Consider the following 121896-nt stretch of genomic DNA (forward strand, 5'->3'; position numbering starts at 1 on the left):
TCGCGCTACAGACGTATGTTCTGCACATTGGATGTGCGTATGGTCCAGCAGTCGCTTGTGGTGGCTTTGTTCCACGACCCGAAATGAAAGGCAAACGGTTGCTTCGGAACGGCCTGTTGGTGTTCCAAGCGTGTGAGTTAGGTCTACCTTGCAAGGGTTGAAATTTGATTCAGAATCGTCCGCCTCTCACGAAGTTTGAGACTGCTTATCTCTTTTACCACATAGAGTAAGAAGAGCAATGTTATGATTATCAAAGATAATGTTTGATTAAAGATTATACTATGCTTGAGTAGTTATAGGTGCTTACCTAGAATGAATAATCAACTAGAATCTGAAAGCTAAAAGTTGAAATTAAGGATCTACTCTTTGTTGCCTTTCAGCAAAAACTAAATCCAGAACTTTTTGCAAAGCCTGCATGGTCTAGTTATGGGCTAAGTATACCCAACCCCGGGTAAGCCTTGCTGAGTATTAGTATACTCAGCCTTGCTATAAAATTTTGTTTCAGGTAATGATCTGAAGGACCTACTTACCCTATGCCTTGGCCTTCTGCTTTGCCTGATGGTTGGTCCGTGGAGTGGGAACCGTCCCCGGCCAACACCGACCCTAACGAGTAATGTCATGCTCGGGCTTAGCATGGTGTTAATACTGGCGACGTGTATAGTTATCGTACTTTAAATTCCGCTGCTGTGAACTCAAATGTTTTAAATGGTTTGTTATGTACTTCTAGCACTCTAGTACTTATGTTACTCTGCAAACTCTTGTAATATAAGTGTCTGTTATGTAAAATGTGATGGTGATTGTATCTCTAGACTCACCTTCGTGTGAGGTAAACCTTATTTGATCCTGTGTTCGGTGGTTTATCGGGACGTTACCCGACAGGCCAAGGGATTATACCGTTTGAAGCACGTTGGAGCCCTCGGGAATGGACTCGCGTACTTGAGCCGGTATAATTCAGGTTGGTTCTGCCACATTTGCCCTGCCGGCGCCCGCGCGCCCCTGCGCCCCTGCCCCTGCACGTGCATGTGCGCCCGGGCGCGTGCTACCCCGCCCGCGGCCACCCGCCCCGCCCGCGCGCCCACGCGCCCCTGCCCGTGCCCGTGCGCCGTGCGCCCCCGCGCACGGCAGCCCTTTGCCCCGCCCGCGCCCGCGCGCCCCTGCCCGCGCACGCCCGTGCCCCCACGCGCCCCTGCCCGCGCGCCCCGCGCCCCGGCCCGTTGCCCCGCGCGGCCCTCTGCCCCGCGGGCTCCCGCGCGGCTCTGCCCCGCGGCCGCCTCCGCCGCATCGCGCCCCTGCGGCCGCCACCGCCGCCGAGGCCCCACGCCGTGCCCCCGCTGCCGCCCCTGCAGGCACCCGCGGCACACCGTGGCCCACAGGTATGCTTGCCCGTTCTCTTTGCTGCTAGTTTTGAACTGACCGAATAACTATTAAACTTAGTGATGCATTATTGTCCACTACATAATTATTTGTATTACTCTTAAACTGTATTACTATTAAAATATTTGTGTTACATTTCCTAAATAATTATTGTTTGCTTAGTATCGTTAATGAAGTAATATTTCTCACTTTCGTTATGAAGTAGCTAGTTTGAGAAAATGAGAGACGATCGAAGTTGGATGTATGATGGTTGGACAAGTAACAGAATACCTACGCGACAGTGGATGGTCAACACACAAGCTTTTGTTGATCATGTATTTTCCTTGTCTCCTGGTGGTGGTTTGGCAAAGTGTCCATGTAACAAGTGTCAGAATTGTTCTCGTCAAGTCAAGATTGATATGGAGCGTCACCTATGCAAGTGGGGTTTCATGCCGAACTATAAGAGGTGGTCTATTCATGATTTTCCTGCATATGGAATGTTCTCGGGATGGAGCACGCACGGTTGTCTATGTTGTCTGATATGCATGGGTGATACAGATGCTTTTCGTTTGAAATATGGTGGCAAATTCTGCTTTTTTGACTATCACCGTCGGTTCTTGTCTCATGATCACCCGTTCAGGAGTCAACGAGATGTCTTTCGCAAGGACACAATCGTTACTAAGGGTCCACCCAAGCGTTTGACCGGTCAAGAGATTGTAGCAAGCCATTGTCGGTTAATTGCCACAGATGATGGGGTTTGAAGGGGTCAAAGAGGAGCATAATTGGACTCATATAGCTGCTATTTGGAGCCTTCCTTATGCTACTGCTCTGATCCTTCCACATAATTTAGATGTAATGCATCAAGAGCGCAATGTTGCAGAAAGTATAATTAGTATGGTTTTTTATTTGAAAGATAAGACTAAAGATAATTTCAAAGCTCGGCAAGACTTAGCTGAAATATGTGTTCGGCCAACCCTTAATCTGAGACCCAATCAAGCTGGCCATATGGGGAAGCCACGTGCTAAGTACTGTCTTAAGCCTGCGGAGAGGAAAGAAGTTCTTTTATGGTTGAAGAACCTTAAATTTCCTGATGGATATGCAGCGAATCTGAAACGGGCGGTGAACATTGTAACTGGGAAAATGAATGGTCTGAAAAGTCACGATTACCATATCATCATGGAAAGGTTGTTGCCTATGATGCTACGTGGGTACCTCCCTGAAGAAATCTGGACAATGTTGGCCGAGTTAAGTTTTTTCTATAGGCAATTATGTGCAAAAGAAATTAATAAGAATACAATGAGAAAACTGAGTAAGGAAATACCTGTCTTAGTATGTAAGATGGAGAAGGTGTTCCCCCCGGGTTTCATGAATGTAATGCAACACTTGTTAGTGCATTTGCCTTATGAAGCTGAGGTGGTTGGCCCCGTACAATACAGGTGGATGTACTTTGTTGAACGAGACTTAAAGAAGCTCAAAGCAACCATCGAAAATAAAACACGAGTGGAGGGATGCATTGCCGAGGCATTCTATCTTAAGGAGATCTCACACTACACGAGCACATATTTTGCAGAAGAAAATAACACTAATGCTCATATACCGCGCTACCACACCTCGAATGAGACACCGAAGAGCAATCTCAAGCTGTTTCAGTGGACTGGCAAGGCCATCGGTGCTAGTTTGGTCTATGAAATGTGCATACAAGAATGGAATACTGTATTGTTGTATATGTACACAAATATGGAGGAGATGGAAAAATATTTCGTGTAAGTACCATGACATATATCTCATATGTGAAGCACGTTTAGCAATGTACTTGTGCTAAATAAAGAAGCTGTAGGTTGTTTGATCAAGAACAATGGAGATATGCACGACAACCAACTGCTAAACAGCTCGAAACCTTATGGCGTGGGGGTTTACGTGGTGGTCCAAATTTTGTCACATGGTTTAGAAGACATGTAAGCATCCTTACTCTAACTACCTTATTTATATAACTTGTTATGAGTTAACAAAATTTTAAAACTTGTAGTGCATGAAGGATAGCAGTGTCCATGATGATCTAAGACAGCTTTCACATGGAAGCACGACTGCTAGGAGTTATGGTTGTTATGACATAAACGGATTTTGGTTCCATTCAACCAAGTTTGAAGCAAAAAATCCACATGCCGCCACAACAAATAGTGGAGTTGTGACCACCGCGAGTGCCTCAGATGGTTCTATCACGGAGTATTTCGGTGTCATTGAGAATATAGTGGAGCTGAAGTTTAAAGGTTCAAAAGATTTAAGAGTTGTGTTATTTTATTGTGATTGGTTCAATAGTAAATTAGGTTCTGGGGTAAAGCATAATAAAAAAACTTGGTTTAGTGGAGGTGAACCACAAATTGTGACTTTCTGATTACAATCCATTTGTCCTCGCACCTCAAGTTGAGATGGTCTATTACATGTCGTATCCATGCCGTTTGGAAAGTTTGGAACCATGGTGGATTGTTCAGAGAGTATGTCCTCAAGGTCGATTGCCTATTCCTGGAGATGAAGGTTACGATGAATGTGAGCTTGATCGTACGGTTCCTGAAGTATTTTAGGAAAATGACTGTGATGGAGCCTTTGAAGTTGATATTGGGATGGCACTTGACAGATTAGATGGTGACACCGGTGATGTAATAGTTTCTGAGGTTCGAAAGAAAAAACGGCCACGTCGTGCAAGTAAAGTAATGTTCACAACGTATGAAACGTGGCATGGTACTACTCATGGTGGCCCCGTAGCTGAAGAAGATGACCCCGAGGAATTTTAACATGTAATGTGATGTTATATGTAGTTTTTCTTAATGGTGTTCTATTTGGTAATTTTTGTTATGAAACTTGTTATCTTTTATTTACCATTGCTTCATATGATATTAACTAATCATATTTTATTTTTTTAGGATGAGGTCATTTGTGCACTCTCTGAAGGGGAAGGGAAAGAAGGATGTATCCTCGTCTTCAAGGAGTCAGGGAAAGAAGAATGATGGATCCGCATCTTCGGATAGACCTTCTCTCTTTAGAGGCAGCAGTTCTCATCTGAGCCGAAGAAGTGCACTTCAGCGATGTCTAGATGAGGCTATGCAAGTAAGTCATATGTAGTTTGCATGTGTAATTTATTTTTTAATAACAATAAATATATATTTGTATTTGAACAGCAAGAAGAGAAAGGTAGGGGTGCGGATGAGGAAGAATATGTCGCGAACGTGGATGGCAATGGAGGTAGTGGAGAGGGAGATGGGTGCGAGGACAGAGAAGAGTGCGAGGATGGAGATGATGGAGATGCAGAGGAGGAGGAAGAGGAGGATGAAGAGGAGGATACTGCTGCACAAACTGTGTTCAGGTACTTACGATCATTTCATGAAAAATTTTATATGAGCTAGCTAACTAATACACCATATTTAGATTTAGAGGCAACAATGTGATGACTCCTGCAGCAACCAATCCAGCAAATCGTCGACAGATTAGGCCACATGGGGATTGGTAAGTAATATATTTTATTATTGTGATTGTTTTATTTAATATATTATATAGTTCAAGTAAGAAACATGATGGATATTATGTTCTAATTGCAGGCAGTGGGACGATATTTGTTGGGAGGGAAGAAATAGGTTAAGACCTGTGAATGTAATATTGGGAACACTTTGTCGTTTTCACTACCCAGGAATGGTCACAGTTGGAGGTGTGCTTCAGCCTGCATTGAAGTGGGAGCATTATAAGCTGCAATCGGATGACCAGGGCATCACGACGGCAGTGAGAGTTTGGAATGAGTTCTGGGTACTTTTTTATCTTAACTTGTCTAACTTGTATAACTAATATCTATTTGATTCATTTATGAGTTGTCTAATGAATTAATTTTTCTTTTTAGGAGAGGTATCGTTTGCCGGAGGGGGAGGAGCAGTGCCTACAAAATAGGGCTCGTTCTGTGTTTGACAAGGCAGCGATGAAGGTGGTAAGGGACATGATGTCCAATGCTCGTATACAGTGCGTTTGTTTATACTACAAGAAAATAAAGCTGCAAGACATGAACAAGAAATTGGGTGCTTCTGAGATATATCTTCGAGAGGATGAGTACCTTGAAGTTGATATTAGCGGTTTGCCTTGGTTGAGAAAGTGTCCGGATGCTTGGCAAGCACTTTGTGCTTATTGGGCTTCACCTAGCTTTGTGGAAAAATCTAGAATGAAGAGAGCTAATCGTCAAGTAGGACCATAGGTTACGTAAAGATATGGGGCTGATGGACATCTTCGTTTGGCTCGTCGAATGGTACGTGTTTATTATTTCAATTTGTTTATTATGTGCTTACTTGCAATATCACAATTTTTTCTTTGTCAGGAGGCACAAAGTGGGGTGGCACCAAGCTATATTGAAACATACATTCGAGGCCACCACGTCCCAGATCCTACACAGCCAGAGTTGCTTTGCAGTGAGAATGCCACGCAGACTCTGGTTAGTAAAATAATATGATTTCAATTAAGCGATGATTTCAATATAATCTTATTATTGGTTGCCTGAATGGTAGGCGAGATATGGCAATAAAATGGTGGCACGTCATGGGGAGGAGTATGATTGGAGGATGAGTGATGTGGATGTCGGTGCATTATACTCAAGCGGGGGAGGGAAGAAACATGGCAGGTTTAGCATGTTGAATGGCGTTATTGATACAAGTGGTGCTTTGAGTGAGGCAAGGTGTTTCCAGTACACTCAGAATTCTCGGGGCTACCAACGGGAAAGTCAAAGGGAAACTGTAATGCAGGAGGAGATAAGGCAGCATAGAGAGGCGATGCAGAGGCAAGAGGAGTGGGCAAGGCAACAGCACGAGTACATGCAAGATTTTTTCGCTCAGCATCGACAGATTCAGGTACTATGCAAGTTTTATATTTTTTCAAGTCTTTATGCACTTTTCATTGCTATAAGATATTTAATCTACTATCGGTTTTTAGAAAATGCTAGCGGCTACTTTGGCTCACAATTTAATTTGACACCTCTTCCTTTGCCTCCTCCTCCACCGCCGAATTTTATACCATTTGTGCGTCTACCGTCTCCACAAGTGGTAATTATATCGTATAACTAGCAATGCTCAAATTATCTTACATATGTGTACTAAATAGATTTAACTTTTTCTATAATCAGGGTTCGACGAGTACTCATCCTCGAGGAGTTTCTGCCAGCCCGTCCACGCCACCATCGGCAGCGCGTAATATTTCTGGAGGCGACTGCGGCAGCGGACATAACATTACCCCTCCTCCTTGATTTGTGTTTTCACGTTGTAGGCGCTTTCACTTGCCATGTAGGTCTAGCAGGGGAGCGTGTCGAAAGTGCTTCGGTGGATAACTTGCTTTGGATATGTTATGCTTATGGATATGTATGTTATGTATGTTAAGTAACTGCTTTGGAGGTTATCGACATCATGTGATATCGTTTCTCGTTCTTCAATTATATTTATTGGATGTTGATGTATTTCATAATTCTGATTGTATCGTATGTTGATGGATTATGATATAGGGCATCAGGTAGCTGCAGCTGCTGGTTGGAGGTGCCAGTATTTTCGCTGGCCGACGAAAATAATCTGGCCGATGAAAATAGATTATATTATTTTCGTCGGCCAACGTAGCCGACGAAAATAGAGTACATTAATTTCGTCGGCCTTGGCCGATGAAAATACGCTATATATTTTCGTCGGCTCACGGAGCCGACGAAAATAGGGAACTCATTTTCGTCGGCTGAGAGGGCCGACGAAAATAGGAGGATATTTTCGTCGGCTTCTTCGGCCGACGAAAATAGCTTTATTTTTGTCGGCAACCGACGAAAAAGATCTTATTTTCATTGAGTTTATTTCGTCGGCCTATTTTCATCGGGAGGCCGACAAAAACAGCTATTTTCGTCAGCAATTGGCCTATTTTCGTCGGTTTCTGGCCGACGAAAATATCCTGTTTTCCTGTAGTGAAGACGGCAGCCTATCTCATGCAATTCTTTCGTTTCCAAGCCGGCCGGAGGCCCGTGATGAATGGTGTCGCAAGCACCGACTGGCCGCTCACGTGCACGTACGAGTGCAGCGAGCAGCTGGTATGTTGGCAATTCGGTCGGCAGGTTTCGGAGGTTCTGGGGTAGGTATCGGATGGCGGAATCGGCATTGGGGACAAGATGTTTGTACTGGGCTTCTGGCTTTAATTTCTACAGCCTGCTCTGTAGCTGTAGTGGTGTCCACAGTCCACCACCTGTTAGATTCCAAAGATGGACCAACTGGCAACTGGTAGAAGCAGATGCCCCAAGTCAGGGCTGCATTCCAGGGTATACCCGACTATGCAACCAGCCAGCCACTGCACCGATAAGTAAATGCCATGTTAATTATAGCCGTCAGCCCGTCACAATTTATGCTAATTGTGGCCATCGGGATTTCAATCCTATTTGTAAAAGTTCTGAATTTGAGACTTAGGTAACAAGTGTAAGAGAAATTTTTTCTTACGGTCTCTATCTACTCCAACCATGTTTAAACGAGATATTTGCTGTAAGAGAGATTTTTTCTTGTGGTCTCTACGAATGGGTGCGCTGTTGTCGTTGTTGCCTTCTCCCTCGTTTGAACGTGGAGCATAAGTGCTGACAATACAGGCAAACACAGTATTAGATTTCGTATAAAATAAATTATAAAAAATACATGAACTAGCATGCATAGATTTTAACATATTAGACAGCATAAACAACATAGATAGAATTTCAGAATACATGCTTAAGAGATAGATCAGATCACAGATCACGTACTGAGGCTTGGTGAAGACCTTGAGCAGTTGCGCGAAGCACTTCCAAAACCCTTATTCGCCCTCTTCCGGTGTAGAATCCCAAAGGCGAAGGTAAGAGACAGATCAGATCATATATTACGTATTGAGGCTTGGTGAAAACCTTGAGCAGTCGCGCGAAGCACTTCCAAAAACCTTTCCGCAGATCTGCTCTTCCGTTCGCCGGTGCTCGAAGAAGGCTATGATGGCGGCGCAGCAGCGAGAAGAGGCAAAACCCTAATTCGTATAGATGTGTTCGGTTGCGTTAGCGATCTAAACCGATTAGGTTTAGGGCGCGCCCCACCCTGCCGTGGTGTACGCATGCGTATGGTGTTTTTCTTCTCTCTCCCATCACATAGCTTGGAAGGGTGAAGACAACCTCCATATTTATGTTGATAATTCCACTCCTCCATTAGCAAGGTGGGACTAAAGTTTGCACCATTTTCTTTTGCACACATAAGCCTTTAATATTTATAGGAATTCTAAAATTTTCAATTGGCCAAGCCCATTAATCCCAGCAGTAAGAAAAAAAGCCAGATGAGAATGACATCTCACATTAGCACAGCCTGGGTGTGGGCAGCACTGGCACAGTGGCACGTACTGGACGAGACCTAGGATGAAAATAATTAAGAAAATATTTAATCACTAACGCATTTTCTTCAAGATTCGTGTAATTTTACATGGAAAAGACTGCTGGAGCCAAGCTAAAAAAACATATGATTAGCAGTGTTTAAACTTGAAATTTTGTAATTGAATAAAGTACCCAAGTACCCAACTAACTTAATACTGTTCGAGAACATTATATTCATCTCATGATCAAACCATTTTTTTAAATAAAGGAAGGAAAAATGTGACTTACTTTTCAATGCCACCCTATCATTGAACTAACCGCTTGACTAGATATTTCTCCAGCTGGAATCACCCGTTCGCGAGACCGTGTGAAGCACGGCATTGTACAGACTGTTCTTGTCCGAAAAATAAAGGTACATACAAATTGACTTGACCCGCTGCCCGTTCAATCAAAACTATTGGACGCAACGTGCCCACAAGAATACATTCCGGAAGCACCATCATCACAAAGAACCAAATCGGAGTCTCAAAAAGAACCTTGTCCCGGTACGCGACTCCACGTGCTGAATTTTGTCAGCATCGAAGTCGCCTAGACAAGTCGCACATCAACGCAGAATCTCTCTGCCCAGTTGCTGCAGAAAAGTAAAACGAACTGGACAAGCAGTAGAAATCTGGGGTACATGCCGCCACAAACTTGTTCAGCTCAAACAGCGACGGCAGCGCCGCAAGGAGATGACAAGTAACCCGCGGCATGTTTGTCGGGCTCCAAGTCTTCTTCCCTCCAGCGGCGGTCAAGCTAAGCTAAGGTATGACAATGGCAGACGCAGACTTGAAGTGTGTGGATGCAAATTGCAACGCGGCCACTGTAAAACTGTTTTTAAACCCCCCCGGGCCTGAACCAGCTGAGCCCAATATACAGTTCAGACACACCCCAGCTTCTCTCCGGCAACGAGGAAGGCTAGCGAGTGCGCGCTCCGGCTGCCCTGAGGTGCTTGCTCTCTCCTTTAAATTCTCTGCTTCTTAAGTATTCCGGATGCCTCTTTTGCCTCATCAGCTTCGTTAGTCTAAGTTGAGACTTGAGACCATAGCATGTGAAGATTAATTAACTAACCTTTGCAAACACGGCGTATTTCACATGTAGTGAAGGATCAACGTAGTTTAAGTTGCAGTACCCAGTCTGGTTACCGTTCTTTTTGATATAATTGATAGCTCTTCTGCCTGGTTCGGTCTTTTTTTATAAAGGACCAACATAGAATATTTCTGCTATATGTTGGAGTAGTTTGCACACGTATTGCAGGCACAGCCCGGGTATAGTACTAGTCTGTCGGTGGGCATAACAATAGAGTATGCCACAACCACAGTGTTTAAGATTTATGTGTTGCAGGTAACATGATCGAACCAATGGGTGCCAGGAAGCTCGTGAAGTCCGTCATGATTGTGGTACTGGCACTGATGCTGTTTTATAGGCCTCCATACGTCCATAGCGCGGCGGTCCCCCAGAACAGCACGGACATGCTCGCACTGATCGATTTCAGGCAAGCAATCACCGGAGATCCCAGAGGATTCTTCAATTCCTGGAAAAACAGTGTCGACTACTGCAATTGGAATGGCGTCACATGCAGCAAAACGCACCTAGGGCGCGTCAGGGAGCTCAACATCACCGGCCAGAGCTTGGAAGGCAGGATCTCTCCATCTCTTGGGAACTTAACCTTACTTAAGACACTCGATCTCTCCTCAAATAGCCTCTCTGGTCAGTTGCCCGATCTTAACCGCCTCCGTAAGCTGCAGAAGCTTCTTCTGAAATTCAACAACTTGCAAGGGCTTGCTCCTAACGCACTCAAAAACTGCTCCAGCCTACAAACTCTAGACATTCGTGGAAACATGTTAGCAGGTTCAATCCCCTCGGAACTCGGTTTCCTCTATAACCTTGTAGTTCTGCACCTTGAATCGAATAGTTTCACCGGAGTCATCCCATCAAGTCTGGGCAACATCACTCAACTAATGTATCTCTTCCTACATAAAAATCAGCTCGAAGGGCACATTCCTACAGAGCTTGGGCAATCAGCAAAGTTGATTCAATTGGCCTTAGGAGAGAATAGGCTATCAGGTAGCATCCCAACAACACTTTTGAATCATTCTTCTCTTGAAATTCTGGATGTGAATACGAACTTTCTACTTATGGAATTGCCATCTACCATTGGCAATACCCTTCCTAGGCTCTCTGGGCTTGGCTTGCGCTATAATATGTTCCAAGGGCAAATCCCAGCCTCCCTAGGTAATGCTTCGTACCTGAGCGTAATACTTTTGACATCTAACAATTTCACTGGCCAAGTTCCTAGTTCTTTGGGAAATCTTTCCCTCCTGCAATACCTAAACTTAGATGGAAACAAGCTAGAAACAAGCGATAGTAAGAGCTGGGAATTCTTAGACGCATTGGGAAAGTGTAGAGTTCTTAAGAGTCTCACATTAGCCGACAATCAGCTACAGGGAGCCATACCAAATTCAATAGGAAAGCTATCCCCTGGTCTTCAGTACCTAGGATTGGGACAAAACAAATTGACAGGGATGATTCCAGAGAGCATAGGTAACCTTAAAGGCTTAAATTCTCTGTATCTAGGTCAAAACAATCTGGCCGGTCCAATTGGATCATGGGTTGGAAATTTGAAAAACCTAGGAATATTAAATCTTACAGACAACAACTTTAGTGGGCCAATTCCATCCTCCCTTGGTAGCCTTACTGGTTTAACTTGGCTCTACCTACAGAACAACAAATTTGATGGTCCTGTACCTGCCAGTTTGGAAAACCTTCAACAACTCTTAGTATTAAACCTTAGTTGTAACAATCTACAAGGCCCTATTCCTAAAGAGCTCTTTAGTCCTATATCCACAATTACCACATGTATATTATCCTATAACAATTTAGAAGGTCCAATACCTCCGGAGGTTAGGAACCTTCAACAACTCAACGAACTAGATCTTTCATCAAACAAACTTACCGGGGAAATCCCTGTAACTTTGGGGGAATGTCGCCAGTTGGAGATACTAAAAATGGGCTACAATTTCCTCACAGGGAACATTTCATTACTGAGTACTCTAAAGAGCTTGAGCATGCTCAATCTTTCACATAATAATTTATCAGGCTCCATCCCTATAGAACTGGGTAACATGTCTTATCTTACCCAGCTGGATCTATCTTATAATGATCTACGAGGTGAAGTACCACGAGATGGAGTATTCCGAAATGCTTCAGCCGTCTCACTTGTCGGAAACAGTGGACTCTGTGGATGGACATTAGATTCACATATGCGCTCATGTCCTACTGCCTCAAGGAGAAAAATGGCACAATACTACCTGATTAGAGTGTTGATCCCAGTATTTGGCTTCATGTCACTCCTAATGTTGATCTATTTTGTTCTCACTGAGAAAAGGATGGCACGAGCACCATCATTATCTCCTCTTGGTGATCAATTCCCTATAGTTTCCTACAATGATTTAGCTCAAGCTACAAAGAACTTTTCTGAGTCTAATCTAATAGGGAGAGGAAGTTGTGGGTCTGTATATAGAGGGAATCTGACAAAAAACAAGCTGGAAGTTGCCGTGAAAATTCTTGACCTTGATATGAGAGGTGCAGAGAAAAGCTTCTTATCAGAATGCCAAGCTTTGAGAAACATCCGACACCGAAATCTTGTTCCTATCATAACAGCGTGCTCCACGGTGGATGCCAACGGCAATGTTTTCAAAGCTCTAGTTTATGAATTTATGCCCAATGGAAATTTGGACTCGTGGTTGCATCTAAAAGGGAATGGTAAAGCAAGAAAGCCTCTGAGCTTAAATCAAAGAACATGCTTGGCTGTCAACATAGCCGACGTACTAGATTATCTTCACCATGAAAGTGGAAGCACAATTATCCATTGTGATGTGAAGCCCAATAACATACTCCTAGACGATGATATGAATGCTCGTTTGGGAGACTTCGGCATTGCAAAACTGTATCTTGATTCTAGGTCACAGTCAACTGGAGATTCAAATACTACAAGCTCAATCGGTGTGAAAGGAACCATCGGGTATATAGCTCCAGGTATGTCATTCGTAACGTGTTGAATTTGAATTTACCCTGTATGTTAACAGCCATGCAATAATATATATACTCCGAGTGTTGCACTAACAACCCTTGCGTTGTATCTTCAGAGTATGCTCGAGGTGGCCAGGCAACGACTTATGGAGATGTTTACGGTTTCGGAATCGTACTTCTAGAGTTGCTGACAGGCAAAAGGCCAACAGATAGTTTGTTTGTGAATCAGCTAAACATTGTCAGCTTCGTCGAGAGGAGCTTCCCTGATAAAATATTAGATGTGATCGATACTCCCCTACAAGATGACGTCAAGACCACCCAAGCAAATATGGTAACAGAAAACGGGGCATACCAATGCTTGTTCTCCCTACTACAAGTAGCACTTTCTTGCACACGGCAACTTCCAGGTGAACGAACGACCATGAGAGAAGCAGCTAGTAGAATTCGTGCAATCAAGACCACGTATGCCGAAGGAAAACAAAAGCATGCTTTGAAGTGACACGAAGCATACCGCCCGAGCTCAGTACCCGCAGGATTCTTTGAATTGAACCAACCTGTATGCCCTACCCATGCTATCTCATATTTTTCTGGTTATTAAAGTGCAGATAGGAATAGAGGAATAAATTCATATGGAAATGCTTGCTACTGTAATAAGATTATTATCATCGGAATATCGGTCATCACAAATATTATTTCCCCATATTTATGTATTTTAGTGAACTCTATACTCTGCTTTTCCCATCTTCTTGACGTGCACAATGAAGTTACATGCAATGCAACGGTTATCAAGCAACTGGACAAATATCCTAAACGCCTTCTGTTTGGAGGACCTGATTTAACTGATAAAAAGCCTCCAAAAGCTGCATGGCAAATGATTTGTATGCCAAAAGAGGAATGAGATTTAGGAGTTCTGGACCTAAGTTCAGAATGATACTCTACTGCGAAGAATCTGCAAAAAAATTTCAATCATGCCAATTTACCTTGGGTTCATCTCATCTGGAATAACTACTACTCCAATGGTAAACTCCCTGAAACTTCCAAAAAAGGTCCTTGTTTTTGTGGAGAGATCTTATTAAACTTTTGGATCAATATAAAGGAATTGCAATTCCTAACCCAGGAAATAGTCAAACAACATTATTTAGGAAGGATTTATGGTGTGGACTAATACCAAAGCTGAATTATCCACAGCTCCTCTCTTTTGCCAGAAACAAAAAAACTATCCTTCAGGTCAGCAGTCTCAGCTAACCAATTTCACACTCTTTTTCACTGCCACTGTCACAGGAAGCTTATGGGCAATACTCTCAATCCAAGATGATCTGGCCCTCTTACAAAATCAAGACTTGGAAGATTCTTGGACATATATATGGGGAAATGCCATTTATAGCTCCAGCAGAGCTTGCAGCGTCATGAAAGGTCATATGGATAAAGAATTCATCCTGCCTACAAATAGCTTTGGAAAAGTTGTTGGCAGCTAAAACACAAAATCTTCTTTTGGCTCATACTCAAAGATAGATTGAGCACAAGAGAAATCTTGAGAAGAAAGTCAATGGACCTCCCAGGTTACAATTGTGTTCTGTGTACAAATAATTTGGAGGAAATAGTCTTACACCTCTTCTTAAGATGTCCTTTCTCAAAGCAATGCCAGGATTTGATTGGAGTACATGTCAATTATGCTCTCTCAGGTTTTCAAATCCTGGAATCATTTAAAATGCAAATAGCACAACCATTATATATGAAAATTCTAGTGGTAGTGTGCTGGAGTGTATAGAGTGTATGGACAGTTAGAAATGCTAACATCTTTGAGAACGAGATCCCAATAATGGGTCAAACTTATCCCGTTTCGACAGTTAGATGACCCTTGTTATCTGGTTTGTAGTTGAATGTTGAAAACCAAACTTTTAGAAGGCTACAAATCTTGGCACAAACCCAAGATACTGAAGTTCATGCACGGAAGCCCTCTAAACACTACTTTACTATGCGTGCTTTTATAAGATACGGCGTGAGCGAGATTGGTGGGGGCTTGGGGCAGTACTAGTGAGGTAAATTTGCATCCGTTTGGTGGGGGACCTCAATTTGGACTGTATCTAGTTTTTTTCTTTCAAATAATATGATCATACAACGTTGCATAAAGCATAAGAAAATATGCTAACTCACTATATATACATGCCACCATCGCTATTCAATAAGCCACGCTGCGCCGTTTTCAGAAGAACCTGGGAAAGACATGGCCAGCCATCCAAAGTGCCACTTGACCCAAAACCTATTATTCATCCTCTCTTACACCGCTGCGATAGTAGCAGCGTCTACACCGCAAACATACTACAACCAACAATATACTCCCACTGACTACCCAATGCCACATGACTTTCCCAACGACAGCCTTTACCAGGCCTATTTGGTGATCCAGCGCTTCAAGAAAACCATCACTTGTGATCCCCTGAACATTACCTCGACCTGGACTGGCCATGACATCTGTGGCGCCACGACCTACGTCGGCTTCTACTGCACTACACTGCCCGGGCACGGCAAGAACGTCACAGTCACATCGGCTGTTTTCGATGGCTTTGGCTTGTGTGCGCCACAGCTGCAAGGCTTCATTGATCAACTCCCAGATCTTGCGCTCTTCCTTGCTACCTCGAACAAATTTGATGCCTTAGGCGTCCTCAACCTTGCTGGCCTCACCTACCACTACAAGGTGGGCATCAGCGATGACCCTGCTGCTCAGCCTTTTAGCTCTTTAGCACCGGCTGTAGATTTGGCACTAATGATCGGTGCTGAGGTACACTTTCCGCACAGCTTATCCCTTGAAGCTATCCCCGGTGCAACGAACGCTAGGGTACTTCTTCTTAACAATGACGAGCTCTCTGGGTCGATTCCGGAAAATCTTGGCTTCTCCAAGCTGAGCTACCTCGCCGTTGCCAATAACAAGCTCACTGGGCCAATCCCACCATCAATCGGGCACTTGCAAGACTCCCTGCTCGTGCTGCTCCTCCTCAACAACCAGCTCTCCGGCTGCCTCCCCCACGAGCTCGGCATGCTCCACAAGGCGGCCGTCATCGACGCCGGCATGAACCGGCTCACCGGCCCGATCCCGTCATCCTTCTCCTGCCTCAGCAGCGTCGAGCTGCTCAACCTCGCCGGGAACCGCCTCTATGGTCTGGTGCCCGACGCGCTCTGCAAGCTCGCCGGGCCGGCCGGCCGCCTCGCCAACCTCACGCTGTCCGGCAACTACTTCACCTCCGTCGGGCCGGCGTGCGCGGCGCTGATCAGGGACGGCGTCCTCGACGTGAAGAGCAACTGCATTCCGGGCCTCGCCAACCAGAGGCGCCCGGCGGAGTGCGCGGCGTTCCAGAGCCAGCCCAAGACGTGCCCGGCGGCGAGCACCCAGCAGGTGGTGTGCCCCGCCGCAGCTGCCGCAAAGGGCGCGGCGGCGCCGGGGGAGAGGAAGGCTAGGGACTAATCCAGCTACGTGACCTACGCTACTCTGCATGAGTGAGCGGCCTCAGCTCGGCATGCAGTAGGAGACAGAGTGTCTCGGTGGCGTTTTGGCTATTTGTTCTTGTATTCTTATGTAGTATGTGTGTTGGTGTGTGCTTGTGATTGTTGTCTATTATTTTGCTCTGCACGTGTTGCTGTCCAGGTTGCATTGCTGTCAAACCTAGATCCATCGTTGCATCCATTTGAGTGAAAAATTATTGTTGTTGTAGTAAAGTTTTATCTGTCATGGACGTTCGATATATGTTGCTTAAATTTCGTAACTTTCCAATATGGCTGTGACTTGTGATTCCTGGAACAACCTAAAGTTTCTTTAAAAGTTCTTTTTCCGATGTAGACGCTCACATCCTTGCATAAACACCTCACTGTTAACGGCGATGTCACACACGACTCGTACTGAGCAAGGACTCAAAACGTTAGTAGATAAATTCCACTATGCAACTGAACTACGCTTGGTTCGCTAAACAGCGTAAAGTGAGCTCGAATCCCCAGTGATCCTCCACTATTCTTTTTTCTGATCGAGAGGACTATTACATTTCCGGGACATTCAATGGCTTCCTCTTTTCATTGTGTTTTTATGTCTACTCTAGTACGTTCGATGCCGGGGTGAACGATGATTGAACCAGTAAACCACAGGCTCCGCCATCATATCCCAGCGTCGTGTTCGCGCGCGTGCCGGCATTCGCGACAAACTGCCCGGTGCTTCACGCGCCGCGCCCCGACAGCTCCCGGGGCCGGACGACGGCACGCGGCTTCTTGCCAAAACCTCTCGCTGTCACGCCCGCGCGCTCCGCTCTGGCCCGATCGAGCTCCACCGTTGGACGCGACGCGACGAGCATGCAGCTGTGCAAGCAACATCCCCGGCTACACCAAGACGTGGCCCGCCGGCGAGCACGGACGCCGACACGCCATGCAAGCGTCGCCGTCGCATGCGTCACGGGACGTGGTGGCGCGAACGTAGGTAGGGCTACTAGCTCGGCCGCGCTCCAGCTACCTGACGACGCATGCATGCCACTCCGCATTAGCGAGGCGCCATGGCAAAAGCTTGGGGCCGCCGGGCTCTCCGGTCGCATTCGTTTGTGTTCATGCAAATAATGTAGATCTGTGTCGTTATAGCTTATAGGTTGGTATAGTGGTAGGTGTGCATAAGATGCGCGCTTCGATCTGTCCCTGGTTGTTTCGTTCCTTGGGGGTTGATCTCGCCGGCGGCAAGAGCCATGTGATAGTGGTGTACCACTAGTAGCTAGAGTGCTGCCGTGCAGTGAGCTGTGCCAATTTGTTGTGTTTCAGGTGGCTCTCTAATAAGATTGGACAGGTTTCTGTACCGTAAGCTGGGCATGGCATGGTCATAGATTCTAAGATGTAGGAACAGCTTACCTTTAACTTCTTGAGAAACATTCAGAGTTTGAGCAAGATATGGCTCCGCCAATGCAACATTGTTCTGGCTGGTACGTGTATCTATTACTAAGATCGTGATTGGCAAGCTCTAGTTACAAGATTTATGAAGCTGGGTGGAACTATATGGGTAAACTTGCTGGAGATGTTTAAGTGGTCATCTTTTCCATTTCAAACTATGAATTGGTCAAAATGTGAAATCACTATATAATTTTTAATAGAAACTCAAAATCATGCAACGGAAGTCCACCTAGATTCAAATCCCTGACTCGACATGGGTGCTTGTATTTTTCTGAATTTATTCTTGAATTTAACCGGGACTAATTTTTAGTGGTAGTCAATGTGCCCATCGTCAACGAAGCGTCGATATGCCACTAAATCTCTCGGAGGTGCTTATAAAGTAGGGTTACGTGCGTGTATATATAGGAGTGAATGTTTGTGCCTCTATGTAAGAAACTCAAGATACTATTTTTTTAGTGGTAGCCAACGTGCCCGTCGTCAATGAAACATTGATATGCCACTAATCTCTCGGAGGTGCTTATAAAGTAGGGTTACGTGCGTATATTTATAGGAGTGATTGTTTGTATATCTGCACTGTATTTTTATCTGTATTAAAAAAAGAAACTCAAGATACTACATGAACTCAAAAGTTCGAACTCCACCAAAAAGATCATAAAACTATGTGCGTACATACATTTGCACTGTCTCCAATACTGTTTGTAGAAATATTTATTTCCAAAACTTCTAACTATGTTATAATAGATCGATAATACTGTGAATTGCGCAAAATAAAGAGGTAGTACTGTGAAGTTCCAGCGAAGATCGACAGAATTATTATTGTCCATATCTCCGGGCCACCGAGCTTCACGGGTCACGGGGTTGTTTGTGTCGTGCAGCTAATCTCCAAAGAAATCCAAAGCCAAGAAAGCCGTGGGAACCACCACCTTAACTCCAATATATAGAAACTGGAGTAATCAACCAGTAGTAAGTGCAGTTCCTAATAATTACACGTTCATGCGTAGCTAGACCAATCTTAATATAGAATTTCATTACATAGTTACCAAGACTGATAATTATGATGATAAACTTATCTTTCATTTTATAAAATTCTTTCTTCTCTCTCCTTATAATTAATGTCAGCAAAAGTTAGTGATGTAGTGTAATATTTAATGTAAAAAAATCCGTATAAAACTTTCAATAAAACTGGTCTTATAGGCTAATCCCAATGGAGAATTTCATATTGGTGTCAAGATAACCACACCAGCAAGAAGGAAATATATGAAATGATGTTTAAAATTACCCCTCCAATACATAATTTTACATTGTTGTTTCATAGACTCCATACGGTATTTAATTTCATGACTCATGAAGAGTTGGTATTCGTGTCAAGCTAGTATCTCCTTCTCTCTCCTATTAAATTTTCCATCACGTCACCAAATTAGCTAATGCGCCACTATATTTAATATTAATGTGCATAAACTTTTTATAAAATCAGAACTGACAAAGCTAGAAAAACAACATTTCATCGCGCACGTCAGTACCAGACGCAATTTGATCCGGTATCCGGTATTAAAGCTATCACGAAATCATTTTAGTACCGGGTCCAAATTTGAAAGCTCCCGAAGCGGGTCAAAACACCGAGCGGTACTTAAATGTCACCCTTATTGTCACCCTTTAGTACCTGGTGGTGTTTTGACCTGGTACTAAAATGTGGCCGCACCATTTTAGTACCGGTCAGTGACACCACTGGTAATAAAGGGTGATATTTAGTACCAGTCGGTGTTTTGATCCAGTACTAAATGTACTAAATGGTCCTCCACGGGTTACTTCAAAAGAAAAAGTATCTCCCACCAAATCACATGTAATGCATACTCCCTCCATCCCAAGAAAAATAAGTCATTTTAGGATTCAAAATTTATCTAAAACATAAATCATCTTATCCTATCTAGAAAATGTATGTGCATGCAAGAATCAATTAGTGCCAAATATGGATGGTCATTTTACCTTTTTGATAATTTATCCTAGAAATTTTTAGGATGATTTTTTGGATGGAGGGAGCACGTGGGATGGTAAGGAAGCTACGCACGAGGCTATAGGTCGTGCGGCCACGCGCATTTACGAGTGAAAATCTCATGTGACTCGTGCGATGCGCGTGTGCAGGCCTCAGGGTTCGTTACATTTTTTTTAGTTTTTTTCTGGATGGTTAGTACCGGCCGCTTTGTACCTCTTTGCCTTGGTTTGGCAGGTTAGTGTGCTTGGGTCTGCCAGGGTGCTCGTCGGGTGTGTTTGGTTTTATGCCCAAGCTTGCCTCGCTAAATTTTGGCTACTTCGATCAATTGTGGTCACCACTTAATCTGAAGTCAAATTCGACTCGGTAATCTCCTCCTTTGGCTGCTCACTTTATCGTTTAAATCCATGGCCGCTAATTTAGTGGACAAAAATTATCTTGGCTAGAACATGGCCTAAATCAAACAACGTGTGCCTGCGTTGTTCATGTTCCAGCGAGGTTGGTACAAGACGGTCCAACCCGGCCCACCATGAGCCGACTAATAATACCATAAAATAAACAGTTGGGCCTTCCATTCAAGTAGCCTACATAACAATACCAGTACGGCTCAGCCCATCTCAGCCCAAAAGAGACGTGATGCCCATCTCTCTCTCTCTCACTCCTGTGTGGCCCATGCGGCCGCCTCCCTGGGGAGATTTTTTTAAAAAAGGATTAAAAAATTAAATTTGAACAAGGTACCATTTTGAAAATTTTCAAAAAGTGGGTGCCTCCCGCCCGATCAACGGGCGGGAGGCGTGGGGCCGGCGACCTTCCGCCCATCCAACTGGCGTGAAGTTCGAAAATTTTTCCCATGCTCCTCCCGAGAGCCTGTTCGCGAATAAGAAACTTTTCTGAGAATCTCTTCGCGAATAAGAAATTTTTCTTATTCACGAAGTGGCCCTGAGGCATCCCGCCCGCCCAACGGGCGGGAAGTTCCCATTTTCTTATTTTCTGTTCGAATTCTTATTTTACATACTATTTAAAATTCATACTTTTCAAATACAAGATTTATTCGCCGTATTCTTTTGTATACATATAAAATTTTAATTCAATTTTATGAAGAACATTACTGTATGTAAAACTTGTATAAAGATGGTTAAACGATAATATTTTGCAACGTAGAATCCAAATATTACGATAGTACAATACATCAACCCATTAAAAATAAAATAGTATAAAAAAATAGTTTAAATATATAGAGTCCACGAATTAGGAGTATCTACTCCGCCTGTCCCGGACCTCGCGCTCTCTTGGTCCTCCCCCCTCCCTAGTCCTAGGCCGTCGGTGTATGTGGCCCTCCGAGTACGTGAGTGCATCTGGAGCACGGTGAGGACGAGGCGGAGGAGGTGCCGGCGTGAACGGGTCATCCTGGGACTGTGCAGCTGGAGCGTCATACGTCTGGGAGGGACCAATGATGTCAGGCCCGGCGCCGCCGCCCACCAACTCCGACCAACTGACGGAGCCGCCCTCCCAGTCGTCCCAGTCCGGCACACCGAATAGACCACCGTGTGCAGAAGCTCCCATCGACCAAGCATGCTAAGTATAGCCCTGAGAGTATGGAGCAGCTGGCGTCGAACCCAACGGGAGAGACGTTCCTGGAGCATAGGCGCCAAACGTCTGAGACTCCATTCTTGCGAAAGGAGGTCCCATTGCCGTCGAGTGCATGACTATAAAAACAAACGAAATTAGTCATGTAAATCAAAGCTGATCGAAATGGAAATTATAAAGGACTTACAGCTCGAACTGGCAGCAGTACCGCTAGATGCCGCGTGCGGTGCTGCAGAGGTCGACGGGCCAGCTGTGTACACGTGGGCGGACGCATGACATGAACTGGAGGCCCCCACGTCGTCTCTGCCGCGACACGTCAGTGCATGTAACGCTCGCGTCATGCTGTCTTGAATCCGACGAAAGCTGTCTTTGTACTGTGCGTCCGGTACACGTACTCCACGTTCAATCAACGTGATCTGAGATGCAGCTTCGACCTCCGCGCAGTTGATCAAATCGATCTGCATGAGTAATGGGAAGCAGAGTAATATTGTTATCGATTTTTTATAAAAAAATTTAATAATTGAAGTTGTGAAAGACGTACCGTGCCACGCTGCGCCTGATCACGGTACAAGGGATACGTGTCCGAGATGGTCAGCGGGTGTTGATGCTCCGCGTCATCAATACGTGAAAGAGTGACGTACGGACGCGTGCGAGTGAGGTACCAGCGGAGGTATGCGCCGTAAGACGCCTCCGTGTGTGGCTGTGGCTCGTCCCACACATCGTCAGGTGCGTCTAGCCACCCTCCTACGTACTCCTGCAGCTTGACAACCTAGTTGACCTCGTTGGCATGATATCCCCTGCGCGAATATCTATTGCAAACATTTGAAAGACAACATTATTTCATGATAATGATTATATAATTAATACAAAACGAGTTATCACAAACTTACTCGTGTACGCTGCACGGCATGGTCTGGAACGCTCGAGATAGGAGAGGAAAATGCTATCGTCGCCCGAACTGCCTCATCACTCGCTCCACGCAGTATGGCTCGACGACAATATCGAACACTAGGTTCGCCTTTGTCAGCCAGTACGCCTCGTCACGCGTGCAGAGGGAGGACAACCCGTGCGGCGCACGTGTCTAGACAGCCGCAGTGGTGTACGGGGTCCAGATGACATCCTGTGGCCGCACCCGATCAAATTCGGACACGAACTGCGGGTATGCTTTTCGGACCTGCCGATGTGCCCAGCTTATCTGCAAAATTACACAACTGTGTCGGTACTTTGCATATATAGAAACATACAACAGTAAATTAAAAAGCTTACCCGTCGATCGGTCCAAAGCGAACCCATCGTGGGGCTATCCTCGTGCCACATCCCATACATCTCGGGCGGAGAAGGCTCCTCGCTGATTAGGGGGCGTGCTATGGCGAATCGCTCGTACGACCATAGCTACAACAGAAGTGGACAGCCTGTGATGACGGCGGTCCTCTCTGTCTTGAAACAGACTTGGCAAAGACCTCGGTACGTGGCAGCAAGCACTGCCGATTGTAGGATCAAGAACACCGACTAGAGGGGGGGTGAATAGGCGGTTTAAAAACTAAAACCAACAACACTAGAGAAATTTAATTAGTAACAAAAGAAAGCCCTATGTCATGCTACTACTATGTCTAGAGAGGTTTGCAACCTAGGGTGACAAAATACAATTCAAGCTCTAGAAAAGTAAATTTCTCAAAATAACAACAATTAAAGAGAGCTAGAGAAATAACCAAGCTTGACACACAAATTTATCCCGTGGTGTCGATGACTTGCCGGTCACCCCTAATCCACGTTGAGGTGGATTCCAAGAATCAACCGCTCCTCTATCAAGAACCTCTTGATCTTGAGCCGGCTAGAAACAAGGAACCACTCCACACCTTGATTTCACTAGAGTTGCTCTTCACCACTCCGGTGAGGTGAGCACTAAACCTCTCACAACCGAAATCGGGGCTTCTCAACAATCTCCTTCAAGAAGCTCCACGAAATCACCTTCTCCAAGCCGTCTAGGGAGCGGCAACTCCCAAGAGTAACAAGCCAATAAACCTTGCTTGAAGATTCCCTAGTGCCACAAAGCTCAACCTCTTGATGCAATGCACTAGGAAGCACTCTCACTCTCAAAAATGCAAATCCTTAGCAAGTGTGTGAGAGAGAGGGATGTCTTAGCTCTAGAGGGTCAAGAATGCAGTCCAAATGGCCAAGAGAGAGACCCAAGGGCCGGGCAATGGGTATATATAGACATCCCATCAAAAACTAGCCGTTACAGTCTTTTCTGCCAGAACGCGGACCGTCCGGTTTCAAAAACCGGACCGTCCGCCGTTATAAGCCAGAGAGTCAGAGAGCATTTAATGGGTGTCAGAACTAGCCGTTACAGCCCCGGCGGACCGTCCGCCCCCAACCAGCGGACCGTCCGCAGTTAAGTGTTCCACAACTCCAGAGACATGAGGGTCTCTGGAACAAACCTGGAATTAGCCAGCGGACCGTCCGCCACCAAAGGGCGGACCGTCCGCAGTTCAACCTAGAGGAACAAGCAGAGACAACAATGCTTCTGGATCAATTTATCAGAGTGCCTGCGGACCGTCCGCACCACAGAAGCGGACCGTCCGCGGGCCACACAATTTACACAGACCAGAGAACATCCTTTCTGGAACGAAAAGGAGTCACAGTTGCGGACCGTCCGCCCAGGAGAGCCGGACCGTCCGCCAGCCACAGATAAACCCTCTAAGCCTTTCTGGAACGGTAGCGGACCGTCCGCACACAAGGGGCGGACCGTCCGCTCTAGGGCAGTCAGCACTCATACTTGTTCTTTTTCAAAACCCCGCAAAGAGTAGTTAGCCCTCATGCATGCATTTATATATTTTGAGCAAAATGGCACTAGAGACCTGTCAAGCACGAGTACATGACCCCTCTTGATAGTACGGCTATCTATCCAACAAATCCAGTCACTTTTCATCCACTAAGCACCTTGTGACCGGTAAAATTCAAAAGACCCTATTTTATACCTTTGCCTTGAGCCCAAACTTTTCTCATCGTCTCCAAAAATCCACACGTTCGCAAATAACTCTCATTCATCCGTGGATCAACCTATACTCATTTTCTCAAAAAGAATTGTTAATCCACAAACTGTTGTCATTAATTACCAAAACATGAATTAGGGGCCTAGATGCTTTCAATCTCCCCCTTTTTGGTAATTGATGACAACACTAAGTTTTGGAGTGATAAAAGTGTTCAAGTCAACTTCATACGCTAGGCATAAAGAGAACTTGAAATTGAACTTTGGAAAAACTTACTCATTTTCCTTGAAAATTTCAGAATATGTATGAATAGGTTTACCAAGTTCAATGAGTAGAGAGAACTCCCCCTTGATGTGTGCATATAAATTTGAATGAATATCCAGAGCACACATATTTATATATGAGCATTTTGACGGAGTTTTCCCTACAAGTGGAAATCGAGGCATACAAGATACACAATATATATGACATGAATTTTAGCTTGATTACCATAGCCTCACAACCACAAGATGAACATAAGTAAATAGAAGTAGCGTACATCAACATAGTTCATCACAAATAACAAGCCAAATCCATGCAAGATATAAAACATAAGTCCATCCAATAAAGTTCAACACAAAATAAAATATCAGTGGCAAGCGGAAGCAAAAAGCGAATGAGTTCCATGAGAAATCCATGAGCTCCCCCTAGATCAAGGCACTCCAAAGTTCCTTCTCCCCCTTTGGCATCAATTTCCAAAAGGATCAATCCATCGGCGGTGGAGGAGGAGGCGGTGGATAGAACGGCTGATGCGGGTAGAACTCCGGAGGCGGCACTGGAGCCGGGAACACTGAGTAGAAGTGGTCAGAAAACCCGGTGAAGGCTGTGCTGAAGGTGTCAAAGCGCTGCTCTAAATGCTGCTGCCTCTGCTCGAGCTGCTCAACCTGCTCAGACGAAGGCAAATCCTCAAAACGGGAGTCAAGAGCTGCAATATCTGAGTGTAAACTCTCCTGAACACCCTGCATCTGAGCCATCATGGGCTGGAACATCTGCTGCTGCATGTTCTGGAAGTTGAGATCCATCTGACTCTGCATCTGACTAGTCAATCCGGCAATCTGAGAAGAGAGATCTGCCTGCATAGATGTAAAATACTGATCAAAATAGCCAGCTGGAGGAGCCCACTGCTGCTGTGCGGGAGGGGGAGGTGGTGGCATGCCATGCTGAGCTGCAGCCGCTCCTATGTGAGCATCATCGTCACTATCGTCATCACCATCATGCCCCTGTGCTTCAGCATCTCCAGGGAACGGAGTCAACGGCCTCATAAGAAAAGCATGATCGTTCTTGTAGGGCCTGAAAGGAGTATGCTTGCACTCACAAATGCCTCGGAAAGAGGTCGTTTCCTTGATGATGGACATAATGTATGGAGCAAAATATAAGTTCATCTCCATATTGAGCTTTAAATCTGCAAGCTGATCCATGATGAGGGCAATTACATCAATTCTATTCCCATTCATGACATGAGAGATCACATTCCAATAGAGCCCTCTAACCTTGTCCTTGTTGCCACTCTTAGGCATGAATGTGACTCTTGCAATTTTATTGATCACTGCAGGATGATGCCTCATACCCTGAGTTCCCCCAAAGCTTCTGGCAATACCAAGATGTGCAGGCTCATAGAACATGGGGTAGTCATTCTCATCTAGAGGATTTTCCAAGACTACATTCATGCTTTGCTCACTGGTGATGAAATCATAGTCCAACTGATTTCCTGCAGCAAACTGGGCAAATGTGGCAAAATATGTTCTTTTCCCAGTGGTCCACCAAAACTTGCCAGCTACCATATCAATTTCTACGGTGGCATAGAACTGGCGTATGACTGTTTCATTCCAATCACATCTATGTTGCAGAAAATTGGCTAACCCCATTTCCTCAAATCTGTCGACTAGATCAGTCATGACAGGATGTGATCTCATATACCCCAGGTCAATGGTTTGATGTTTGAACACAGTCTTTTTAACCAAATGACCGAAGTAAGCATCTTGTTGTACCTTGGTTCTGAAAAAGAGGATGTTGGTGTCACAAGGCATTTCGAACTGGTTCACTGCTCTAGCACTAGCATAGCTCTCAGCAGTCCACTGTCGGCTAGTAAGATCTAGCCTCATCAAGACAGTAACATCATCTTCAAAATCCTCAAGATCCTTCTCTGAAGAATCATCACCAACACCACCCACGGAGGATGCAGCAGCCATGTCACTAGGGTTAGGAGCATAGTCCGAATCATCGGAATTATCACCATCCCTTTGCCTCTTTGATGTTCCAACCTTCTTGATTTTTGAAGTGAAAGCTTTGAAGATTTTCCGAGGTGGCCTGAGATCAAGAATTGACCATAAGAACAATTACAAAATAAGATATCCAATCCATAAGCATACAGGTCAGTTCTGATTCTTGCTGAAAAAATTTGCCACCGGCGGACCGTCCGCGTGATACCAGCGGACCGTCCGCCTACTGTCAGCGGACCGTCCGCCTCTTACACGCGGACCGTCCGCGACGCATCTGTTCAGCGCATGAACACAGCAGTCGCCCCATAATTTGATCCATCCACAATTTGAGTTTAGATTCAAATCCACCAACCAAATTAATACTACACCATCTCCTCATCACTAGAAACAAAATGACCCAACTATTTGCAAGAATCCATGGCCCAAAAATAGATCGGAGCCACTAACCCTAACTCTTTCCAATGAGTAAATCCAAGAACAAGAGTTAGGGATTCATTGAAATACCGAGAGGACATGATGAAGAACGTTGATAAGAGTCCGGGGATGTGCTCGGACTGTCCGCGAATCACGCCAAAAATCCTTAACCTTGAAGTCTTCCCCACGTGCTTGAGAGAGAAAGAGAGAGGGCTTTTGGAGAGTATGTCTCGGGTTGGTGAGAGGAGAGAAAGAGACAGCCCAATATAAGGCAACCCTGGTCGGCCCCAGCTTTCTGTCAAGTGGCGGACCGTCCGCGGTTTCCAGGCGGACCGTCCGCTTCCAAATTTTGCTGCTGTCATCAGTTCTGCAGAGCGTCTGGTGACCAATCCAGATGGCTCGCGGACCGTCCGCATCTTACACGCGGACCGTCCGCTTAGTAACACTGCGCCCCAAAATTAACATTGCAGTCCCTCTGCTGATCAGTTCACATGACCGGCGGACCGTCCGCAGCTGACAAGCGGACCGTCCGCTTCATAACTTCTGCGGCCCAAAACAAGTTGCAGTGACTCTGTTGAACAAACCTCATACACGGCGGACCGTCCGCCTCTTACCCGCGGACCGTCCGTTGAACCAAATTTCAATCTGTTCAGAATACAGCCAATTTTCACAATTCCAACTTCAATATGGGATCATTGCTCATATAAAAATCAAAAAATCTCAAGTCTTGCATGAAAACCTTCCAAACTCTCATATGAGTAAGTTATAACAAGAATTCAAAAATAAATCGAGTAAAATCATGAAAAGTCATAAACGGCTCAAAAAATCCCTCAAAAATTCAGAAAATTGAAACAAGGAAAACATGGAAGAACCATATGTCACATGTGCTAGCTTTCAAGCCACATTTGAGAAGTCAATGATGTTTAACTCATTTCTTAACTTGCAAAACCGAGATTCATCCAAGGGCTTAGTAAATATATCGGCTAATTGATCATCCGTGCCAATACCATCAATCTTGATATCACCCTTGTTTACATGATCTCTAAGGAAATGATGACGGATATCAATATGCTTGGTTCTTGAATGTTGAACCGGGTTAGTAGCAATCTTCACGGCACTTTCGTTATCACACAACAAGAGAATTTCATCAAAATTCACACCATAGTCAAGAAGAGTTTGCTTCATCCATAACAATTGTGCACAACAACTTCCGGCCGAAATATATTCCGCTTCCGCGGTTGAAAGAGCCACGGAATTTTGTTTCTTTGAAGACCAAGAGACAAGAGACCTTCCAAGAAATTGACAACCACCGGAAGTGCTCTTCCTATCAACCTTGCACCCCGCATAGTCCGAATCCGATAATCCAACCAAATCAAAGTGAGCACCCTTGGGATACCATAAACCAATATTAGGAGTATATTTCAAGTATCTCAGAATCCTTTTGACGGCGGTCAAATGACATTCTCTAGGTGCGGCTTGAAATCGTGCACACATGCAAACACTAAACATGATGTCGGGCCTAGATGCGGTCAAATAAAGTAAACTACCAATCATAGAGCGGTAAAGCTTTTGATCAACCGGATTACCTCCCTCATCTAGGTCGAGATGCCCATTTGTGGCCATAGGGGTCTTGATTGGTTTTGCATCTTCCATACCAAATTTCTTCAAAATATCTTTCACATATTTTGATTGACACACAAAGGTGCCTTCCTTGAGTTGCTTGATTTGAAGTCCAAGAAAGAAACTCAATTCACCGATCATGGACATCTCAAATTCCCTAGACATCATTTCACCAAATTCTTCACAAAAACTTGGGTTAGTTGAACCAAAGATAATGTCATCAACATAAATTTGACAAACAAACAAATCCTTACCAATGGTTTTAGTGAACAAGGTAGTGTCAACCTTACCAATTTTGAATCCCTTGGAAATAAGAAAGTCTCTCAATCTTTCATACCAAGCTCGTGGAGCTTGCTTCAAACCATAAAGAGCTTTAGAGAGCTTATATACATGATTTGGCTTCTTGGGATCTTCAAAACCGGGAGGTTGCTCAACAAAAACAAGTTCACTAATTTTGCCATTTAAGAAAGCACTTTTCACATCCATTTGAAAAAGTTTTATGTTGTGAGAGCAAGCATAAGCTAACAAGATTCTAATAGCTTCTAGTCTAGCAACGGGAGCAAAAGTTTCACCAAAATCCAAACCTTCGACTTGAGTGAAGCCTTGATCCACCAATCTTGCTTTGTTTCTCACAACCACTCCATCTTCATTTTGCTTGTTTCTAAAAACCCATTTAGTGCCAATGACATTGTAATTTCTAGGCCTCTCAACTAGGTCCCAAACTTGATTCCGGGTGAAGTTATTCAATTCTTCATGCATAGCATTCACCCAATCCGGATCTCTCAATGCATCATCTACACGGTTAGGTTCAAGAAAAGATACAAAAGAATAATGTTCACAAAATGAAGCAATGCGAGATCGAGTTTGGACACCCTTACTAATATCACCCATAATTTGATCCACGGGGTGATCCTTTGCAAGAATATGATGAGTTCTTTGAAGAGCGAAGGGTTCTTGAGTTGATGAAGAAGGTACACTTGATGAACCAACTTGATCTTGTACTTGAGAATTATCGTTACTAGAATCTTGAACTATTTGTTGTGCTTGATCATTTGAGATAGACATAGAAGGATTAACTCTAATAGAGATAGAATGACCATCATCACTTTCATCTTCTTCTCTTGGTCTAACGTCACCAATTGACATATTTTTCATTGCATTTCTTAAACCATCACTTCTCACATCATCAAGATTTTCTTGTTCATTATGAGACCCATTTGTTTCATCAAATTCAACATCATATGCTTCTTCAACAATACCATGTGTTTTGTTGTAGACCCGATAAGCCTTGCTACAAGATGAATACCCGAGAAGAAAACCCTCATCACATTTGCTTTGGAACTTTGATAACCGAGTTCCCTTCTTGAGAATGTAACATTTGCAACCAAATACTCTAAAATATGAAATATTTGGTTTCCTTCCAATGAGCAACTCATATGGGGTCTTGTTATGGAATCTATGGCAATACAATCTATTGGACGCATGACAAGCCGTGTTGATTGCTTCGGCCCAAAAACTATCGGAAACATTGTACTCGGAAAGCATTGATCTTGCCATGTCAATCAAGGTTCTATTTTTCCGCTCAACAAGACCATTTTGTTCCGGAGTGTACTTGGTTGAAAATTCATGCTTGATTCCTTTCTCATCACACCATTCTTCAACTCTTGTGTTTTTAAATTCACTTCCATTGTCACTCCTCACTCTCTTCACCTTGAGTTCAAATTCATTTTCGGCCCTTGTCAAGAATTTTTTGAATATGTCATAAGTATCGGCTTTGTCATGAAGAAAGAAAACCCAAGTATACCTTGAGTAATCATCCACTACCACAAGACAATAACAATTTCCACCAATACTTCTATAAGTAGTAGGACCAAATAAATCAATATGCAATAATTCCAATGGTCTCTCGGTTGACATGACACTTTTAGTTGGATGAGCATTTGCAACTTGCTTCCCGGCTTGACATGCACTACATAACTTATCTTTTTCAAACTTCACATTCTTCAAGCCAACTACTAAATCATGCTTTATGAGACGGTTGAGTTGTTTCATGCCAACATGACCAAGTCTTCTATGCCATAACCAACCCAAAGATGATTGAGTAAACAAACATGTAGACAAGTTGGCCTCTTTAGTAGCAAAATCCACAAGATATACATCCTCATATCTAAATTCCGTAAAGATGTGATTTTTTCCATCCAAGCTAGTCACTACTACATCATCTTTAGTGAAACTACATTTATATCCAAAATCACAAAGTTGAGTGACCGCTAAGAGATTGAACTTGAGAGAATCAACCAACAATACTTTTGAAAGAGAATGATCACTTGAGATTGAAATTGTACCAACTCCTTTGACTTTGCCTCGGCTATTGTCACCAAAGATAATATCACTATAGCCATCCACATTTTCATCTAGAGAGGAAAACATCATCGGATCTCCGGTCATGTGTTGAGTGCATCCACTATCAAGTACCCAATGTCTTCCTCCGGACTTGTAGTTTACCTACAATAAAGAAATAACTCTTTTAGGTACCCAAACTTTCTTGGGTTCTTCAACGTTAGCAACCAAGACTTTTGGTACCCAAATGGCATTCTTTTTAGCACCATCTATAGGTATTCCAACAAATTTTGCACTAACATTGCCATTTGAATTTCTCATAAGAATGTAACTTGAATAAAAGGATATGACTTTCATGTTGGTGCAATTCTTCTCAACATGACCAACCTTCTTGCATTTTTCACAATATGACTTACCACTACTCTTCACAAAGGTAGTTTTGGTTTGCACAAAAGCCTTCTTCCCTTTCTTAGTAATATATCCAAACCCTTGCTTGTTCAAGGTGAATTTTTGACTTGCCCAACAATGATTAAACATGGCTCTACTATCATAGCACTTTCTTAAATCATTAGTCAAGCAAGTAACCTCCTTTTTTAACAAATTATTTTCCATAATGAGAGATTCATTGCAAGATGAGTCATTAATTTTGGTGCAAAAAGAGCTAGTCGGACTAGAACCACAAGGTTTATCATCAATTAAATCACAACTCACACCAATGCTCAATGTTGCTTTTCTTTCATGATTAAGTAGGGCATTGTGAGCTTCCTCAAGCTTCTCATGAGTTTCTTTGAGATTCTCATGTGAAGTCTTTAGCTCCTCATAGGAATCTTGAAGAGAAGAAAACTTCAACCTCAATTCCTTTAACTTGGCCTTTTCTTTAGTCATGAATTCATCGGCATCATTGAGCATTTCAACAAGATCATCATATGAAAGTTCATCAAGTTTATCATCTTGTTGTACCTTTGCACCACCCTTTGCCATAAGACAATGTGGTGTGGAGAAGAGAGATGGAGCCTCCTTGATGGCAATCCCGGCAACTTCCTTGGATGGCTTGTCATCATCATCATCATCATCATCATCGGAGCTTGCATCGGAATCCCACTCAACAAAATAAGCTTGACCATTCTTCTTCTTCTTGATGAACTTCTTCTTCTTCTTCTCATCATTTTTCTTGTCTTTCTTGTTCTTGTCATCTTTCTTGTTTGGACAATTGACACTAATATGACCCATTTCACCGCATTGGAAACAAGTATTGTCCATAAAAAGATTTTTTCTTGATGATTGACCTTTCTTGCCAAAATTCTTCTTGCTCATCATTCTATTGAATCTCTTGACAAAGAGAGCCATCTCTTCATCCGATTCTTCATCTTGGCACTCACTTTCTTCTTCCTTTTTGCTATCTTGAGCTTTGAATGCCACACTTCTCTTTTTCATATCAATTTCTCCCCCATGAGCTTCATCTTGAGATTTCTTGAACATGTCATGAGTGAGAACTTCTCTCAATATTTGTGTGGGAGTTGCGGTCTTCACATTTGACCTTACAAGCAAGGTCACAATTGTATCATATCTTTCCGGAAGGCATCTAAGAAATTTGTGGTTGAAATCCGCATCCGGTACCTCAAATCCAAGTCCCTTGAGGTCATTCACAATGTCATTTAGCCGGTTGAACATCTCGGCTATACTCTCATCCTTTTTCATGGTAAATTCACTAAAATTTCCCTTAAGCAAATATAACTTGGCCTCTTTCACACTTGATGTGCCCTCATGAATTTCCATGAGCTTTTCCCATATGTCATGTGCATTTGTGAGACTCTTGACTCTATTAAATTCGGTCACACCAAGGGCACTAAAGAGCACATTGACCCCTTGATCATTTAGTATCTCATTTTCCTCTTCTAGGGGTGTCAAATTTTTTGAGTCCAAAATGATATATCCATCATTTACCACTCTCCATAGCTTTCTACTCATGGCTTTGATATTAGCCGACATCCTAGTCTTCCAATAATCATAATTGTTCCCATCAAAGAACGGTGGCTTCCCAACATGAATTCCATTATCACTAGTCATTGTTCTACTCCAAGATGGTTAAATCCGTAATTAATGGAGTACTTAGCTCTGATACCACTTGTAGGATCAAGAACACCGACTAGAGGGGGGGTGAATAGGCGGTTTAAAAACTAAAACCAACAACACTAGAGAAATTTAATTAGTAACAAAAGAAAGCCCTATGTCATGCTACTACTATGTCTAGAGAGGTTTGCAACCTAGGGTGACAAAATACAATTCAAGCTCTAGAAAAGTAAATTTCTCAAAATAACAACAATTAAAGAGAGCTAGAGAAATAACCAAGCTTGACACACAAATTTATCCCGTGGTGTCGATGACTTGCCGGTCACCCCTAATCCACGTTGAGGTGGATTCCAAGAATCAACCGCTCCTCTATCAAGAACCTCTTGATCTTGAGCCGGCTAGAAACAAGGAACCACTCCACACCTTGATTTCACTAGAGTTGCTCTTCACCACTCCGGTGAGGTGAGCACTAAACCTCTCACAACCGAAATCGGGGCTTCTCAACAATCTCCTTCAAGAAGCTCCACGAAATCACCTTCTCCAAGCCGTCTAGGGAGCGGCAACTCCCAAGAGTAACAAGCCAATAAACCTTGCTTGAAGATTCCCTAGTGCCACAAAGCTCAACCTCTTGATGCAATGCACTAGGAAGCACTCTCACTCTCAAAAATGCAAATCCTTAGCAAGTGTGTGAGAGAGAGGGATGTCTTAGCTCTAGAGGGTCAAGAATGCAGTCCAAATGGCCAAGAGAGAGACCCAAGGGCCGGGCAATGGGTATATATAGACATCCCATCAAAAACTAGCCGTTACAGTCTTTTCTGCCAGAACGCGGACCGTCCGGTTTCAAAAACCGGACCGTCCGCCGTTATAAGCCAGAGAGTCAGAGAGCATTTAATGGGTGTCAGAACTAGCCGTTACAGCCCCGGCGGACCGTCCGCCCCCAACCAGCGGACCGTCCGCAGTTAAGTGTTCCACAACTCCAGAGACATGAGGGTCTCTGGAACAAACCTGGAATTAGCCAGCGGACCGTCCGCCACCAAAGGGCGGACCGTCCGCAGTTCAACCTAGAGGAACAAGCAGAGACAACAATGCTTCTGGATCAATTTATCAGAGTGCCTGCGGACCGTCCGCACCACAGAAGCGGACCGTCCGCGGGCCACACAATTTACACAGACCAGAGAACATCCTTTCTGGAACGAAAAGGAGTCACAGTTGCGGACCGTCCGCCCAGGAGAGCCGGACCGTCCGCCAGCCACAGATAAACCCTCTAAGCCTTTCTGGAACGGTAGCGGACCGTCCGCACACAAGGGGCGGACCGTCCGCTCTAGGGCAGTCAGCACTCATACTTGTTCTTTTTCAAAGCCCCGCAAAGCGTAGTTAGCCCTCATGCATGCATTTATATATTTTGAGCAAAATGGCACTAGAGACCTGTCAAGCACGAGTACATGACCCCTCTTGATAGTACGGCTATCTATCCAACAAATCCAGTCACTTTTCATCCACTAAGCACCTTGTGACCGGTAAAATTCAAAAGACCCTATTTTATACCTTTGCCTTGAGCCCAAACTTTTCTCATCGTCTCCAAAAATCCACACGTTCGCAAATAACTCTCATTCATCCGTGGATCAACTCATTTTCTCAAAAAGAATTGTTAATCCACAAACCGTTATCATTAATTACCAAAACACGAATTAGGGGCCTAGATGCTTTCACCGATCCACAGCTCCACCCAGGTACCTGGCCCGGCTCCGCATCCGCAATCGCGCACGTACTGGATGAGAACCTTGTCCACATAATTGCCGCTAGAGTTGCAGAAAAGAGTCCAGCTGAACAACCACAACAGATATGCCTCCAGGCAGCGCGACACCTCGTACTGCGCAGCTAGAGGCTGGAGATCCTGAACCTAAAATATATTTATTCAATACTTAGAGGTAGTCACATATGATTCAATTAAATTAATTAAAAATAATTGTACGTACCCTATATTGTATTACCCAACCCTTGGCGCCACCTGTCCGCCAACGCCGCAAGTAGAGAGCGGTCCAGCTGCATCCGCTTCTTGGCGCCACCGTCTTGGCCGTCGCCGGCCTGAAGCATACATGCGAGTGGCAGCAAACCAGCCTCACGTAACCTATATATTTTGCATTGTGGTTACAATTATCGTACAAGCAATACATTCATTCTGTAAAAAAATACAAAGTATCACCTGTCAAACCAGCGGTCGTCCAGGTGCAACAACTCCTTTGCTACACGAGGGCGCAACTCGTGAAGCTGCTACCCCTCCACCGCTGCCAGGTACGACCTGTGCCGTTCGTCGGTGTTCGCGTCAAGGAGCTCCGGTGTCTGCGCCATATCTACATAAAAAATATAACTACCTTAAGAAATATTTCTAAAAAACTATTAAAAATACTAAATACTATTCAAAATATAACTACCCTAAGAAATATTTCTAAAAACTATTAAAAATACTAAAAACTATTCAAAATATAACTACCCTAAGAGATATTCCTACAAATAATTGAAAATACTAAAAACTATTCAAAATATAACTACCCTAAGAAATATTTCTAAAAACTATTAAAAATACTAAAAACTATTCAAAATGTAACTACCCTAAGAAATATTTCTAAAAACTATTAAAAATACTAAAAACTATTCAAAATGTAACTACCCTAAGAAATATTTCTAAAAACTATTAAAAATACTAAAAACTATTCAAAATATAACTACTCTAAGAAATATTCCTACAAATAATTGAAAATACTAAAAACTATTCAAAATATAACTACTCTAAGAAATACTCCTACAAATAATTGAAAATACTAAAAACTATTCAAAATATAACTACCCTAAGAAATATTCCTAAAAACTATTAAAAATACTAAAAACTATTCAAAATATAACTACCCTAAGAAATATTCCTAAAAACTATTAAAAATACTAAAAACTATTCAAAATATAACTACCCTAAGAAATATTTCTAACAACTATTAAAAATACTAAAAATTATTCAAAATATAACTACCCTAAGAAATATATCTAAGAACTATTAAAAATACTAAAAACTATTCAAAATATAACTACCCTAACAAATATTTCCAAAAGCTATTGAAAATACTGAAAACTATTCAAAATATAACTACCCTAACAAATATTCCTAAAAATAATTGATAATTATACGACTACAACGAGAATATACCTCCAAACCGACGTGTGAACAAGGCTTCGCCGCTTCCTCTCCTCTCTTCCTCTCCTCCCTTTCTTATTTTCTTGATTTTTGCTGAATAATATGGGAATTTAGGGGTGGGTGGGGGCTTAAATAGTGGTGGAGGAACGTCCCGGGATGCCCCTCCAGGAAACCTCCCGCCCGTTGGGAGGGCAGGATGCCCCTCGGGGGACCTCCCGCCCGTTGGACGGGCAGGATGCCGCCGCCGCCGCGTCAGTAGCCTCTTCGTGAATAAGAAAATTTCTTATTCTCGAAGAGGCCCTCGGGAGGGGCCTGGGAAATATTTTGGGACCTCCCGCCCGTTGGATAGGCGGGAGGTCTCCGGCCCCACGCCTCCCGCCCGTGGATCGGGCGGGAGGCACCTATTTTTCGAAAATTTCCAAAACGGCACCCATTTTTCGAATTTAATTTTTTTAACCCCTTTTTTAAAAATATTACTCCCGGGGAGGGGTCTGGGAGACGTCCGCAATCTCCTGCGGCCTCCTTGATCCGACGCGCGGAATGGTGACTGGTGAGATCTTCCAAGTATAGTGTAACGAGAAACCCGGTCAGACTTCCTTGCTTTCGTTCTGGCTTGCAAGCCTGGAAAAGTGGCACCGTTTTGCCCACTCTTTGTTGGATGGTTACGGAATGCCTAGCTCACTTACTTCTTTGTAATTTTAAACGAAATGGCAGGAGAGCTACCAATTATATTAAAAAGAAGGGCATTCTAAAAGGAAGAACTATACAAACTCGTTAGGCTGAGTCTGGAAACCACAGCAGAAGAAAGAAAAAACACAACCGCGCAGCACGGGACATGTTAGGCCCAGCTAGCAAGAGTGGCGAGATGTTTCGCCCCGCCATAACCCATCTATCTAATTCATCTCTGATTTTAAAGAAGATGTTGTCGCTTGTGGCTTCCTTTCGATAAAAAATCCTCGCGTTTCTTTCCTTCCATAATTCCTAGGAAATTAACATGATCAAGAAGCACGTGCCTTTACGCGAATTGGAAGTTACTCTTGCCATTGCCGTCCACCACTCGTGAAGGTCACCGTCTTGCTGTGTCCACTCTCTCGGATGCACTATTGGGATCGCTAACCAATCCGAGATGGATGACCAGATTTTTCTAGTGAATCTGCAGTCAGCAAGGAGATGCATGGCCGTTTCGGGCTGGCATCTGCATAGGGGGCATGCTGATTGGTTCAGCCAGCCTCTTGCTTGCAGTCTGTCCGCTGCCCACAGCCTGTTTTGGACTGCCAACCAGAAGAACAACTTGCAGCTTGCAGGCGCCTATGTCCGCCAAAAGAGCATGTCGAAATTTGTTGTCGCGGAGCCAATGAACTGGGCATTGTAAGCCGATCTGGCCGAGTAGTTCCCATTGGCCGTGAATTTCCAAGTGATGTCGTCTTGCGACTCTGGGTTTAGTGAGATTGTTTGTGTTGCCTTGCACAGGTCGACAAACTCTTGTAGGTGATGCAGTGAAAAACTCGGATGATGAAAATTAAAGTCTTTGGTCTAGTTGTTGTTTCTCAGTGCGTCTCCAAGCATTCTATTTTTCTTCCTGAAGATAGAGAACAGATTTGGCGCGAAATCAATCGGCCTTTGACCTCGAAACCAGCTGCAGTGCTAGAAGGACGTTGTACTTCCATTTCCAACCGTTATTGTTGTTGCTGCCGCAAAAAGTTTCTTGTCCGTTTTGTTCATGGGATCTCCGATCCAATCCATAGCTTGTCATGTTCTTTCCATTCTTGCCATAGCCACCGCAACCTGAGGCTTCTAGCAAAGCGCTTGATATTGAGGATACCCAGGCCACCTAAACAGGTTGGTCGGGCAGAATGGACCCACTTTACTTTACATTTCCCTCCCGTAATTGCCGCCGCATCGACCAAACAAATCTTTTCCTTATGATGTCAATTTCTTTCAGAATAGCTTTAGGAGCATCCATAGCTGTTAGGAGATAGACCGATCGGGATGTGAGCACTGCTTTGACTAGAGTGAGACGGCCAGCCGGCGCTATGTTCCTTGCATCCAAGCAGTTAGCTTGCCGATGGCTTTGTCTATTATAGGCTGGAAGTGGATGCGCTTAAGTCTTCCCATGGTCAGAGAGGCTGAGGTACTTTGTCGGAAAATTAGTCTTGATGATTGGCAATCCCCCTATGACATAATCGAGGTCGATGACCTCGTACTGTATTGGCACCACTCTCGATTTCTCGAAGTTTGTCTTTAGACCAGAAGCTTCCCCGAACTTAGTTAGGAGCTCTGTGAAGGCGCCAATGTCCTCTTTCATCAGGTTAATGAAGATTGCCGTGTCATCCGCGTACATGGAGACTCTGATGTTTAAGCTTCTTCCTCTCAGTTTGCTAATTAGGCCTTTCTTCGTTGCTCAGTAGCGCTCTAAGGGGTTCAATGGCGGTTGCTCAGTAGCGCTCTAAGGGGTTCAATGGCGATGACAAAAAGTAGCGGGGAGAGTGGGTCTCCTTTGCATAGTCCTCTTCCGTGAGAGATCGGCCTGTTTGGGATTCCATTTAACATGACCCGTGATGAGGAGGTGGAGAGAAGAGCAGCTATCCAATCTCTCCATCTATTTGGAAAACCCATTTTCTCCAGTAAAATTAACATGTAATCCCATCTCACCGAGTCGAAGGCTTTCGCGATGTCAAGCTTTAGGAAGAATGCTGGGATTTTGTTGCGATGGAAACGTCTGGCCATATTGCGGACTGATAGAAAATTGTCGTGTATACTCCTTTTTTCGATGAAAGTGTGTTGGGAAGATTATTGGTGTGTGGGGCAAGCCTTAGAGCTAGAGTTTTAGTGATGATCTTGATGAAGGAGTGGATGAGGCTGATTGGCCTGAAGTCCTCCGATCCACTGACTCGGCTCCACTGACTCAGCTCCATATTCCTCACCTCATGAGGCTCTACATCTTGCAAATTGAAAGCGAGGATGCATTTGTTCCAATGTCATAGGTTACGCATTCCAATTTCCAAGGGGGACAAATAAGCGTCAAGAAACTTTCATCTCAAATATCGATCGAGTAAACGTGATAAAAGCAACCAAAATTCGTACACTGATGACTCCAAGTCGTGACGCAGCCGCGATTTCACACGTAACAAGCATGCATGAGAACGCAGTTAGGCGGCACTACGCTCCAGTGACGGCCAAATTTATTCATTAAATTAGCATAATAGCTTAGCATTCTAGGCAAGCCAGCACAGCAGAAGACTGCTGATGAAGGAGTAGGACGCACAAGCCCGGAGGCACTAACATAGTGACAACAGCTAGCGATCCACCACTGTTCCACGCCGTGCAGCAGTTACCAATGCCAATGCCACGGGGCGGTCGCCGCACAACTGCTACGGGGATTCGCTGGACGCCGGGGTACCGTCTGCCCGGCAGCAGCTCGGCCTCATCCTGCAGCAGTCGTACGCGCTGTCCCCGACACCACCTGCCGCCGCCGCGTGTGGCAGAGCCGCCGGGACGACGGCGCTGGCTCTCAGCAGGGCCCGCGGCGCGGCCGCCGCGGCGGCGCCGGAGAGGACGAGCACGAACGCGAGAGCTACCAGTGCCTTGGAGACCTGCATGTTTGGCTTCTTGTCGCGGTTCTCTTCAGGATGGTGGTGGTCTGCTGCTTCCGGACGAATGCTGGTGTGTGCCACTTATAGGGGAAAGAAAAACGGCCGGTGAGGGCCTAAATCGGATGAGGAGGGCGAGGTGGTGCTGTGCGTGTGGGGAATCAAAGGAAGGCTCGCCGGAGGTGGCGAATCGCGGCGGCCGGCGGAGGGGAAGAAGGGGATGGTGGCGGCAATGGAGGAGAGGGGCTAGGGTTTCGGGGGAGGGGAACCGGCGCAAGGACTAAAGGAGGAAGGCGAGCGGGCGGGGAGGGAACTTGCCTTCCCGCGGCTATGCTGGCCCAGCCAGCGGCCGACGGCGCGGCGCCGCCGTCCGCCAACGGGCGAGCCAGGAGGCGCGGAGATGGCGGGGGCCGTGCCTAACAGGTGGGGCTAGGGTGGATGGGAAAAAGAAGAATGGTGGTTCAACTTTAAAATTTAAAAACTAGGACTCTCCAGGCTCCAAAAATCGCTAAAATTTTATTGGAGCAAGATCCAACTACCAAGAACGCAATGCAACAACAAGAACTCAAAAATTTATTATAGATTGCTCATAGAAATTCAAATAAAACAGCAGTTTTCAAAACTTTCAAGAATTTTATGGCTCAGGCTAGTCATCACAAAATTGAAAAATAAATTTAAATTCATCATTTGAAATCTAGTATTTAATCAAATTTTTTCGGGCACAGTTACTTAACAAAAAATTAGACTTGCTTTACAACATTCACTCAAACAAGGCAAGAAATTCAATACAATCATTCAAATTCATGCATAAGTGATGCTCCATTATGATTAAATGATGCTCATGATGCCACTAGTTGCATGTTAAACATGGTTTTAAACTTTGGGTTGGGACACTCACGGGGCCAATTCCACCATCAATCGCAGAGGCGCAAGATACTTTCCTTGTGGTACTACTTCTGAACAACCAGCTCTCCGGCTGCCTTCCCCACGAGCTCGGCATGCTCCACAAGGCGGCCGTCATCGACGTCGGCATGAACCGGCTCACCTGCCCGATCCCATCATCCTTCTCCTGCCTCAGCAGCGTCGAGCAACTCAACCTGGGCGGGAACCGCCTCTATGGCCCTGTTTGGAATTTGGAACGGAGAGAGTATTAGATTTTTTATCATGTTATCAAATTAGCAAATGTGCCACTATATTTAATGTGTATAAAACTCTTGTAAAATCAGCGCTGCGTTTCCCTTGCGTTTATGTCTTGCCGCTTTGTACCTCTTTGCCATGGTTTGGTAGGTTAGTATGCTACGGTCTGCCAGGGTGCTCGTCGTGTGTGTAAGTATGTTTGGTTTGATGCCCAAGCTTGCCTCGCTAAATTTTGGCTACTTTGATCAATTTTGGCCACCATTTAATCTGATGGTAAATTTCGACTCGGTAACTTCCTCCTTTGGCGCTGCTCACTTATCGTTTAAATCCATGGCCGCTAATTTAGTGGCCAAAATTTATCTTGGCTAGAACATGGCATAAATCAAAGAACGTGTGTCTGCGTTGTTCTGTGCATGTTCCAGCGAGGTTCGTACAAGTAGCGACGGTCCAGCCCGGGCCACCATGCGCCGAATAATAATAATACCATAAAATAAACAGTTGGACCTCCCATGCAAGTAGCCCACGTAACAACACCAGTACGGCTCAGCCCATCTCATCAGCCCAAAAGAGACGTGATGCAGATACTCTCTGATCCGACGCGCGGAATGGTGAGAAGACCTTCCACGTGTATTAGTTAGTGTAACGAAACCCGGCCAGACCTCGCTTGCTTCCATTCCGGGCTTGCAAGTACGGAAAAGTGGCACCGCCCCTCTTCTTTGGACGGTTACGGGCTCTACATCTTGCAAATTGAAAGGAAGGTTACGCATTCCAATTTCCAAGGGGGGCAGATAAGTGTCAGGAAACTTTCATCTCAAATATCGATCGAGTAAACGTGATACTTAAAAGCAACCAAAGACGATAGTACTACGTGATGACTCAACGCGGCTGCGTCACAACGGCCGCGATTTCACATGTAACAAGCGTGCATGATAGAGAACGCAGCTATAGGCACTGCGCTCGAGCGACGGCCAAATTTATTGAGCTAGTATAATAGCTTAGCATTCTAGGCAAGCCAGCACAGCAGAAGGCTGCTGATGAAGGACGCACGAGCAGCACCGAGGCACTGACAACAGCTAGCGATCGATCCACCACCGTTCCTCGCCGCCGTGCAGCAGCCATCGGTGCCAATGCCACGGCGCGCTCGCCGCCGCGCGCCAGTCCGCTACGGGGAGTCGCCGGGCGCGGGGGTACCACCTGCCCGACAGCAGCTCGGCCTCATCCTGCAGCAGTCGTACGCGCTGTCCCCGACACCTGCCGCAGCCGCGTGTGGCAGAGCCGCCGGGACGGCGCTGGCTCTCAGCAGGGCCCGCGGCACGGCCGCCGCGGCGGCGCCGGCGCTCGTCTCAGCGCCGGAGAGGAGAAGGAGCACGCACGCAAGAGCTACCAGTGCTTTGGGGACCTGCATGTTGGCTTCTTGTCGCGGTTCTCTTCAGGATGGTGTCCCGGACGAACGGCGGTGCGCGCCATTTATAAGGGAAAGAAAGGCGGGGCGTGATCCGATCGAAGAGATCACTTGGAAGAGCGGAGGTGGTCGGGACAATGCACGGGACGAGCATCCCGAAGTGAAACTGGGCCGGCGCCGACAAGCATGGAACAATGCGCGAGCTTCCGATGCGATCGATAAACATGTCTCCCTGGCTAGCAGCGCGGGATACGGAGTAGCCCAAGTCATCGTGACCTCACCATGAAACGCGCCGCAATCCCGGCATGCGGCGGGATAGAGACCTGGAGGCCCGTCTTGGGCTTGGAAGCAAACCAGCGGCGATAAACGCCAGCCCGTTCCTTGCCGCCAAAGCTCTCTGTCGGGGGACGAGGGGTTCAAAGTTCAAATTCCTCGGCGCTGATGATGACCATGATAACTGACAAAGCCTCGATCCCTTTGCCTTGCAAGCATCTGCCGGTCAGAGAGTGCTGCGGCCATTGACTCGCGGTCTTTGCACAGCAATCTGGTAAGATGCTCCACCCACGGCAGAGTTGGCAAAGCTTTCGGCTCATTTCATTGACAACGAGCAATGTGCGCAGAAACAGCAGATTTCACTTCATTTTCCCTACAAAACTTTCCCTGAACTGCATAATTACCATGTTTTCATCAGCTGAAATGTTACAAAACTTTCACAATGCAACAAGCAGAACCGGCCAGGAATAGAAGCAGGAGGATACAACAATGAACGATCCAAGGAGCAGCTGTCAAAACAAAGGGAATGCACAGGCCAGCTGTTTCCTGGAAAATTTTACCAGTTACAAACAACACCTCCTCGTCGAAAACAAACTGCGAAATCCAGCACAGCTTCTTCAAGCAGCTCCTCCATTACTCCCCCTTCGAGGTGTTCAGTGATATCAACCACCTGCAACATCAACGAATTCACCCAGCCTCTTCCCTCAACCTCTTGCTTCACGATTCTGTCCAACATGATCCCAGCATTGTCTCTCCTGCTCACCACAAACATTCGTGCCCCGTAAATCCAGTCCTTTAGGATACTCCAGACCTCTACCCCCAAATCAGGAGATGAGGTGTTTCTCCATGTTCTAGGGTGCCTTTTACTCCATGGGAATGAGCTTAGTAAGGCGTTCTCGCCGATTTCGATTAGAGCAATGTTCACACAGTCGAAAAGAAGCCTTCGGTATGAACTTTGCTCCTTCAACTCTGACACTTTGTTGCACAGCACCGGGTCACGAGGGTAATCAGGTAAATGCCAGCCGGTGAAAACAATACTTGATTGTGAACTGCCCAATCCTGCAGATGACATTATATTTTGCACAAGGACATGGCATTCTGACTCATCATCGTCTACATCAGACATAAGCGAGGTAGTCCTTGGGGTGCCAAGTAACTGCGATTCTGAGGCAGAGTCGTCCCATGATACGAAACGGGCAACAGTCTCAATTGCTGAAGATCTCGATACTGCTTCAGAGAACATGTCAACAGAAGTAATCATTACACAACCCAGATGGAGTAATGGAGAACTATGATATGGAAAAATAGCCTTACTTGCATTCTTGGAAGTTCTTCCAGATGTTTCGGGTTCATTACAACTGCTATCTTCAGAGGGTGCATCAAGAACTGAGGTAGGGCTGGGTTGATCACGGTTGCTATTTAGGCCTTTATTTACTCCTAGTTTATCCAGGCTTCCTCTTGGACAGTCCAATGATATAGTTGCACCAATTGAAGATCTCTGTCATGCAATTTCTCATCAGTTGTTTTGAGGTCAAGAAAATTGGGATTCAATAATAAAGTTCTCATGCAGCAGTAAATAGGTAGTCAGAAACCAACTCGCTCAACAGCAAAACTGACAGTCAACAGGATAAGACCAACAGCTGAAGCACTAGGAAAATATAATACATTGCCAACCAGAAAGACAAAAGAATACAGCATATTAACATAGCATTAGATTTGCATGACACATGATAAATTCTTACCTCTGACATGCTGGTTGATATTTGTGTGGAAAAACTATCAATCCTGTCCTCACAATCCACTGCTTTTCCATTGGCAACCAGATTATGATTGTAATCCTGACCACTCCCGTCCGATCTACTCCGAACTCTACAAGCTTCAAGCCTATCAGCAACGCAATCAGATGGATGATAAGTGCTTCTCTGCCTTGTTGGCTTTTTACTTCTAGACAAGAAAAAATCTGAAACTCTTCCCTTCAAAGATGATTTTCCTTTATTGGACACAACCACCATTTTAAGTTTGCGACTGTCAGGATTTGAAGCTTGCGCATCCACCACCGTGTTACCAAATGTGGACGAAATCACTGGAACAGAATTCGACCTTGGCAGCTTCCTAGGAGATCTCTCCCCATTTTCACCATTCTTTCTGGAAGAAGTTACATACATAGACCGTGTGGTCAATTCATTATCCAAGCTACATGACCGGTTGCTAGAAGCAGAAAGTATCTCAGTGCTGACATCTTCTTTCTTCGCTTCTTTGATGGAGAGCATTTCACCTAAGGTGCATGTTCTCCTCGATGACTGAACTTGCTCTTGACTGATGTCATCACAGGTCACCACTGCCCATCGCTCTGAAAGCTGTTTCTTAGCTTCCCTGATTACTGATGACTCAGAAAAGTGGGAGATCTTGCTCAAAGATGAGCTCGAGTATGGACCTTCATATCCTCTGCGATTCCATGAATTTTTTGACAAGGGACTACCTCCTTCTGAATCACTGAGGGTACCACCATCTTCAATACAGTCCATTTCAGAACCACTGCTATAATCAACTTCTGAATCACTGAATGAGCTTTCATCTCCCCCATATCCATTTGAGTATGCAGAAGATAGTAAAGAATCATCCCTTTGATGAAAGCCATCTTGCCGGCGCTGCATGATACCATGCACTAGCCCTGAAGATCCTAGAGTTGCCTGGCTATAATCTACTGATCCATGGAGACTATTTCGGTTAATTAACTGAAATGTACTTTCCCTGGAGGTTAGCTTTGCCTCTGATGTACTAGGCTTCCCTGGGGTAGGCCTCAAAAGTACTATTCTACTTGGCTGGGAGGATATTTCTTCCTTTGGACTAGGAATCCGATGAAACTTTCTCATATTCAACACATTTTGTTTACTAACTTGTTCTGTTCTGGATTGCCTTATGCTATTAATCTCAACAGATTTAATTGGCTTTAGCAGTGTAATGCGTTTTGTCGGAGGTGGTGCTTGGTTTGTGTGAAGCCCACTCAGCTGTCTTGAGAAAGAGGAGCTATGTTCTTCAGGAGTTTCAAGAAATAAATCTTTATTTGAACCTGGAACTTCAAGAGCTTCTTGTAACTCCTTTGTGTGAAGGAGCTTCTCTTCCATGGCAAAACATTTTGGTTTAATGAACTTCTCTTGCACAATATCGAATTGCTTACTCTTGTTCTCAGAAGGCCATCCTTTCAGTGAAGTTTGATCTTGAAAACAGCTTGTTCCTGATTGTTGTTCAGATACTTCATAAACATCATTATATTCAATCATTTCATCAATTGATTGGTGATCTTGTGTCTTCAATCTTATTGACTGATGGTGCTCTTTCCCATGTAAGGTCTTGTTTGATGCATTTAAATCGCTAGTCAAGTCGGCTTTGGTATGGCGTACAATTAGTTCTTCAGTAGGTAAATCCTCCTCAAGACCCATTAGCCTGCCAATGACACTTGGAGCTCTCCTTTTTGACTCCACTTCTTTTGCCATCTCTTTTTCTAATAACATTTTTAATGAAGTTGCATTTGATTTTCTGCTTGAAGAACTGCCATTAGCTCCCTGTAGACAAACCCACAATAGCAAAAACATGAATCAAAACAAGCATCAATAGTATCAAGTTAGCCAGAAGTACAATGTTGTTCTAGGTTTATATTTCTTCCTCAGGTCATTCTTAAGCACAAATTTCTAGTTTCTTCTGTTAACACTAACTGACATGTTTGCATCTACTCATGCATTTCTTCAGTTCGTCATATTAAATGATGTGTTATGATGAAGAAAGGTCCCTATAGTTGATAATATTAAATTATTCGAATAAAAAATGTGCACAAAACTCACGGATTTTTCCTCCACAGGATTGGTAATTTTCTTCAGTTCTGATATGATCCTTTGAACTGGTAGCCCTGAGAGGAGAAACATTGAATAAGGTATGTCCTTATAAATAATACATAGTAAACAGTTATACCTGGATAAATTTGACTCATAAAGAAAGAAACAAATCAAGAGATATAAACAGGAACAGCAGAACATATCGTTGATTTGGTCATTATCCATTTATCCGAAAGCAAAAGAAGATATGGCATTAATCCATTGACTATCAGTTGAATACATTGTCATTTGTGATCCGTCCCCACATAAAGCAGAGTGATGACAATTTTATACAGCAATCCTGGTAGGCCTTAGTCACAGTGGATCCCACTATTATTCCGCAAAAGTACCACTACCAAAAATATCAGAAAAGTAACTTAATCAAAAAACACCCAAGGAAATCCTAGCAGGGAAAAATTGCAGAAGCAATATACATACCATCTCCAGGAGCTTGACCAATTACTGACTTTACTCCAGACATTCTGGTGCATAGATTAAACCAACAGATCAATTCCTCCTGATAATAGGTACCATGCCCAGCTTAGAACAATTCATTTGGAACATGGAATCCTGAAAAATAGACAAAAATTTAAAAATTAAGTCAAACTCTATGAACCTGATATGAGAAACATAATTAAAGCTACCACTCTACATGAACTAAGTATACCACTGCCCTCCTTAGGTGCACTCCAAACACAGGAAAAATTTCAGCATGACAGCAGCTAGCTAGCACTAACAATCGGGAGGATTGGATTAGTACACCAAATCTAGATTAGAAAGCTCTAAGCATTTGAAGCCCTTAGGAATCAAACTTATGGGATACAGAAAGTCTGTTGATATTACTGTTGGAAGATGCTCCTCCTCTGAAAACTTCAAGAGACACATGCTTAAGGCTGAACTTTTTGCAGGCCCTTGTAGGCCATATTGGTGCAAGAGAATAGCACAAGTCATGGCCTGTGCTTGTCCAATATTACACGAAAAGAAAATTGGCACAGAGGACCAAAATATTCGAGTAGGACAAAGCAGCACTTAGCAATATTGAATAGTTACGAGTTTTAGCAGACTAGTGGCAGGTAAAAGGACACAATAAAAGTAAGTCTACAGAAGCCAATGAACACATGTAATTACAAAGATGTTGACGCATAAGGACATGACACTAACGAGTTCCTACGTACTCCCAAAAGGAATCTTGCAGACAAAACAGTAATCTCAGAAAGACTGCATTTTCTTGTCAGATATACCAGTTAGTGCACGGCAGAACGGCAGTAAGAGTGACCTGAAAAATACCCATCAAGTGCACGGGTTCCGACTTTTAACACTTCTTTAGATCAGACAAGCGTGAAAACTAAAAAACGAATATACACGGAGTAACTATGATGCCATGCACAACCAAAATACTGCCAAGATTTACAGGTGACAGGAATCTCTGCACCAGCACCGTCCCAAAGGCTACCGATTTTCTCTGGAAATCTCGTCAGCACCTCGAATCTTGACAGTGGAAGACAGGAAAAGAAAAAGGGAACGAAGCTCTGATAAAGCAGAGGGCATGCACTCTACGTCGAATAAAATATGCAATCAAGAATGAGACTAACGAGATGTTTAGGTATGTACGTCTCCAAATGAGCCCTGAAACCGAGACAATTCCTCAGTGCTGCAGTGTTTGCAGACTAAAATACACCATGAACTATAAACTTTGTCTTGGTCTGCTCATTGCTGACTCTTACTGTATTGTACCATTTAAAAAAAGAAGCGCGCAGCTGATGAGCTGAAGCGTAGAAGAAACTGCAGAAGTACGGTCTGAGCCTATTAAGGAGTACGACATTGTAGCCAGATGGTACAGATATGTCAAAACAAATCAGACGCAGGGCTGAATTGTATTTATCCCTTTTTAGAAAATTACGAGCTGCACAGAGAAGAGGTGAAATAATGTGGCGCGACAGGAACCATAAGCTGATACGCATATCGGTGGGTATTTGCATTTCACTATTTGAATGGTAACTATCTTTTTTTATCTTCCCAACCAAGCACTGAATCATAGGATTATCTTAATATATCTTCCCAGAACCAAGCATTAGCCCATAACTTCGTCTGAAACCATTACTCCTATTGCATCTCCCCCTTTTGAAGCATGATTTTATCGGTAAAGCCTATCCCCCAAAGTTGCAGAGACGAACAACTCAAGCTGGCTCCAATGCCCGTTGAGCACATCAATCCCAACCAACGCGAACCGAGCACGGTGGGAGCACGAGCTCACAGCCAACGAAACGCGCGAGCTCTACGCAGCGGTGGCATTTCCACATCAATCTTGAATACCCGATCGCCATATTCCGCGGGAATCCCGGCTAGGGAGCGGCACAATCCCAAGCACCGGCGCCACGTCGCGGGGAGAGAATGAGAGAGAGGAACGGAGGAGAGGAAGAGTCCACCGATAGCAGGAGACGGATGCTAACCTCTCGCGATGAGGGCGCTAAGCACCCTCGCCCCGCGGCGGGCGGCTTCGCCGGCGGCCGGGGGACGGAGCGGGGGCGCCTGCTGCCGAGTGCCGACGCGGCGGCGGGTTCTGGGAGGGGTCGGTGGGAGGGACTGGAGGAGTGGGAGAGTGGTGGAGCAGAGGTGTTGGGACGCAGAGGTAGGTAGCGAGTCCTCTGAGATAGAGAGCCGTTTGGCTGGCTTGTCTTTCGTTTCCGCCGCGGGCGCTGGCCCGCGACGCGTTGTGGGCTACGTGCGCCCGCGCGACGGGACCGGTCACCGGTGGTGACGGGGACGGATTTGGTCAAGCGAGCGCAGCGGCGGAGGTTTCCCCGGAAAAGAAGGGGAAACCCAAATCTGACTGAGATTTGGACGGTGGAGGTATACATACACTCCGTCATTAACTCCGCGGTGCTTCGGTTCCTCTTATAAATTCCAGATCATCGACCAATCATGGAAAACAGGCACATTCTCCTCCGATATTGTCCTCTCCTCTCCTCGAGACCTGGACCAGCCATAAATTTTGGGGTGAGTTCAGAATTTTGGGTTTGGGTATTCAAAATTTTCGAAGGGTGAAAATAAATTTCAACAGTATGAAGTATAGATTTATAGCACATAATTAAATACTAAAATAAGATTGAGAAGTGAGCTATTTGAGCCCAAGAAGCAATATAAGATTGGGAACCTTATTTTATGATATTATTTTCTATTTTTGATATAAATACATGTTATATATATTTTTTTGCCAAATTATTTTTAAACAACCAGGCAGGTTTTGCTAAAAATTAGTACATACATATTATATACTATGTATATACTATACTGAATACCTATGCAGCAAAACTCAGCCCGCCCCTGCTTGTTTCGCCTCCCACCCAACAGCTATCACCTAGTGTAGCACTGTTGTTCTTTCTCTTTTGCTTTTTTTTTTAAGTTTTGGTCCCTTGGACATGGATTTGATTTTTAGAAAAACAAAACGGCAGGTACAAAATTTGTAGTAGGTGTGTTGAGAACTTTTAGCCGTGTTTTTAGGATTAATTTATTAATTTGACTTGAATATTGATTTTTGGAGCGTGACAGTAGGAACCAAAGATTTCGAATCTTCATAAGAATTTTGGGTGCTAAAAGTCGGGCACGTTTAATTAAAAAATTAAGGGGTGAAACACAATCAAGTATTTTCAGCAAGGCCTAGCATCCCGAGTTTCTCCTTGCATGCATGCAGGATGCAACAGTGAAGGGGCCTCTAGCGAAGGCTCCGGCCAGTTAGGGTTAGGATTACAAGATTTTAAGTTGTGTTAGTAGAGAGCCCACGCTTTGGTTGAGTTATTCACATTCGAGCCTTAACCAGCGAGAATGGAATTTGAAGGTGTGAGAGATGATGTCTTGGTGAGCGTCTAGGCTATCTTATCTTACTATTATTAATTAGAGATCTTTTTAAAAAATTTGCATATGAAGCCGTTTAGGATCTTAGATGGACACTCTAAAATTAAAGAAATTCTAAAAATTCTTATAAAAATTAGAAATATCCGGTTATGAATCCGACAACTTTAAACATAATAGTCACTGAATCTGTTATTTTTTCTAATAAATTACCCACCTTTGCTATTATCTAAATTACCCACCTCTGCCATTATAAAAAAAATTTAAAGTACCCCCTAATCTTTATGTAAGTTACCCACCGATACCATTATAAAAAGAATAAAAATAACCCTCTAATTTGCATATAAATTATTTAATTATGTTATTATTAAAAGTTAAAGCAACTCCTAAATCTGAATCTAAATTATATAATTATAATAAAATATTAAAATGCATCAATATGAAATTCTAAATTACTATTTATATTATTATTAATGTATTATTTATATTGTTGTTTATATAAAAATACTACTCACAACATGCGTCACCATGTATTTACATATGATGGAAGAGATAAAAATACCAATTCACAAACAAATAATTCAGTTAAATATATATCAAACACACATGGAGCCGTGATGCAAAATAAAATTTATTGCAACTAGATAATGATAAATATATATTTTAGAGTATGTTTTAAATATTTAATAGATGAAAGAGGGTATGAGATAGATAATTATAGTTATTAGCTATAAATTTTATTTTTATATTAATTCTAATTAGTCTATGCGAGAGCACGAGTTGATGGGATAGTGGATACGATGCAACAGCATTGGATTCCTATATTCATCCAAAACTGTCGAAATAGAATTAACTTAATTCGCAGGATTAACTTAATTCAGTTAAGTCACCATTTTTATGGTGGAGCACAAGGATTATCCACCTGACTCGAGAGAACTCGAACCAAATTTCAGTCTCAAAGAACCAGCACTTCCTCTCCGAAAAGACGAGAGAAAGATGACGAGATGAGCCGTCCCACTCGTTGAACAGTAGGACGAGCTGCAGGGTGGTGGGCGTGGAGCCGGTCGGCCAAGTGTGGTACCCCCCACCTGCCCAGCTCGCGACACGGGATCCATCCATCGACCCGACCACCCGTTTGCTGCCAGTTCCCCGTACGCCTCCTCGCCCGAGAGAACGCCACTGTTCCGTGCGCAGCCGTCGGCAGACGCCTCCGCGCCCCGACGCGAGCGCGCGGTCCCCACCGTCCCGGCCCCGGTGAACAGCCACGGCGGTCGCGCGCGGCAGCCATCCACTCCATGACCCGGGCACGGGGCACCCCCCCCACCGGGCCCACCCCGGCCGCTCGCTCGGCGACGGCAAGACACGGCAGGCGCGGCAACGCCTGCCCGGACAGCGCCCACCGCCGCGGCCCGCCCCCGTCAGGCGCAGGCGCGGCATGCGCATCCGCACCCGCGGTTGCCCAGGTCCAGTCAGCCAGAACGCGAACGTTGCAACAGTCGCGCGGCGCTACGCGACGCCCGGCGCGCGGGGGCGGGCGGGCGGGCGGACTCGACGGAGCAGGCGACGACGCGTGCTGCTGCGGTGCTGGTGGCCTGGTGGGCGCCTGCAGTGCAGCGGCTGGTGCTGTGGTGCATGGCTGCATGCCGCTTTGCCGGCCTGGTCACATGCTGATGCGCTATTGCATCGTAAGCGTCTCGGTGCTCCTCGCTGAGCAGCAGCAGGAGGAGGCGCTTTCCGGCAGGCGCGATCGGGGCCTTTTGGGTTTAAACGGTGAGCGGTCAAATCGCAAAGAATTTTTTGGCTGCATAGCCAGGATGGGATGCGTGCAGCCGGATGAAACGTCAGAGCATTCAGCTGGATCCCAAGGGAGAGGAGGCAGGACATGCTGCAAGTTGCAATTTGATGCAGCCCTCACGATGTTTAGAGTTGTCGAAGCACGGCGCGGTCCGCTCGCCACCAAGAATAAAATCCCTAGCACGGAAGTTCAAGCGCGTGCCATCGTCTTGGGAAGATAGTAGAACTCTAGAATTTTATCACACCTTTCTCCATGGCATGCTTCTCCAAAAGAAAGCATCAATGCTCCCATAATAAAAAGAAAGAAAGCATCATGTATTCATGTCTTCCATTTCGTATGATTTTCTCTGATATTTTACGACTAACGCTTTCGCTGCGATCACCAGTTCAATGTCAGTCACGCTGGCGTGAGTTGTGGAATATCTCTGCCACACCAGGGGATGAGGTTTGAGGGAGCCGGCCTGGTAAAAAGTGGTTTGGTCGCCAAAAACTTCCAAGAACAGGAAAGCGTTCAACTGTGCAGGGAATATGTAGCTTTCTACTGTGGAGATAGTACTGTCGAGTCCTTTATCCCGCCTGAATTTCTTACTCACGTGTGAGGTGAAATTACTCGGTCAAAAAGGGATGGAAGCAACCGTAGCTACAGCCCTTACATGCGCCAATCTCGAGGATTTACATCGACCGTGGGGGTTTTCGATGTATTTAAACTAGTTATACAACTATGGCTAATTACGGGTTTGATATAACATCAACAGAAATAGCATGATGTCAAAAACAGAGGGCATCCGGGCAAATAAGCAAATATTTACAAAGAGCAGAGGTTGGTTCAAAATGAAAAGTAAAATAGAAAATCTCTCCTTTAGCTCCCCCTCATCTTTCCACTATTCAGCCTCGTTCAACAGCAAACTGTATACATTGTGTAGTAATAATTGCAACATCATGCATCTTAGTGGGCCATGATCTCGGTAATTAAATGAAACCTAACAAATTACCTACAAATGTACCTTCAAATCTTAACTGCATACAGCAAAATTGATCTCCGCTAATAAATTGAAAATGGGGAAAAAAGACACGAACGAAAATTCCAGAGTAAACTACCACATTTGTTTTGAGGAATGTGGACTACCATGTTATGCCATCAGAAGATAACATAAGAGCCTCCCTGATGTTATCCAAAGCAGAGCAAGAACCAAAGAATGATAGATCAGTTGTACCAAGAATGTCGTTGTTCAGGTCGCCTTGGACTAGCATGAGGCTGCGTTGACCTTCCACCAAATCGCTGTAAGCACTTGCATTTGGCATGAAACCAAGCACCGCTCCCAAATTAGCATGAGATTGGAGTTGATGCACCGATGACCCCAGTTCTGTAGAAGAGTCATTCAAGCTATTCCAATCTGGCTTACAAGGGTGCGCTGAATATGAAGACAGGGAATTCAGACCGCCGTCAATTGCATCCAGGGGCAAAATGCTGCTGCTGTCCTCTGGGGGACAGCTACTGATATATCTGGGAAGATGATCATCCTGAATTCTGGGTTCTTCGTTATAAAAACTGGAAGGGGTGAATTTCACAGGTAACTGATCCAACACCTGAAGAAGCTTATCAGAATTATCAGATAGTTCTACCTCTCTGGAGTATTTCTCCTCCAGTCCAGCCAAACAAGATACACCAGCAGCAGAATCATGCAGGCTCTTTGTACCATGCTCATATGGATGCCCTGAAATTGAAAATATGGAATTCAGACAACCTGTGCTTACACTGAACACCATGTTGTTGCTTTGACTTCCATTTCCAGTTGAAAATCTGTCCAGAATTTCATTTTCACTGTCCAAAAAGCTTGAAGCAGCTGATTTTGCAGGTAACTGGTCAAACCTAGTTAAAAATCTGGCATCAGAATTATTGACCGGTCCTGACTCTTTTCGATATTCCCTCTCCAGTTCAGCTGAAATAGAAACACATTGTTCTGTGGAGCTATGGTGGTCAGATTGCCAGGAGGTATTCAAGATTGCATATGGTACTGCGTGATGCTGCTCCTCAATCTGACAGGGGAAGGATAATCTATCTCGAAATGACTCAGCGAGTTTTACTGACAACATTGGGCTCCATCCATGCTGATCATTTGAAGCAGTTTGAACATTCAAGCTCAACTCATTAGCAGAAGCTGGTCTTCTCTGGATGTATGGTTCGACATCTAGTAATAAATTTGAAACCTGGCTGTGAACAATGCCTCTCTTCCAATCAGAACTCGAAATATCATTAACACACACCCATGGCAATGCCATGCACTCACGTGCTTTGCTATCTCCACGAGGTAAGTGATTTTTCCAATCAATAAAACTTGGATGGCCCTGATTGTGTACCCAAGGTAAAGCCATGAACTCACATGCGTCATCACTTGCATAAGAGGGTGAACTTTTACCAGTTCTTCTCAGCTTGGTTGGCGAAGTAAAGTCCCTTCGCCTGCAATCTAGCAATTTATCAAACTGGCCTTTGGGAATAGCAGGAGCTTCTCTGCAGTCAATTTTACTGTGCTTCATCGACCCTTCTTGCTGCATCATTACATTAATAACTATCACTGGTGTAACTTCCAACTTTTAATAATAAATGGAACTAATGTTGAGATCATTCAAACAAAAGAACTGATGATGAGGTGGCAGTACTTTCTTGCCCCAAGTGTTGAAATTAAAAGGGAAAAGTGTACCTTTCTTATGATGTTTTTGGCACCTAATCTCTGCAGGATGTCACCTACAAATTCCGACCTGAGAAATTTGCAATAATTATGTAACTGTATAGGCAAAAGATAATAGAAAAATAGAATCCAGTTATATAGGATTACAACCTTCTTTGGAACAACTCAGCACTTCCCATTGAGGCTGTTTTTGCAGCAATCTTTAATAATTTGCTCCTCTTTTCTGAAAAGATCTGTCCACTTACAGGTTCTCTATCTATAAACACAAGTATAGGTATCATGCTCTTAGCATCCCAGCTTAGCATATCAAAATTAATTTGCAGAGAAACAATAAAGAAAATACATGTTTTGAGATGCACAACAAAAATGTAAGTGGTCAAAAGAAAGTACTAATTTAAGAAAGTTTTTTTCTGATCTAAGAGGTACTACTGAATTAACACATGAGGAACCATCATGTCTCAGTAACTTGTGCTTGTGCCGGCCCATGATTTTCAGTAGCATGCCATTATGAGCATTTCATAAATCCTAATTCACGCATATGAGTTGAAAGAAGGGAAGAAAAAATACTAGGAACAGCCCATGATTGCCAGTGTAGTTTTATTCTCCTCTAGTGAGATATCTTTTTCTTTTCTCTCTCCTAACCTTCTAAAGGAAGACTAGAGAATCAGGGGGATATTTATGATTTATTGCTCTTCTAACTTTTTCATGCATGTGGCATGGCTCAGCAATGTAGGTACTAGATATGGTAAAACTTCTGATAGCAACCAAGCTATGTAAGCTGGAAGATTAACACACTCACCAATATTTCCTGAAGTCCCAGTAACATCAAATGATGTCTGAGCTATAGGTGTGAGAACATGAATACTCGACAAGCAACCATGTGGGTTGAATTGAGGTGTATCTTTATCGTCATATTCTGTGTAAGAAGAATGCCCATAGTTATAAAGAATCTATAGGTGCAGAATTCAAGATCAGAGGGGATCAGATAAAGGATCAGACCAGAATGGGAGGATTGCACATTCACTTCCTCGCTAGGGATTTCCTCATTCTTCGCCGGTGTAGTAGGAGGGTAATCATAACACACAGTATTTCCATGGACAGAGAACTTTCTGAGTGTAGTCACATTATGTGGTCCTACAAGGCATAGCAATAACATAGGAAGTTCATTCTAATGTCTAAATAAGTGGCACCAACAGATTAGGACAGCAAAGGAGAATACAAATTCAATTTCATACCTCGTTTCTGTTTGGAGATCTTTGGCTCAATACTTTGATGAGGATGCTTGTACAAACGAGTGCTATGGCCTGACTGTTCACACAATTTCTTAAAGAACTTGTATTCGGCAGTTTTCGCATCGCAAACTGCATTGAAATGATGGATTATAGAATATAAAATAAAATATTAAATTCTTCAACATCTAGAAATATGACTTTTGTTACTAAGGTTGAAAATGTTGGCCATGCAGACCAGAGAATCCTATGTAGAATTAATGTGATTACGGTGGTACAAAACCTGTAATGTCATCAAACAACAGTTGACACCCCTGGAAGTACTGAAATGCCAAAAATCCAAGATGCAAAAATAAATGGTATTTAACAGGATGTTAATCTATGGGGGAAATCCAAGATTGAGGGATGTTTAAATGCAGCATGGTAGAAAGAGATGAATTACAGTGAGACTTCGTGCAATAAACCTTGAGGTTTGTTTTTGGCAACTTCTCGTATTTTAGTGACCTGTCTCCCACCTATGTGGTGACTATCACCTTCATCTTCATTTGCAAATCGAACCTTTTTCCTTTGCCTTCCATCTGTCATTAGGTACTCATTGCGTCAGACCAAAAGGCGCAGAATGATTGTCAAGAGAGAGATGTCCATGAATGTAGGGATCAGATGCACAAGGCCTTAAACAACTCCAAAATCTACTGAATTGTGAGCAAAATGATTCGATAGATGCACACGAGCCCTATATCGGCGTTCTTTCCGCTCATGACCAAACCGCAAGAACTACAATCTCGCATTTCCAATTTGCAATCAAACTGCTGACTTATCTCTAATCCAACCCAACCCCCACAAACCCCACCTCCTCAACCACCACAACGAACAGCTTGAGCTCCGATCCAAGAAACTCGACTCCCAGCATACATTACATACGTCAAAAGAGGAATCGGGCGACCCCTGAACACGAAACAAGCAGAGCGAAGCGGCGGAATGGGGCGAGACCTGGGGAGGAGGGCTCCGGGAGGGGCCTCAACGCCGGCGGGTGCTGGATGTTCGAGCCTCGCGGGGGCCGCGGGGGCTTCAGCGAACCGGAATGGGGCCGGCTGCTAGGGTTCCGGCGCTGGAGGCGATCCATCACCGCCGCCGCGCCGTCGTTCGGGTCGGCGCGCGCCAAAACTCGGGGGCAAGAAAGGAAACCGTTTTGCGGTTTGCCCCTTCGGTTCACGCGTTGCGGCGTTGGCTGCCGATGCGTCCAAGTATCTGCAGCATGGGCCGTGGGCCGTGGGCCGTGGCGGCCAGACAGCCTGTCAGTGTCACGCTTCTACCGCCAGTGGCGGTGTTTTCCTTTTTTAAAAAAAAAGGCACGGCAAGAGATTTTTCATAAAATCTGTAAAAAAAACTTATTAGGAAGAGCGGCCAAACAAAACACAAACAAAGATAGAAAAGGTAGGAAAAAAAACTCGACCCAAGAGAGCCATACCGCTCTCGACCAACAAGTTCCACCACGTAGAGTTCAACAAAACACAAACAAGGCACACAGGCCGCGGCACCCGTGGTGGCAAGAAAAGAAAAACAAAATAAACAACCAGTGGCCGCACGCCGGCCACAGTGGCGGTGCACCTCAATGACCAATAAATGTAGGTGGAGTAGTAATCATCAATTATTTAAAGAATTACCAAGAGCACATCCTGCTGGTAAGCATTGCGCATTGCGCCCGGCAGCAGAGCTCACATATACAGCAAGCGACACGTTTACATTTCATTTACAACAAATCTAGCAACATCACATCTAGAAGCAAATCGATAGGATTGAACCATTTGTGGGCAATAGGACTGAACAAACACAATTGTATTCACAGAGTACAACTGCTAAATATTCACAACCATTTGTGTTCGTCAGAATCGATCTGTACACCAGCCCCCACAGGAAAGTGAGGGGAAACAAGCTCCATGAAGCTGCACATTTTGTTCTTTGTACAATGTGATGGTGCATGGCGACACAAAACGCAATCCCAAAGTACAGGGGCCAAAATAAACAATAACGAACACATATCACACAAGAAAAGCCAACCAGCTAAATACATGAAGAAGGCATGTCATCTGCTCTATGGACAAATGAATGGGACCCAAAACCCAGCTAGCACAAACAAATATTCATATGATACATCAAACAATGACTCATTGGTTAGCATCCACTGGTGCACCAGACCTTGCCTGTGATATCCTACTTGCATAGATTGTTACTAGGCGCAGCTGTGTGCTACTAAGGCCCTCCAGATATGGTACAAATGCTTTTCCAAGGATGATGTAGATATCCACTAAACAGAAAACAACAGCCTGAAGGAGTTTAAATGATATCAGATATAGACCACTGGAAACACGAAATAAATTCATAAAGTAGAATATGTCCTACATAACCCAGGTAAAAGTTGAATATGTGCTAATACTGACCAAATATGAACACATGATCTATTAAAATTTCAGAACAGACAGTGGACTGAAGCTTAAGCGGACAAGAACATTTCAGTGCTAGTTTTCAACATAATATTGAGTTAATGAATGACAATAAATAGGTTTAGAATGATGCTTGTTTAGCGCCTATTTGGATAGGTGAGGTTGGGATATAAATTCTCAGGTTTGGGTAATAATTTTGAACTACTTTCTTAAGAAAAAATTAATAATCCTGCTCATCTGTTATACTATCACTCATTCTCGTTCTCTATTCAGCTCACAACCAGAAGCAGAGATCACTGTTAGCACATGAATTTCAGGTAATGCTGTAAATAATCTTAGCACCCTTATCTCTCTTTGTTTAAGTACATGAAAAAACCTGGTTCCTATTTGTTTCATAATCTTAAAAAAATTCCTGACTGAAGAACTACCGTGTCCCTCTAAGAAAGACATGTCAGAAGAATAGGTAAGCACCTTGCGAACATCTGGACTCAGATTATTGAAAGCATCAAACACTGCAGGTAAAAATGAAGGCAGTTGAGTAACCAATTCGTCCTGTGAGAGTCGCCCAACAAGCTGCAAGATTACCAGAAGAACACAACAGTAAACAGTCGTTATTCAGAACATACTCTGCAATGAACCTGAATCTGTGTGACTCTACGAGCAGTAAACACTCGAAGTTCACAAGTTCAAACAATCTGGTGCTACATTCCCTTGTATTGCAATGCTAGGCAGGACAATAATTCAAACCATGGAAGGTTAACTGTTAATATAGTGCCAAAATGCCTTGCTACAAGCTACAGTGCCTAACAATGGTCAAACAAGATTAAGGAATTCTGAAAGAGACTAGCCATTTGTATTAAATATGGAATGCTAGCAATCAATAATAGGGAAATATGCCACATTAAAATGCCAGTTAAGTGAAAGTTGATTGTTTTTGTTATCTGACCGCCCATAAAATATTACAATGACATATGAAGTTTAAATTTTGTCATTCATAATTACAGTGCAAAATTTAGATACCTTTGTCAAACAGTTGATACACATGACAAGTGTCTTTTCATCATCACTAGCCAGAAAAGGCGCAATAATCTGCACACAAGCAAAGAAATCCAGGAAAGTGTAAGTTGCTGGTTGCAACAGGTAGTAATGTAGGAATTTTCTTTTCATTAGTAAGTGCTCTGGCCATACAGCAAGGCATCTAAAAGGGTCATATTTTGCCACCAGGACATATAAGCATTGATGTGCTTCATTTGAAACCTGTATCAGCATCAAGAACTTATTAGCAGGTAAAAATAAGGAGAGAACTTAGGTGAAAGGAATGATACCTTCGCATCAACATCTTTGGTCACGTGTAGGAGCTTTTCAAGAACAACCTCAATGGATTCTTCCATAGAATCTTTCTGAGAAAATAAATAGACATTATTAATTAAAATGTCACCAACTAGATTGCTTAGTTATATGCAAGACTAGTGAGCCGAAAACCTGATTGTGGAGCATCTCAGCAACTAACAACAGAGAATCCTCCCTTACAGAGGAATCAGTGTCATCCAACACTTCAAGGACAGTTGTTAAGATCTGGTTGAAATACTATTGAAACACAGAAAAGTTGATATTAGAACATGAATTTTCACAAAGTGAACAGTAATATATTTTATGGTAAGAGTGTGCTGTAAAGTGATTTTGGAAAACACTCAACAATCAATGGAAATCAAATGTTCCTTTTCATCTTATGGTGAAACAGTGGATCATCATCATTAAGGAAACCATATGAATTTGAAATTTTGTTTAAAAAAAACAACAGCATGACGAATTATACTAGGAGGTATGTTAGAAAAAAATGTAAGAAATAACAAGTCAACAATTTGTTTCATATGTTAAATAAAGAAATGAAAAGAAATGCAACTCAACAAGATGAAAATACAATGCAACTTGTTTGTAACACGTGTCTGCTGTTTTTTCCTTTCATCCACCGTGAAGAGACTCTCTTAAGGACTCTTTATTTCTCTTACTATCCACAAAAGGAACGTGGCATCAGATGCAAAAAGGCCTATTGAATAAAAAAAACTCGACCGGCGGGGGAAGACCACCCCCGCTGCGTTGCACTAAGAAGAAATATCAGCCAAACCAGCCGAGAAAACCCCCGAACCCTAGCTTCACCCTATAGGGCCGCACCGTAACCTGGGCCGACCATGACCCACTGGGTTAGCGACCACTGCAACTACCCCCTGGTAGGAGGGCCCAAACCAACCACAGGTGCCACAGGCTGGCGCCCTGCCACTACTTTTTTGGGTTGCCAGCGAGGGGATCTTTTTGCTGCCACCAGGATTTGAACCCTGGTTGGTGTCTTTCTCAACTGGGAAGCTTACCACTACACTACATGAGTGTTGGCAGGTCCATTGAATAAAGTTTAGTGTATAATACAAGTGTTAATACTTTTCAAGAGGAAACTTAAAAAAAAGGACATGACAGATAAAAGAAAGCAATAATAACAGTAAAACACTGAGGCTGATCTTCGAAAGAAAATGAAATGGGAGTTGAAAAGGTTAGGCTGCAAAACCTTTGTCCATATAAAGTTATCTTTATCGGTAGAAGCTCTAACCAACTGATGTAACACCTCCCGCTTGTCTAGGGTTGAAATTTCACCACCGCTGCCAATCTAAAGAAAACAGGAAAAATAATATAACTGATGTGCTAAGCACAAAAGAAAATACATATGCAGCAGTGCTTGCAGAATCAGCAAATATTACAAAAAAAGGCATGATGCAGAAGTACCTGATGAAGAAGTTGTGGCACGCTAGGACCATTATTGGCATGTGGGAAAATTTTTACAGGACTAAGATCAACAAATGGATCTCCCTCTTGAGTGTGCTCCTCAGAAATTGCTAGAACAGAATTACGTCCATCTGATGGAAGATGGCTCAAATCCAAGCGAGTAGTACCGGTAGAATTTTCATCATCCATGGTGGCATCTGATTTTTCAGGATAATCTTCCCATGAATGCACAGCTTCTACAACTGTGCGGGTATTGTTCTTTAGTTCCCTACTTTGCACGAGAACTTCAGCTTCAGAGGCACGTTCAAAACATTGCTTAGCATGATCAAAGCAGACATCAGAGGTAGCTCGACTAATGGGTACGTTATGTAATGCTGATTCTTGCACTGTATTCATCTTTCTCCCTGATTCAGTGTCTAGTAAACTGTCAGAAAAGCGTCCAAATGGAAGGCTTTTCTTCAATGTCAGAGCATAACCATCTTCAGAAGAAGTGCTAGAATCAACTCGGTCGTAAGATTTAGGACGTGAACGTTCTTTCTTGTTTTGAAGGTAGTTGACCAAATCGACCTCAATACGAGGTGTATATTGCTTCAAAGCTCGCCTCACAATATTCTGTTCATCAATCGACAAACTAAGAATTAAATTTAGGACTGCGGCTGAATCAAAATGAGAATAAACTGATATTATTCCAGAAATAGATGCTTCCTTTAACTTAGCATTCTTTTCGTGTATTAGAGGGGCTAGTTTCGTAAGCCAGAGCTTAAGAAAGCCACTGTTACTGTAACCTTCCGAACCTACTGTGTAATTGTCGAATGATTTGTTTGCAAACTCAAGAACAGCCAGTTTTGCCTTTGGAGACCTTTGTTCATCCAGTGAACGAACTAGTGCAGGTAGCAACGTATCGATAGAATATGTTCGGCCAACAATGTCCAAGGTTGAGGAACATGGTTGTCGAACTAATTCCTTTGGATCGATAAGTCTTGAAAAGATGTATGGTAAGATTCTTCCAATATAGCTCTCAAAATGCTTTTTGAATGCTGGAATAATATCTGCAAGTGTGGAGAAAGCTGCCTGTGCAACTTTGTGATGAGGATCCTCCAAGTAACGTAAAAATAGCTTCATAACCTTTTCAAAGTTCTGAGTAATATCTTGAATGCCTTTCTGTCCTTGTTGCAGCAATATCTGAATGAAGTTGAACGCTGCAACTCTAGCTGCCCAGTCTGAATTTGGACTAAGGCCCTCAGAGAGTGCATCACTTAGAGATGCTGAACCATCTGTATATCCACTCAAGTCATTAGATGGGGCATGACCAACGTCAAAACTGCGCCTACCACTTGCAGAAGCTCTTGATACTACTTGCTTCCTAAGAGGCCTCTGGAAGTGCAGAACATGACTGTTAAATGAATTTCTATAACCGACATCCCTATAGGGCATATCCACGTAGTGTTTGTCCATCTGCATTTTTGGTGATGGCCTATTTGGCCATGTATCATGATTCTCATCCATAATGCTACCATCTTGAGACCTCCCTGAAGATCTTAGAGACGGCAATGACAAGCCTTCTATTGGTTCAGATGATAGATTACGCAAATAAGATGAGCTCGATCGCTCTTTGGATGAACCATCATTTCTTGAGCTAGTTATGCCATTAAGGGATGAATATGAAGCAGGTGGAGCAGATGGGGAAGGAGGATCACGGGAGGATGGACGATCAACTCCTGCACTAGGAGGAAATGAAAAGGAAATTAAGATTTTTTTTTAGTACTTGATAAATAAGTTACAAAATCCTTAGTGAATATGGTACAGCACAAACATAAGCGATTAATTTTTGTAGTAAATTTCCAAATATAGCTTAGGGAATACCATGGTCCAAGGTTGTTGAGCGAATAGCTGAGAAATCTTGCCTATCTGATATGCTTACACCTTTCAATAAACTTTCAATGGCTGAAACCTTTTGTTTGCTGGAACTTAGCACACTCTCTATACTTCTTTCAGCACTTCTACCAATTGTCTTTGACTGTGACAATAAAAGACTGCTAGACGAGAGAGGTGATTCCAAAGAAATAACTGCACCCTTGTCCATTGCAACAATAGCTGAAGTATCATATCCAAAATGGGTACCACCAGCATCGGATGAAGACCGAGAAAGTTGAACCCCTCTCTCATGCATTGATGGAGAAGGATACCGCTTGTGCATTCCCCCATCTTCATCATTTATTATCTGCAGACAAGTTGTTCTTTAGATCAAACTAACAGAAATTCTGCAAATAAAACTGTCAAACATCAATGCAGTACATATATTTTTACAACAAGAATACAAGTTGATTTACAGGTATACAAAAGGCTGCTTTTACAGGAATACTTGTGTTGTATGGTTAGCGCATTAGGCACGAATAATCTACAGTGTTCATAAACCAACTAACTAGCAGTGTCTACAAGGCCTTGAACTAATATGGGTAAAACATACAAGTTACTCAGACAGATCTAAAAGAAGATTTACAAAGCTGCCAATTCACAGAATACAGACAATTCTGAGCTATGATAAACAAATATAGAGGTACACATTCAAATGAAACACAGAATTGACGTCATGAGAAAATACTCGAAATGTTTCTTCACTTTATAGTAACCAAGATGACCAGTTAGAATTATGCCTCCATGAGATCAAGTAGCGCGCGCGCGCACACACAAAAGAAAACCCTAGTGTCATGTTCTTAGGTGGAAGATAAGCACATGGCTCTTTCAGTAAAGAGCTATTGCTCACATTTGTTTGAACAACACAAAATAAAGACGTTTTAAAAATAAATAAATATAAATTCAGATTCAACAGCACTTTGACCCTTCAAGGTCACCATTATATATACAAACTTTACACAACGTAAAAGGAAGAACATGCAGAAAAGTAAAATATTATACCCTCTGTATGGCAGGATCAAATGACATAAAAAGCCGTCGTGACCGCTCCGGCCATTTTTTAGTGAACATCCTGTAACAAGTCCTTGCTGTTGCACGGACCTGTATTTGCAACTATGACATTAGATATAGCACATATACAGGGGAACCGGTCTACAGTGAACACTAATATGAACTGTATCAGGAAATTTGGATGATGTTATTCCAACCTCTGTACCTCACTCATTGCATCTGCAACACAGGACTTTATTAGGTCTTCATATAAATCAGCTGAGCGCTGTATTTCTGGAGCATCCACCCAATACTCCAATATTAAGAGTGCATATTCACAGCATCTGCCATAGTATAAAATAGGCATGAATTGCTTGCAAAGCAATGAATGCTCAGATAACATAAAGCTACAATACAAGAACCTAGCACGGAGGACTGCACTGCGGTCATTCTTTGCCGTATCAGCTACAAGTGGAAGAAGTGAAACCTTGCAGTTACGCAGAATCTGCAAGATCATACATGTCAGAGAAGTGAAATATGCAATGTAAGAAAGTACCAAAGCTCAATGGAAGAATGTAGATATGTTACAGATTTTATGCAGTTGTCTGCAGATTCGGCAATCACGAGCACAGTTATGACAACAAGCTTAAACAGTACCTGGAAATTTCATTGTATGTTAGCCTTAATGAAGTATGAGGCCACAGCTGTAGAGTTCTGAAATAGTTTATAGGATTACCGGAATAAATATTTCAGCACATGGTTCAAAGTTACCAAGAAGTTCCTTTGATAGTACATTAAGTAGATGGCATGCCTGGATAAAAGATCAAGTCAGCAAGGTCACCCATCAAGTAGTTTGTCTTGTCACGGCATTATTTACCATAAAAATCTATCGACAGAATTTCTGTAATTCCTAAATTATAATATAAATAAAACAACCTTATATAGTGCAGTAACTGTACCGCAGACAATACACGGTCCTAAAACTCTTTGGACACATGTTGGAACCCTGGAGCAAACTGGTTATCTTATTGAGTTCATGGTCAATGGAACAATTGTTCTTGCTTACATTTTATCAGCCATGCTTCTTGATTAATTTTACCTATCATTACCTGCAATCATTTTTTATAAAAGCACTGCGGCAATGCAGTGATATTGTAATTAAATACCTCTTTCTGTTTCAACTGTTGTGATATCATGCACCATAAAATTCACTCGAGCATGTTGAGGAATGGTCGACAATTTACTCACACATTCCCCTAACGTCTAGGCTCCATTAGGCTCACAATGGATTTTCCATGGTTGCAATAATTACTTCTTTCCTTACATATACTCATACTACAACAATGGAGGTAAGAAAGGCATACCTGTTTAACTATGCTGGATCGTCGGTCGGACAGCTGAGAGGACAATGGAGAAACCAGCAGCTTTAAGAGCATAGGAAATGATGGGTAATTGATAGCACCTGATAAACAGAAGTGTTTCAGAAAGAGTACAGAAATCATGTTAACAAGAAAGGGTTTAGTAACATTTAATATGTAACATTGCATTCGAACAGTCGACAATAGAAAGTATATCTTCTAAAATTCAATCCCATGGTGTTAGCTTGTCTGCCTCACATGAATCTCTGTTTACATAACTGCAACTGTAACATGCTGATATGCATATGATTCAAGTCAATTTCCCAATATTGGCAACATTGTTCGCAGATTATTTTTTATAAAAAGAACTCTCCCAGTAAGGTGTCGCACATCATGACTATCATACTTCATAGACGAGGATCATGTCTAATGTCTAACAATTTTAGCTCGTTATATTGTCTCATTTCAAATGTCAAACCTCGTATTTTTATATTATTATACAAATAAAAATAAAATTTTGAATCCCTACTCGTCCTGGATTACTCAGGAAATTTAAAACATTACTGAACCTAGGTGCTAACAACTTGTAAGTTCATGCATTGTTCAGTTTACAAGATCCTCAAGTCCACCATGGCATGTACATGTTGTAACAAAAGCTACTCATTGACAACACCAGATGTAGATGGTACTAATATTAATATAGGACATGGGTGATAAATACCAACCTCCATATACCAAGGCTTCGATCCTTTTCATAGCAGCAATACGTATAGACCAGTCCTTCTCTGGATTAAGGACAGATGCAACCTTTTCAAAATCTCTAACTAATTCTTTCTCTGAGTGAACTCTTATAGGTTCCACTGGCTTCTCATTAATATCCATGTCACCTATAAATGCATAAAATCGAATGATACAAGTTTTTATGGACAAGAGCAATAAAACATCAGAGATGGCAGTTTTGCTAAAATATAAATCAACTGTACATCAACATATTCTGACTATACACACATTGTTTTTTAAAATGTTTAGATAACAGCAGCCCTCACTAAAATAGTGGAACTGAAGTCGCTAGCTTAAATATCCAAAAGGAAGATGTTGTTGCTCCCAATAGATTAATTATGTTAGTTCATGTCCATGACAATAATGATGTTTCTATTTATTTAACACATTAAATATAAATGGAAATTTAATGATTAAATACCCACAACGAACTCGCCAATCCTTAATGTGAAAAATACTCAGAATTGTGAAGGATTAATGTGTGAAATAAAACATGTGATGCCTACTCCAGTGTTTCACTGGATCAACACTCTGCACCTACAACTGCTATCTTCAAGAATTTGGAGTTACAAACCAACTAAATGTTTTTAATGATTGGTATACATAGACAACTAGATGAAGGAGTACTGGATCAACACTCGGCATCTACAACTAGATGATGCCTACTGTTAAGCAATAGACTTAATCTTTAAGGCCTATTCAAGTACCTCTTCTATGCATACACCTTCTGGGTCATTGTTAGCAGCAAATATCACTGCTCCTAAATTCAATCATAGAATATAGTGTTTTACTAAATAGTACAAACTTGTAATGAAAGGAGGCCAGAATATAAGGCTAATTGCTGCAGTAAGATAGGAAAAAGGAACTACATGCTGCAGTAAACTACTGGTAATGATGGCATGCTCTAAAACAAGAATCTGGGGCGCTGAAGAGGTACACTCGGATGCATGCAGATAAGAGCAAGGAATATCTCATTAAGTTTCATCATTTCTTGAAATCTTTGTAGACACAAGTCAATACACTTTCTGCAATATTTATAATATTAAAAAATAGAACAAAATGATCCAGCAAGCTAAAAATAAAACTTGCCTCCAAATAGTGTGCTTTCCCTTGGCGTGCCTTTTTTCCTTGGGCTGCCTCTTTTTGGATTAGCACTAATAGATCTAGATTCCTTGGCCCTACACTGGATTCTAGCTCCATTGGATGAGGGCGCATTTGGCTCTATTTTATCCAATCTTGAATTTATTTCCTTTAGCTGCAAACATCAAACGGGGCAAAGAAAGGATGTTCACAATCTGCTAGCATGATCACCTTTATATGTGAGAACATGCAACGTCACATGACAAAGAAGTCCACATGGATTACCATATAAGCAGGTAGATTGTGGCGCTGCAACTCTTCGTGGAACTGAGATCCTATGTTTTTGTACATCTCCTGTGGTGAACATGATAATGCAAGCAGTCAAGTTACATACAATGTGCTTTAACCAAAGAAATATTCAACCCACAAATGACTCCAAGATAATATTATCCATCCGCCCATCCATACACTAACCCTGTGAATATTGTCATTTATATGTTACATGTAGGCCACAGGAGGGCTTGCCTAAGTGCTGATTGACTAGATGGTCTCAGCCAAGCAACGAGGGCTCAATCCCAGATAGCTATTATTTACCTTCAATAAAGCAGGGCAGCCCTTTTCAATTGCAAGGCTTTGAGGAAAGAAAAATGGACACATATTTGGGCGTGGGTTAAATGCATAACATCAAAAGTTGCCATTGAAACATTTTTCAAAATAATAACAACAACAGATTCAACACCAAACTGAATGTTTGTACAAAAGAAGCAATACGCAGCAAGTAAGTAATATCAAATTATTAAATAAAGTGATTGTGAAATATTAGAGACTAAGTATGATTGCCTGAGAAACAAAAGCAACCAGAAGAAAGGGTGCAAGCTACTAACTTTTACCCTTTCGGGTGTGTTATTCTTGTTAAGAGATGAGTCAACCTAGTATACAAACTTGGCGTATGAACAATGGAACTATAGCAAGAATTAAGATAAGTGGAAAAAAGTCACATGAAATGGTTTAATAAACAGTGAAATAAGTGTGATTTGCACAATATTTTTCCTATGAAATTGAAAAGGAACTACTTGACATATTTGTAGTGACCCACCTCAATACATGAGATTGCAGCGTCTCTAACACTTCGGTTCAGATCATTCATCAATTGCAGAACCTGCGAAGCATAAGAAGCTTACCTTTAATGACTATGCAACAAACTAAAGGGGAAAACTATTCCATAAGTGAAAAATGGAATCATCCTAGCATACAGGTGAAAGCAACACTCGCTGCAGTGGGAGCTCTGTAGAAGCAAAAAGCCCAACTGCCGCTGAAACTGTTCGGACAAACTCTTCCCGCACTCTCCAGCTCTTGTGAGTCCATGCATAACTTCCAGCTCTTTCAACAACGATTGTTGGCGAAGAAACCTGAGATATAGATAAGGATGGAATATCATTCTATAATTGCAAAGAGAAAAACAACGACAGTTTAATTTTCTCAAGTGAAATGTGGTACACAGGAAAAACAGGTATTGTGTTCTGAAAAATGATTATTAACATGGTAAAATCAATAGTGCAACTCAAAAGGAGAAATTTCTATGCATATAACAGGGATATGCACCATAGAGGAAAACAAATCAAAACCAGACCACCAAGTATCTTCTCTATTATAAGAGTTCAAATTAATATTAATAATTACGCGCAGCATCTTGTTACATTAGTATGAGACACTATGCTTTGACTTCGTTAATAAAATAGGATCAGGGGACCAGGGTTTTGCCCTCTGTTTCTCAGAAAGATAGAATACTAAAACTTGGTTTGAGAACTTTGAAATGATCATTTATCAAGAAGCGGTATCCACCCATCACTACAAGAGGAAAAACACATCTCTGCAACTTGTGCACAGCTACAGTAAAAAGGAGAATATGCTCGCAAAAAGGGTCTTGTTAGGTTCGCAAACTCAACATGCCACAAATCTATGATTTCCCCTAAAATAGATTTCATGAATAAGATTGACCTAAAGGGCAAGATGGAGAACAAAGTGCAACTGAAATGCAATACGGAATCAGGTACATGTATTTTTTTTCAAATCTCCATCTTAAATATCAATCGACTCAAGTTAGAAAAATTGAGTAATGAGCACAATAGAGGATATCAAACTCCAAATTGGCATACGGGCTAGCATCCCTGTAAGGTCGATTTTGTAGTGGACTGCTGCATTCAAGTATAAAGTCTGACCATATCTGGAGCCGAGGAAAGCTCTAATTCTCCCCCCTGAAGGCCGGAACTCAAACTCATATTCATATTCAAGCGCAGAATGCAGGCCACAGCAATTCAGACCACATTCCATAATCGACCAGAGTGCTAGCAATACAAGTGAACAACTTTTTCTCTAACTCGAAATGCATAACAGCGAGACTCCAGGAAATGCTGCCTCCGCGTTCCATTCGAAGCACACAAGACTACAATTCACCAATCTCAAAGCACGCCAAATTACAGAACACCGTTTTGATATTTTCCACCAATACGCCAACCTGGAGCGAGCAAAGCAAATAACCACTCGCGCGAAAAGGAGGCAAGGAAGAAGAAGCAACCGACCTCCATGAGGGTGACGATCAGCTGCCGGGCGGCTTCGCGGACGGGCTGCTTGCCGTCGCCGAGGCGCTCGACGGCGGCGGGCACGAGCGCGTTGAGGTGGATCTTAAAGTGGTCGCCGGCGAGCACCGCCGCGGCGGAGAGCGCCTGCAGCCCGCCCTGGGCGATGCGGAAGTTGCCGTCCCCGGAGAGATCCATGCAGGTGTCCACCAACGACGTCACCTCCGCGGCACTCAGCCCGCGCCGCGCCGCGGCGTCCAGCGCCTCGTGCAGACGCTCCACGCCCGCCAACCGCTCCTTCGTGTCCTTGGCGCGCGCCGCCTCCAGCGCGGCCTCCATCTCCGAGCCCCACGACAATGGTTCCGACGATGAGGGGGCAGTGCCCGGGGGTTGGGTGGCTGCCTTGGCTAATTTCGGTGGGGAATTGGAGGGAAGGCGAAGGGGGAAGGGAGGACTGAAGGAGTGAGCTGATCAGAAAGTTCAGAGAGATGGATGAACGGAAGGAGTTTGTGCGAGAATACCGAGACAGAAGTTCAGAGAGTTTATGTTTAGTTGTTATATGCGCTTAGGCCCCAGTCCTTTTTGTAATGTTTCATGTAGATCCTTGGGATAAATTCAACGTATAGTGCCATTTTTAGAAATAGAAATAAAATAAAAATGTCAGGACTTAGGAGTAGTGAAAGGATAAAAGAGTTTAACTTTGGACTTCCATAGATAATGACATTGTGCAGCACATTGTCATTTTGTTAATATTCAAATTTAGCATAGCATCTTCCCCTTGTACTAGCCAGATTAATCGTAATGCCGTTCCCTCTGATAAAATTTTCTAGTAGTTTATGGAAGAAACAAGGATACAGATTATTGTTCTCCTGGGTACGGTGTCTTCGGAATTTTGTTGATTTATATCTTTATGATTGTAGTTTTTGGTTGATCCAACAAAATTCAACTAAAATAAAAGCAAATCCACGGAGACAGAAATGATAATTAAAGAAATAAAAAAGTACTTGAGAGGGAGAAATGGCAGAACCTATTTTTTTTAAAGTTTGCCTCCACTTTTGTGGAAACGCATCAATTTCATCATAAATAAGAAACTTCTCAAACTTTGTACAAACTCGCCAATAAAGTTGCTCTCGTGTTCAACCTGGCAATGGTATGGTCAAGCCTAACTACTTACTCCAATATGTAGGTTTCAGGGTACTTTAATCAGCTTAGCATCCGTAAGGCCATTCTTAATGGGGTTTCATAAGATTTTTTTGAGTTTTATTTTTTGCTAACGTGGTAGGATCATTATAAGGAAATAGAAGAAAGAGTTTTTTTAAAACAGGAGGGGTTTTATCCCCTACTGATTATATATTAAAAAATGCAAAAAAAAATAGAGGAGTAGCGAGTACAATAATCAGGAGACAAAAAAGAAATAAAAAAATGAGCCAAAAAGAGAGGAGTTTCATGCCTATGACACTCACCCGGTTCGGTTATTAAATTTCTAATCTTAATAACCGTACAATAAAACTATGCATCGAGACTAGGCTAACAAAAATCAATTTACATGTTGACAAAAGTGCCATTTGGGAAGCAGTTCCACCATGATTTTCAGAGTCCAGCTCGACAGATGTGTAACGTTGAAACAGATGTATCCCTATCCGGCCACCCTGAATTGCAGTCTGCACCTCGAAAAAAAAGGAGCGTACCTCGAAGGACCCGAAAATTACAGGGCACAGGAGATGGCATCTGAAATACGGAGCAAACAGAGGGGTGTTCTCAGGAATAATACGTGGCCGGTAGAAGATTAGTTGAGGTGTAGCGTCGGCACATATAGTTGGTGCAAGTGCCCTGCCATATGATTGACGTGGTGATAGGAGGTCCCAACTGGAAACGCCAGAAACAAAAACAATCAGTCCGGGAGCAGCAGGCAATGCCATGAGAACGACACGGGAGCTAGCTAGCGTACGTGCCCGACAGGCATCTATTGGACTCTGGTCTGTGCTGTACAGCGATCGTACGCTATTCTCGAACAATAGAAAGGCCTACCCTCGCTTGGTTGATCCATGGAGGTGTCGACATCTCGGGAACGGAGGATGTCGGCGACGGCGACCGTCTAACGGTCCGGGCCGCTGGTTCAGGTAATCAGGTATGGCTCTCAAGGGGGCGGGCTTGCCCCTCCTGTTTTCCTTCAAAAAAAAAAAAGGTATGGCTCTCAAGTCTCAACAAAAGCATTTCGCCCGTGTCTTTTGTAAATTTTTATACATGTCAGATTAAACTACTTGCAGTCTTTAGCAATCCTTGGTTGGCTTCGACCAGACGGGAGGAAGAGAAGAGGTCGACGATAAGCGATGGCAGAACAAGACCGAAAAGGGAAGCTCTGTAGAATCCGAATGAAGAAACCCCTTGCAGGTTGCAGCTCCGTTGCTTGCGGTTGCAAGGAAATCGAATACGCCATCAACTACAGTTGGTGTGCTAGCAGCGGGGGCCTACCCTGGAGTAGATTTTTCTTCGTTGCGTCGTTGCTCTACGGCACACTACCGCCGTATGTACTCCGGCATGAGGTGCGCGCGCCTGTGCTTTCTCCAGCGCATATATTCATCAAAGAAGCACGGAGCATCACGCATGCTGGCGACAGTCGATCTAACCATGATGTGGGTCAGTGCAGGTTCAGAGATCTGCGTCAGAGAGGGAAAAATGGCTCGTCGTGTTGGTACGTACTGAGCTACCCTCCACCTTATCGAGCTCTAAGCTTTTTAACAAAAAGGACGCAGCAAACTGTTACACCCCATCGATCAGAAATGACACGCTCTCTTCTATTTTGCAAAAGGCTGGAATGGAAAATGGTAATGATGCCCCAAATGCGAAAGCGACACGGTACCATTTGAAGTTAACTACATCGTGCGAGTTAATTAATAGCACTAGCTTCAATCTGCCGTTAGCAACAAGTGCATGCATAACCTTGGGTACGGCGAGCTGGACGATCTCTATCTGATCCGGGCAAGTACATCACTGCGCAACCGCGAAGAAAGGAAGGGTTTCGACACCCTGGTAATTCTTGTAGCATGGTTGATCTGGAAAGCAATTAAAGAAATAGGAGAGTTTTGTTTTTATCACCGTGCGAGTAGTGTGGAAGAGATCCGATGTTTAGTTGAAGATGAGGTAATAGCATGGTTTCACGCAGGGTTCAGGAGCTTAGAAGGGATTACGATCGCTCTAGGTGGTCGCACAATTGTTTCAGGGTGATAGCTTTTCGAGTTTGGGTGCGTAGGGTCCGGTTTCACGTCTCCGAGACCATTTGAGATCTTGTAACAACTTTCTTTCCCTTTTAATAAAAAAACGTGCTAGTATGTCACTGCCGACACTGGTTTGTTTTCCACCCGTGGTCCAGTGTACTGGTTTGTTTTCCACCCGTGATCAGTGTACCATCAGAACCGTTCGTTAATGAGACATGGTAGGAGCCTACAGGTGGATCGGAGCGACCTGCTGCCCGTCTACTCGACACGACGCATTCCCGCAACCATCCCCTCGCATGCAGCCACAGCTATAAGAAGGCGTTCATGGATGATTATTGTATGATTCTGCTCGCGCGGCGGAGATTGGTATGCTGATCAAGTCACACGAAACCCAATCATGCATACCGAACGCGAAAGCAAAATGACGGAGCCGCGGCGCGTACTCCCAACCGGGTCTCGTACAAACCGGGATTTAAAAAGTCTGCAACGTCTAAAAAATTAATTGACAAGCACAACCAAACACAGCCAACACCTGCAGCTGCAGTTTCACTGCAGGAATTGAACTCAAAACCTACTCCTGCCTCGCGTATAATTTTCTTATCATCTCACCTACACAGCACATATGATTCTAGATAGTATATGATTCTAGATAGGATGCTTTTTATTTTAAACTGATCCATGAAGAACATCCAGAACTAAAGAGAAACTTTTAGTCCCGGTGAGTGACTCATCACCGTCCAAAACTAAAAACTAAAGAGGAACTTTTAGTCCCGGTGAGTGGCTCTGTACTTGGTGGGATGATGAGCAATCGCTAATGACTTTTGCTGTCTAATAATCTGTTTGCTTGTTGCTCTCATGGCTCTGCCGCTGCATGACTGGCAGATTGCCCTGAGGTTGCAGCACTGCTTTTGGCTCTTCTTTTTTCCCCCCCTAATCTTTGCGCGTTTTCTCAATATTATGCATTTTTCTCAGTATTATGCATTGTAATGTGGCCGTGTTATGCATTTTTATGCATAAAAATCGTATTATGTCCTGTGTATTTGCATAAGCTAGGTGTATGCCTTCTTATGCATTTTACAATGTTAATAATAACTGAATTACAGTGTGAAGAAAATAAATTTACATGGCTACGACCACCATCACCACCACTGTTTTTCCCCATAGATAAACCACTAGAATATATATCACCGACCGCCCGGTCTCTCTTCGAGTCAGCCGCGCGGCTGCTGCTGGTGGTGGTGGTGGCTCCTCAAATGACCTGCCAAGCCGAAGATCACAACGAAGGGCCAAAACTTCTTCAGCAGCCGCAGCAGGATGGCCCCTCCTGACCACCGCAGACACACCCAGAACCCCATCCTCGCGTACAGAGGCCCCGACACCGCGAACAGCTTCTGCAGGCTCTCCGCGTTCCTGTAGATGAGCAGCAGAGGGCTGACGACGCAGATAGCGATGGCCGTGCCGCGGGCGACGGGGGCCAGCACCATGTATACGCCCAGCGCGAACGCGATCGTGAGGCAAGTGACGGAGCTGGAGACGAGGAATAGCGAGAACAGGAAGTGCTTCCGGCGGATGGGCAACTCCACCATCGCGATGCCGGAGTACATGAGGCCGACGGTGGCCGACGAGGACAGGATGAAGGCCAGCGCGCTGGCCACCACGAACGCGTCGAAGAACCACCACCGCCCGGCGATCGCCGGCGCGCCGCCGCCGCCGGGGTCGCCCGGCCTCCAGTCCCCTGGCAGGCGGGTGAACGTGGCGCCAAAGGTCATCGTCGCGATGAGCACCGAGCCGACGGCGAGGGTCCGGCTCGCGTCCGTCAGCTTGGCGGACTCCTCTCTGTGCAGCTCACCGGCACCGGCTTGTTCCGCTGCCTCAGCACCTGAATCTTGCTTGCCACTCAACTTGTCACCCCGGCGACTAGAATGCTTGGCACCCACACGCGCGAGCGTGCTGTAAATCAGTTTGTCCCGGTTCTGCAAAAAGAAAAAAATCAGTAACGGATGATGAGCATGATAATAAAGCAAACAATTAAAGAAAAATCACAGGCAAAGCACAGCAGAGAGAGAGAGAGAGTGAGAGAGAGAGAACTTATACCCGTCCATAGAAGAATCCTTTACGGATGTTGGCCATGGCCAAATCCAACGCCGTCTGGCCCTTGTTGTTCCTTAAATTCAAGCACACCCCCCGGTTGGTCAGCAGGTTGCAGAGCATCCGCAGCTTCTCGGCAGCCACGGCGAGGTGCAGCGCCGTGTTGCCGTCCTCGTCCTGGACGTTCATGATAGATGCACACTCCGGCCTCCGGCAAGCGTACCTCACCACGCTCGACCCCTCGTGCTGGACGGCGGCGTGGAGGAACGTCCGCCCCCGGCCGTCGCGCACGCCCACGCAGCCAGGGCACTCCGTGAGAAGGACGTGGACGGCGGCCGTCTGGTTCGTGACCGCAGCGACGTGCACGGGGAACAAGCCTTCGTTGTCCGGCTGGTAGGCCATGGATGGCTGGGCATCCAGCAAGGGCCATGCTGGGACGTTCACCATCCTCTTCTGAAACGATACTGGGGCGTTTCGCAGCCAGGCAAGGCGAAAGCACCATCTGGGAATGTATGTCCTTTGCTCCACGGATACGGCAAAGTGAAGAGGGGTGCTGCCGTTTTGGTCCTTTTTTGTGCTTAGGTCCTTCTTCCAGGCGAGTACCATACGAGTCATACCTGCAAGAGAAAAAAGGTACATGTATTTTGCATTAAATTAAACGGCAAAAAAAATAGAAAAATGTAGTAATATAGCTTAACTCTTCATACAAAAACTTAAAATGGCATTGGGTTAGTTTTTATACCCAATGCAAAGAACTTAAATGCATACTTCTAAATTAACCACATCTACCGCCATAATTAAAATAACCTAAAGCACTGTTTTGCATCGTTCCACGTGCATTTCACCTAAACATTAATTTAGGTCTCTCTGTAACAAATATAAAAATGCGAGTAAAACCAAAATAATCTGCAAGTGTTTTGGTTCTATAGAGGAATGTTATAAGACATAGTCAAAATATACATAACAATCAGTTCTGCATCCTAAATTGTACGCACTTCACAACGTTATATCATCTATATATTTTCTAAAAATATTACTAGGTGCATGATTTTATAGTATAGCTGCCGTCATTTGTGACTGAATCCACCAAACTATCTTAGCGTGGGCAAGGTGTTATTGAAAAGTGACTCCTTGGCTCCTTGCTCTTGGTCATATATATGTGGACGAATCACAACTGTGCTATGGAAGTTGGTAGAAGTTTCGTTTCTTTTAATAGACCCAATTTTGTGAGCTGAAAATGTAATTTAGCAGCCTATTTATGTGCTAAGAAGACTCTGGAGTAGGCATTGGTGCATCTGTCCTGTCCCTGGTTTTCCTTTTAAATTGCCTGGTCCAAGATAGAAGTAGTACTCCAACATCTAATGGATGAAATTTGAGGTCCTGGTTCAAAAAATAAAGAGGGCCAAATTAATGGCTGTATGTTTTGCTTTTTCAAAAATTAAACGACAATCACTAAAAATTATTCATTTTCTAGCATGTCATGTGAGGATTAATGAGTCAAAAGGTATAGAAAGAATGCCACCTTCTCCGTGCAGAACTGCAGCATGTAAGGCATTCTGGCCGCTGGGTCCGGAGTAGGAGGACACCAGGTTGGCATCCGGACCAGAAGCATCATACAATTGCTGCGCGATGTTCTGGTCTCCTTGCGAGACGGCCAGGTAAATCAGCGAGGTGTCGTGGCAGCGGCACGCGATCTGACCCAGCCGTGGATCCACCCACAGCAGCAGCCTGACCATGTCCTTGTCGCCGACACCGACCGCCATGTGCAAGGCCGTCTCCTGGCGCTCGTTGGTCCTCCTCAGCGCCTCCGCTACCCTGCCGTGGCCGGCGTCCAGGCCCAGCAACGTGACGAGATGGAACAGCATCCTCAGGTTCCCGGATCTGGCGGCCTGATGCAGCGGCGTATTGCCGCCGCTCCCCGCCGCAGGTGACCCATCCCGGAGATGCCGGCGGGCTTTCCCGTAGATCTCCACCGCGCACCTCGAGCAAGAGCGCCCTTCTAAGGCAAGCTCGCGGGGCGCCGCGTCAGCGTGGGACCAAGACACGATGTGCTCCCCACCATTGTTGCGATTGGGCGGCATAGCCGATACTATTGCGCCGAGGTCTTCTTCTTCCTCGAGCCGCTTGCGGTTGCAATGCGCGCACCACGCGGGCTTCAGCGGCTTGAGACGCACGACGACAGGTGGTATGTGCTGCGGATTAACGCTCCTCTGCTCGAGGTAGGAGGCGAAGGTGTCGGCTTGCGCACCATTAGCCGTCGAGGCGGAAGCCTCGAAGGTCGGAGGGGGGCGGCGGCGGCTCTGCTGCCCCGGTTGGCCGGCGCTGCTCGACACCATCGCCACCGACGACAGCTACGTCCCGTGTGCTGTGGTGAACTATTGCAGAGCTCTTGAACAGCACGTGTGCAACCCCCTGCCGCGGGCCATTAGAAATCAGTGACTTTCAGTTACGGAATTGGGGGGTGGGTCAGCAAGGAGCATCCAGCTTTCTGTTTGGGATTTAGCGGCGCTGCGAATCTTACCGCGTTCTGCAGGCGGCGCTGCTGCTCGCAGGTTCCGGATTTAGGATCCCCGTGTGCGTGTCTGCTTGAGCGCGCTCATGGCCTCTTTGCTGCACCTGTACAGTGGGCGGGAACGTGCGCGCGGCGCCACGGACCGTGGCGAGGCGGCGGAGGAGGAGGAGGAGGGGAGGGGGCGGCGAGGGGGAGAGGTCAAGGGAGCCGAGCTGCTGGTGCCGCGGGCCTGCGGCGGGGAGGGAAGACCGAAGCCGAGGTAGGTGGATCTGTGGATGGTAGACGGGGAGGGAAGACCGAAGACAATGGGTTCCTTTTCCCAATTTTTTGCCAAGCCGGAGCCCGAGGTCGAGGCCTACGCGGGGAAGAACAGGCAGACGCTGCTCGCAATTTCCGCCACGGGACTACGGGAGGACGCGGAGGGCGCTATGGCAGCCGCACTGCCTAGTAGTGCCTCTCCTCCTACGGCGCCGGGCCTACGCGGGGAAATTGGCATGCATTCTGTCTCAGCGTTTTTCAGTTAGTTTACTGATAAACATGTGTGGAATGTTAACAACTCTTGATTAGCTTTCAGGTAAACTCCTCCAGCAACTAGCATCGACTGTGCTTTAGTTCTGCTACAAGTTTCAGCCCTTGACCACCAAGCCGTAAGTTATCAGTGCAGAAATTTATCCTTGCGTGTACGGGGATAACTGACTAGATCGACTTTCCTCGTACAGCATGGGAACGAAAGGTATACCCGGCTTCTCGCATGGAGCTCCCTGATGAGAGGAAGCAGCTCCTGTAATTTCCTTTCCACGCAAGATCTCATCCGCGTCATACAACTCCTCGATCGTCTCACTCACCGGATCATAGAATCCCATCCTCCTCCCGGTGCTCAGCAAGATCCTGCCATCCTTCGGATCAATCGCCAGCGGCATCACCGTATTCGAAAGAAGCGAGTAACCAGGTGATGCTTTCAAGCACACCACGTACGCTGCATCCCACTCGCCATGCTCCAGCTTCCACATCACCAGTTCGTCTGCCATCAGGTCTGCAAGGACGACGCACAGCTTCCCCCCAAGCTCCACCACGACCAAATGCCATGCGCTTCGGCTGCTCCAGTTCGCGACATTGATGTGCGGCGGGCAAGGGATGACATCGAACGCCTCGGTGGCGACGTTGAAGGACACGATGGTGTACTCGCTGCTCGGGCCCAGCGAAGGGTCGCTCATCCAGTATAGCACCCCCGACACATGAGCCGGTGGCAAGTTGTTCACGGGGAGGGGCGGGGCCAAACCCCCTGGAACCCAGACCCAGGCCTGCAGTGTCACACAGAGCATGTCAAGCGATACTGACGGGATCTGAAGTTCTTTTAATTCGTACAGCATCGTCACAGCAACATGCTCCTAGTTTAGGCCTTGTTCGTCTAACAGGGGTGAAATCCCCAAAGGGAACCAACCCAGGGAGGGATTGGGTGAATCCCTCCCAAGTCACCCAACCCTCTTGGGATCAAATCACCTTCCTTCCTCTAATCCCTCGCTTCAAATGTTGCGTTCGATTAAGACAGGGATTGATAAATTTGTTAATATTAGACACAGAGTAGTCATAAATAATTAAGTGTATCAACTATTTTACATCTCTACTCATCTACTCATGTATAACAATTTGAGTGCAGCCCTCATGAATTCTAAGAACTCAAAATGTTAGAACTGAAAGTGTTCAGAAGTAAACAAGATCCAATAGACATCCTCATAATGTAGTTGCGGCAATCGGTATCATTCCAACTTGAGTCGATTATAGTTTTCATATTCAACTAATCCAACGTTGATAAGCTTCCATTGCACATCTGAAATGAAGGCAAATAAACATCTTAAACATATTTTTGAAAATCTAATATTCCAAAATCACAATTTAGAAAATTATGATGGCCGAAAGAATCTCTCGTCTCAAAAGAGTAACAGAAATATCTAAACCAGGTAACTCACCCAGTGGGTTATTTAGACGGTTTTGGATTGGTCGATGTAGAATACCCGGTTTTATAGGTGAGAGGATTAACTAGATACATTCCAAATACTTAAAAAAATTATTTTTCTTATGAGGTGTTTTAGCAGATTATCAATTCTATTATTAATACCAAAATATTATTGGTAATCGTCAAAACGCACCTTCTTTCTGCTCAATGTAGAAGGAATTCCTCCCTCTATACTATCAATTGAGTAATATACTGTAGCACTGACTAAAAAATATATAAAAATGCTATCGGGCGATGCGGAGAGAAAATATAGAGTGCTAGACATGCTCTTGACACGACGGACAAGCCGAGCCTCCGCGCGCGCCCGCGCCGCCGCCTGAGCAAACTCTAGCCCTCTGCGTTCTCGTCTGCCTCCAGGGCTCTGCCTAACGGGCGCGGGGCGCCTGAGCTGCCGACTCGCGGTGCGGTGCGGGACCTCCCCTCGCAGGCTCGCACCGCTTTCCGCGACCTCGCGGATCTCCGCCTGTTCTCGGGCTCAATTGCCGCCCCGACCCAGCTCCTCGCTCCTCACCTGCGGCGAGGTGTCGCAAAACCCAGGCACCAGTGCGGACCCGCTGCTCGGCGCCTCCCGGTTCCTCGTCGCCGACGTGCTCGACCGCGGCCCCGCGGCCGTTTTGCCGCCAGCTTCCCCAACCTCCGCTGCCTCTCGCCCCTCGCCGCCGCGGAGTCCGACGGGCTTATGGCTGTCCCCGGTGGGACGCCTGGATTCGCAAGAGCAGCAGCTCCAATGGTACACGGATCTAGGCCTCCGACTTCACTCCGGCGCAACTGCGGATGATAGTGTGACGGTGTCACCGACATTGGCCTCACCATCGTATCCCAGGCTGCAAGCAATTGGTCAGATGGGATCGTGGATGTGGACCGGTGCTGTGCGATACATGAGGGGCTCAGCATCGTCAACGGACCAACGGGAAGCTGGGGTCTGTTTGGATCCAATGAAAGGGAAAGAGAAAGTGTAAAATTTTTTGCTCTTTTGCACTTTTTTTTTTACTTTTGGATCCAAACATCCCAAAGTGCAAAAGGGCAAATGCTACCGTAATTTTGCTAATTATGGATTAATTAGGCTTAATAGATCGTCTCGTCATTTAGTCCTCATCTATGTAATTAGTTTTTTAATTAAACTATATTTAATACTTCTAATTAGCGTCCAAACATGTGATGTGACAGGAGCAAAAATTTTGCCATTTGCCGTTATCCAAACAGACCCTTGGTCAACTAGTATTTATCAAGCAAAGTCCATGGTGCTCGGAGGTTGGAACCTGGTGTAAATTCTTCGATTTCAACCCAAAGGCAGCAACTTTCTTGATACTCAAAAGCAGAAGGGCAAAATATCAAATTTGGTGCCCGTGATCACCGAAATTTGGTGCCCGTCATTCAACTTCAGAGTTCAGACAAAGGGGCACAGAATAATTTCTTCAGTGCTCAGGATCTGGTAATTTGAAGCACAACCGAGAGCTCTGGGTTGATAACAAATTGAGATTTCCCTGAGGAACCTGCAAGAATGAATTTTCCGGTCACACTCTGATTGATTGGTCCTGAAGAGAGCCATGGTACAGTGCTCAAACTTGCTGGTTTCTCTGAATTGAGTTGCTTGTTTCTGTTTCTGCTTTCTGCTAATTTTGAGCTGCTCTAAAGTTCAGCGAGGCCGAGGCGCGTTTCATCTGCTGCAGAGTTGGGCCAACTTGTCACATACCATGGCCCAATAGCCGAAAGGCCCATCTCAGCAATCTGGAACATATAAAGCCCGCACACATCCTGCCAATCTTTCCCATCGCCCGCGCTCTCCCAACTAACCAGGACAACGGCAAGGTTCGGAAAGAAAGAAGCAGAACAAGAAACCAAGAAAATGGCCGCCGTCCGGGGCGGCGTCTGCTCCGGCGGCAGCACCAACACGCGCCACGCCGCCCACCTCTTCCCGCTCCCCTGCATCGGCGAGCCCGCGGCCGCCTCTTGCTTCTCGCCGGGCTCCTCCGTGGCCCGCTCCAAGGCCTTGCGGGCTGCAGCGTGCTACACCTCCGACGCCAAGACGGTGCCCGAGGTCGAGGCCTCCGCGGGGAAGAACAGGAATATGCCGATCGCAATTTCCGCCACGAGAGGACGCGGCGAGCGCTATGGCAGCCGTCAGGCCTCCTCGTACGGCGCCGTCCCGCTCACCCACCGCCGTCCCGCCTCGTCGTCCCTGGGCACCCGCGGCGGCGGCGGCTACCACGAGCCCCATGGAGGCGATGCCGCCTTCTCATCCATCACGCGGCGACTGGTCAGTTTTTTGTGTTTTTGGTTTCCTTTTGCGTTGTTCCAGTTCCAGGAGTTTCTTGCTGGAGACAGAGTTGGTTCTGATGTTTCTTGGCTCTTGGTCTGCCTTTGATCTCAATTCCTCGAGACGGAGTTGGTTTCCAGGTTTCGTGGTTCTTGATATGCATTTGCAATTCCTTCCTTGATAGTTTGCGGTTCTTGAATCCTGTTGGAAGCTTCGAAAATTGCCAATACATCGTGTTAGCTTTTATTTTCTGGAGCAGAGGCGGTTTCTTGGATGTGCGTAGTTTCGATCTGAATTCATTTCTTAATAGTTTTAGGTTCTTGAATGCTGATATGACATGCTAGTTCTTCTTTCCTGGAGTAGAGGCACTTTCTTGGATGGTGGTGCTCAGTTTCGGTCTTAATTCCTTTCTTAATTGTTTGAGGTTCTTGAATGCTGTTGGAATACCAATATATCATGTTGGTTCTTTTCTGGAGTAGAGATATTTTCTTGGATGGAAATTCTCAGTTTCTTCCATGAATTTTAGGAACAAACGGCTCTATCTCTCATCATTATATTGTGTCCTGCATAAATTCTTTCATCACCTAATAGTTCTGGAGTATTAAAATTGTTTGGAAATCCATATGCTAGTTAATTGACAAGCAGCAGATCTTGCACCTTGGATGGTTTGAGATTGTTCTCTGTTCATCGATTCTGGAAGGCCAAAAATAAAAGCAATATTTCTGACTCATCTTGCTGTCTACATTTATTTGTTAACTTCATCATCTAACTAAAATTGGATTACTTAGTGTTTGATTCCATTCAACTGTTACATGCAACTCCCAGTTTTGTATGCGCTTTATTTTTTTAATTTCTCTGTCCATTTGATCTTTCATAGCCTGCAGTGATTCAGTAATAATTTATCCAAATTTTCTACTGCAGGAAAACTTGCAAGGGAGGTTGCCAACCAGAGCACATTTCACGAAGCCTTCTCCTTCGGTGCAAAACATCAGATTGCAGACAACCAGGCATCCCTCTTTGCTGGAAAGGAGAGGTATCTTCTCGCTTGTCTTCTCCATTCATAGATCAGCCACATATTTTTCATGCAACTCCAGCTAGGTTATGCGTTAATATCTCTCCTCACATATTTTCCATCAATATACGGGTACAATAGGTTCTGTCAGTGACTGGAGATTCACTAAGGCCAGAGGAAAGGAGAATCAGGTTTATGATCAGAACAACTGGCAGACTGATAATGTTTCATCTCGTATATCATCAGGTTTGGCTTGAATCTCCTGGGGTTTATCAGTTCTTCAGCGTAGTATGAAATTTAGAACAATCATGTATGTTGCAGCTCGTGATTGGAATTTTGACTTTGATGGTGCCTTTGAAGGTAGCAAATGCAGTCCGATATTCATGAAACCGTCCGGTACACCCCAAAACATCAGAGCACAGACACCCAGGCACCGTTCTCTGCTGGATAGGAGAGGTCGATCTTTTTTCTTGTGTCCTCTGTTCATAGATCAACCGCACATTTTTCTTGCAATGCATTTTCAGTAAACCAATTTCAAATATGCAGTTGGAGGGGCTAATCCGGTGCCTCGAAGATCCATCCACATGGCTGCTCCAGCTAGACTGATACACCAATCCCCCTCACATAATCGCCATCAACATGTGGATGCAATAGATGCTAACAATGACTGCATAGTTCCTAAAGTCAGTGAAGGGAAGGATGAGGTCAATGAACAAGACTGGCAGATGGACACCATGTCATCTCATGTATCCTCAGGTATTGGCCTGAATCTGTTAACGTTCATCAGATCGTCAGTAAAATCTGAAATTTGGGAAGATCATGTTTGTTGAGCTAGTGATTGGAATTTTGAGTTTGATATTGCCTTTGAGGGTAGAAATCATAGTGCACATTTGGTGAAGCCTTCTGCTATGCCGCGGAACATCAGAGTACAGATACCCAGGCATCCTTCGCTTCTGGATAGGAGAGGTAGCTCTTATTGCATGTCTTTTTTTTTCTTTTGCAATGCACGTTCGACAAATCAATTTCAAATATGCAGTTGACAGGATCAATTTACCTTTTATGTGCCAAGCTTGTTCCTCAGATAATTTACCATCAACATGTGGATGTATTCGATGCTATCAATGAACAGAAATTACCCAAGGTCAGTGAAGATGATCTTTTTAAAAAAATTGAAATATTTGCATCAGGAGTTCGTTTATTAAGATTTCTTCTGTTAAATTGGAAATTTGGTATGCATTCCTTGGTGCATGCATTTTGTTTTTTCCAGTTAGTTTACTGATAGGTATGTATGGAATGTTAACAACTCTTGATTACTTTTCGGCTAAACTCCTTTTCAAGCAACTAGCAGTGATTGTGTTTTATTAAGTTTGCTGTTCCTTTACTATCCTAATAGTGTTTTTTTTTATTTACAGTCTACCCGTTTTGACTCTTGACATCAAAACAATATATAAATTTATTACCTTTCAGTTATGCTTTTGCAGAACATCTAAGTTCGATTTTGTTAGCTAATGTGTTCTTAGTTTTTATAATCTCTGTCCAGATATTAGAGGGCCTTTGCCCTTATTACCCTTTCAATGCAGCATTCTTTGATCTAGGAACATATTTGCCGGTGTTGAGTTTGGTCCCTTTTTCTATCAAATTAGGATTTCTTTAGTATTGTACCATCCAGCAGTAGGATTTCCACTTGGCAGTCCAGATTCAAAAAATAACATAACTTGTTTGTTTTCTTAGGGTTGTGTTTTGACCACCAAATGTGTTAGCAATCCTCTCCCACAGCATCAAACAGTAGCAAGTCTGCTCCAGGGCCCTTGGGTAAAGTGAAAGGAAAAGTGGGCATTGTCCGTTCAGCTTCAGCTCACATATCAGGTGGTACTGTGGGCGCCAAGAAGAAAGAAGCTTATATTACCACTTTGGGGGCCGGAGGTGGGTACGGGGACCCTCATCCTCCACCTTTCTACAAGTGCGAGGTGTGCCGCAAGGGGACGACCTTCTACAGGCTCAAGTGCTGCCGTCTGGTGGTATGAGTGCTGTGGCTGCGCGTGTGAACCTGCTGAAGATGAGGAAGACGAGAAGCTGCTGCAGTCCCGGAGAGGCAAGGTGCAGGCTGGCAAAGAGAAACTGCCCAAGGTGAAGCTTGTAGGTTCAGATCTTTTCCTATGGCAGCCGTGCTCCTTCCCTGCAGGGCTAATGTTATGCATGGCGAAACGGACTGGGAATCACCTGCAGTACTACTTTGCACCGGTTGACGAGCTTATGAACCCAAAAGTCAGAGTGGTAAGAGCAACGGTCTACAACTTCCGTCAACATGGACGGAACGCTAGATCCCTGTCAGTAAGAGATGAGCTCCTTACGCGCAAGCAGTTGTGCTAGCAAACATGTATCTCCTTTCTGTACATGCATTGCATGGTACAGACTTTAACAGAATGTTAGAACTCAGAAAGTGCAGCTAGTGCCCAGGAGAACTATCTGCAGATAGAATAGCAGATGCTCTTGTTTCCACTGGGCTCTTAGTTTTTTCTGTAAACCTGTAACCTCAGCAATCTGTAAGGATGCTTGTACACACGAACCATAAGTGGCTGTCAATATGAGCTGAGCAGAGTTTGGTTGGCGAGCTCGTGGTTGGTTAATTGCTTTTTTTTTTGTTGAGGGACATGCAAATTTAGACAATGTCATCTCAATGAAAACATTGCTATCCACCACTTTCTGACTGTAACTACTCTAGTTTGTAATGTGCTGGATTGTTCATTCAGTCTAGAGGGTGGCTCCGTGGCTAACTGCCGCCCCGTTGCCCTTTTTAGTGGACTACTGTAATTCACTAATTCTGTAAAAGTTAGTCCTAGCGCTGCTAAATTTGTCTGTGATATGAAATGGGCAATATGTTTCAACTAGATCCAGGAATCGGTTTAGGCTTTCCAGATGCTTAGTACCAGTAGTCGCAAACATGCATCCCTTGTGTGGTCGAACAAAACAAGAAGGGACGTCAGGTGGTGTTTTGGAGTGAAATACCATTGGTTAGAACATTAACTTATTTACTCGTCTTTTAGACTAAATTTTCGGTGATTTTAACTCATTTGTTCGCAATATTCATAGTATCAAATGATCGCAATGTTTAATGTTTTGTTCGTTGTACATTATTATTTGTTCGGTATGTTTAAAATTTTGTTCGTAAAAATAATTATTTGTTTGTGTTGTTAAATTTTTTTCCCTGGATCCAAAATTAATTATTTAGTATTAAAAAAATAATTTTTTCGTATTATCTAAAAATATGGTCAAGTGTGGTCTTGTTTTAAAAATCTTGTCAAAAGAAACACAGTGGTGCAGGCAGAATATAATTTGAATATATATTTCAATATTTATAATTTTTTAATTTGAAATCTTTTTGCATGTGGATGATGTCATCAATTTGTCTGCGCATGCATCCCTTATTCTCTCGTGGGAGGACTACTCGCGATACTATTTTAGCCAATCAAGTTTGTGCGATTGATGAATTAGACTATGCATCTGTTTGTTGGGCTGACAACCCATTTAATTGCGCACAAAAAAGTACTCTTCGGGTGATGGTCGTTGGTTTATCGCCTCTTGCGATATATAACCACACCCGCTGTGTAAGCCCTCATGGCTCATCCGCTTCCGCCTCCCCTCGCCGTGTCAGGAATGCAGGAGTTCGGAATGGCGCGGGAGGTTCAGTTGAGTTCAGGCTGCAGATGTTCAGCTCCTGAAGGAACTAATAAGTCGTCGCTTGCCCGAAGCCAACGCCGAGTTCCAACACGCAAGGGAAGCAGGACTGCGCTGCATCGTCCGATGCCCTCATCCCATGGTTGTCCTCAACCTTCGATCAGTTTTCGCGCCAGATTACAGTTTCTGCAGCTTTTACAGACCAAGAACAGCGCTTATCTTTTGTTTCTGCATCGGCCTATCCACAAATTTACCTGTTCTTGAGAATTGCAGCATCCTTCACTCTGGCATCCGGGCCTCTAGGCTCTAGCTGGCGCCCGCGTAGCCACAGCGCAGTAGTGCTCGCGTGGCGGGTAGTACTCCCGCTCCCACCAGTTTTTGGTGGCAAATCATCCCCCAGTGCCGTGCCGACTGCGTATCTGTACCGCGGCCGTTTCGTCCGGTGCGGCGTCCGCCAGTCGGAGGTGTCAGCAGCAATGAATCGCGGGGCGACGCCGATTACTCCTCCAGCATAACTCGTTGCTTGGATCGGAAAGCTTTTGCAGGGAAAGGCTGTACAGTACAAGAGGTCAGATTTGGAAGAAGGAATCAGAACCAGCTACTACTTGGCCACTTGCTACGACGGTGGTCATCATTGGCGATCTGATCAAGCAAGAAACAGAGATGTCACTGTGGGTGAACAGGCACACAGGTAAAAAAAATCTGTCAGGGTACATTCGATCCGAGTTTCCTGCACTGCTGTCTGTAAAACTGCAACACAGAATACGATAGATCTACTGGATCTGAATCCCCGCAGCGCGAGGTGGCGACTGGTCGGTAAATTCGCTTTCCTATTCGCGCCTCTCCTCGACGGCGTACGTGCGCCGCCAGGTCAGAGTTCCAGCAGGGGCACAGCACGCGGCAGTACGATCCGTCTGTCATGCGCCGGTGCTCGCCCGGGTTTTATTGCGGATACAGGGGTACTGGGTAACTGGATGACCATCAGGAAGGAATTCAGGACTGCAGCACGCCGATGGATGCGATCCTTGTTCCTGCGTAGCGGCACGACAGTTCTGGGTTTGTCACCCCACTTCAATCCCCAGCTCGATTTCACCAGGGCATGCGATGGCACAGTACAGCCGCCGACAATCTCTTCCCCTTCGAGAAATCACAGCAGTAGAAACTAGAAACGAACACTCTACACGCTGGCATGCGTTGCACCAGGGCGAAGCTTCTAACATTCTTCCCCATCGATTTATGGGTTTCACATGGCGTGCTGGTTACCCTGCGTTGCCCATGGAGTCGGCCCCTTGCAGCGTAATGAATGGAAAGCGGCATGAATACTGTAAATAGACTGGAAGGTGTGTGTACTCTTTCTGGTAAGTTCTTCATGGTAGGTGCCGGTTGAATCGCCCCTGCTCTGCCGGAATTGAATGTAGGTGAACGAACCCGGTCTACTTGTATGAACAGTACACTTATTCCAGTGAGATAGCGACACGGTAGGGAGCGCCTCTGACAGATGGATGCGCTCTAGGAACTTCAATTTTGCCTGGCTGTGAATCGATCTTGTTTTCCACCTTCACAATAGAATTGTTGGGTTAGATGAATTGGTAAAAGAAAAATGAAAATTGTGTGGAGAGAAAACTCATGCTGAACCTTTATCATCAGTTCATCGGTTCAGTGATTAGAGGAAAACAACTTGTAGACAGTGAAAGTTTTTCACAGCATTCTGCAACCAAGGGCAAATTTGGGGTTAACTAACAACCGTTCTTCTCCTGTTTCACTAACTTTTCTTCCAGCATGCCTTATTTTCCTGGTACGACAAAACGTATCTTTGAATAACTAAATGGACCATCCATAAGTAGAACGAATTAATCCAGGTCTACCAGATTGGTTTTAGCATTAAACCCTTCTTGAATAACTGAAAAACTGTCTCTCCTTCCCTGACGCCAAACAACACAAGCGACGAGCCAAAAAGATTTTCGATCGTACGAGTGTCAATATCGCCAATTAACAGCTCGTATCTGAAATCTAAGACCACTCTAGCCGAGCAATCCATTCTTATTGGTTGTGAACAAAAAAGGCTCCTGCGACCTGTGCTGCAACCACACGCGGACACTAGCCCCTGCTGGGCTAGCTGTTGGGGCACATGATCCAAGGCTGCCCAGTGTACTAAAGGCGGCAACCACACAACCACCTCGCATGTGTGCATTTGCTAGGGGTGGCCAGTGAGCAGTGTGGCCGTCATCAGCCTGGTGCAGGGCAAGATGGCGATCGAGGCCGTCGTCTTCCTCTATAAATCGCACGATCGCCACCTCCATCTCCTCCCTGAGCACGCGCAGGGGGTAGGCTGCACTTGGGCGTTCCTCTCTAGCTAGCTTGGCATCTGGCTAAGAATTGTTACACGAACGATGGACGCTGCTCTTGGGCGTCTGCTCGTCTCCGTCCTCTGCCTGCTGGCGGCGGCCGCCGAGCCGGCGGCGGCCGCGGCGCGGGCCTTCTTCGTGTTCGGGGACTCCCTCGTGGACAACGGCAACAACAACTACCTGCTCACCACGGCGCGCGCCGACGCGCCGCCCTACGGCATCGACTTCCCCACGCACCGCGCCACGGGGCGCTTCTCCAACGGGCTCAACATCCCCGACATCATCAGTAATAAGCCAGTGCCTTTAGTTACTTTGATCGTCTCTCTCGCCATCGTCCTTCAGAAAAAATAGTTGAATTGCTTGTGTCGCTTGCAAGGAAGTGTGCGCTGACGTTTGCTTTTAGGCGAGCACCTCGGGGCCGAACCAGCGCTGCCGTACCTGAGCCCGGAGCTCCGGGGGGTGAAGCTGCTCGTCGGCGCCAACTTCGCGTCGGCCGGCGTCGGGATCCTCAACGACACGGGAATACAATTTGTACGCACGGCCGGTCGCTTCCCTGTGATACACACACTCCAATTCCAAATAATTCTGACGTGCTGCCATGACGCATCATGTTTGTGGTCGATCATCGAGCAGGTGAACATCATCCGGATCGGCGACCAGCTGCAGTACTTCCAGGAGTACCAGCGGAAGCTGAGGGCCCTCATCGGCGAGGAGCAGGCGGCGCAGCTCGTGAGCCAGGCCCTCGTGCTCATCACCCTCGGCGGCAACGACTTCGTGAACAACTACTACCTGGTGCCCATGTCCGTGCGCTCGCGCCAGTACGCGCTCCCGGACTACGTCCGCTTCCTCGTCTCCGAGTACCGCAATATCCTCTCGGTAAACAGATCCACGCGCCCTCCTCCTCTCCGGCAACCGCCGCCGCCGCCACCGGCCGACGATTCTTTCGCCTGATCGATGTGCTAACCGGCGGGTCGCCGCCGCGCGCGTGCGTGCAGAGGCTGTACGAGCTTGGCGCGCGGAAGGTGATCGTGACGGGGACGGGGCCGATCGGGTGCGTCCCGGCGGAGCTGGCGATGCGCAGCCCGAACGGCGAGTGCGTGGCGGAGCTGATGCGCGCCGTGACCCTCTTCAACCCGCAGCTGGTGGACATGGTGCGCGGCCTTAACCGCGCCATCGGCGCCGACGTCTTCGTCACCGCCAACACGATGCGCATGAACTTCGACTACATCAACAACCCGCAGAGATTCGGTGGGTCGTCGATCGTCGTCGCCTGCGCTGATGAACACGCACGAACCCAAGATTCTTGACGTGGCTTATAGCTTGGATCTCTTTCTCTCGTGTGGTTTTTGTCTGCAGGGTTCACGAACGTGCAGGTGGCGTGCTGCGGGCAGGGCCCGTACAACGGGATCGGGCTGTGCACGCCGGCGTCCAACGTGTGCGCCAACCGGGACGTGTTCGCCTTCTGGGACGCGTTCCACCCCACGGAGCGGGCCAGCCGCATCATCGTCGACCAGTTCATGCACGGCAACACGGACTACATGCACCCCATGAACCTCAGCACCATCCTCGCCATGGACCGGGAGGGGCTCTAGATCGATCTTCCGGCGTGGCCATCAGCCGGCTAGGGGGGTGTACGTACGTGTCACGTGCCCGAGCACAGCGTGCACCGTACAACGGCAGCTCAATCTGCCTGGATTAGTGCCGTGTCGTGACCCGATCGAGTGTGAGTGTGTGACAGTGTATTACTGATATATTTGTCATGGATTTAACATAAATTAGTAATTGGTTGGGATTGATTCATTCGAATTATGCTCTGTGTCTAATTTGTTGGGGTCAGTTTGCGTGGTATACAAATGAAATTACCATTTGAAATACCCCTTTTCTTTTCTTCCCCCCAAAAAAGCAGAAATGATCATTTGATGTCATGTCACGAGGGATCAGCACCTGGACAGCTGGACCTGACCTTTTTGGCTGAGCCGTCACCCGAGCCAAACAACGCGTCCCGCCGGCAAAAGCAAAACCCACGGCAACATTTGAATCGCTTCCTCTCCACAACGGCTCACCTCCTACATTCCTCCTCGAGGCACCAGGCCACCAGCGCCAAAAGCATCCGCGCGCGTCTCCTCCCGCCGCTTCGCTCAGCCCCCTCGCGAAGCAAGCAGGCGCGAGCGACACGCTCCTCTGATCGTCTCTCTTCTCGCCGCCGCCTCCTCGGCAGCCGCTCCCGCCTCTAGTCGCGCTCTCCTCCGATCCGATCCCACCAGCAGCTCAGGGAGTAAGTGCCCCCCTTCCCCCTTGCTTGTCTCCTACCTACCTCCCGCCAGCCGGTTCGGCTGCGAAATCCCCAGCCGGCTCCGCTCCGAGGGGACGGTGCGGCGCGCAAGGTGTTCGACGGTACTCCTCGCGATGGATTCCTCGCGCCACCGATCGCTCGGATTTTTTCACCATCGATTGCTCTGTTTTTTTGGCCACCGATCACCCGGATTGCTCACCCCCGATCGCTCGGATTCTGCAGGAGGCGAGTCAGCGCGGCTTCCATCTCTAGCAACAACCCCCTGAGGTCAGATCCTCCGACCGACGATGGGATCTCTCGCCGACCCCTACGCGCTACGCTGTGTCTCCGACCTGCCCCCGCCATTCCGCCCCGTGTTTCGGTTCAGGTGCGCCCCCGTGCGCTGATCGTTCAGGCTCTGTGTTTATTTTTGTTTTGGTGTTTATACGAATTGTTTCTGCACTGCTGTGTCTGTTCAGTTGCGTGATCGGTGCACCCCCATGTAGGTGATTCGAATTGAGTAGTAGCTATAGCTCGCGTGAGGTTACAATGGTAGCTTAACTACCTGAGAGTTGATACGGGAAATATGAAATGATTTTGATAGACTGATACCGGAAATATAAAATGATTTTGATAGACTGGTCATAGGGGTGGCAGTACAGTAACATTTTGGTTTGTCTGCAGATACTTCAATTCCTTGCAGTGCGAGTGCTTCCATGTGTGCTACTTCTCGGATGTGAACATGGTTATCTCCGCGCCTACTGGGAGTGGGAAGACCGTGCTGTTTGAGCTCTGTATTCTGAGGCTGCTCTCGAGGTTCCTTTTACCAGACTTTAGGTTCAATTTGGTTAAAGGAACTCTGAAAACAGTATGCCTTCTGACCTCCTTTCCTAAAAAAGCATAGGGGCTCATAATGTAACTGGAATTTTAGGATTCTGATTGTTTATTTTTATTGTGTGCTTCACTTGGGTGACACTGCAGATCTACATGGCACCCTCCAAGGCGCTGGTGCAGGAGAAGCTGCGGGACTGGGACACAAAGCTGGGCCCACTGGGGATCAATTGCTTGGAGATGACTGGTGACAATGAATTCTACAACAATAAAGCCATACACGATGCTGATATAATCCTAACCACTCCTGAGGTCTATGTCACTACTTGTTTTGATGAATAGAAGTTAAGATGATAGCTTTCTAACCAATTTCTTGCTTTATTGCCGAAATTGTAATACGTGCAGAAGTTTGATTCCATGAGCCGACATGGTATAAGAAATGGTGGGTTGGGTTTCTTCAGTGACATTGCCCTTGTCCTTATTGATGAAGTTCACCTTCTCAATGATCCACGTGGAGCTGCATTGGAAGCAGTTGTCAGTAGAATAAAAATGCTCTCACGACATGGCAATATGAAATCTTCTCCTTTGGCTAGTGTCCGATTCGTAGCTGTTTCTGCCACTATCCCAAATATTGAGGACATAGGTTTGTAACTCTGTATAGTACGATCTTAAGTCTTAACATACCATTTACATTTCCATATCATGCCCCAGCAAAGAAACTTATGTTTCCCATTAACATTGTAAAATTTCAGCGGAGTGGCTCCTAGCACCCCCTGAAGGAATCAAAAGGTGACTAACAAAATATACTTGAGGATTTACTACTCTCAATAAATTTAACTTATTGCGGTATTCTCCTTTTGCAGATTTGGAGAAGAAATGAGGCCAGTGAAGTGGAAAACCAAGGTCTTTGGTACGATTTTCTTATATATTAGAATCTAGACTAGTACATGTCAAGTACTCAAGTATGTAACAAAACCTGATAAAATACTTTGCCAGCCCTTAAGATTAGCTATCCTGAAACTGCTCAAACTTAGTTATGAGCAGACTATTTAGCTAATCTGGCAGCAAATGCTCTCCTTATCATGTGTTGCCTTGAAGGAGCAACACCAAGTCATGTTGTTCCAGTTTTCATCCACAATGATTTGACTGTTTTTCTATGCCACAAATTACATTTGATTTACTTATGCCAAAACACCTCTTGTAGAAAATGGCCACAATTTTCTCAGTCATGAAATGATTTTAGAATAAACCTGTTTTTTTCATGCTACTAGGTAAAATTTCGAACATATATATATATATATATATATATATATATATACATGCTGTACTATTTGCTTAACATCTTGCCTATGACTTTCAGCTGCCACTTCGTCAGCAATTGCTGTGCTGCTAATTCTTTCCTTTTTCTTATTGTGCTATTTAGGTTATGCTCCAGCTAAAAATGACTTCCTTTTTGAGAGGGTATGCATCTTTAGTCTTTACAATCCAAATGTTCTTTTTTCACAATTAGGGGAGGAAAATCAGTAAGGAAGTTTGAAGTTAGATGTGTTCTGCATCTTCCTGAGTTGTTTCATACTGTGCGTAATAATTGGACTTTATATGGAACCAATTCTGATTACTTGATTCTTTTTCTTCCTTTCAACCTGTAGAGGCTGCAAAGTTTTATTTACGGTAAGTAACATCTCACCATCCCTCAATTGCATTGCACATCATGTAAGTTACAGTATAAGAATTTCACTATTAAAAATACAAACAAAATATTAATTACAGATATTCTGATGCAACATTCAAGAGGGAAATCTGCACTTGTTTTCTGTTCTACAAGAAAAGGGGCACAAGAAGCAGCTCAGTGCCTTTCACAAACTGGAGCATCACTTGGCTATTCCAATCCATTTATGCAATCAATACAGCAGTACGAACATCTAAGGGAGGCTTCTCTAACCTGTAGTGACAAGCAACTGCAGACTTGCATTGTACATGGAGGTTATCTGGAATCTTTTTCCCTGGGGACCCATAATACCTTCCTTAACTTTGCAACTTTCATTTTTTAGTTATATCTTTTAGGTACCCATATTAGGTGATACATTTGGCCTAAAAACTTTAATTGATTGTTTAACTGATGCAATCCTATTCCATTTTCAGTTGGTTTTCATAATGCTGGTCTTTGCTCAAAAGATCGGAATCTTGTTGAGGGTCTTTTTCTCAAGGGTGATCTTCAAGTTCTATGTGCAACGAATACTTTGGCACATGGTGTCAACTTACCGGCACATACAGTTGTGATAAAGTCAACGCAGTTTTTGTGAGAATCAAATTTAGATATTGGATCAATCAAATATATCTGTACTTACTAATTTCTGACATCGATTCCATTCTGCAGCAACAAAGAGAAAGGCCAATATGCAGAGTATGATAGGTCCATGGTGCTTCAGGTTTACTACTAAGTCTCAATATGTCATTTAAACTATTATTGTTGATATATAGGAATTAATTTTCCATCTCGCCTCATATCTTACTGTGATTTTATATGGTTGAAATGTAGCTTCAATGTTATGTATTCATTGCTATATTTCTTTTACTTCTGTCTGAACTAATAGGTCAGGCTTTGAGACATGCAAACTACTGAGTGTTTTTTCTGCGATTATAACTCATATGCCAAAACCTTTAGCAGAAGGTGGTCCGGAAATACATCATTGGCATTTCTATTTACAAAAGAGGAGTACTGGATACGTTAACTTATATATGTAGGTTAAATTTTACTTATACTGAAGAACTTCAATGCACTAAGTGCTGGAATTAATTCAACTTATATCTTTACTGCCTGGAAAAAAAGGATTCACTTATGAAGTGACCCTAAATTTAGATTTCTGTTTATTTCTTGACTGGATTCCATAGTTTAATTCACTAAAGGTTCTGCGTATGCTTGTACTGTAATTACTTTCTTTGTACTCTATTGTTCATATATTATATCCCTCCATTCATAAATCGATGTTTAGACCAAGATGATTAGTACGAAATGAACTAATCATCTTGTCATAAACATCATATATTTAAGAACAGAGGTAGCACACACAAACAACAGTAGTTCCCTAAAACGATACTGAAATTTACATATACATATAAATTTAACAGTCAAAGTTAACACATTTAGTAATTTCAATATTAAAATATAGAAAGTACTGATTGTCCTATTGTATTTTACAAGCTTCGGTTTTTGGTGATCTGCAGATGTGTGGGAGGGCTGGGCGTCCACCGTTTGATGACACTGGAACAATTATAATTATGACAAGAAGAGAGACAGTAATTCGTCCTGTGTTTCCACTCTTATTAATTTTGTGAATTGTGAAATATTTTGACTGCAAAGTATTTCCTGGATTATTAGACTAACATGTTCTAAGTTTCCCCTTTAGGTTCATCTATATGAGAACCTTCTAAATGGATGTGAAATGGTGGAGTCTCAGTAAGTGCTAGATATCTAATCAGAAACCAGTGTCTCATGTGATGTTTCACCTAAAGATGACTGTGCTATGCACGGCAGACAATTTTGTGCTTGTGACCAAGTATATGTACTATCACCAGGTTGCTCCCATGTGCAGTGGAGCATCTAAATGCAGAAATTGTTCAGCTGACAGTACCTGACATAAGTTTTGCAATTGAGTGGATCAAGTGCTCATATTTGTACATTAGGATAAAGAAGGTACGGATGCAGTGATCCACTCTTGTTTAACATTTAAAACCTGTATATTTAATGAATAGAGTAACTTTAATGAAATATACTGCTAGAACCCTGAGAACTATGGAATTAAGAGGGGGACTCCTCGAGATCTACTTGAAAAGCAAATTAAAGGTACCTTCTTTTATACTTTGTTGGCTTGATGGTTCTATTATGATGCCTTATGCTTTGATCCTAAGAAATCGAATATACAGATATATGTGTTGAGAAGATTCATGAGTTGGTGGAGTATGGGCTAATTTGGACAGATGAATACGCTTTCCTTCTACAACCATTAGGTAAAGTTTTCTTCTGTTAAACTATATGCACAGAAGATGCCATATGCTGCAGTGCTCGATCTATAGCTACAAAATACTGCTTTTTTGTTGCACTGTACCTTTTATGGCTATGCACTGGATGCGCCCAACCCACAGTGCAAAGCAGACTGTAGCCTAAAATTATGTCATATAAATCAACCAGCCAGATCCATGACTACTATCTCACACGATAGTGGTCCTGATGCGCTCTCCCTACCCCACAGCTGGGTTTGTTGGATATGTATGTCTAAATCCCCAGGGTTCCCATCTGGAAATGGTGCTCCCTATTTCAGGAATTGTATTACTGTACATATCAACATTTGAACTGTGAATTCATTTTCACGTGGACATCATGCATTTTATTTGTGAATTTGTGTCAAGCTCACAATGTCTTCTGCACTGATGGCCATGGTTTTGGTGGCTTTAATACCTTGGCAACCTTAACAGTAAGCATTGGCTCATTCAAATAACAGCTATAACATTCAGCCTAACAGCCGTGGTAGGGGCATTGCCCTATGGTTTCCCAAAAAAACATCCAGCTTAACAGTCCAAGCAAGTAACTCTAAATATATTTGTCAGATTTGGGCAAGGTTATTCTTCTATTATTTTGAATCCATTTTCCCTCAAATATTATATTTTCCTGCTATTCAGAGATGGTTGTATTCCAATGAATTGCTTCATTTGCATGTGTCTGTTTTGCAATTTTTCATCAAAAGGACTCTTGTTTAAGCTCTAATTGTTCATATTCAGAACCTGGGAAGCTGATGGCAAAGTTCTACCTGAAGTTTGATACAATGAAGCTTATCGTCAAAGCTTCTGCCTGTTGCAGTTTGGAGGACTTATTGCATATCATCTGTCACTCTGCAGAGCTTACTTGTAGGTAGCTGCACATATTTTGAATTAATTATTAAGCGTCAAGCATGTTAATATTATTTATGTTTTGGTATACCAAGGGATCCAACTACGCCGAAATGAGAAGAAGATTCTAAATGACATAAACACTGACAAAGATGGTAGAATCCTCTTCCATATTGTCATGGGGAATGGAAAAAGAAAGAAGCGTATTCAAACAAGAGAAGAGAAATTATTCTTGCTAGCAAATGACTGCTTAACTGGGGACCCCCTAATCCATGATTTATCCCTTAACCAGGTTGTTTATTTGTCTAGTCTAAAATACCCCTTGATTTTCTCTCCTGCTATGTTAAGTAAGCTTCCCATGCAGGAGACAAACTCAATATGCTCAAATGGATGTAGGATTGCCAGATGCATGAGAGAATATTTTATATACAAAAAGTGTTACAGATCTGCCATAAATTCTATGATCCTTGCAAATAGTCTACATCAAAAGCTTTGGGAGAGCAGTCCATTTCTGTTGAAACAATTGCCTGGGATTGGAATTGTAACAGCAAAGGTCATTAATTTTCTGATTGTTTTGTAGACACTTCTCTATCTGCATTCTGCATAATTAATGCTTGAGTTGATCACTTGACACCTCAGGCTCTGAAGAGTGCTGGAATTTATGACTTTGAGACCTTGGCAACTGCTGATGCTAGAAAGATAGAATCATCAACAGGGCGTAATTATCCATTTGGGAATCATATAAAGGAATCACTGTCATCATTACCACCCAAAATTGACATACATATCGAGGATGCTGGAAACAGACTGGGGAAATCAACCATTACTGTAACACTAACTCGTCTATCACAGGCAGTTCGATCCAATAAACGCAATTTTGCTGACATGGTACCTTATCAGCTTTGCTTCCAAACATTAGTGCTTTTAATAAAACCAACTAGATTTTATACTATTCTTTGTCAGGTTGTGGGCTCGGAGGAAGACAATGTGATCCTCTTTCATGAGAAAATAAGGTCAGTGCCCCCCTCCCCCCTCCTCTCTTTCTCAAACTGCTTTGACAATTTATTTTCCTTCTACTGATGTGGATGGTTGTTTGTTGTTTGTATTGTTGTTGCCGCCAGGACTCAAGAATTCCACAGGTAACACTTTTCAACATCTGTTATCCCAAGATATGTCTCACCATTCTTCTTCACTGGCAAATGAGAGCAATATAACGTTATCTGAACGACTGAACCTGATATTAGGTTGTAATGTCTTTTGTGGAAGCAAGGGATATATACTTCTATCTATTTGTTATAATAAGCTTCATACTATTAGGTGGTGTTTTGTAGCGAACAAACGAGCTGAAGTAGCATTATTTCATATAACAGATGAACAGATCACAATGATAGCAAAGATGAATAAATTGTTTGACTAGAATATCATTTTTAAAGTATCTAGCTGCTCTCTTAGATACCTAAGTTTAATCTTAAGTTGTTCAGAGTTCCTCACTGGACAATTTGTTAAAATGCAGCCCATATTCTGTAAAAGTTTTTGTGCCGTGCCCCCAGAATGCACGGGTCACTTTGAAGGCTGATCTAATATTTGAAGAATATGGTAATATCACCAACCAAGAATGCCCTCCTTCAAAAAATTGATACGCACATTGTGTATATACTTACACAGCTTATGTTTTCCGTTCTATGGTGAAGTTGGTCTTGATGTGCACAAGAAGCATGTAATCAGCAGGGAAGATGGTTTACATGAGACCAAAGAGCGTGGAATAGATAAGCCTGTACCCGCATACAATCTTCCTGCAGAGATTTGTTTGGTTAGCTCCAGGACAGCTCAAACAAGTCGATCTCAGTCTCACACTGAACAGAGCCCTCTTTCCAAAGAGGTATATGTCATAGAAGAGGATGCTGCTGTCAGTGCTCTCGAGAAAGCTGATAATGTAGTGGGAACCAGAAAATTTAACAACTTGGCTTCACTGTAAGTGCTTAAGCTTTGTTTTTTGCCGGCCAATGATTTCGGAATTAATTGTCATCCATCAGCATAACCCAAAATACTAATCAAACTGGGGATTGTCCAACCTGTAGTTTCTAAATATCTGGAAGGTCGGCATTAGTCATTATGTTACTTCACAACTAAAGTGGAAATATGTCAGCATGTGCCATATTAGCAGTTACTACTTTGTACTTACATGGAGTCATGTTTTCTGAACCTTAGGTGAGTATTTTGTAACATGGTATTTTCATGATTACAGGGAGGTCCCCAGCTTTGATCTACTGCCTGAAGAAGAGTATGGAGGTAACACAATGCTGCGAACAGTATATTGCTATGTGCACTTTATGCTTCATTTATGATCCTTCATTTGAAATGTAGAATTCTATTATTAGATGGCTGAAATGTGCATAATCATGCTTAGATATGCAAGCTGCATGGACTCCTGAACCCGCAGAGGCAGAATGCAAAAGTGCGACAAGCAACACGATCTTTGATCACATACGCAAGAAATCCAAAGATTTCCCCACTCTGATGCTATCAAAATCCATGGATAGCTCTTATGAACCTCTGATACTCAAGAAGATGAAGACATCAAGGGACCAGTTTGGAGCAGAGCAGAGCAGTCTGCATGTGGGTGACGTCACGCCAGTGGATTCTGGACCTGCTGAGCCTGGGGTCTCTCCAACCAATACTGCTGAGAAGTGTCGCAGGATCCTGAATAGAACTTCAGAGAAGAGCTGTATGCTGTTTGCTGGCAAAAGGGACAGCCCATTGGAGAAGAGCAAGCTCCTGATCAAAGCTCCACTTGAAAATTCTCTCCAACTTGCAGCCAAACGTGACAGCCCATCTGAGAAGAGCAAGATGCCGACAACTCTAGATGAATGCTCTCTTGTGCTTGCGGGTGGAAAGGACAGCCCACTGGAGAAGAGCAGCATCCTGATCAGAACTCCAGTTGAAAATCCTTTCAAAAAAGGAACTCCAGTTGAAAACTCTCCTCAGTTTACAGCTAAACGTGACAGCCCAGCTGAGAAGAGGAAATTCTGCTTCAGCAGTCCCCCACTCCCATGTTTCCAGGCTGCGAAACTCACGAAGCAAGTCCAAGCTGCAGGTCAACTCTTCAATATTGAGGAATATGTCAAGGATATATTGGAGAAAAGAAAGGGCAGTGAGAGTGGCGACTCTTTTCTTAATTGCAGGAGCGTCTTTTCCTTTCTCTGATCTGCTGAAGATTTCGAGCAATGTACATTCAGTTAAATATTTTGCTCAAAACACGCATTGTAACGTGGCAGAGCATCTTCCTCTCTCGGCTTGAATAGTTATGAATGGTACTCTGCAATTTGTTCTGTACATATGACATGAGTGTGCTTATGTATGGTACATGTACAAGCTGTTATTGGCTGCACAAACGATGAAATTCTCCGTCGGATGCCACGCCAGATGTGTGACCCTTGATGCCAGGTTGCATGGAATTTCCTCCTTGCCGTCTGACCTGAGACTGTCCTGACCTGCGAGACGAGATTTCCCAGAGCACACTATGACCGTGACATAACTGAAAGCACACATGGAGATTGGAGAACTTGGCAGATAGTTCTTTCCTAACCTTTTCTACTCACTCCGAGAGAGAAATTGCTGAGCAGTGCTGGAATCTTTGCGGAAGTTTGTGGTTGTACCCTGTTGCCAAAGTGCAAGGTTCAGTAGGGGCCAAAATGGCATTAGCGGCTTTAGTCATGAGCTTCGGAGTTTCATGTTATATTTGAAGACTGCGTATAGAAACACAATGTTCTTGAAGGATAAACATCACTCCAGGATTGTTGTTTCTGAGCGAGGAGAGACGAAAACAGAGATGTTTGAAGCATTGTACCTGTAAGGATTGGCGCTAGCTTCTAACGTAGTACCAGTGGTCTGCACAGCAGTTCGGGAGAAAACTTTGAAAGTGTTGCTGCTTATCATAAGAAATTAAGAATCAGAAGAACGATGAGGAAATGACCAGGAAGGGGAGAACGAGATCAATACAGACTCTGGGTCCATGCGTTTCAGTAGTGAGAACCTGTAAGACCCAGTGGCGAAGTAGCTCCCGTCCTTGCTGGCGCAGCAGCTGAACCGGTCGAAGATGTAGTCCTCGGTGTAAAGCTCTGACAGCTGCAGCACCAGCAGACAAGCCAACATTTCTGATACTGGTATCCTTTATTTGAAATCTGGACAGTTTCAATTGACAAATTGGACCAGCCGACGTCTGATAGCAAATTCTCTCTCTGAAGGATGAACTATGGAGCATCTACCTTTGGGCGAAGGAACTCGTGCACCTTGTATGTGGCGACTGGGGAGGTCCCCACGCGCATGTCCCAGAGCTGCAAACATTGAGGCTTCAGGGTGAACCATTGATGCATTGCTTCTTGCTAATAACTAACTACAGGTAGCTGTATTTTTGGTGCTTGACACAAATGGAGTTCATGGCACCTTGAGGTTCATGTAGTCGCGGGTTAGAAGGTATCTCCCCTCGCCGGTGAACTTCAGATCGGTGATGCAGGAGATTATCTCGGTGAAAAACGTGCTGGGCTGAGGGCGGCCCTCGCGATCCCGGAATCTGCTCAGTAAAGCGACAGTTTCAGAAAAAAGCACAGAAGCATAAGCGAACGGATGCATGAGCGACAGTTTCGAGAGTTGAGAGATCGAGGGGGTTGCAGTTGCAGAAGGCACTCACGTTCTGACGCTCTGGTCGCACAGCGCCGACCGCCGCAGGTCGACCAGCCGGACGCGGCCGCTGGAGCTGCCGTAGGCCAGCAGGCTGCAGGACGACGGGTGGAACTCGGCCGTGGTGATCACCTCTGATCCGTCATCCACCAGTCAGATACGCAAGCGTCAGTGCCTAGCTTGCTAATGTTGCCATTCACGAACTTGACATGTGCTAGTACTACTTCGGATGGCAGGAAAAACGACCAAATCACCTACGAGATCCTGCATGTCCGCCGGCTTCAGGTCCACGATGTTGAAGCACTGGCTCGTCACCTCCAGGTGCCACAGGTTGATCCGCAGGTCGTCCGCGGACACGAACGTCTCCCCGTCACTGTATGCACATTAACAAGAGTTGCCATCGCTTTGCCAAGAAAATGAAATCAGGGTCCAGGCGTAGAATGCTAGCCTACCAGTTATTCGAGATGGAGTTGATGTTGAACTCGTGAGCACGATCGAAGACTCTCCTGCACTTGGCAGAGTACCCATCGCCCACATCACCTACCTGATCGATCGCGCACGGCAGCAAAAAGTAACAGACCTCTCAGTATCATTCAGCATTACTTCGATAAAATGAGCTCGGCAGATCGAACGCTGCAGGTAACAATGCTGCGGAGTCCAGAGAGTAAACCTTTTCAATTAGCTCGGCAGAATCTGCAGACGAGCCCCTCGGTTTCGTGGTCGCCCGTTCAGAGCGTGGTTCCCGCAGAGGCAACGACGCCGCGGTGCTCGTGCTCCGGCGGCGCGGCTCGCCGTCCCCTTTCTTCGGCGCCTTGTGTTCAGAGACCTGCCATGGAGCTACAGAATCGTTATACTCCATTCCGGATGGGATGGGTCATCAACCACCAAGCATCGTCAATGCGGTGTTCAGTACCTTCCAGAGCTTGACGGTGCGGTCGTTCGTGGCGAGCATGCACAGGGAGCGGTTCGGCCGCGCGCACCACCTCACCCTCTTGATCTTCTCGCCGATCTCCAGGCTGTGCAGCACGTCGAACTGTGTACGTGTACCAGCAGGGGTGTCAACGGAACGGCTGCGCTAGGATTGAAGCCTCACCCTGCTGGTCTGATGAACAGCTCGATCGATCGGTGGCTCACCTCCGGCTCGTGGCTCTGGAACTCCGTCGCGAAGCTGTACCTCGGCGGCGGCGGCACGCCGGCGCGGTCCGCGCGCTCCAGCTCGGCGCGAGGCCGCGCCTGCGGACGTGCCTCATCCTCGTCGGCCCTCCGGAAGAGGATCACGCGCCCGGCGTGGTCGCCGGCGGCCAGGTACTCGCCGCGGGCGTCGAACTCGATTGCCGAGATTTCGTCCGCTGCCACATGCGTGCGAAGCTCCGGTCAGTTCAAGAGCAGAACACCCGTTACGACGCTTTGAGATTTTCGCATTGATAGGTACCGGCGTCTTGGAGCGCGGCCGGGCCGTTGCCGCGGCCGGCGGCAGCCGCGGGCGGCAGGTCGCCGAGGACCTGGGAGAACTTCCACTGGGGGAGCTGGGAGGGCCGCGGCTCCGGGCGGCCGGAGGGCGAGGAAGAGGAGGTCGGAGACGGGGCAATGGAGCTCGTGCCCCGGCGCCGCCTGCCGGCGCTGCTCATCGTCGCAGCCTATAGGATCATGTATCGGAAACGGATTTGTGGCGCAGTCAGTGCTGCACGGTCTCGACCACTGCGGTGCTCTGGTTTCTGAGCATCCGTAGCCACTCGCCTGCTGTTGTCGTCATCTGTTGTTGGTTCTTGCGCCTTTTCTTGCCGAATCATGCTCCACAGCCGCACGTAAGCTGTGGGAAAATGGTCCATGGACGTCTCTCTCACATGCGTAATTGATGTATGCAAGACTAATAAGAATGCAAAACTAACAGGCGCTGGGGATAGGAAAGTGTAGGGCAACATAGTTTTGTAAACAGTAATGCTAAATGCTCACACTTGCTGAATTGTATGTCAATGCTCAACTGATCTGACCTTGAGGCATATATGGCCATGGGTTCATGACCACCCAAAACAAATGAGGGTGCAGCTTAAGATTATCAGGCAAAGAAACCACAAATAACTGAACTCCTTCGAGCGGGCATAACACAGCTAGAGTGCGAAGAATTGGCATTCATTGTCTATTATTTTAATCAATAGAAAGATTAGCAACCTTATACCCTAATAATATACATTTTCTGCAGCAGGATTCAGGACGCCAAGTGATTCGTAAGCTCTACACTCCATGTGAATCTCTGACCTAATGTTTCATGGGGGTGCAAAAACTCGAGAAAATTGCTCATAACCGCCGCGAAAGAACAAAATTTTGCTGGCCACGTGTTCCTCACGCTGACAGATTAGCTGCTAGCCTGCTACACATCTACAGCTAAAGGCCCTTGTCCTCTAGTCCAGCAATGAGAAGACTGGAATTCCCTTGGCGTTGAAACTTTGACATTTCACAAGTAGTTCCTGACCAACTTCAAATTCCTTTTGACCATTTTCCTGCAACAGATGGTCCAGGATTTCAGTAATAATGGTTCAATGAAAGGGGGAAAAAGGAAAATGGGTTAACAATCTACAAATATGAAAGGGGAAAAAATGGTACAACGATTAACGATACAAATATAGGAGTTGCATAATGGCAGTATGGACAGAAAAAAGACCGGCTTGCTTATTCAAGAGTTATATAAGTTACCTCAAATTTATGCATTCCGCGTGCTCCATCGCTCAGCTCAAGTACTAGTCCAAAAGCTCGAATCTGGTAGACCTTTGCTGTAACCACATCACCCAACTTCATAGACCCAGATTGGAAGTTTACGGGACTCTGCTTCAGGTCAAGAGTGTTGCTAGCAGTCTGTTCTGGAACATCTGACCCACTGGTTTCCAGGCCGCCACTTCCAGATTCCTCAATCTTTACTTTCTTAGTTTTCTTGGTAGTACCTGGGGCTTTCTTAGCAGTAGCTGTCCTAACCTCCTGACAATTGCTTGGTGCTTTATATGGTCTAGGAGATGACTTTGCAACCTTTGCCCGCTTCTTAGGACCATTTGCAACATCTTGAGCATCACAGTCAGCCTCACTTCGAATAATAACTGAAGGAGTCGAAAATGCAGGTGCCTCAGTTGTGCCATCTTCATGTTTACTACTGGATGGCTCAGCATCAGCACCCACGCTGGGCATGTTCTCTACAGCAGCCCAGCCTACTTCTTGACTTGGCAAAGGATCTTTACTTTTTACATCCTTCTTACGTGGTTGGGGTAAGGTTGCCTTAAGTGAAAGTTTAATGTTACCCCTCACATCCTGTCCAATACACATCAAAGAGAGCACTTGGCCAACAGTTAGAATGTCGGAGACTTTTGATACCTGAGGGGGACAACGCAACAAAACAAAATACACAGATAATAGTTAAAAATGATGAAAAAGCCGGTGCCTCAAGTATTCAACCAATACACGAAACAAAAACTTTCAGCTAATAAGAAGCCAAGAAGTCTAGAACCATAGAGAGCTGAGTAAAACTGAAACATATAGATGTACTAACAATCTATTTTCACATATAGTTCAAAACAATCTCAGTAAATAAAACATGGAACGAATTCAGACTTAATCCATCTATTACAAATCACAAGAGAAATACCGGTTCATGTGACAACTCTGAAATGTGAAGAAGGCCTTGATGTCCACCATTGAACTCCACAAAAGCGCCATACTCCTTAATCGAGGAAACAATTCCTTTGTATGTTCGGCCAACTTCAATTTCACGGCCCACGAGAAACTCAACCTACAACAAAAGGAGAGGGTGGATCTCCTTATATGAAGATTCTTCTTCCCAGGCACTTGACTGTACATTAAGCAAGGATCATCAGGAGCTATCATGATTGAGTGTCATAAGCATTTATACCTTCTCAATAGCTTTATCCATAATTGGTTGGGTTTTAGCAACAATAGTGACTGTACCGTCGCTGACTGATACCCGTGCACCTAATAACAAAATGGAATAGAGAAATTAACTACAACAAAAATATAACCCAGCAAGAATGCTCAATCATTGAAATATACAATTCAACTACACGGATGAACCATGTTAATCTTCTTGGAAATCTTTTTGAGCCATTGGTTTATCACCCATTACCCACATCAGTAGATAGCCATTGTGAAAAAACAAAAGGTCAGAGCTTAAGGTACACACCCTGGAATTTATAATCTAATGAAACCATCTCTACCAAGATGTCCCCCAGTTAGCTGAATAGGTGAAGCCCATTGCCATATAAAGTCCTTCTAAGCACATAACCGATGTAATCACCTAATGCTAGTGGGTGGATTAGTTTTCTTGTCCTTCATATCCACTGTTTTTCTCCCTTCATCTAGTCTGAGCTATTGAAAATGCCTGTCTTTAGTCATTACAAAATTGCAGTTAGATTCACCAAAAACTTTTATCCTAAACCGAAACACCTTTAGTTCATCACTCAATAGCACGAATTCCAGTACAGTAAGTAATGACCAAAATATGCCCATCTTGTCCAATGAATACAATATTCTTACACAAGAGCACAAGGAAAGAACATGAACAAAGGCAGGTGTATAGATAGCTTGATACCTGTTTCTTTCTCTATTGTTTTCCTGTGGAAAAGGAGTTTCCTAAGAGAATCACTGCTGAAGCTCAGTGTAGCTGCAAACATAGGGTCAGTTCTAATCTTAATCATATCAGGATCACGACAAAACAACGCAAGTACATTAACAAACCTAATCGAGGGCCGCTTCCATCATTAATAGCACGTGCGGTACTTATTTCCTGGTCCATGCGGTCAAGGATTTGATTTCGAGCCTTCCGTGCAGGCTCTAAACTTTCACATATTATGTCCAATGGTATTCCAGCAGGTTTTATATCCAGTTGAATAGCAGTAATGCCTTTCCTTGTTCCTGCAATTTTGAAGTCCATGTCACCCAAATGGTCTTCAAGACCCTGAAAATAATTATCATGTTCAGTTCAGCATCAACATTTTTTCCATTTGTGGAAACAGCATATACAATTGAATGAAAAATCTTTGAGTGAAGTGCATCAAAACACTTACCAAAATATCCGTTAAGATGCGATAATTAGAAAAATCTCCAGTGGTTGGATCCACTAGACTTACAAGACCTACTGAAACACCAGCTACATGTTCTCTTACAGGTATCCCAGCATCCATCAAGGCCATACTTCCTGTGAATCACCATTTACAGATACATGAAAAGCAGAACGTTAAGAAAGAAAGAAAAATAGTTGTTTAAGGATATCACAGTAACAATGAAAGGTATTACATCAAAATTCGTGCTCAAACCAAGGAGCAAAAAAGAACTTAAATTATTTTGTAGAAAGCAGATTATCCATGAACGTATGGTAAAAAGGAAAAGGGTGGTACGAATGACAAGCTTCGTTTTGTTAAAAAGAGAAAACTAGGGAATCAATATATTTCTTAGGACAGTGAAGCATACAGTTTTGCAAACTAAGACTTGTGCAAATGGGAGAATGACACATTGTAAAACCTAGAGCTAAGTTCCACAAGCCAAAACTGTAGACCATACTCACAAAATGCCCTCTCCAACCCACAATTGAAAGAGCAAAGATTTTTATTTGAAGTATAGCAACATTATAAGAGAAAATGGTTTGTAGTATACCTCCACATACTGATGCCATTGATGTTGAACCATCAGAGGCCATGACTTCTGAATTTACCCGAACAGTGTATGGAAAATCACTTTCTGGAGGAAGCACAGCGAGCAATGCTTTCTCCGCAAGAGTGCCTGCACAATGGTACAAAATAAATAGTTATAATACTAGTATTCATTTTTGCTTCATCCAAAAATTTAAATCAGGACATGGTACCCCAATCATGCCCAAAATGCACCAAATCCTCAAGCTTTCATGAACTACTTGAAGTTCCCCAGGCTGCTGTATGCTACTTCCTCCATTCTAAAATGTAGGTCGTTTTAGTATCATCCTAAGTCAAGCTTCTCCAACTTTGACCAAGTTTGTAGAAAAATATATTGACATCTACAATACAAAATAATGCACCATATAAAGACATTTCATGGTGGATTTAATGAAATTATTTTGATGTTGTTGATGATAGTGCATTTTTATATAAATATAAATGTGGTCAAAGTTAGAGAAGTTTGACTTAGGATAAAACTAACACGGCCTACATTTTGGAATAAAGGGAGTAGTGTAGCATTGGTACTCCATCAATTTCTTTTCATAGGCATACAAGGATTTGAGAAAAGTCAAACTTTATAAATATTGACAGATGATTAGTTCTATATGCATGCCTAGTGTACCAAAGTTGTCTCAACAGATTCAACATTAATTCTGTAGCAATTCAATATAAAAAGAAATTTGTGGTCAACATATGTGTCTAAAGACTTTGGCAAATCTAGATGGGGCACACTACAACATCTACCAATGAAAGATTAATTCTATCACATTGGTAAGCCTCTATATGAGCCAAACTGGCTTAAGATATCAGACACATCCCTTTAACCTAAACTTCAGCACAGTTCATTTAGTATATGGAATTGGAAGAAAAGGTGTTTACCATGCCCAACTTCTCGTCGATTCAGGCCCCCACGTTTGGCAACTTCATTTATTGAAAATGGTGGAAAGCTATAGTGAAGCATGAAACGCTTCGTTGGAGGCCCAACAATTGAATCCAGTCGCTGAGCATCACCAGGAGCACCAAGGGTGACTGTACATAGAACCTACAAAAATAGTGCTGGTTACTTGCAAGGATATATATGCAAAAACTTGGTTAAAAAATATGGTTAAGTTCCTCAAAATTTAAGCCAATCGGTGTGTATGTGCTCTATCATTTGGGGGGGGGGGGGGGGGAACCTGCGTGTCTCCTCGTGAAAACAGGGCAGAGCCATGTAATATCGGATATGTATTGGATTCACAATACAATGGTCTGACCTCATCAAGTTGTCTACCATCTAATCTAAGTCCCTCCTCAATTATTCTTTTACGAATGACCTGCACAATCGGACACAAATCCTTGTTAATCAAAGTAGCGAAAATGATCCAACAAAGAATATAGCAATGAACAAAGTGGCATCAAGTGGTGTCAAAGATAGCTGGGAGCTGTAGATCTTAGAGATTGGGGCTCAATTGAGAACATACTTAAATAAAATTTGCCAAAATATTCAGAAGTTCCCATGAACTAATGGATATATCTTCAGAGATTTTGGCAGAATCATTTAGACTAATATTATATCCGTTAACCTAGAGATGCATTTAGTGCTGAGTTATTTCTTCACTCTTCTTCCTTGGAAAATTTCGCAAAGAAATTAGCGTGGTCTACCTGTTTTCTCACGGTGTCAACTGCCTTGGACAGAAACTTCAAGCTGTCCTCGTCATTTTCTTCTTCAAGCTTTGCTTTCACAGATTGTGTGATTTTCTCTAAAGCTTCTCCCCGCTCAAACTGAAATGAAAATACCCAATAAATTTTCATGCCGTGGAGGTAAAAGATACTTCAAACTTCTTACTGCTAGCAGTGGTTTGTAAAAGATGACCAATATTGAATGTTTTGGCTATGTTTTGGCTTCCCCTCCACTGAGCATAAAGACAAAATATAATCACCTTGCCATACGATGAATCAGTGAAGACTTCCTCAATAGGTGCTTCTGACAAATTTCTAATTTTCTCGTAGGATGTATCTGAAATCAGAGATATCTTGTACTCTTTCTTCTCTTTGCCAGCTCGCTTAGCCAATCTTATTTGAGGGTCAATACATTTAATTGCCTGAGTATAATAATGAATGCATGAGAATATGCTTACAATGGATAAAAAAAATAGAAGATAAAGAAGATTACCTCAGAGTGTGCAAGCTTCATTCCTGCCTGAAGATCCCTTTCAGTTATTTCACGAGCTTGCACATCTATCATTAGAGTTTTATCCCGTGAACATGCATAAATAAGATTGAGATCACTCAAACCTAGCTGCAAAGCACCGTACAACATAACAACATGAGTCAACTGACAAAATTTGTAGTTTTGTAGATGATCAAACATATGATAACTAAGTTAACCCATTATGAAATGCTACGAGGAGATATAAGATCCACGAGCAGTATAAATGCCCAATATCATGGGAACAATACATGAACAATTCAGGATAGAAGAAAAACAGCTCCCTTTGTCAGTAAACCAAAGTAAATTTACCTCATGGACTGTAGGATTTAAGACAAAATTCCCATCAATTCTCCCAACACGTATTACTCCAATCGGCCCATTCCAAGGTATATCAGATAGCATCAGTGCAGCTGAAGAGGCATTTGCAGCCATCACATCTGGATCTTGCTTTCCATCTGATGAAAGAACATTTACCATGATCTAAAGAAGCAGGATTAATTTATGAGTTCCAATGAGTATGCAAACTTGAATAATTTGATATATCATGAGAAAGAATACCTGAATTTCATGGTAAAAGCCAGGAGGAAACAATGGTCTTATTGGTCGATCAATTATACGCCCACACAGAAGTTCCCTTTCCTTAGGGGCACCTTCCCTGCGCATATATGTTGTCGGAATAACACCTTGAGCATACTGTTTTTCCTGATAGTCAACCTACAGCCAAAAAAGAAAAATTCATTGGAGCGAAGAAACACACAAATAGTACTCAAAAGATAAATATAGAAGACTGAATGTTGAATTAAAAGTTCAAGATCATATAGAACCTTCTTTTTTCATTTTGAGTTCAGCACAAACAAACCAAACTTTTTTGGAGCCTGGCTTACAAAAAAATCAGCATTTTCTTTATAATCTAGAATTAAATACCATACAGGAACAAGCATGTTAACCAGATGGAGCTTTTGCGGCCATTTCAAACTCAAATATCCTTACGCTAAGAAAAGCTCAAATATCCTTTGACCCGGCTGCTTGGCATCAGTTTTCAGTTTCGCCAATTTCTTAATGCCAGTTGTGTGCCTATTTGCACGATTAAGAAGAACAAAAGCTACTAATTCGGCAATCAAAAACATGCTTGTAAAATGTGAAGCAAATAATAAAACATAAAGCTCAAATGCAAGTATGGAGGGGGACCTAATTTATGGCAATATAAAACCTGGAGTTCCCTTATGAAGCCAAATAACTGAAAGTTATGTATGCTCAAATAACATAACCATATGAAATGCAGGATCTATAAGTGGGAGCAGATGAAATGGCCATTCCTTGTAGAATTCAACGCTCTATAAAGCCTCACATCACAATCACATTATACAGGTCAGGGAAGGGACCGTACAGTTAGCGGGAGAAAGTCCCGGACGGGCTCGGAGGACTTGGCAGCGGCGACGGTTGCGAGGACGTTGGTGTCTTCCATGGAGATCACCACGGAGCCGTTCGCGAAGCGCGCCATCTTTCCCGTCTCGAAGGCGATGGAGCGGCCCCCGATCTCAAACTCCTCGCGGAAGCTCTCCAGCACCTTCCGGCCCGGGGCAGGCGGCGCCGCCGCCGCATCCGCGGCCGCCTCCTCTGCCGCGCCCGAGAGGAATGCCGCGCGGGCACCGGGGACCGCAAGGGGCGCCGCGGGCAAGCGGAGGCGGGGCCGGCGGCGCGCCAGGGAGCGGAGGGAGGCGGCCACCGCCATCGACATGGTGGCGGGCGGCGAGCGGGGAGGAGCAGGGGAGGGGTTTTGGTTAGGGTTTAAACGAAAGAAATGGTTGGGTCTCGCCGTGTGCGACCGAGTTGTTTGTCTCCCTGCAGACCATGGCCCACCTGTCAGCTGGCGGCAACGGCGCAGCTTCTCCGGGTTGCTGTCCTTTCCGGCGGTCTAGACCGTAAACACAGAGATCGACGGCTCGGATTATTGAGGCGTGTCAACCGAGAGCACCACGCAGCCACCGGTTCTTCGCAGCGGCGCCGGAGCACGCCGCGTGGCCGTCTTCTCCGTCGAGGCCGACGGCGGAGATGGCGATGCCCCTCGGCGCATGGAGCTGCTCTGAACGGTCGAGACGCCCGTCGTTCCGTGGCATCTGGTTGCTGTTCGCGGGTGGGAGCTGGCCGTGGGCTGTGGCTGGTGTTCGCTATATTTCTCATTTCTTTCTAGAGAGATTGTGGCGGCATCCTTGTCCATATTGGTTCTTGGATCGGAGTCGTTCTCGGTGGATAACGAGTCTGTGAGGTACAGAAGAATTATTGCGCTGCAATGCCAGGTAATGTAGTTGAACAGTCGTTGGATCAAGATGGTTTGTCATAATTTTGGCGATGCTTATGCACTATGCTAAATTGTCTTCCTTTGTTATGTGTTGCAGTTCTTCCTCGCGATGTTTATGTCGAAATTAGAGTTTGGGGCTGAACAGAGTTGCATCTATGAGCGTCCACTGCGGATTCTGCAACACGGTAGGTTCGACTTGGTTCCTTTTGTTTCATATGCTAATAATCTTAATCGCTAAAGAAGTTTAAGACGCGAGCGTAATTCTAAGATTAAGTGGTGTAAATCTGAAACACCATTGGTTCAGTTTTTCGATCATACTGTTTATATTGCCACTGTCGGTTATCAATATCTCGTTACATCATCACATCACTCGTGAGTTCTGAAGTGGTATTATGGCACCCAAGAATGATAAGAAAATTTTCTGTGCAAAGAGCAGTTGGTTTATTGGTTGCCCCAAACTAACAATAACCTTTCTATGTCAACTGCTAAACCATCTTCTCTCAAAGTTACTCCAAGTAACATATCGATCCTAAGATACATGTGATATGGCCAAGTGTGTAGAGGGTTGCCCAAATTTTCCGTGCGCTTTATGCCTCACTAAGCCCTTTTCCATGTTTCTACACTAAACATGTCCTCTGTACCAGCCATATGTAATCGTTAGTTTGATCACTGTTTACTATTGGGCATGAAAGGTACCATTTTGTTTCGTGACTAAAAGACTATTAATATGTTAGATGAATGACATCTGTACCACTCAATTGTGCACCCTCCACATGCTAGGAAAGAACAAACCATTTATTTCTGGCGGGGCATTCATGTTCCCTTGAGTGTTGTTTACTTTATATTAGTCTAAAGGTTGAAAGCAACATAAATTCTTGAAAGGGAATGGAAGCTCGCAATTGCTCCATAGATTATTAAGCTGTTTTTTAAACAGAAATCAGGGCAATGATGTATCAAGAGAAAATAAGCTTAGTACTATTACAAAATGAACAGATTGAAAAATAATGGTGCTTGTGGCCTGTGGGGTTGACAAATGACCGTTGTTCCCCGTGTCAGTGATACACTGATGGTATTTTCCATCTTGAGTGATCTTTGGATCGGTATAGAGAGAAAATTAGTCTATTGGGATTTTAGGAAGCCTTCTGTTTTTTTTTTTGTTGTTGTTTTAGCTTGTAAGGACAAAAATCATTGAGCACACGCATTCAGAAGTGGAGGCTTATCAATTCAAAAATTCTTGATCCCTGTGCATGTTGATGCTTGATCATGGGACACGTAAGCTAAGGTCGAAAGGACCTATTATTGGTGCTTCTCAGCGTAGTGTGAAGAGTCCATGATGGCGATGATTTGGTGCACTTCCAGCAGGCAGGCTCACCACCTCGATGGCTCCTCCACCAGTCCACCTGTTCAAAGGAGGGAAAGGGGATTCAGAAATTCCATTGGAGGGGGGTCCACTGCACTGGGCCTCAACCATTAAATCCCACTTTTGTTGAAATGTCATTCTTTGGTGGTATTGATTTCTTCTCCTTTATTGTGGAGCGCCACTAAATATGCATGGTATATTCCCTGATAATTCCAAAGAACTATTTGTAGACTGATTAACAGTATATTACATGGTATTTTTCTCTCCTCTTTGCCTTTTATTACCTATGACAATATCAGGCTGAACTGATTCAGTTGGATGCAAGGAAGTGATTTTTAACTTAAACTGAAGAATTAGGAGATGAATGCTTGATAAGCACGAAGTAGTGGCAAAGCAGGAAGGCCACACTCCCCAATCTCCATATTCTAAAAAGTGCATCTCAAAAGAGGAGATTGCCTCTTCAACTTTTTGTAAAAGGCACCTTTATTTTTGTATTGTGGATCTGTAGATTTTGCCTCCAGGTAAAATTTCAGTACCCTCAGTCTGTTGGTAAAGATTGGTTTGTTGGGGTTAAGCAGCAGGTTGGTTGTTAGACACTTAATTGCTAAGCAATTGGGTGGCAAGTAAGAAGGGTATTCAGGTTCCAATTTTTTGCAGAAAGCATGGCAATGGGTCGAAAGCTGCTACCAAATTATTACCAGTAAAAAGGTAAGTGGGATTAGTATAGAGGTTGTCTTAACTTTTACCAGCATGAATGCCTTGGATGGCTGGATGCTGTACATTTACACTCAGTAAATTACTCTTGAACAGCCCCCAAACAAGGATAGGAATGGAGAATTGTCAGCAGAAGGAATAGCTGCAGAATTGATATTTGGTGAGACAGGAATAGCATGAATAGGGATTTCCAGACATTGCCACGCGCCCCACACAGTAAGCTTTCTTTTGACTTTTCGTTATTCGTTTTTTTCTTCCACTAAAGAACACCACCGCTAGCCTCTTTATAATGCCACCGTGCAAGTTGTTCGATGTTCTCACAAGAGCTTTTGCTGCATCAACACCTGCCGGCTACAGGCAGGTAAAAGGATTCCTCTCCCCTTCTATCCTGCAATCCTCTGCCCTGCCTCCCCTGCAGATCATGGAGGATGCTTGGCAGGAGCGTCTCCTGCGTAAGCAGTAAAGCAGTAGAAGGATGGAGGACAATGGCTGAGCTGGGCTCCTCCTCATCAATCATCAGTTTGTATTTGCCCATGCCTCTCATGGCCTTCTTCCCTGGCTTCCAGTTCCAGATGGCTCGGTGAGGCGTGGACAGAAACCGGCAAGTCAGAAATCGGCAATGGTGAGCTCCTACAGGAGCCTACTCCTTATTTACCAGTTTTAAGTTTTCCCTCTTCCTGTTGTTCCTCGTTTTCTTTCGTTCCTTCTTCTTTTTTCTTACCTTAAAGTTGTATCTGGTTAGAGCAGAAGATTTCATTAGAAGTCTTGCTTTCTGGAGATAATTCTTTTATGTTTGTTTTGGATTATCCTACTTGAACTGCTCGTGTCCCTCGTAAAGATGGCATGTGACCTTGTATTGTCGAATCTGCAACCTTATTTGATCTCCTTTTGGAAGATACCATTGTCGTATTTTTGGCAATTCTTGCAGTGAAGCCAACTCCGCTAGCGAAAAAACAGTGGACGGTCATTCTATTTTCGTGTGGTCTATGGTGGTGTCACAGATATGTCCTGAATCCTACTCAAACCCGGTAAGGTTGGGAAAAAAAACTGAAGGCTGAATTGCTGGGTGTAACCTGATCCTGGGTACACTACTGCTAAATGAATGATTCTTTTTTTTTTGCGAAATGATTCTGATTTTTCTTCCCCTGCAACTTGCAAGAGTATATACTGCTTGATGGTAGTAGTACTACCACATATAGATTCAGGCGACTGATGTCCAGAAAAGTTTCCAGAGGCACCTATCAGGTTTCAGGGAAAAAGATCTCGCAAATTTTCCTGGAACATTGATGTTTTCAGAAAAGTTTGGCCATGCCTCTTTCGGCTCATGGTGGTGAATCATTCTCCCCTGTGGGACCTTGAAACTGCATTATTCCAAAGCTGTAGCGCCGACAAGCTGCTGGATGAGTGAAAATTTCACTGACACAGATAAATAGCCTGAAACAACAGCTCTGGTGTTGCAGATATACTATAACAACCAAGCTCGGGCAAACAACTCTGATCACTCATTCAGAGAAGCTGCAACAATATGTGCATGCCATGTGGTATCCATGGTCCGACTTGCTGTCCCATAAAATTAACAAATAAAATTATACAAAATACTCAGGTTATCCGTGAACAATGTTAAATTTGGGGGAAAGACAGCTGGAATCGAGGAAGCCCACTAAACCTACTTTGTCAACTTGCTTTAAGTTAAACCTTGTGGAACATTTTTCTTTTTTAAAAAAACACAATTCGATACAAAGATGGATGTATGAATAGTGCATGAACATTTCGCCCTCCTACGAGGATGAGTCTCCTCTGCAGTAATACAATGGAACCACTTCCTCCTATGAATACATTTCATCTTTGAGAGACTAGAGCAATATCTATCTTGAGACCGATGAAGCTAACATAGATATCTCCTCGTCTTGTACCTAAAAAGAATAATTAAGTACAGCATGTGAGCGCCAACTAAGTTTATGAAAATACACAAGGGTTTCCCAAATACTATTTTAATTTACATAAAACATTGAACACTTCGTTTATATTAAAATTGAAATGCTTCGAAACTCCCAGTTTATTTTTGAATTTTATGTCATGGAATCATAAAAAGTGTAAAAGACAGTTGAGAAAAATGCACATGTGTGAGATTCTGTGTTGAAAATTAGGCTAAGATTGAGTTGAAAATTTATTGCTTGTCCGTGCTATAAACTTGAATGGACATCATGACCTATTTTTCAAAATCACGAAACATCATGTGCTAGTTTCAAACTATTGAAAATGGTCACTACAGTCATCAATTGTAGGGAAAATCAACATCTACTACCTCCACAATGCGTCTTTCAATCTCCAGCTAGCAATACATTTCCGGAGGAAGAAGACAACCTCAATTATTCTCTTTCTATTCTTCTTTTTTATAGGTTGTTTCTTGTCGAAGTGTCTTGTTCAATATATATCAGATTTGAGGACACTAGTTTGTGTCTCTTTTGAAAAAAGAATAAGAAAATTAGTTTAGATGGAATGGAAGACCTGCATTTCAGTGATACCAGACAGATAGATTAATAAATGCATGAAGATTAGTATTAGAATATTTAGATTGAGATGCTTGTCTTATATGCTTAAGATATTTGATTAGAAAATGCGGCTTTTGTATTTGTTTATTAATTTTTATCTTTTTATGATTAGTGTTTTATATGCTCAAGAGCTTATTAGTTTTATATGTATTGCAGGATCGTTTCAGGTTGGCGAAACCAATGCGACACCCGGTGTGCTATATGATTGTGAAGTCCTACTTGGTGCTCACTCAAGATGTCAACGGGTACCCGTTACCCATAACCCGACGGGTAAAAACCATATTAGGGGCCGGGTTTGGGTAACACTTTGTACCCACGGGTATGTAAATGGGGAAGAAGTCACACCCATCGGGTACAGTGGGTGCGGGTATGGGAACTAAGTACCCATCCCCGTTTACCCGCATACCCGAATAACCCCGCAGCTGCTAGGAGCCCATCAAAAAAAGAAGCCCAACTGGCCCAGCTCAAACCCTAACCTCAATCCTAATTTTTTCTCCCTGCCGCTCCTCTGCTCCCTACGACTCTTCCACACACGAACACACACACACCGCCGCCAGCAGCAGAGGAGCCACACGCTGCGCCGGCGCCGCTGCCCTTCTGGCCTCGCGCCGCCGCGCCCCTGCACTCCGCGACCTCGACTCACCCCTGGCCCCTGCAGATCGCCGCGAGCCTGCATCCTCCTCACCTCACCCCTGCCGGTCGCCGTGACGGCGTGACCTCACAAGTCACAGCGCCCCTGCCGGTCGCCGCTGCCATGGATGTGGACGTGGACGCTATGGATTCAACCAACTCGTCCTCCACAAGGTGAGAATCTTGTATTCCCTCCGTATCCGGCTTTGTTTGGATTTTTTTTTAGTACGCATTCGCATAGCGTAGTCTTGCTTTAACCTCTAACACTAACATCGCCACGCCGGTATGGCAAAGGGACACTGGCACGAACCAACTACCACCAACTACTTCAATCGACACCCCTGTTGTACAATCAAGTGACGATGGCGGTAGAACTAGAACAGCTGGTACGGTTGCATGTCGCCGGCCTCCACAGCACCCCGGGACAGGTGTTGCTGTCAAGAAAGGTCGTCTTGGTCTTGCTGGAGCTGTAGCCAAGACCATGAGTACACCGATGCCTGCGAGTCCACTGACCCCGAGTACCCCAGATGCTACTTCCTCCGGTGTCCATCTATTCAACTCCTTGGGGTTTGATTCTGAAGCTTTTCAGATTTGGATCAATAGATATAGATGTGTATCTTTTATGGTCGTTTAAAACTTATATGTTTGCATTAAATTTTGCATATTTACTATGTCTGGGAGTAATAGCCAGCAAGAAGAATCTCATGGGAATACCTCACAGTCACAACCTATCCAAATTGATGATGATGTCATTGATGGGGAGGACGGAGATGAGAACACACATACAAAAGCAAAGAGGAAGCGCACTTCTTCTGTTTGGAAGGAGTTTAAAGAGGTAGAAGTTATGGGTCAACCAAAGGCTCAATGTAATTACTGCCACAAGAAGCTTTGTGCCAAAAGCAGTAGTGGAACAAAGCATCTTCATTTCCACCTGAATATATGTACAATGCGGAAGAACAAGTTGGGTGGGATGAAAAAGACATTAGCACAATCATCTCTAAGGATGAAATCCCAAGAGGGAGGAAAAGTGTCTATCGAGCACTACACTTTTGACCAAGATGTAGCTAGAAAAGCGCTTGCTGCTATGATCACACTACATGAATATCCTTTGTGTATTGTGGACCATGTTGGTTTTAGAAGATTCGTAAGTGCACTTCAGCCATTGTTCAAGATGGTGACTAGAAACACTATTAGGTAAGAATGTAACCTTATTTCTGTTTCTTTCACCTGTAAATTGCAATATTTGACCATTTGTGATTGAAATGTAGGAAGGACATTATGGATAATACAAGGAAGAAAAGAAAAAGGCCTTGCTGTACATAGGTGGAGCAAAATCAAGAGTGGCTATTACTACAGACATGTGGACCTCTGATAACCAAAGAAGAGGTTATATGGCTATCACAGCCTATTTCATTGATGATTCCTGGAGTCTAAGAAAAATAATTATGAGGTGATTGCAAAACTGAATTGTATTTGATGATTCTATATTCTTTGAATCAGAATTTGATTGTATTCCTTACTGACTACCTTCAAGTTCATATATGTCCCTGCTCCACACACCGCTGAAGTCATTTGTGAGCAGCTATATGAAGCTTTGGTTGAATGGAATCTTGACGAGAAGATATCAACCGTGACTTTAGATAACTGCACCATAAATGATGCGGTAATTCCTATTCTTATCAAGAAGATTGGTGAAACTAAAATTTTGCTAAAGGGAAAATTGTTGCATATGCGTTGTGCTGCCCATATTCTAAACTTAATAGTGAAGGATGGATTAGAGGTGATACAACCTGCTATTGCAAAAATCCGTGAAAGTATTGCTTTTTGGAGCGTTACACCTAAAAGAATAGAAAAGTTTGAGGAAATTGCCAAGTATGTTAGAGTTCCCATTGATCACAAGTTAGCTCTTGATTGCAAAACTAGGTGGAATTCTACATACAAGATGCTTACTATTGCTATTCCTTATGAGGCTGTTTTTAACCGTGCAATACATGTTGAGAAACTATATAATTGTGCTCCAAGTAGAGAAGAATGGACTTTTGCTAAAGATGTGGTTCAAAGGCTGAAGATGTTTAATGATATAACTGCTATTTTCTCTGGAACCAATTATGTGACTGCGAATGTTCAACTCCTTAAAATTTGTGAGGCTAAAATGAAAATTAGGGAATGGTCTGTATGTGGCAATGACATCATAGAAGAAATGTCAACTAAGATGATTGAGAAGTTTGACAAGTATTGGAAGGATATTCATGGGCCAATGGGAATAGCAACTATTCTTGATCCTCGGTTTAAGACTGATTATCTTCTTGGTTTCTTTGAGACATTATTTTATGATACCATTGAAGTGTGTATGGAGAAAGTTCATGAAGTTAGAAACTCACTGTATGAATTGATGAGGGAGTATCAAGTGGAAGAGGAACAAGATAACACAGAATCATCAGCTCCTCCACTTGATAATTCTGGATTCTTGTCTTCAATTAGTGCACGTGTTGCAATAAGAAGGCCAACAATCATGACAGCTAATTGTGAGCTACAGCGGTACTTCGATGATGAGTTGATTCCAATTGAAACAGAGAATTTTCAGATTCTTGATTGGTGGAAGGTGGCTGGAACAAGGTTTCCTATTTTGAGGAAGATAGCACATGACATATTTGCTATTCCAGTTAGCACGGTTGCTTCAGAATCTGCGTTTAGCACTAGTGGGAGGGTTCTTAGTGAGCATCGCAGCAGGCTTACTCCAAAGATATTGGAGGCGCTCATGTGCTCACAAGCATAGCTGCAAAATAAGTATCAAGATAGTGATATTGGTGACAGGCCTGAATCATTTTGGAGCTGCCTTCAAGAGATTCAGGAGGGCGTTGAGGTACATGTTCAATATTGTCACCTATATGTTTAATTTTCTTCCAATATTGCATTCTTGCTTGTTTTTTAAATTCTTTGCATGCTTTGCTGCAGGGAGTTACGCTTTGTTGAATGTTGAGGACTTGAGGGACAGTATGCTAGACTAAACAGTCTCTTTGTTGGTGTAGTTGATGGATATTTGGTTGCATTTATATGTTTTGAGTTTACTTTGTTTTCTTTGTTGGTGTAGTCGGTGGTTTTTGTACTACAAATACTACTATTGTGTGAACTCATTAATTTTAATCTATGTTGAATGCTGGAAAATCTTAACACTTTTTGCCAAAATTTATGGGTATGGGGAACCCGTGGGTACCCGATTACCCATGTGGGTATGGGTATGGGACAATCTATTACCCACGGGCGGGTATGGGGATGGGTATGGGTACTGGTTGGCTGTTATGGGTACGAGTTTAGGTAGGCAAAACCTATGGGTATTGTACCCGTTGACATCTTTAGTGCTCACCATGTTTATCGCAAGTCCGCATTTAATAAGCAGTCTCCTATCCCTAGTTATCTATGGTCATGACTACGCGGGCTAAAAACCTGTCGTCTCCCTAGGCAGTTCCACCCGAAGGGACCACTTCTCTACGACAACAACGTTCTCTCAAACTGCCAACCATGGCTTTAAATGAGAACTACCGAAGAGGTCTCTCCTATAGGATTCTTGGCACAGAGACTTAGAATGCACAACCAGACCAGCGGATACAGGGAAATTAAAGGGAAACTACTTTATTAAAATAAACATGCTTACATATGATTTTCCCTTTCGGGAACCCCAAACTGTTAAAACAAAGAGGGAAAAATATTACCTACACTAGGTATATTACAACGGACTTGGTGACTATCATACAGGGATGGTACTAGGGATTTTATTGGTTTTAGAAACTCTCGCAGGAACTTCGCTCTTGGAGGTTCTGGCTACTCCTTCCGATACCTCCGTTGTGTGAAGCATGTCCTCCTTATATACTGCTGCGGAGAGTGTTGAGATCTTTGCTGCTCTTATCATCTTTGCCGAGCTTATCATTTTGAGGCATGGCGCTAACTTCCTCCGTATAGCGCTAACTTCTATATGGCTAACTTCTGCATAGAGGTAAATTCGTCTGTATGGCTAGATGTTGCTTCGCTTACATTCTTTCTTGGCACAAGTACCCATGTAGACTCTCTGTTGCTTCCCTTGCATTCTTTCTTGGCACAAGTACCCATGTAGACTCTTCAGGACACCATGACATGCTGAGTGAGTGCATGTAAGGCTTGTTAATTCTTCCGCGTTCTTATATGACAATCTGATATTTTTTATAGGATATGTCTTCCACGCCTAAAAAATTGATAGTACCACTGTCAAATTAAGGGAATGAGAAAGTTGTTGACGACGCTTCCACGCCCAAATTATTGATATTCATATCAATATTCAAGTGCTTTCAAGCTTGACTGTGGCCTCGAATGTCCATCTTACCTTCTGGTGAGTCTTCCATTTTATCATCTATTAATGGGAATTCAAATTTGTCATCTAGATCTTTCTTTATATTTTCAATTTTTTCTTCAATTTTTTGTCTTAACTCATTCATTATTTGGTTCTTCATTTCATCCTTTAATTCATTCATGATTTATTCTTTTATTTAATTTTTATATTGTGGGGAAGTTTGTTCAAACATATCTATGATCTTCCAATCTATATATTCACCATCTAGAGGGTCTATTCCTTTTTACAGAGTTTGTTTATAAGTTGGTCTGGACGGACCTTCTTGGGCTGTATTTATTATGGATGTTCTTTGTTGTATTTCTTTTATCTTTGCTAATTTGATAAAATATATAGAACATCCATAATAAATACAGCCCAAGAAGGTCCGTACAAACCAACTTATAAACAAACTCTGTAAAAAAGAATAGATATATTTTA

At 44.1% G+C, this 121896-nt stretch overlaps 11 protein-coding genes and 1 long non-coding RNA gene across 17 annotated transcripts; 6 read left to right on the forward strand and 6 right to left on the reverse strand.

The window, feature by feature from the left end:
• The first annotated feature begins 9482 nt into the window (after positions 1 to 9482).
• LOC112885751 (receptor kinase-like protein Xa21) lies at positions 9483 to 13491 on the forward strand. The gene is made up of 3 exons (XM_025951391.1): positions 9483 to 9697; positions 10094 to 12787; positions 12898 to 13491. The coding sequence occupies exons 2-3, from the start codon at positions 10099 to 10101 to the stop codon at positions 13278 to 13280; spliced, it is 3072 nt and encodes a 1023-aa protein (XP_025807176.1). The 5' UTR covers positions 9483 to 9697; positions 10094 to 10098; the 3' UTR covers positions 13281 to 13491.
• Positions 13492 to 14958: 1467 nt separating this feature from the next.
• On the forward strand, positions 14959 to 16520 carry LOC112900115 (uncharacterized protein At4g06744-like). The gene has a single exon (XM_025968861.1). The coding sequence runs from the start codon at positions 15006 to 15008 to the stop codon at positions 16239 to 16241; it is 1236 nt and encodes a 411-aa protein (XP_025824646.1). The 5' UTR covers positions 14959 to 15005; the 3' UTR covers positions 16242 to 16520.
• A 26381-nt stretch (positions 16521 to 42901) lies between these two features.
• LOC112885365 lies at positions 42902 to 49041 on the reverse strand. Of its 2 annotated transcripts, none has more exons than XM_025951000.1 (6): positions 48864 to 49041; positions 46852 to 46983; positions 46384 to 46448; positions 44287 to 46107; positions 43859 to 44042; positions 42902 to 43771 (listed from the first exon to the last, which is right to left on the reverse strand). In XM_025951000.1, exons 2-6 carry the CDS (start codon positions 46892 to 46894, stop codon positions 43101 to 43103), a joined length of 2784 nt encoding a protein of 927 aa, XP_025806785.1. In that variant the 5' UTR covers positions 46895 to 46983; positions 48864 to 49041; the 3' UTR covers positions 42902 to 43100. The 2 variants fall into 2 exon arrangements, with proteins under 2 accessions (XP_025806785.1, XP_025806790.1); XM_025951005.1 differs by lacking the exon at positions 48864 to 49041 and adding an exon at positions 46655 to 46765 and having other exon boundaries at positions 46852 to 46948.
• A 3873-nt stretch (positions 49042 to 52914) lies between these two features.
• On the reverse strand, positions 52915 to 57145 carry LOC112898050. The gene is made up of 8 exons (XM_025966467.1): positions 56963 to 57145; positions 56437 to 56550; positions 55979 to 56104; positions 55743 to 55877; positions 55543 to 55659; positions 54894 to 54999; positions 54756 to 54813; positions 52915 to 54603 (listed from the first exon to the last, which is right to left on the reverse strand). Exons 1-8 carry the CDS (start codon positions 57093 to 57095, stop codon positions 53179 to 53181), a joined length of 2214 nt encoding a protein of 737 aa, XP_025822252.1. The 5' UTR covers positions 57096 to 57145; the 3' UTR covers positions 52915 to 53178.
• Positions 57146 to 57793: 648 nt separating this feature from the next.
• Positions 57794 to 70393, reverse strand: LOC112885379 (CLIP-associated protein-like). Its single transcript, XM_025951012.1, has 21 exons — positions 69887 to 70393; positions 68561 to 68716; positions 68404 to 68466; positions 67593 to 67661; positions 67317 to 67482; positions 66173 to 66334; positions 65454 to 65551; positions 64826 to 64900; positions 64678 to 64746; positions 64512 to 64594; positions 64316 to 64433; positions 64102 to 64200; positions 63049 to 63406; positions 61186 to 62903; positions 60971 to 61069; positions 59896 to 60000; positions 59739 to 59813; positions 59602 to 59670; positions 59434 to 59502; positions 58885 to 58986; positions 57794 to 58296 (listed from the first exon to the last, which is right to left on the reverse strand). The coding sequence occupies exons 1-21, from the start codon at positions 70220 to 70222 to the stop codon at positions 58138 to 58140; spliced, it is 4248 nt and encodes a 1415-aa protein (XP_025806797.1). The 5' UTR covers positions 70223 to 70393; the 3' UTR covers positions 57794 to 58137.
• Positions 70394 to 74087: 3694 nt separating this feature from the next.
• LOC112883834 (ankyrin repeat-containing protein At2g01680-like) lies at positions 74088 to 78207 on the reverse strand. Of its 2 annotated transcripts, XM_025949445.1 has the most exons (5): positions 77708 to 78207; positions 76709 to 77598; positions 76537 to 76566; positions 75193 to 75803; positions 74088 to 75071 (listed from the first exon to the last, which is right to left on the reverse strand). In XM_025949445.1, exons 2-5 carry the CDS (start codon positions 77520 to 77522, stop codon positions 74310 to 74312), a joined length of 2217 nt encoding a protein of 738 aa, XP_025805230.1. In that variant the 5' UTR covers positions 77523 to 77598; positions 77708 to 78207; the 3' UTR covers positions 74088 to 74309. The 2 variants fall into 2 exon arrangements, with proteins under 2 accessions (XP_025805230.1, XP_025805927.1); XM_025950142.1 differs by lacking the exon at positions 76537 to 76566 and having other exon boundaries at positions 77708 to 78206.
• Positions 78208 to 80990: 2783 nt separating this feature from the next.
• LOC112898061 lies at positions 80991 to 82077 on the forward strand. Its single transcript, XM_025966470.1, has 3 exons — positions 80991 to 81262; positions 81353 to 81969; positions 82012 to 82077. Exons 2-3 carry the CDS (start codon positions 81559 to 81561, stop codon positions 82075 to 82077), a joined length of 477 nt encoding a protein of 158 aa, XP_025822255.1. The 5' UTR covers positions 80991 to 81262; positions 81353 to 81558.
• Positions 82078 to 89041: 6964 nt separating this feature from the next.
• On the forward strand, positions 89042 to 90769 carry LOC112878996 (GDSL esterase/lipase At5g33370-like). Its single transcript, XM_025943312.1, has 5 exons — positions 89042 to 89287; positions 89405 to 89532; positions 89635 to 89877; positions 89997 to 90249; positions 90358 to 90769. The coding sequence occupies exons 1-5, from the start codon at positions 89047 to 89049 to the stop codon at positions 90591 to 90593; spliced, it is 1101 nt and encodes a 366-aa protein (XP_025799097.1). The 5' UTR covers positions 89042 to 89046; the 3' UTR covers positions 90594 to 90769.
• Positions 90770 to 91039: 270 nt separating this feature from the next.
• LOC112878968 (ATP-dependent DNA helicase MER3 homolog) lies at positions 91040 to 100351 on the forward strand. Its single transcript, XM_025943256.1, has 27 exons — positions 91040 to 91276; positions 91517 to 91661; positions 91958 to 92141; positions 92255 to 92416; positions 92510 to 92747; positions 92857 to 92893; positions 92968 to 93014; positions 93528 to 93565; positions 93754 to 93775; positions 93875 to 94087; positions 94247 to 94403; positions 94482 to 94533; positions 95330 to 95401; positions 95512 to 95561; positions 95681 to 95798; positions 95885 to 95948; positions 96029 to 96112; positions 96881 to 97006; positions 97084 to 97280; positions 97353 to 97541; positions 97628 to 97876; positions 97952 to 98001; positions 98110 to 98127; positions 98502 to 98584; positions 98680 to 98959; positions 99234 to 99277; positions 99396 to 100351. Exons 2-27 carry the CDS (start codon positions 91582 to 91584, stop codon positions 100190 to 100192), a joined length of 3651 nt encoding a protein of 1216 aa, XP_025799041.1. The 5' UTR covers positions 91040 to 91276; positions 91517 to 91581; the 3' UTR covers positions 100193 to 100351.
• Positions 100141 to 103361, reverse strand: LOC112878982 (serine/threonine protein phosphatase 2A 55 kDa regulatory subunit B beta isoform-like). 4 transcript variants are annotated; one of them, XM_025943283.1, is made up of 13 exons: positions 103098 to 103359; positions 102800 to 103014; positions 102579 to 102698; positions 102336 to 102491; positions 102118 to 102209; positions 101920 to 102038; positions 101676 to 101799; positions 101432 to 101558; positions 101254 to 101322; positions 100992 to 101113; positions 100836 to 100913; positions 100575 to 100645; positions 100141 to 100479 (listed from the first exon to the last, which is right to left on the reverse strand). In XM_025943283.1, exons 1-13 carry the CDS (start codon positions 103291 to 103293, stop codon positions 100340 to 100342), a joined length of 1629 nt encoding a protein of 542 aa, XP_025799068.1. In that variant the 5' UTR covers positions 103294 to 103359; the 3' UTR covers positions 100141 to 100339. The 4 variants fall into 4 exon arrangements, 2 of the variants coding, with proteins under 2 accessions (XP_025799068.1, XP_025799077.1); XM_025943292.1 differs by having other exon boundaries at positions 101022 to 101113; positions 103098 to 103358; XR_003225920.1 differs by having other exon boundaries at positions 100410 to 100479; positions 101022 to 101169; positions 103098 to 103360.
• A 392-nt stretch (positions 103362 to 103753) lies between these two features.
• LOC112878974 (polyribonucleotide nucleotidyltransferase 2, mitochondrial) lies at positions 103754 to 111386 on the reverse strand. The gene is made up of 16 exons (XM_025943270.1): positions 110931 to 111386; positions 110102 to 110257; positions 109853 to 110023; positions 109505 to 109630; positions 109272 to 109433; positions 108994 to 109113; positions 108528 to 108665; positions 108232 to 108394; positions 107315 to 107440; positions 106729 to 106859; positions 106400 to 106619; positions 106254 to 106325; positions 105558 to 105637; positions 105294 to 105437; positions 104357 to 105022; positions 103754 to 104163 (listed from the first exon to the last, which is right to left on the reverse strand). Exons 1-16 carry the CDS (start codon positions 111279 to 111281, stop codon positions 104065 to 104067), a joined length of 2925 nt encoding a protein of 974 aa, XP_025799055.1. The 5' UTR covers positions 111282 to 111386; the 3' UTR covers positions 103754 to 104064.
• A 157-nt stretch (positions 111387 to 111543) lies between these two features.
• Positions 111544 to 114792, forward strand: LOC112879015. Its single transcript, XR_003225922.1, has 6 exons — positions 111544 to 111840; positions 111940 to 112027; positions 113125 to 113783; positions 113860 to 113910; positions 114013 to 114132; positions 114274 to 114792. It is a non-coding gene; the product is annotated as an uncharacterized LOC112879015 (long non-coding RNA).
• Positions 114793 to 121896: the final 7104 nt, after the last annotated feature.

Source organism: Panicum hallii, chromosome 1, assembly GCF_002211085.1.
Source record: "Panicum hallii strain FIL2 chromosome 1, PHallii_v3.1, whole genome shotgun sequence".
Classification (NCBI taxonomy): domain Eukaryota; kingdom Viridiplantae; phylum Streptophyta; class Magnoliopsida; order Poales; family Poaceae; genus Panicum; species Panicum hallii.

What these genes read in the sequence shown, in the direction of transcription:
- LOC112885751 (XM_025951391.1), top strand. Translation starts at nt 10,099, where the DNA reads ATGATCGAACCAATGGGTGCCAGGAAGCTCGTGAAGTCCGTCATGATT. An exon ending in CATCGGGTATATAGCTCCAG is followed by an intron (nt 12,788 to 12,897) that starts GTATGTCATTCG and finishes TTGTATCTTCAG; the next exon opens with AGTATGCTCGAGGTGGCCAG.
- LOC112878968 (XM_025943256.1), top strand. Translation starts at nt 91,582, where the DNA reads ATGGGATCTCTCGCCGACCCCTACGCGCTACGCTGTGTCTCCGACCTG. An exon ending in GACTTGCATTGTACATGGAG is followed by an intron (nt 94,088 to 94,246) that starts GTTATCTGGAAT and finishes TTCCATTTTCAG; the next exon opens with TTGGTTTTCATAATGCTGGT. An exon ending in TCACTCTGCAGAGCTTACTT is followed by an intron (nt 97,007 to 97,083) that starts GTAGGTAGCTGC and finishes TGGTATACCAAG; the next exon opens with GGATCCAACTACGCCGAAAT.
- LOC112885379 (XM_025951012.1), bottom strand. Translation starts at nt 70,222, where the DNA reads ATGGAGGCCGCGCTGGAGGCGGCGCGCGCCAAGGACACGAAGGAGCGG. An exon ending in CGAAGCCTTGGTATATGGAG is followed by an intron (nt 65,552 to 66,172) that starts GTTGGTATTTAT and finishes TCTGTTTATCAG; the next exon opens with GTGCTATCAATTACCCATCA. An exon ending in ATAACTTTATATGGACAAAG is followed by an intron (nt 60,001 to 60,970) that starts GTTTTGCAGCCT and finishes GTGTTTCAATAG; the next exon opens with TATTTCAACCAGATCTTAAC.
- LOC112878982 (XM_025943283.1), bottom strand. Translation starts at nt 103,293, where the DNA reads ATGAGCAGCGCCGGCAGGCGGCGCCGGGGCACGAGCTCCATTGCCCCG. An exon ending in TCCAGAGCCACGAGCCGGAG is followed by an intron (nt 102,699 to 102,799) that starts GTGAGCCACCGA and finishes ACACGTACACAG; the next exon opens with TTCGACGTGCTGCACAGCCT. An exon ending in GCTAGCGCCAATCCTTACAG is followed by an intron (nt 100,646 to 100,835) that starts GTACAATGCTTC and finishes CTTTGGCAACAG; the next exon opens with GGTACAACCACAAACTTCCG.
- LOC112883834 (XM_025949445.1), bottom strand. Translation starts at nt 77,522, where the DNA reads ATGGTGTCGAGCAGCGCCGGCCAACCGGGGCAGCAGAGCCGCCGCCGC. An exon ending in TTCATCCATTAGATGTTGGA is followed by an intron (nt 75,804 to 76,536) that starts GTACTACTTCTA and finishes TTTCTCTTGCAG; the next exon opens with GTATGACTCGTATGGTACTC. An exon ending in AAGGATTCTTCTATGGACGG is followed by an intron (nt 75,072 to 75,192) that starts GTATAAGTTCTC and finishes TTCTTTTTGCAG; the next exon opens with AACCGGGACAAACTGATTTA.
- LOC112885365 (XM_025951000.1), bottom strand. Translation starts at nt 46,894, where the DNA reads ATGTCTGGAGTAAAGTCAGTAATTGGTCAAGCTCCTGGAGATG. An exon ending in ATCCTGTGGAGGAAAAATCC is followed by an intron (nt 46,108 to 46,383) that starts GTGAGTTTTGTG and finishes GTTTGTCTACAG; the next exon opens with GGAGCTAATGGCAGTTCTTC. An exon ending in TATCAACCAGCATGTCAGAG is followed by an intron (nt 44,043 to 44,286) that starts GTAAGAATTTAT and finishes ATTGCATGACAG; the next exon opens with AGATCTTCAATTGGTGCAAC.
- LOC112898050 (XM_025966467.1), bottom strand. Translation starts at nt 57,095, where the DNA reads ATGGATCGCCTCCAGCGCCGGAACCCTAGCAGCCGGCCCCATTCCGGT. An exon ending in CCCGGAGCCCTCCTCCCCAG is followed by an intron (nt 56,551 to 56,962) that starts GTCTCGCCCCAT and finishes ACCTAATGACAG; the next exon opens with ATGGAAGGCAAAGGAAAAAG. An exon ending in TGGGACTTCAGGAAATATTG is followed by an intron (nt 55,000 to 55,542) that starts GTGAGTGTGTTA and finishes TTGTGTTTATAG; the next exon opens with ATAGAGAACCTGTAAGTGGA.
- LOC112900115 (XM_025968861.1), top strand. Translation starts at nt 15,006, where the DNA reads ATGGCCAGCCATCCAAAGTGCCACTTGACCCAAAACCTATTATTCATC.
- LOC112878974 (XM_025943270.1), bottom strand. Translation starts at nt 111,281, where the DNA reads ATGTCGATGGCGGTGGCCGCCTCCCTCCGCTCCCTGGCGCGCCGCCGG. An exon ending in GCTTTTACCATGAAATTCAG is followed by an intron (nt 110,024 to 110,101) that starts GTATTCTTTCTC and finishes CTGCTTCTTTAG; the next exon opens with ATCATGGTAAATGTTCTTTC. An exon ending in TAAATCCTACAGTCCATGAG is followed by an intron (nt 109,631 to 109,852) that starts GTAAATTTACTT and finishes GGTGCTTTGCAG; the next exon opens with CTAGGTTTGAGTGATCTCAA.
- LOC112898061 (XM_025966470.1), top strand. Translation starts at nt 81,559, where the DNA reads ATGGCCGCCGTCCGGGGCGGCGTCTGCTCCGGCGGCAGCACCAACACG. An exon ending in CATCCATCACGCGGCGACTG is followed by an intron (nt 81,970 to 82,011) that starts GTCAGTTTTTTG and finishes GCGTTGTTCCAG; the next exon opens with TTCCAGGAGTTTCTTGCTGG.
- LOC112878996 (XM_025943312.1), top strand. Translation starts at nt 89,047, where the DNA reads ATGGACGCTGCTCTTGGGCGTCTGCTCGTCTCCGTCCTCTGCCTGCTG. An exon ending in CAACATCCCCGACATCATCA is followed by an intron (nt 89,288 to 89,404) that starts GTAATAAGCCAG and finishes GTTTGCTTTTAG; the next exon opens with GCGAGCACCTCGGGGCCGAA. An exon ending in CAACAACCCGCAGAGATTCG is followed by an intron (nt 90,250 to 90,357) that starts GTGGGTCGTCGA and finishes TTTTGTCTGCAG; the next exon opens with GGTTCACGAACGTGCAGGTG.